The 144,179-nt window shown below is 34.4% G+C and overlaps 1 protein-coding gene and 1 pseudogene across 2 annotated transcripts; both read right to left on the reverse strand.

The window, feature by feature from the left end:
* Nucleotides 1-33,121: 33,121 nt before the first annotated feature.
* On the reverse strand, nt 33,122-87,799 carry LOC149558319 (DEAD-box ATP-dependent RNA helicase 15-like; annotated as a pseudogene).
* Nucleotides 87,800-90,011: 2,212 nt separating this feature from the next.
* Nucleotides 90,012-104,540, reverse strand: LOC149558320 (uncharacterized). Of its 2 annotated transcripts, none has more exons than XM_089832586.1 (2): nt 104,197-104,540; nt 90,012-91,181 (listed from the first exon to the last, which is right to left on the reverse strand). In XM_089832586.1, the coding sequence occupies exons 1-2, from the start codon at nt 104,297-104,299 to the stop codon at nt 90,226-90,228; spliced, it is 1,059 nt and encodes a 352-aa protein (XP_089688712.1). In that variant the 5' UTR covers nt 104,300-104,540; the 3' UTR covers nt 90,012-90,225. The 2 variants fall into 2 exon arrangements, with proteins under 2 accessions (XP_089688712.1, XP_089688711.1); XM_089832585.1 differs by having other exon boundaries at nt 90,012-91,214; nt 104,197-104,539.
* Nucleotides 104,541-144,179: the final 39,639 nt, after the last annotated feature.

The raw sequence follows: 144,179 nt of genomic DNA on the forward strand, positions 1-144,179 counted from the left end.
GGTGTCCAATTTCCTTCATAAGGGACAATTTCTATAGGAGGCTTTGAATGTGCCCAAGAAAATACTCTCAACAATCTTTCCTCATCTTGATATTATTCAAGTTCTAGATTAGGATTTGATTCTACTACTTCATTATCACTCACATCATCAAGATGTGCTCCTCTCCTCTGGACTATCTCTACAAAATCTAATCTAGCTGCAATTTGTCTTAATGTATCCAATATAGCATTATCAGCATTTGCTCTACCACAAATCATCTTTACAAATCAAGTTCCTACAAGATCGTAATGCTCTACAAGTTATAGGTCAAATCCACAGATCTGCAACCCTTAACCAAATTTGAGTTAGGGTTCTACACAATCCAATCTCCACAAGGATGAACCTCAATCTTTGATACCACCTAAAGCAAGGAGGGAAAAAGAACTAGGTCCAATGGTACACCCAACAATTCAAATGACCTTGTAGAGTTAACACAATAGAAGAAAACACAGAAAGAGAACAACACCAGAGAGAGAGAGAGAGAGAGAGAGAGAGAGAGAGAGAGAGAGAGAGAGAGAGAGCGAGAGAGAGAGAGAGAGAGAGAGAGAGAGAGAGAGTAAATCACTTTTATTAATTCATCAAGTAATCAGCATGCATGCCCAATTGTAAGGCCTTCTTGGTTATGATCAAATACAAAATACATTCAAGATCCATGATCCAGCTTCAAATTTGCATTTCTAGACACATGCATCAATCTTTCTCATTCCTCTAAATTTTGCCCCAACTTCTCTACCCAAACAACCTATTATACTTGCCTGAATGGCTTACAAAAGATTCTATAATATTACTTAATAGAAAGGCTAACCTAAAAAAGGTCTATACACATCCTAAGACAACATCATATTATTATATTCATGATCAAAATTAAACACACAAGTCAGCTCCTAGTAAGAATGAAAATACCAAAAACTTGGCTAAAGAAGGAACTAAGTGTCGAAAAATAATAGGCTCACTTGATATATGAAGGAACACTAAGAAAATAATGGATAACTTAGCATACACTATATAGCTTAGCATACTAGAAACTTGGCACATACTAGATAACTTGTTCGATACTATATATTGATATGGGATAACATGCTAACCATAAGGTTAACACAACTTGGGATAAATGCAACTTGGCTAATACTACAAAATTACTGGTACTCAGAAATTTTTGCAACATGACAATGACTACAACTTGGCAACAACTGGCAGAATGAACACAAATGAGAAGGATAACACATCAACCTAAGATTCTCCTACATCAATTTTGTTTATGAATTTAGGGTACTTCAAATTGAGGTAAAGCTTAGATCACTTATACATGATATGTTCCTCCATTAAGGACTTTTTGATGTGGACATGGTTTTGGGAAAGGAAATACTAATAAGGGGTGCATTTATCTAATTTTGTCAAAGCTTCAAGGAAACTTTCAGATTTTCTCTTCTATATTACATTCCACCATGAAAGCTTCAAGGAAACCTTTAGATGTATCATGTCATTCTTTGAGATTTTTTGTGATTGTTTGACTGAAGATAAATCTAAGCTCTCTTAGTTATATTCTCTCATGGGCTCATTGACTCATGCATTGGTAGGTTAGATATCTTCTAGAAAGAAGGAAATGAAACAAAAGTCACATCCTACAAAGTCTCAAATTGATTCTAGCCCTCACCTCTCATTGAGCCTACCTCCTCCTAAGGGGGATAAACCAAAGATAGATAGACCAAAGTGTTCTTATTTTAATAAGCCCAATTATGATGAGTCACACTGCTAAGAGAATAAGTTAGATGGCTATTCCCTACAGGTTTCAAATTTAACAACTCTCCTTCAAAAGAGAAATATTGATATTCCTTCTACTTCTCACAGATCTCCTTATTCATCATCATTTTAGTCTTATAGAAAAACTTGAGAAAGGGTCATGCATTATGTGTAACTACTACTCCATATTCTTCTAGATGGTTACTAGATTCAATTTCATGACACCAAATGGCATCTTCTCGGGTTTTATTTTCTTCTTTTGAGGTTTCTCCTACTCCATGCATTTTGATGGGGAATAACATTGTTTTGAGTGCATGTGGGAAATTTTATATTTCAATTGATGATGGTATATTCATGATGTACTATGTAATCCATCTTTGTCCTCTAACCTTCTATCTAGTTATTAGATTATACACAGTGGGATAGGGAAGACAATTGAGTTTGCACGAGATTCAATACACATCAAAGATAGTGAGACATGAAATATTATTTCCACAAGGATTGTTGATCATTCTTCACACTTTTACCACTCTCATTTTGGCCCACCCTATCCACTATCAAAGACTCACTCTCCTTCATGAGAGGCTACTAAGCTGAAGTCAGGTCACTTGAACTTATGTGTTGTTGTTGAGACTAGTGTTGTAACTTCTACACCTCTACCTCCTATTTAGATTTCATTTGTTGCACAATATTACTCTTCAGCATTTCTTGACATTTTAGCTCCATTCACTGAGCCACCTAGTATAGTTATTGAGGATATATTAGAGAACATTCATTTCCTCTCAAATGATAGGTTCAACACACCTATTGTCCCACCTCCATTGGAGATTTCATTTTAGGATTCTCATGCATTCTCTTTTGAGCATCAGTTAGGACTTCTAGCTTTATCTTATATTCAAGGGTTTCATCTTCCTTGTCCACTACCTTTGTTTCGTCCATATTGGAGCCACATTGGTCTGATCATCGACATGAGACTTCAATCATTTTGGGGATCTATAGATTCTTGAGCCTCTATCATGACTAGTTTCATTATACTTATAGTTTTTGAGAGTCTCTCTTGAGACATATTATATATACATTATTTCTATCTCCTTTGGGAGTAGGGTTTTTTCCCATGTGGTGTTCTCTATTTATCCTCTTTATAGAGATTTGGTTGTTCTCTAGTACCTAATCAGACCTTTTTTGTCAAAACCAATCTCCTTTTTGGGGGTCACTAAGCCATTCAAATATGTGTGTGAGGGAAAGAGAGGAATTTCCAAATATGATTCCAGTTATGATCCAAATTAGATTATTTAGGACCCAAAGGAATAAGGGAGCTAATATGAAATTAGGATTCTAAAAAGGAATAGAATTCAAGGAAATGTACACTCTTTGACCCTTAATAGGATAATGTGAATGTGGAATTGAACTAATTTCTTAAATAATTTAGATCTTGAATTAGGAATGTAGGTTCCAGACCAGTAATCCTTTTCACTTCCAACTTACAACTCAACATAAAAAAAGAAAAGGTTTGGGGTTTGGGGTTTGACTAGGGCTTTCCTTGGTTAAGCCCTAGGTTAAGGAATTAACCATAATTGAGAAATATAAATGCAATGAATGAAAGATAAGATAAATGTAAGGATTCACCTTGTTTGTATGTATGTAAATATAATGTAGATCTTGAATTGGGAATGTAGGGTATCTCCTCTCTTTGTAATGAATCTACCATAATCTCATAATGGTGCCATGGTTATAAAAGTACATCAATGAAGAATATGATGAATGCCTCAATGTATATCTCATCCCTTGATGGCCAAAAATAAGCTATATCTTGAACAAGAAATGCTCACAAAGGATCCTTCAATGCTAGGTAGAAATCTCCTTTCTTCAATGCTTGAAAAACCTGAATACTTGAACTCCTTGAATGCAAAAGACAAAAATATTCACTTGAGAGAAAATGATTGAGTGCATGAGATGCCTAAAAATGTATGATTGTGAGATGAGATGTGAAATTAATCCTCTATGTCTCTTACATGTGAGTTTTTGGGCAGGAAAATAATAGTCTGACTAGATAACAATAAAAAAGTAACTAAACTCACAAGGCCTTTTAGGCTCAAATCTCTAGAGATATCGAGGACTAGATCAACCTAGGTCAACCTATTTCTAGAACTAGGTTGACCTGAGAGGTCTAAGTTGACCTATATTGACCTAGTCTAAAATAGGTTGACTAGGTCCTGGAAGTCAAGTCATAGATGCCACAAAAAGAAGGGGTAGGTGCCAAAAAGATAAGGGTCAAAAGAGGAAGAAGATATGAGAAAAAGGAGACCAAGAAAAAACATATCCATGGCTTATAGATGGAATTATGAAGAGCGAGCTAAAATTTCTTAAAATTCAAGTGTGTCCATTTTAAGATGGTACATGAGGTACATGAACATGTTAAGAAAACCTTGATGAAGGAAAATCTAAAAATTAAAACCAAGGTGGATGAGAAAAAGGACTTACAGTTTGAGATGGAAGATTTAGTGATGATCCATCTCAACAAGGTTATATTAAGGAAAGGAATTGGGAGAGAAATTTGTAGATATGAAGAGTAGGACCACACAAGATTCTAGCCAAGTATAGGCAGAATGCTTATAAAGTGGAATTGTCCACAGAGTTAGTCATTTTAGCACTTTTCAATGTGAAAGACCCAATAAAATACAAAGGATCATAGTTGATAGAGAAATATCAATGTGGAGAGGTATACAAGGACCTCACTTAGGTTTTCATACCACCAAAGTAGTCAAAAGTAGAGAAAGTCTTGGATTCCAAAGTGAAGAAGAAGACTAGACGTGGTGTCTATATGGAGCATCTTGTTAAATGGGAACATATATTTAAGTCAAAGGCCAATTGGATAGCTAATTTTTAATTCAAAATTATTGGCATAAGTAACAATCTCTTGACTTTATATGTGACTTTACCTCTTTTTTGTATGGGATAATGGTGTACGAGCACCTAGGGTTGGGATAATACACTCTAAGTCTTCTAAGTATTTTTGTCTTATAAGTGACTCTAGCCAAGTCACTAGAAAATAAGAGGCTATTTGGAATATTAAAGGTGTATTTAGGGGTTTAAATTTTTAAGTAGTATTTTTGGGCACAAGTTTCCAAGTTTTGACACAAAATTGCTAAAATTGTCAAAAAGTTGCTAAGTTGTACAACATGAGAAAATAGGTCTTAGAACTCAAAATTGATGGGGAAAAGTGGAAAACACACAAGGAAGTGTTAGATGAAATAATTTATCTAAGATACATCAATTGGAGGTCCAAGTCTTTTAAATAATAAAAAATGTGCAAAGGTGCAAAGTTGTCATTGACAACATTGCAAAGTTGTAATGATATCATGACAACATTTTGACAAGAAGTTGCAAATCACCTAGAAGTAGTTATGGATCAGTTAAAATGGTTGTAACTTGATATTTTAGATTATATAAGGTCATCCAAATCCTCATGAAAGCATTGGTTGATTATTTGATTATTTTGAAAAGCAAAATAAGTGAATTCATGTTACATTTTCATATAGTTTTGATTGTAACTCAAGTATTTCATCCTCAATGGATTGAAATTAATATATATTGTGGATAGATAATTAGTTTAATTCATTTATTTTCTATGAGTTCTTAGTTATATTTATTAGATTTAATTTCCATTGGTTTATTAAATATTTCCTCTTGACTAGTTTACGAGTTTGTTTAGAGTGAGAGAAGCAAAATATATCTTCCATAAAATCTCATCATGAGACCATCATGAATTGTTGGGACATGGAAGGGCACTCAATTTATAGTGTACATACCAATTTTGAAGGCCTCAAAATGGAAATTTCTATTTTTTTGCATCTTATCCTAGGTGAGTCAAAAAGCATCTAGCTAGGAGAAAGTAACACAACACTTGAATGAAACATGGGTGGATGAATTAGTAGAAGTGTAGAAGTGGAAGGGTAATGTTGGTTAGGAATGTAAGTCACTATGGAAGAAGAAACCCATGTTGAAGAACTTATCTTAGCCAAGAATAAATTTGGAAAGTTGAAATTGCTTAAACCCTAAGGTTTTAGGGTTATTTTGACATAGCATTATACACACACTTAGGGAACCTAAAACTAGGAAAATCTTGGAGTTATCCCAAAAGGGTATTAGCATCAGGGATTAGTTTCTTGGGTCCTTAAGGAATTTTCCAAGTTATTAGGAAAAACCACATTTGAAGACCTAATTAGGGCTACGAGCCTAATAGTAATTGAAGAGACTGAGTAGAAACAAAGGGTTGAATTAAAAAATTAAGAGTTTATTAGGATTAATGTGACAGAAATAAAAATTACATAAAAATAGAACCAATATGAAAATATAACCATAGGACACAAGAAACTAAGATTTAATGTGGTTCACCCAATCCACGGGCTATGTCTACCAAACAATGATTCTAATATTCTTATTACCCTATTGTTACAACCTAATTACAATTTGCAATCCCTTAAGCTCAATATTGTCACAAGAAGCTACAATCTCACCATACATTATAAAATCCCTAACCCTAAGCCTTTTTATACAAGCTTTTTCCACTTACAAAATTAGGTCTATAATAAGTCATCCAATAGAAAAATAGTAGTCGATGTCTTTTAATATAATAAAATTGGTCAAGGGTTTGGGAGCGGTGCCCTCAAAAAACAATGCATGGGAATTTCCCCTTGACCCCACCTTCTACTATAATAGGGATCGTACCTAGGGTTATACTTTAGGACCCCACAAGGGGCACTACCCCTTGATCTGATCTTGGGGGTGCTTCCCTCAAACCCCTATAGAAATCATCTAGGGGGAAACCACACCAAATAAAGTGCAAAAAAATTAACCTCTAAGTCTTATTAGGCTCCACATCACAACAAAGTCTAGATTGTGGAAAATAAAATGTATTGGAGCCCATCCATCCATGGTAGCATTGGTCATAGTGTTGGAGATTATTTGGATGGTTTTATGTGTATAAAACCAATAAGACTTGTCAACTGTAAACCTAGTAGTGAGATTTGTGAAAGTCATGGGAATAGAGTGAATTCGCCTAAGGTAGAAGGGTTCTAGAGTGAACCATAGAGGTCCTAAAAGTTGGTATTAGGAAAGATATAGATAATATATAAGTGAGAAGCATATAAGTGGCTTTACAAGGAATATCCCCATCAATCCCCTAATCTAAGAAAGGGCTTCAAATTCCTTTAATTTAACAAATGAACTATGAATTAGCCTCAACAAGCCTTTATGATCTTTCATCACTTTATTCACCATATATCATGCCTATTAAAATCAATTTCCCTTTCTAATTTAGAGACTTTTCAAATATGTAATACCTTGGGGTAAAATAACCATGTTCATCTTTGCTTTTGTATAGGATTTCTTTTCAAATATTAAACATAATAGTGCTAATGTAGCATGACAATAATATCAATGTGAAACTATGCTAAATGAGTGTTCAATGTCAATATTTCCACAATTGTCAAAGAAATACCAATATTCTTACAATTTTATGAGCTAATCTAAATTATACTAATCATATCATAATAATTTGAATCTCACTATTATAGAGGAATGGTCACAGTTTTAATACTAACCAGCTAAACCAAAACATTGTACTAGAAAACTAAGCCAAAACCCTAAACTTAAAAGTCAAGAGGAATGTAACCAAGGTATGACAAGATGAGTATACCTTCAATGCAAGCATGCTAAACAAGAGATATACCCAAGTATCATATTTTCTTTTTTTGAAATAAAACAATAATGTAAAAAATAATTATCAAACCATGTTGTTTTTTGACATTGATGTAACACATGTCAAAGGAGTTAATAGTAACCCTATACAATAATGTATACCTTAGAAAGAAATACATGTCATCCACAAGAATGCTTACCTAGAAGGTGTATTCTAGAGTAAAATATATATAAAATAATAATAATATATTTTATTTATGCAATGCACACAAATAATTTAGTGTAGATGAAGTTGTTTAAGAAATTGTCAAAAGTAATTTTTTTAGGAAGATGACTAGGCTATCACTAAGACAAGTGTTATATTATATGTATTAAATTAAAATATAGGCATTAGTTTTTCAATTACATGTTTCCTTGTAGTACATTAGGAGAATTGTAGAGCACAACTCTCTCTTTGAACATAAAGGTATAAGGAAGAATTTTTGGTGGCAAAGAGTTGTCTCTCACCATTGTATAATGCAAATAATTGTGCAAATTGTGATTTAGATATTAATACATATTTTCTAATGAAAAATGAGAAGGGTGAAGTTTTTTGGCATTCACATGTCTCTCTTCTTTGAAAAAAGTATTAAAAACTAGTTTATACGCCTTAAAGAAAAAGCTTAACAGCTTAAGGAGATCAATGGAGGGTCACTTCAGGAAAAAAAAAAAAAGTTTCCAAAATTTGATGGAGTTAACTATGAAAACTAGAAGTAAATGATGAAGACTCATCTTCTATGTATGGGTCTAGGGTATTGGATGATGAAAAAGAATGGAAAGAAGATTATGGAAGAAAGAAAACTTGAGGAATGTACTAAAGTTGAAAGAAATGTGTTCATGTGCAATATGGTTTCCAAAGAAGCATTATTGTCATCTCTTCTAGAAAATCAATATAGTTAGGTAAATTCTTAGAGAGATCTCATGCAATCCAAGAAGCTTTAGAATCTACTTTTGAAGGTGATAATCAGAGTAAAAGTATTAGACTACAAAATTACATATATTTGTTTCAAGATGTTAAATGATGGAAGATGAATTTTTAAGAAGCTATATTGGTAGAATATCATAAATTATTGTAAGAACTAAGTCTTTTAGTGGATCTAAAGATGAAAATGAGATTATATGGAAGATCTTGAAAACTTGGACACCACCATTCAGATAGACAATGCAAATTATTAAGCAAGTGATACCTTGTACTGAGATGTTTACTAGAGAGACTCTACTTGGAAGATTGGAAGTAGCAGAAGTGAGCTTAAATAATTTTGGATATTTTCCTAGAGTGGAGGGCATCCTTCTTTATCAAGAAGTGAAAGCACCAATGGAGACTATGCTAGTAGTAGCAGATCCAAATTTGAGGAAGATAGAATAATTGAAAAAGAAATTTCCCTACTTGTAAGAAGAGAACAAGATGGTAGAGAATTATTAAATGTTGGACTTTTAATGAATTTGGTGATTATGCTTCTAAGTTTCCTAAAAGAAAGGAAAAATATGCAAATAATTTCAAGTCTAGAAAGCCTAGAGATTGTTTGTATGCAAATGAAGATGATGAGTCTGGAGAAAGAGTTCAGAGTGAAAGTGGTGATGAATTGGGATTTGTAGCTATAAAAGAAGAAAATCTTGAAAAAGAAGTCAGAGAAGAGAAAGGCCTATCTTTGCAAGTTGAAAAGAGAAATTATTAGATTATATATAGTGGTTGTTTACATCATATTATTGGAGTGAATAAACATTGAGTAATCATGATGGATGAATTTTTAGAGTTGGTAAGAATACAACTTTTCCTATCAAGGGAATAGGATCTATTTCTCTTGATGGAAAGACTAACAATGATGATGTCAATTTTTTTTTATGGATTAAAGCATAACATATTGAGTTTTGGATAGTTGGTTGATAAAGGTTATCAGTTGTAAGCATTATCAAGGATAGATATGGTAAGTTCATTGTTACTAGTACAAGATCTAGAGGTGGTGTGTTTGAATTGAACCCTATAGAGATGACGTGTTTGGTTGCAAAATTGGATAACATTTGGTTATGACATAGAATATTTTTTCATATAAACTTTGATAATATTGTAAAGGCTAGTATTAATTTTTTTGTTAGAGATATACCTAAAATTATAAAGCCTACTAATGTTGTATGCAAAGAATGTGTTATAGCTAAACAAAAGAAGGTTTCATCTCCTAGCATAGAAAAATTGGATATTGTCATACAGATTTGAGTGGTCCTACCAAAAAAAGAGGTTTCTATGTGAAAAAGGTACTTTATGTGTTTTGTTGATGATTTCACTAGAACGATGTGGGTAGAATTTCTTTTTCTTTTTTAATATTAGGCATTTTGAAAAGTTCAAGTTGTTTCATAATAGAGTTGAGAGTGAATTTGGAGTAAAGATGAAATGTTTGAGATTAGATAGAGATATATAATTTACCTCGAGAGACTTAAACACCTTTTTAAAAGTGAATGGCATCAAGAGGCAACTACCATCACCTAAAACTCCTAATAAAAGTGGGATTGATGAAAGAAGAAATAGGTATATAATAGAAACAACATTAGCCATGATGTTTGAGAATGATGTATCCAAGACATTTTGGAAAGAATCACTCAGTAACCATTAAACACAATGAATAGAGTGTATATTAGAAAAGGTAAAAATAAGACTATATAAATTATGGTTGGCCATGAAGCCTCAGTAAAATATTTTAGAACTTTTGGAAGTAAGTGTTACATAAAGAGAGATGATGATATTGGTAAGTTTGATGCAAGAATCAATGAAGATATGTTCCTTGGTTATTCATTGAAAAGAAAATATTTTAGACATTTTAATCAAATAACTAAGACTATTGTTGAGTGCACAAATGTGAAATTTGATGAAAATTTTGTAGTTAAAGAGAGAATGTTGGATTATAATTATGATGAAGAAGAAGATAATCCTAAACTTGTTATAGGAAATGTTGTATTTTTCTTTGAGACTAACAATAATTTGTAGAATGATGTTCAAATTGTGGAACAGAGTGAAGAACCAAGATCTAAACTTAGAGAAGAAGTAAGAGTTGTAATAGTAACATCTACACCTAATAGGAATTTGAAAAAGAATCATCCTATTGATAAGATTATTGGAGGTAAAAAAAGGAATCATGAAAAGAAACAAAGTACATGAATAATTATGTTTGATTTCTCAATTGTAACCAAAGAGTTTAGATGAGGCATGCAAGGATGATCATTGGATTCAAGAAATGAAGGAAGAACTAGATCATATTATGTATAATGAGGCATGGGAATGGTCATAGACCTAAAGATACTGATTCTATAGGAACTAAATGGGTTTCAGAAATTAGATGAATGAACAAGGTGAGGTTGTAAGAAATAAATATAGATTAGTATGCAAATGACATTTACAACAAGAAGGCATATATTATGAAGAGACATTTTCTCTTGTTACCAAACTTGAATCAGTGTGAATATTCTTGGCTTATGTAGTGAGTAAGGATTTAAAAGTGTATTAGATGGATGTAAAATCTCCATTTTTGAATGGATAACTTAAAGAAGAAGTCTAAATTGAGAATCCTAAAGGATTTCCTTTAACAGAAGAAAAGGACATGGTATCCATATTAAAGAAAGCATTGTCATGGTCTAAAGCAAGCAACTACAACCTAGTATGTAAGATTAGACAAATATTTGGCAAAATTTGGATTTGCTAAAGGTATGGTTGATAGAAATTTATATTTAAAAGAAATTGAGAATGGATTTTCAATTATTGTGATATATGTGGATGACATAATCTTTGGAGGAAATGGTGAAGTGAAAAATTTGCTAATGAAATGAAGAATAAATTTGAGATGAGTATGATTAGTGAGATGAAGTATTTCTTCAATCTAAAAATTGTATCTTGGAAAGTTCTAAACCTATTGGTATGCCCATGATAATTGGTCACAAGTTATCTAGCAATGATCAAACACCAATAGTTGAGAAAAATAAGCACATATCTATGATTGACAGTTTCCAATATCTAACTCACACTAGACCACATATAGCAGATGTAGTTCGTATAGTAGAAAGATTTTAAGAAGATTCTAGAGAAGCACATTATGCAGCAATAAAAAAAATATTTAGATATCTAAAGGGTACACCTAATTTTATATTATGGTATAAAAGATCAAGGGATTTTACTTTGTGTACATATATTGATGTGGATTGGGCAGGCAGTATGGCAGATAGAAAAAACACTAGTGGTGGAGCATTTTTTCTTGGAGAGAGATTTGTTTCTTGGATAAGAAAGAAATAGGATTGTATCTCAAAGAGTATGGTAGAAGCAAAGTATGTAGTAGTAATAAAAAATTACAACCAAATCATGTAGATGAAGTAGACGTTAAGGGACAGTAGGATAGAATTGTCAAAAACTATTATTATACATTATTTTAACACAAGTACAGTAAGTATGTCTAATAATCTTGTGTTGCATTCTAAGACTAATCATATATCTATTTAAGTCTAGTGTTTTGATAGAGAAAGTTATAGAGAAAGAAATCAGATTAGAATATGTAAGCACAAAATAGAAGATTTAAGTTATCTTTATGAACCCTTTACCTAAATATACATTTGAGTATTTGTGAGGTATGCTTGGGGTTATGCCCTTGCCTACTTCTAAGTAGATAATGTAGAAAGTGCATTAGTCCATTTGTATAGAGCACTATTGTTTATTTGAATTGAATTTTGATGTTTCCTATATGGGAGAGTATCTTTGATGAGCAAAGTCATCAAGGACTCTTGTAGTTGGTATTGAATAGCGTATTTGGACACTTGAGTTAGTTGAAGACTTAGAGTAGATGATTGACATAATGAATCCTTTGTTATTGATGTCAATGGGGGAGATATATTAAATAAAGAATATATCCTATGTATGAGGGAGAAGTGTTGTAGATGGAGAATAAATTCTCTAACATAATGGGGAAGAGATTGTAACATAATAGGGGAGAAGTTGGGAACATTTGATTTCCATCTATGTAAGTTGTTCTTGTGAGTTAGAGTGTGAAAAATTGATGTCAATCCTGAGAGTGAGAAAGAGTAGACAAAGTAGTGTTCTAGTGAGTTTAATATTTGGTTGATGAAGAGGATTTGAAAACAAGATAACAGGAGCAGTAGTAATAGACTTTGATTTGGTATTTTTGGAACTTAGATGTTTTTCATCTATGTTTTCATCAATGCCAAAGGGGAGATTGTTAGCATGAATTCTGAGGGTATTCCTTTGGGGAATTATCCTAAGAATTGGAGAGATAGTATAAATGATGTATATGTTGCATTCATGATTGTATTTGTCATTAATGTCAATAGAGCATTGTTTCTATGAAGACTAGTAGATTAGAAGATAGATAACAAGGTTGTATGGATTGTGTATTGATAATTAGGTGAAGTAGCATTGAGGATTTGTTCTATATTATATCTTGATGAAGTGGAAAAGTGTTCATACAGAGAATCAAATACTTGTGGAAGTTATTCATGAATTACATAAGATATTAAGAAGATAAAGTACTTGATAAGTAGTGTCTTATGTTTGGATTGTATCTCTTAATAGGGATAGAATCATGATGAGAGCAGTTAGTTAGTAACAAAAGATAACATGATGATTACATCAGTATGTGCACAAGGTTAGTAGTTGCACATGTGAGAAGTCATGAAGACTATGAACCGACAATGTTGTGTAATTGTAATATCTCAATGAGATCCTATTATAATTAATTGGGAAAGCCTCAAGGTCGAATAAAGGAATTATTTTAAGGACATGGTACAAAGGAAGGTTATGTTCCTTTTTGTGATGTATATGATATATCTATGTAGTGAAAATTATACAAGTGATATGTTGACGTAGGAGCATCCTAGGGTAGTTGGAAATCCTACATGTTGGAGGGATTTTGTCTTTAAGCTATGGAATCTATCATGTCTTAGTGTAGTGTTGGCCAAGGCACTCAGTCATTGAAGGGGGCTCAGTCACTGAAGGGGACTTGGTCACTAAAGGTGCTTGACATATATGATTGCTCAACATATATTTTTTCTTAGCAATTCTTGAGGGAGCTTGATAATACTTGTAGTGGTTTCTAATACTCGCTAGTGTGACTTGCAAAATAGATTTCTCATGGACATTCAAATGAATTGGTTCGTTAATTGCATGAGAATTGGGATCATGACATGGATCAGTCATTGCAGTTTGTGTGAACCTATTTTAGTCTTGGTTAATTGTTCTTGATGTATTTAATAAGTGTTGTAAACCTTTTAGAGCATTTGGTATTTAATATCTATTGGACATTGACTTGTGGCTCAACATGTATTTAATCTAATGCTTTATTTAATTTGTAGCTTAATAGGCTAACTTTTGGCTTAGTTTGGTACAAGTAGGGGGTCTTTTGGATTCTTTAAGCATGTTCATCCAGCTAGGAGAAGGGGATGAAGTAGAGGAGAAAACTTTGATAAGGGCTAGTAGTTGAGGCTTAGGAAACAAGGATATTGCTTGGTGGGCTTGAGCACAAGTTTAGATCTTCCTTGGAGATTTATACCCTAGTGTTGATTTATACTAGCTAGGTTTTGGGTTGGACCTTGAGGGATCTTACAAAACTATTACTTTCTCTCTATTTGGTCATAACTGAGAAGGCCTTACAACTCGACACATTACTTGTATTATAGTTATTTTTATGAATCAAGTATTGTGAATTGGTATCAAATTTTGCAATGTTGTTTTGTTTTCATTGTATGGTTATTTTATCAACACTAGGACATCTCCTTTAGGGATTCTCTTGCCTTGTACTACATTAGATGGTATCAGAGAAAAGGTTTTCCTAAGCGTATAGATAGATCATCAAAGCTGAGGTAGCTTACACTAGGACCTGGGGTGAAGATTATAATATCAAAGGTTAGATCTAGTTGATTTGTTGTGGAGGGTCTGAAAAAATCTTGGAAGATGCCTCCAAGACAATTAGACCATAGGGAGATTGAAGATCTTTGTGACGTTGTGGAAGCAAGGATTGTAGAGAAGATTAAAGAATAATTTAGATCTAAGATGGCACTGATAAAGAGTGATATGATCATTGAGATCATAAGTGTTATATGTGGTGTACCTCACTGAAGATGGTTATGAAGAATTTGTTGAAGACTTTGAGGTTGTTGGATCAAGTGGTAAGGAAAGAACTAATCATGTGGAGAGACCTATGAGAGATAGGGTTGGTCAGTTTGCTAGATCTAGATCTCAGTTAAAGATAAAGTATAAGATTAAGGTTTCTAATTTCTCAATTACTTATGGATCTGGAAGACATGATTGATTGGATCAGGGTATTGGAAGACTACTATGAGTTAGAGGATATTGAAGATCCACTCATAGTGAGGTTGGCATAGACTAAATTGAAAGTACATGTTGCTCTTTATTGGAAATAATTGTAGTGAGATCAAGAAGAAGAAGGTAAATTGAAAATCACTAGATGGATGTTGATTGTGACTAAGTGGAAGGCTAAGTTAATTCCTATTTATTATGAATTTTAATTGTTTAAGATAATGCACAATTTAAAATAGAAAAATATGATTACAAAAGATTATACAAAGGAGTTTTACAAGTTGGAATTTTGGTCTGGGCACAAAGAGTTGTCTAAAGAAAGGGTGGCTAGATATATTAATGGTTTGAGAGTCAATATTCAGGATGAGGTTGGTATGTTGAATATTTCTTTGGAGGAGGATTCTTATTAGTATGCTTTGAGATTAGAAGAGAAGTTGAAGACAAAAAGTCAAGGTAGTTCTTGATGGAAGGAGAATTAGGATTGCTCCACAAAGGCTAAACTAGGTGCAGAAGATGAACCAACACCTATTTATTAGAAGAGAAGGATAGGTAGAGGTAAGTTTAAGGGTATGTGTTTTAGATTTTGTGAATAAGAACATAGAGCTTATGAATGTCCTGAGGCTAGTGATAGAAGAGATGCTATTGTGACTGAGGTTGAAAACCATATTAGTGAACCTAAGCAAGGAGAAAATTTATTGGCTCAACGAGTACTAGTTGATCAGAGGGTAGTAGAATCTTGTCAAAGGAGTAATTTTATCAAGACTCGTAAGTTTGGTCATAAAGTCTACAAAGTGATTGTGGATAGTGGTAGTACTGACAACCTTGTTGCTGAGGAGATGGTTTAGAAACTTAGTTTGAGGAGAATGAGACATCATTGTCCTTATAGGATTGGTTAGTTGCAATATGGACATTCTTTGGAAGTGAGGAAGTAGTGTCTTTTTTATTTCCAAATTGGGTAGTATAAGTGTAATGAACCCAAATTGGGGACCCATTGCTTATTTCCGACTTGATCTCTTATTTGTATCCTTTTTATTATATTTTCTCCAATTTGTATAGATTTCATTCTTTTTTTTCTCCATCTCCCCCTTACCAAGGTTATAAATCCATATATATATTAAATCAAAGGGTCATGTCCTTTCATAATATTAATTAAATAATAATAATGTCAATTATATTTATATTAATAACCTTAATTATATTAATTAATATCACAGGATATGTTATATTAATAATTATGTTATATCAACTATACATATTTTATTATATTAATAATAATACACTTATATTAATTAATAAGGTTAGTTATAGTAATGTCATAAAGAATATTATTTTAATATATCAAGTATATTTATACAATTTTTAATGTAGTATTTTTATATTAAAATATATCTTAATCATAATATTATGATTTATTATATGAGATTATTATTATAATATGATATATGATATTATAATATAGTATTACATAATAAAATATTATTATTTTAATATTATTATTAATATTACTTTATATAGTACTTATTTATTATATGCCAAAGTGGGGACATCACAGTCCTCCCCTCTTGAATTTGCTTGCCCTCAAGAAAAATCTTTCATACACAGGTTTTATCATAGACACGGAACATATTTGCATTCAAAAGATGAGAGATTTATGAAATATACATGAATGAAAACACAAAGCATACACAATGTCGATAGATGAAAACAAGAAATAGACATGATGTAGATAGATGAAGACATGAAGTAAACATGATGCAAACATATCATACATAACCTTGATTAGATCCAAAAAATTAACAATGCGCAATGACTATACTTCTTCATTAGGCTTATGAATCCTGCAACCACAAAATAAGCATCAATACATGCATGTAAATATATATAAACTTCAAAGAAATTTGAATGATAATAAGTTAATCCAAGCCAATTCCATACTAAGCCCAAGAGCAGAACTTTGGGCCCCTTGGCCCTGGTGGTAGGTGTTAGGCATCCACATGAGGTGGTCTACTTAGTGGATTTCTTGTTTGGCTAGAAAGGTTCTTGTGAAAATGAGCCATTACTATCTTTCCCTTAACTAGCAGTACAATAGGGTGTTCTCTCCCGATTGCAAACTCCATAGGAAAGTGGTAGGGTTCCTTTTTCTTATTTACATAATCCTTTGGAAGGAATCTTTCTCTCTCTCCTTATTATGATCATCATAAGATGGTAGATTTACGGTGCAGAGGGCACATGAAACAAGCTCCAAGCGTATTCGACAAGTGCTCAAAATTACTCCGCCTCTCCCCCCACCAACTCCCTACCTTAGGATATCATAATGTGGATGAGAAGATGAGTATTAAATTTAATTTACTCAGTTCATTTGAAAGATTTCTTCTTATAGTACACCAACAACTTTCTCTCTCCTTGTTACGATCATCTTGATGGTAGAATGATGGTGCAAAGGGTGCGTGAAACAAGCTCCAAGCGTATCTAACAAGTGCTCAAAATTACTCCACCTTTCCCCCCACCAACTCCCTATCTAAGATTACGTAATTTTGGACAACAGATAGGCTCTATGTACTATAATTGAAATGTATTCTAATTGCTATGTTTTCCTTAAATCAACATATTTATATTTCATTTCATTTTTCATATATATATTTTCCATTTTCATACATTCTGATTTCATTTCTTTGTAACTAGAATCATTGATAGACTATTCAATATTCTTCATAATCACAAGATGTGTCAATAATAAGGATACTCAATAATTATTTCTTAATAATATATACGAAGAAAATATATAATTTACCTCATTACCTTTAGGTGTTGAAGTGGTGATTTAGGAGTATGAAATAATCTTCCAATGTTGATGTAACATTATAGCATGGAGTGCATTGAAAATTGAAAAATGTTGGACTTTAGGCATATTTCCATCATTATCTTGAATATGCTACTTTCATGTAATTGAAAGTGGGATCCTTCATACCAGTATGGTGTACGGACCAGCTGAGGTGGGAATGACTTATTCTTTTAAAACTTCATTTCATAATTGATTTTCCTCCTTCATTCAATAATTATTGAGAAGTAACCTCTTGTTATCAAGTCACATACTAGTGAGTATGGAGCAGATAATCAATTGCTTATTTGTTCTTTCCAAACATTACCAATTGAATTGGATGTTTGCGGACAAGTTCCAAATCCAATATTTTCCTTATATCATCCCTTATGTATGGATTTCAAGAGGAGTATGTGATATAAATGAAGTGTGATATTCCTTTCATCTCTGCATGGTGTTTAAATGAAAGAGAAAGTGGTTCATAGAGACTTTAAACAACAACACTTGAGATGAAAGTCTGTGTTTCACCTTTGTGTTATAAAAACTCTTGGAATATTTAGGGCATGTTATAGTCATATTAAATCATGGATATGAAAGTTTAACATGTAACATTGTGTAGTAGAATAGTCAAACACTCAATGACATCGGGAATGACATTTGTAGGGTGTCCTTCTAGACATTCATTCATTTGCCCTTTCTTATCATATCCTTTTTATAATATTTCTCCTTTATTTTTCGTTGGGTGCTCTTTTGACTTCTTCTTAGTCACGTAAACTTCTCCACCTGGGATCCTTGGGAAGACAAAGGAGTGGGGTTGCATACAAATCTATCACTGCACCAGTGGCTTGAAAGTTGTCGCTAATTTCACCGATGAAACTAATTTCATAGTTATATTCTCACAAACATGACCACGCCCTAAATAACCAAATCGCACACCCCATTAGGCCATTCTAGAAATAGTTGCAACAAAATCTTCATCGATAGGATTCAAATTATGCAAATTACCCACAATGATGTCTATCTGGCAAAGCACAGCATAAATCAAGGAAATTTACCCAAAGATCAGTCATTGTAGAAACTCTGATGCAGGATTAAGAATATGGTCTGATTATGTTCTTTAATTCTACAGGATGACAATCTGATTCCAATCTGATCATCTTTCTGAAGAACAAAATAAATCTTTTTTATTATTTCCAATTCCCTTGGTTACTGGTTGGCCTTATGTTTGCTGCCAAATTAATTGTCTGAGATTCTAAGTTGTCGACTACACATCTTTTCTTCATGATTTGATAGTACATTTCAAGTATTTAAGATATATGTAATACTGGTTGGATTATTCCCCTTTGTTCCCTCCTTGTCTTTCTGTTCTTAATCATCCAGACTGCAACTCGGTCTTTTTTTATTTTTATTTTTTTGGTATTTTACGTTTCTTCTCTGGATGTTTGATGATGTATGTTTGCAGATCCTATATTATGAGTGTCATCTCTACTAGTTGCAAACTATTACTGTCAACTTCTACTCCTTGCTTGTGTCGTCATTGATTAAATTGTTGAGTGTGTATGGCCATTGACTTCAGCATTCCCAGACTGTATTTGATCCTTATATTCATCCCTGTAATGTTTACCAATTTAATATCTAAAATCTATATGTATCACACTGATATCGTTAAGTTATATTGCTGGGTGATAAATTCTTCAACTTCTTGTTTTCAAATCTTCTCTACATGATGGCAGGATCATGCTCTAATACCATTTGTAATGAACCCAAATTGGGGGTCCATTGCTTATTTCAGACTTGATCTCTTATTTGTATCCTTTTTATTATATTTTCTCTGATTTGTATAGATTTCATTATTATTTTTCTCCATCTATCCAAGGTTATAAATCCATATATATATTAATTGAAAGGGTCATGTCCTTTCGTAATATTAATTAAATAATAATAATGTTAATTATATTTATATTAATTAATATCACATGATATGTTATATTAATAATTATGTTATATCAACTATAAATATTTTATTATATTAATAATAATATACTTATATTAATTAATAAGGTTAGTTATAGTAATGTCATAAAGAATATTATTTTAATATATCAAGTATATTTATACAATTTTTAATATAGTATTTTTATATTAAAATATATCTTAATCATAATATTATGATTTATTATATTAGATTATTATTATTATTATATGATATATGATATTATAATATAGTATTACTTAATAAAATATTATTATTTTAATATTATTATTAATATTACTTTATATATAGTACTTATTTATTATATGCCAAAGTGGGGACATCACAATAAGGATCAAGTGTTGTGTGATATTTTGGACATGATTAGTTGTCACATATTACTTGGTAGACCTTGGTAGTATGGTTGCAGAGTTGTGCATGATTGTGTCAAGAATGTTATTACAATTATGAAAGGTGATAGAAGGCATTCCCTGATTCCTTTGCAGAATGAAGAACTTGGTAGAAGGAACCTGAGAATTGGTGGTTGATTTGAGTTGAAGGATTCTAAAAGGGTTAGAGATTAGTGTGGATAGTAAACCTATGGGACATAGAGGATGGATTTAAAGAAGAAGAATGTGTAAGTTGAGGACTTGAAGGATGTGTATGTGAAGAAATTGTTTGGGATTTATGTGTTGAATCCAAGAAGATGTTCATCTAGATACTGAGAAAATATTTTCTCACCTGGGGTGTCTAACATAGGAACATCCTAGGGTTGTTTCCAATCCTACATATTGGAGGGATTTTGGCTTCAATTTGTGGACTAGGTCAGAAAGGAGTAGTGCTCAGTCATTATCAAGTGTTGTGCTAGTCAAGGTGCAAGATCACTAAAGGGGGTTCAATCCCTAAAGGTGCTTGGAATATACTATTTCTTGGCATATATTGTTACTCAACAACATTTTTGGGATCTCAACAATGCTTATAGTGGTTTTTGATACCTGGTAGTGTGACTTGCAGGATGGAGTTCTCATAGATTTTTTTGAATGATTTGGTGCATTAATTGCATGAGGATTGGGATCATGACATGGATTGATCGTTGGAGTTTTTGTGGACCTATTTTGATCTTGGTTAAATTTTCTCAATGTATTTAAAAACTGTTGTTAGCCTTTTAAGGCATTTGGTATTTAATATCTATTGGAGGTTGACTTGTGGCTCAACATGTATTTAATGTAAGGGTTTATTTAATTTGTAGCTTACTAGGCTAACTTGTGGCTTAGTTGGTATAACTAGGATTTGGGTTGGATCTTGCAAAACTATTACTTTTTGTATTTGGCCATAACCAGGAAGGCCTTACAACCTAACACATTGCATATAATTAGTTATTTTATGAATCAAGTATTATGAATTGGTATCAGATTTTGGATTGTTGTTTTATTTTTTTTGGGTGCTAGGACATATCCTTTGGGATTTTTCTTCATTGTACTACATCATATGTGAAGTTGGTAAATGCATGTAAGCGAACCAAAGGATTATTGGATGTGAGTTGAAGGATCTGGTATTGAGATCTAAAAGAGGATTGGTCTAGTCAAGAGGATACAAGATTTAAAGTTATTCATTTCTATTATTTTGTAAGGAATAATACAAATATCATTTGGATAGTGAGTTCACTGATCTTACCTCTGAAGTTGTTTGGACAATGGGTCCATCTACCTTCTATAACTCCTAACAAGGTTGGCACAACTCCTAATAGGGTTGGGATTTCCTAACAAGGATTCAAAGACTCCTAACAGGGATTGATATGTATTGAATGTTTTACATTGTCTCTTAATAGAGTCTATCATTTTAAATGTAACTTATATATCAATACATCATTTTGTGGGTACCATCGCCATCAAGGCTTTCCATCAGATCAAGGGTTTCCCTAGTTAACATATCTAGTGTTATTGTGTATGTGTATCTTCTTATCATTTATAATTATATTTATCACACGGTTAAGGATCAATAATGTTGTTTAATTTTATAATAGTTGGATAACTGATTCACCTCCTCCATCTCTCATTTATCTTGATGGACTTTATTTTCTGACACAACTTAGGTTGATTGACAACATGTCACAAGGGTCCACATTTGACCCAATAAGAGAGACACATGGTGAGATCTCATAATCCCATATTGGATAATCATTGTGTAACTTTTAGCACATGATAATATGACCCATTGGATCCAATTGAACTTTGATTCCTCATATCACCGAAGGAAAAAGTGATGATGTGAAACCCCCTCTAAAACCTTTTATAATCATTTTTTTATTTAGACACTTGGCATAAATCAACACATAACTATTACATGACCCTTCACTTATAACACCTGACACTAAATACATCAACACCTAGTCAATTTTACTAGCCAATTAGGAAATTTTTGTGTGGTTGCATGGGATGTAGAGTTAGATACAGGGTTGGCCTCACCTACTATCATTTGTTAGCCCTAGACATATAAACACATCACACAGAGGTTCATCATATTGTGTTACTCTTAGACACCTTTGAAGACTATTGTGTAGATCATATCTACCAAGAAGTTAATGGCCAATAGATGAATTAGTGAAGAAATTATATTTAGAGGAAAGGTAACTTGATCCCAAACTCAAATTATTGTGGCCTCTAACAATTGAATGAAGATAGAAAATGTCGATCTAGATCTTAATATAGAATGATGACAATGCAATAGTATGATCATCATTTGACCTAAACTTCTATACTATATGGGCCAAGTGGTTGTCAACAAAGCAAAAATGAAAAGGAAAGAAATAATGTATTAATAATTGACACAATCAAGATGGACACTACATCTCTCAATTCATTAAGACATATTTTGAGGTAATATTTGAGGAGATTTGGGAATTATTGAGACATTTGTGACATGGATATATTGTAGGATTTGATGATGAAAAAATCCACAGATTTTTGTGATGTGGAGCATAATCAAACTCAAACATTTATTCGGTGTGGTTTTCTTCTAGATTATTTCTACAAGGGTTAGCGGGTAGTGCCCTGAATATGGGGGCAAAGGGGAGTACTCCTACAGGGTCCTAGGGTAGTGGTATTGAGCTATAAAGGATTACAGATAGTAATCAGGTTGTAATCACTAAATCATAATAATATTGGACTTTTTGATGTTGGACATAGCCTAGGGATTAGGTGACCCACTTTAAATCTTGGTTTCTTGTGTTCTCTTATGTGTGATCTATTATTTTTTGATATTGGTTATATTTGCATGTAACTATTATTTCTATCTAAGAGGCTAATCCAAACAAGTGGTATCAAAGCCAGGTTGGTCATCATTTTTTTTCTTTAGCAATCCTTCGTAGGAAGGTCTCACAGTCAAGTGGGAGTCTCATGGTTGAGTGGGAGCGATGGTAGATGAGGGTAAGCTAAAGGTGGAGAAGTTTAATGGGTAGAACTTTTAGTTATGGAAGATGTAAATGAAGGACTACATTTATCAGAAGTATTTATGGAAGTCGTTGGAAGGAAAATCCAAGAAACAAGGAACTGTGTCAAATAAGGATTGGGCGATTTTAGACAGAAAGGTACTTGGAAGCATTTGATTATGCTTGGCACCATTAGTGACATTTAACATTACAAAAGTGAAGATGATGGAAGAGTTGATGGAAACTCTAGAAAAATTGTATGAAAAACCCTCCATCTCAAATAAGGTATTTCTCATGAAGTGCTTATTTAATATGAAAATGGAAAAAGGTGGATCTATTGTAGATCATTTAAATGAGTTTAATACTATTACTACTCAGTTATTTCTGTGGGTATTAATTTTGATCAAGAAATTAGGGCTCTCTTGATTTTTTGTTCTTTGCTTGAAAGCTAGAATGACTTGGTAATGGTTGTGAGTAATTATATTTTTGGATCTAATACCTTAAAATTTGATGATATTTTTGGTGTTATTTTGAGGGAGGAAACTTGTTGGAAATCCTTAGGTGGATCTACATCAAGAAGCACTTTGAATACACAAAGCAGAGGAAGAAAAACTAATAGAGGAAATAATTCCAGAAATCATGGGATATCAAGAGGAAAGTTAAAGGAGAAGAGGTCACAATCCAAAGGACCGAGAGATTGTTGGTACTATGGTAAAACAGGACATAAGAAGAAAGTTATTTGGACTCAAAATAACAATGAAGGAGATAAACTAGAAGGGAAGAAGAAGGCAAATGTGGTAAGTAACAAATCTAAAGAGGATGCTTTGCTTCTATCTTTAGAAAGTGTTGATGATTCATGGGTTTTAGATTCTAGTGCTTCATTTCATGCTACAACTCATAGAGGTTATTTTATTGATTATGTCCAAGTGAATGCTTGTTTATTTGGGGGATAATGAACCCTATTAGAATTTTGGAAAAGGAAAAGATAAAATTAAGTTGTAGAATGGGAATCATTGGCTACTACATGAGGTAAGACATGTTCCAAGGATGAGTAGGAATTTAATTTTAGTAGGGAAACTCAGTGATGAGAGTTGTGTAGTTACTTTTAATGATAATAGAAAAACATATGAGATTAGGCACCTTATATCTTTGTATAGGTTATATTGTTCCTTTTACTTAGATTGTTTCAAAGAGAAATGAATGTTCAGGAATAGTTGTTATAGTTGAGCAAGGAGAACAAATAGCTTTTGTAGATTGTGATACAGTATTGTGGCACAATAGACTTGGGCATATGAGTGAGAAATATATGAAAGTAATTCACTCAAAAAAAGTTTTACTAGGTCTAAAATGTGTCAATATGGATTTATGTGAAAGTTATGTGTATTGAAAACAAAAAAGAGTGAGTTTTGAAGACTGGAAAAAAAAAAAAAAAAAGTGAGAAATTAGAGCTTGTGCATACATATGTATGGAGACCAATTAAGGTATCTTCCCATGGTGTCTCTCATTATTATGTTACATTTATTGATGATGCAACTAGAAAAGTATGGGTTTATTTTCTTAGATAGAAATTTGATGTATTTCAAACTTTTAAGAAATGGAAATACTTGGTTGAAAATAAGAATGGAAAGAACTTAAAATGTCTCAAATCTAATAATGGTGGTGATTATTGCAATCATGAATTTGAAGATTATTTCTCTACAAATGGTATTCATAAACAAAAAATTGTTCCAAGGACTCTACAGGAAAATGGAGTGGTTAAATGCATGAACAAGACTATAATGGAGCATGCAAGAAGCATGAGGGAACGTAGGGTTTCCCTTAAACATGTGGGTGGAGGCGATTAATATGGTTGTATATTTGATTAATAAAGGTCCCTTTACTCCATTGGGTTGTGGTATTTTTGAGGAAGCATGGACTAGTAAGAAGGTGAGTTATTCTTTTCTCAAAACCTTCGATTGTGAAGCATTTTCTCATATAGATTTTGAAAATAGAACCAAGTTGGAAGCTAAGTCAAAGAAATATGTATTTGTTGGATATGGCATTAATAAATTTGGTTATAGGCTTTGGGATTTTGAAAATTGTAAGAAGCAAGGATATCATATTCAATGAGTAATTGTTGTACAAAGATCCATTGCAGCAACATGAGAAGAAAGAAGATGATTATGTATTGTTGGATGATACTCCAAAAGTTGATGTTTCAGCAATTCCTCATGATCTACAATAGCAAAAACTACAAACATCAATGAATGTTAGACTATCAATAGGGCCTAGTAGACCTCCAAAAAGATTTTCTCCTTCTTTGTATTCTATTTTATTTACAAATGTTGGTGAACCTTAATGTTATGATGAATTTGTGTAAGTGGATACAAAGATTTGGTGGGAGTCTACAATGAAAGAATAAATGGACTCTTTGTTGAAAAATAAGACATGGGATTTATGCAAGTTTCCTACAGGTAAAAAGGCTTTACAAAATAAATGAGTTTATAGGTTGAAAGAAGAGGATGGAGGTAAGAAAAGATTTAAATCTAGGTTAGTTGTAAAAGGATTTGCATAGAAAAAGGAAAAAAAAATTGATGAGATATTTCCTCCTATTTTTAAAATGACTTCTATTTGCATTATTTTAAGTATTGTGGCTACTGAAGCTATACATTTGGAGTAGCTTGATGTTAAAACATCCTTCCTTTATGGTGATATGGATAAAGAGATCTATATGGAATTTCCACAGGGATTCAAAGACAAAGGTAAGGGGAAAGTAGCATGCAGATTGAAGAAAGGTTTATATGGTTTGAAGCAAGCACCTTGGAAATGGTATCTTAAATTTGACAGCTTTATGCATGAGCATGGATACATTAGGTGTCATTGAGATCATTATGCTTATTTTAAGACGTTGGATGATTATAGCTACATTATTTTATATTTATATGTTGATGATATGCTTGTAGTTGGGTCTAACATGGATCATATTAAGGGGTTGAAATGCCAGTTAGCACATGAATTTACTATGAAGGATTTGGGGGCAAAAAAAATAAATCCTTGGTATGAAGATTCGTAGAGATAGGAAGAACAAAAAATTGACATTATCTCAGGCTAATTATATTGAGAAGGTGTTGCAATGTTTCTCTATGGAGAATGCTAAAGCTATCAGCAAACCTTTACTTGGTCATTTGAAGTTGATAAGGAGATGTGTCCTAAGACATAAGAAGAGGAGGAAAAGATGTCTAAAGTACCCTATACTTCAACTATAGGAAGCTTAATGTATGCTATGGTATGGACTAGGCCAGATATTGCACATGTAGTGGGAGTTGTTGGCAGGTATATGATTCCTCCAAGAACTAAGCATTGGAATGTAGTTAGATGGATTCTTAAATATTTGAGAGGAATATCTAGTAAGTGTTTACTCTTTGGGGGCTCTACTACTACTTTACAAGGATATATTGACTCAAATTTGGTAGGGTATATTGATACCAGGTGGAGTACTATAGTTTATGTACTTACTATTGGTGGGGCAATAGTGAGTTGGGTTTCTCGATTATAGCAAATTAATGCTTTATCAACTACAAAGGCATAGTATGTTGTTGCTACAGATGCAATCGAGGAGATGATATGGCTTCATTTCTTCATGGAATAATTGTGACACCCATAGAGGGATAATTATTTATTCATAGATAGCTAGAGTGTCATTCATCTTGCAAAGAATTTAGATTTGCATTCAAAGACAAAACACATATAGTTGTGATACCATTTCGTTCAGTTAGTTTTGGATGATGGACAATTAAAGTTGGAGAAGATACATAAACATGATAATCCAACAGATATTTTTACAAAGGTAGTGACATGGGAGAAGCTAAACTCCTCTTCAGCTTCAGTTGGTCTTCTAGACTGAATAAACTAAAAGAACAGCAGACAGTAGTAAATTTGAGCTTAATTTTCAACAATTTTTGTGAAAATTTTGACCCAGGTTGGTCAAAATTTTGACCAAGAAATTCATGGTAAATTTTCTCATCAAAATTTTGACCAACCTACAGGTTGGTTAAAATTTTGACCAATACATTTGTCAAAAAAAATTATTTTTTACTAACTCTGATTTGTCATTATTGGTCAAAAATTTTACCAATGTTTGGTCAAATTATTTTTATAATTGCTGGAAATTTTGACCAAATCTTGGTAGAAAACTATCAAGAATTGATCTAAATTTCCACCAACGTTTGGTCAAAAAAAAATTTATATTGTATCAAGCAATTGTTTCTTATCCAAGTCATTTAATTCGCAACCTTTTAAAACTTTGCAAAGATAAAGTTGGAGTAGGAGAATTTTTCTTCTCAAAGTTTATATGCCAAACTTACATGCCTGATCAATTCTATCAAATGACAAAGGTAATTACTCTTTTTATGATCTAATTCTTCTAAAATAATTATGAATTCTACCTATGCATCAAAAATAATATAATATCCAAATGTATTTTAGTCATTTAGACCTATTTCCCAAATTGGTGTCTGAAAGAAAGTTAAACCAGATGTAGCATAGATTTCTAATGAAAACATATTACCGTATAACTCAATATAACCCTAAGTATTATTTCCAAGCCATTGTACTTGTATGGATAAGAATCCTACCACGTCCCATTAACAGAAGTATCATTCATAGGATGTGGCTGAATCAAGTGAAAGCTAGTCTTGATTGACAAGTCAACAAGCAGTTTTAGGTCTAGAAATTCATCTACTCATATGCCATCATTTGTTCTAAGTGCAAAAACTAGAATTGCAACTCCAGTACCATGCCATGGCATTTCCTTCATATTCAATGGTGATAGGAAAAATGATTATAATTTTATATACCAACACATTCTTCAAAATAAGAAAAAAGAACTAGTACTAGTCAAAGGTTATCTAATTGGAAATTCATCCTTTCTAATTACACAATCAGCCTACCAATAAGTATCTACACAAAATGAGAGTCAAAAAAACTCCTTAAAATTCTAGTTTCCTAATGTTGACGCACTGCTAGTCAAGAATGCCTACAGCACTCAAAATTTAGTTTTAAAATACAATCAAATCCATAACTAATAGGCCCCTAAAAATGAATAATTTAACTAGTATGCACATGCTTTAATATTTTAGTGAAATCTAATTAGAACACAATGAAAACCCAACTAGCATAGCATATGCTATATACAACAAAAACATACAATTTTTCTAGTTCCCATTTTTGGACAGCAAAGTATGAAATGGACAAGGACAGAGTCTACACAATCTCAACACAATGTTGTTAGATACAACTAGCACAATAATATAAAATAATAAAAACCTACTAATCTAGGTCTAGAGAAAATATAAACATCAACATTACCCTATGATTTGAAATGTCTCTAGATCTATTTAAATCCAAATTTTAAATGTCACTAAAGTCAAAAGTGTAGACCAACTTTAGGAGCCTAAATGGATATAGAATACAATTAGAGAAAAGACCAGAACCCACACCTATCATCTTTGAAGAAAGATATGAATTTTGTTGGTTGTACCCACCCAACCAACTATATCCATCTAGGTTTCAAAATACATGTTTCGGTTGCTACATTCAACCATCTCAAATTAGAGAGTTTTGTTAATTAGCTGAGAAAATATGAAGATGACCTCTCAAATTAGAGAGTGACTAATAAAATCCTCACATGTTTGTTAAATAAATTTTAAGTAGATATACCCATTATGGAGTTTAAACATTATAATATAATTGTTAGGATTCAACTATGTAGTTTTTGAGACAAACCCATTAGGCCATTATTCACGAATAGTGACTTACTAAAACCCATATCCCATGAGAGGTAATGGAACATTGAGCACTCATTGCATATAGATGATGCTCATAGACATGAACCATTGAGACTTCACCAAAAGTTACCCATCCTAATACTATGCCAGCTCAAGTGTGCTTGACAAAATTAAATTTGAGATTTTGTAATGGATTATCATCACATGTTATCATTCTCAATTCAAATGCAATTCAAGAACCAACTACTTAATCAATTTGCATTTGAAAAATTTAGGAGCAAGGAAACTAAAGGTTTGATAAGTCAAATTTAAAATTTTTTTATTGCACAAGTATGGTCATTTTGCTAAGTGCTAGAAGAAGAAAGCTAATGCTAGTAAGCACTTTCCATTTCTAGCATCAAATTTTCCATTTCTAGCATCTTTAAGGATAAAGAATTTGCAACCAAATACTTTGAAATGTTTTACATTGGGTGAGTGACCATACCATAATTCAAAAGGTGTTGTATTTGTACCTTTCTTGACTTGTACTTGGTTCAATGTATGAACAGCTACACTTACAGCTTCTCTCTAGTATTTTAGAGCAACAATCTTTTGCATCATTAATGTTCCGGCACAGTCAATCATAGATCTATTTCTTCTTTCAGCAATTCCATTTTGTGGGGGAGTTCTAGGAGCTGACATTTGTCTTTTGATTCCTTTATCATTACAAAATATCTCGAATTCATTTGATGTAATTCACCACCTCTATCTGATCTCAGGCATTTCAAGCTCTTTCATATTTCCTTTTCAACTCTAGCCACATACCACTTAAACATTTGAAAAGCATCAAATTTTTGCTTTAAGAACATAACAATCATCATCCTGGAATAGTCATCAACAAACAACATTATGTATTTATCTCCTTTATAGCTTTGTACTTCCACTGGACCACATAAGTCGATATGAACTAACTCAAGTACTTCTTTAGATGTATAGTTTTTTCTTTTGAAGCTTGACTTTGTCATCTTTCCTAGCTGACACTGTTTGGACATGATATTATCAGGCTTCTTCAATTTTGGTAAACCTTTGACTTTCTTCATTTTATTGATATTGACTAGATTTTCAAAGTTGACATGACATAGCCTTCTATGCCATAACCATTCATGATCAAATTTTGCAATAAAATAAGAAACATCATCCATATCAAGGTAAAACAAATTACTTCTTGTTTCATCTCCTTTTCCTATTAGTTTACAATCAGTATCATAGATTTTTGCAGTTTTGTTTCCAAATTCTACTTTGCATCCTATATTGCCTAATTGTGAGACACTCAACAAATTGTAGTTTAATCCTTCAACATAGTATGCATTATCACATGAAATTTTCTCTGTGAGCTTAATGGAACCTTTTCCTTTGATTTAACATAGAGCATCATTACCAAATCTAACACTATTTCCATCATATTGAGTAAAGTTAACAAACTTACTTTTGTCTCCTATCATGTGATGTGAGCATCCACTATCTATGATCCACCTGTCATTCTTGTTCATACATGTTACCAGTGTTGTGGGCTCTTCTTCATCAGATTGATCCTTCATGGCTACATAAATAACTTCATCATCATTATCATCAGAATTTTCTTCAACAATATGACACTTTTTTCCTTTTTCTTTGTAATCTCTCTTGTCATCATCTCTTCTGAATTTTTTTTTGTTGCCTTCCTTGTAATCCTTTTTCTGTGTACACCTGGCAACAATATGACCTACTTCATTGCAATTGAAACAAATGATAGGCATCTTACCTTTGAATTTTCCTTTGCCTTTGTGAAATCTTCTAGCAAGCAATGCTTCCAATTGTTCCACATCTTCCTCATCAGTGCTATTGTCACTGGATACATATTTCATTTTTCTTCCTTTCTTTGATTTCACCTGTTTAGCATCTTTCAGTGATAGCTTAGCCTTAAAAGCAGATTCAACATTCTTAGGTCTGTAGTTGTCAAAGTTAGATAACTCAAATGTAGTGAGTCTACCTGTTATACCTTCAAAACTTAGATTATTTCCTGGTACACATCTTAGTTCTTGTATTGTGGATACTCTAATAGCATAGATAGGGAGCAAGGTTCTTAAGAACTTACTATTAACAGTATCTTCATCCAATTGACCACTCAAGCATCGTATTGCACTTACCACTTCTTTTATTCTTGTGCCATACTGAGCAACATTCTCATTTTCCTCCATTTTCATGTCATCAAACTTTCCTCTGAGACTTTCTCTTTTTGCTCTTTGTACATTCTGATCTCTTCCATAGATGTTTGATAGGGCTTTCCACATTTTGAATGTAGTGTCACATCCTTCGATATCATCAAATTCAGCATAGTTGAGTGCAGAGGCAATCTCCAGCATTGTCTAATTGTGTTCCTGTTTGTTTTTTATATCTTCTACAGTAAGAGTACCTGTTGGATCAACATGTTCAATAATAATTGAATTTTGGGCATAATCTCCTATGGATCCAAGATGTAGTCCATCAAGCTTTTCCATGCAACAAAGTTGTCTTTTTTGAGCTTGGAAACTTCTCTCAGGCATTTTGATCTTTTCTGCTTATAGTCCTTTTAAACTGAATCAGCAGTCTTGCTCTGATACCAATTGTTAGAATTCTTTTAGAATAACTGAGAGAGGGGGGGGGGGGGGGGGGGGGGGGGGGGGGGGGGTGAATCAGTTATCCAAGGTCCAAATGCCTTAATAATACTTTTTCACTACTTTTAACGAATTCATACACTTTTCATCCATCCAAACTTAAATCAACCATATTAGCAAGTTACAATAAATCAACATACAAAGATAAAACATGCAAGATCAACACATGACACAATGATTTACATGAAAACCCAATTTGGGAAAAACCACTAGTAACATGCTACTTGATTTTCACTCTTCTAAAGTGATGCCCTGTTAAAGGCTTACAACACACTATTAAATGTGACCTTGTTAGAGGATTTCACCAAACTGTTAGGAATGGGCCTAGTTAAAGGACTTCTAAACATTCACTTGGAATGTCACCCTGTTAAAGGATTTATCTCATGGCTATTAAACCAACCTAAGTCCATAGAATTTAAACTAACTATTAAAATTTCTAGAGAGTAACAATAATAGCTTTTTGATCTGATACAACTTACAACATATTTTGCAAATTTCAGATCACACTTCAGTTCAATCTTTTGCTTGGCTTCAATCACTTCAGCTCTGACTACTTGTATTTCTCACAAGCTTCGTCTCCTTAAGTCTTCTTAATCATCATACCAATGCATCCATATCTGAGGTCTTCTTATTGAAACATAGTAACTATGCTCTCTTTCCTCCTTAGCATCTCCTTCAACATTTTATGCTTTCATACTTGACCGCCTCTCTCTCCTTCATGAACTTATGACTCTTTAAATAGAAATCTGATTTGCCTTTTCCGCTCGATTCTCCCTCTCCAATTTTAGGGTTTCTAATGGATTAGGTAGGATACAATGTATCTACCCCATATCTTGCTCTTATCTAGAAACTTTGTCTAGGTTCCAATTGTAACCTCAAAAATGTTCTACATGGTGTTCTGTGCCACCAGCTCATCATTCTTATCTTCCATTTAATTCACTAACTTCTAGATAACAACCTTGTCGGCTTGGATCTGGCGAATCTTTGATTTTCAAAATAATGTAGCAACTCGGCATTATTGATTTACTGGTGCTCGGTACCTCTGTGTTACTCGGCACTGTTAGTTTTTTGATGCTCGGCATCTGTTTCTTGGATAGCTTAGCACCTAAATAAAATTGTATCACTCAGCACTTGATATCACTCAGCACTTATCTTTGCTCGGCACTTGATATCACTCGGCACTTGTATTTGCTCGGCACTTGATATCACTCGGCACTTGTAGTTGAACTGACTTGGCTTCAACTAGGAATCTGTTCGGCACCTACTAGCTTTGCTCGGCTCCTTCTCTCTAATGAACTTTAGTTAGGCTTTGCAAATGTCTTAGCTAAAACCTTACATCTTTGATATGTTTCTGTGTGCCCATTCTCTATGTCTTAGAGTATGTCATCAACACACTTATTTCATCAATGGCTTGACTGATCCTTGTACTTCATTACAACATCATAACTTCAACCTTTCTCTTGGTGTTCTAGTTACATCTTATTGATTGCCTCCTTCTTGTCAATCAACTAATTGATAGTATTTGGATCACTAAAGCAATTGTCATTCCTACAAGTAGCAAGTTTGACATCAATGAAAAAACAATGATTGAGAACATTCTTTATCAGTTCCATATGATCATTCCAACAATCTTCCTCATGATCTTTTCAATCATTTCCAACATACCTTTCTTCTAGTGGCATTCCAGAATGAATGAAAATTGATGGAAAGTTGCACTCCACAAGAAGCTTGTTCATCTTTGTTAACACTCTTGAAAAATATCACAACTTGATTGAAGTCTAGTGTATCAAGTAGATCATTCATCTTTTGGTTCTTCTCCAGCTCAATTAGTTTGATGTAGTGCTAGAAAAATCTCAAGACATAAATACCAGACACAAAAAAAGAGAATGGTTTACTATTTTATCGGACATTATTAAACTTAAATAAATTAAATACCTAAACTAAACCATGAAGTGTCAATTTTGCCTCATCGTCAATGTATATCTCCATAGGCTATAAACAAAAACAAATTTGTGTAACATTAGGTGGTGTGATTTCCATCAAGAGCCAATAGTGCAACAACAATCCCCTCATTGATCCAAGAAGCACATGTAGAACAAAAAGTACTGAAAAGGTTCAACTAGCAGCTTTGTGGTCCAATATATCATCCCTAAATTTTGAATTTAATACTTTGCTATATCATTGAACTAATTATTTGTATTATTGTTACAAAACCAATAATAGAGGCCACATGTAACTCATGTCTCCACCATATACAATGAACAAAAGTTGGCTACCATAGAAAATGGAGCTTTGCACTACCTCTAAGGCAACTTCATTCTTGCAAATGCAAAGAAAAGGATTTAGGTAACATGCAATCCCAACTTTGGAAGTACAATAAAGCTATGGCAATCTAGTACTGATGACTGATAATGAGAAAGCAAAGGAAAACAAGGAGTTGGCTAAGAAACACAAAACTTAAAGTAAACATGAATCACCTTTGCAAATGTGTGCTACCAACTTATGGCCAAAACATGAATCACCTTTGCAAGGGTTTAAAAACATCTTAAGATCAATAGTATAGAAATAAGAATAACTAGTATTCCACCTGAATAAAGACAATTTAAACAAACTAACTAGCTTCCCCAATCATTAAAGTAATATATAATGTAGGATTAAACAGGTCAACTTATATATAAGACATTACATCTTGCATGAATCTCTTGCAGACGAGCTGAATATCCTTGTGTAGAGTCGCAAAGAACATCATAACTTGCTTGTCATGAGGGGTCATCTTGAAAATATCCTAGACATCTCTCCACATGTCTATAGAATTAAAAAAATCAAAAACCATACTAAACAAACTATGTAATCAGAATCTATTTAAAAATATATCTACTAAGATACCAAATAATTCCAGCATTCTATCACACTCATCAAGGATAAAATGTCTGACATTTTTTAGAATCAAATCTTTTTCCCTTGTTAGAGAAAGTATCCTTCCAGGAGTACCCACCACTATGTGTGGACACTCATTTTTTAGCAAGCTTTATGGACTTTAATGTTTACCCCTCCATAGAATACAACCACCTTCAAGTCTGTTAAATAAGTGATAAATCCCTCAAATTCATGGCATATCTGCAATGTAAAACAGAACTAGTAAGAAACCATTATTAATAGGGATCCTTATACAAACCTTCAAATGGTATCATGTCCTTATAAAAACCTTCTAACTTTCCAAAAAAATGGGGATCCAATGGATTGTTGGGGGAATGCCATCTAGCAAAAATTGTATTAGAATCCAATGAAACCAAAAGAAACAAGTACATCTCTAACATATAGTAGATCAGGCAACTGTTCCTCTAAACAACAAATACCATCCATTCTTAGAGATTCAATATTAAACTTTTCAATGGTAGAAAGTATACTCTTGGATATATGGGGTGTTCCAGCCTCTAATGGCATGTTGCAAGTATTTTCCCTTGCAATTTCCTCATCTTCAATTTTATGATCTTTGAAATGCAATAATCAATATTGAAGGAAATCAATGAGATGTAGCATTAATGAAGCATAGCAAGCCAAAACTACAAAGGTTACAAAAAACAAATGGTCTTTTCTTTGGGGAAAACCATTTGAATTACAATGCAACTCTTCCATTCTTCTAGCTACACTTTACTTTCTTCAAAGACAAATACTAAGAAAATTAGAGCAAAAATATTCTAAATTAATATTAACAATGAAAGAATAGAAAAATACCTCTTTATCATTTTGGTATTTGGTTATACTCATAGGGTTCTGCAAGCACTAAAAATCATGGAGAACAACATCCATAAGTAATGAATCTAATCTCAAATACCATGCCTTGGTAAATAATTTTAAAAGACACTATAGATTCACCAGTAAACTTACATCCATTATGGTAGGTTGAACTTTTGGATTCTAAAATGCCATGGCAACATCAGGATTTGCCATCATTTTTGAAATCACCTCTTCTAGTGTGAGTCTTATTTTCTTTGTATAGAATAACCACACAAAATTAAAAAATCAAGATATCGAAATCAAGGTTTCCATGCATGATATTTCAGTGACAACAGTATATTGTTGAATCGAATAACATGCAAAAGAGACTATGGAGTGTCTAAGGTAAAAAACACAAAGCTAATAATGATAAAAATATAATTTATGACTGAGCCTTTCAAAGGTTCCCCATAACACAATCATCCTGCTGCTTAAATACAAAGGTTATACTCATGATATTCTAAAAAAAATTCAAATTCTTGATCTCAAATGATGTCTAGGCATTCTTCATATTTCCTCAAAGGTGGGAAACACAGAGTATCAAAAGTTAATATTTTGGACTTCAAAACTGAAAATAATCTCATTTGGAAATATCAAGATCAGACAATAACCAAAAATAATAATAATCATTAGCTTCAAACAAAATGTAGAAACATTAAGAAAAGATAACCCTATTGCTGAAATGTCAACCCACTTGAGGCCAATATGCACAATTAAAGAATGTGATTAATAAAATAATGTATGTGACAAAAAAAAATATTTCTCAATCACATGTTTAGCAATTATAAAGATATTGATGGCAGAATAACACTGAGTGATACATGGAAAGAGGGATAGATATTATTGATGGAGTCTAAACTCTTCAATCACTTTACCTCAAAATTATTGAGTATAACTTTGAGTTCGTAGGAAGCCTTACCAATGATGTAGTGACTAGATACATATCTAAAATAATCATTGGAAGTTCCAAAGTGGTGCACAGGAAAGATACTCCTTACAAAGACCTAAATGTTTCTATGCGATATCCCAACAAGGGTTATATTATTCCTCAAACTTGGCAATTAAAGGCCTGTGGGACCTAAGGTGGGAAGTAGCAAATTGCAAACAGTTTCATGATATCCACAATTGCATATTGGTGAATAATTGGATTCCCTATGCTTATAAGTGTCATTTCTATGGAAGTCAAATTTGACTTGATTGAAGGATCAAAAATATTACCTTTCTTATGTCCAACTAGTGTAGTGATGCAATATTAAACATTTCCAGATTGTAAATTTTAATGGCAAGACATTCATACTGATGTTATGATGGATTGGTAAATAATTCAATATTGATGAGGATTGATTAATATCTTTTGTTGAATATTTTGTATAGCTATATAGTTCAATGTGCACTAGTTAAACATAACAATTTACCTACTTCTTTATATTTATTTTGTATAGCTATACAATTCAATGTGCATTTCAGGGATAGGGGTCAAGTTTTCTATATACTTCTTTATTTTCAACATGAATGCCTAATGAGAAATATCAAAAGCCAAATTATGATTGTCTAGAAAAAATCAATGTGTTTCCAAATAGGTTTAGTAGGAGAGGGGTGTTGGGATGCCCCTTTCTTCTTACTTATTTTCTTTTTGAACAACTAAGAAGGAATCCTGAAGATAGATGTTTGATGTTTTATAGTCCCCATACAAGACACGCAAGCATATTAGTACATTGAGGATAGATAATGGGAGAAACTTCACCTCAATAGTATTCACCAAATTTTCAAATCAACAGGGAATCCATCAACGGTGTGTGACACCATGCACTCCACAATAGAATGGAGTGATCAAACACATAAATAGGAAAATTATTGAAATGGCTAAGTGTATAATGCATATTCAAAATATACCATACTGTTATTGGGCAAAAATTGTACAACCTACTATACACATTCTTAATTGATGTCCTAGTGAGTTTTTCCAAAATACTACTCCTAAAGTGTTTGGATAGGTCTTAAGCCTACCATTGATTATTTTTGTATTTTTGGGTTTGTTTCTTTTACACTAGTTAAACATAACACTAAAGATAAACTAGATGTAAAAAGTTATAATTTCAACTTTTTTGTCTATAGTGAAAAATCAAAAGCATATTGCTTAATTGATGTAACTACTAATAAAAATTTTGTTATTAGGGATGTAATTGTTCATTAAAGAAAAGACATCTTACTTTGTAGATGATGATTCATAAAAGAGTTGGTAAGTACAGAAGATGATTCATCAAGTAGACAACATTTAAATTCTGGTGATGAGAATGATGAGGATAAACCACAACTCCCCTTGGATACAATAAGTTCTTCTCTAAGTCAATCTTTTGACTATCCATGATAAATGCCCTGAACTCGTCTAAAATGGTTTGCTAAAATCATCAAAGATGTGAAAGAAGATGGGAAAAAAATGCTCAAATAAGACAAGTTGTAGAAGGAAATAGCCAAAGTTGTTGAGCATGCAAATTTTTCCTGAATCCTATAATCAAACCAACCCAATTTAAAAAAACCTTTGGATAAACCAAAATGAGAAGCTACTATGAAAGTAGAACTTGATGCCTTGACAGAGAACAACACATGGAAGCTTTGTGAATTACCTCATGCAAAGAAGCCTACTAGTGGCAAATGAGTCCACAGCATGAAATATAAATCAAATAGGCCTATTAACAAGTGTAAAGCTCTCCACTTTTTGTCAAAGGATATGCACAAGAAGGCATAGGCTATGAGGAGACATATGCCTTTGTAGCCAAAATGATACCTTGTTTCATCTCTTCCAACCAAATTTAGGTGGCCTTTGTAATACATGGATGTCAAACTTCCATTCTTAAATAGTAACTTAAATGAAGAGGTCTATATGCTCCCACCATAGTAGTTTCAATAGCAAGGAACGAAAATCTTGTTTGTAGGTTAATAAAGCCCTTGTATGGACTAAAGAAATCTCCTAGAGCTTGGCATATTTAAGATTGGCACTCATTTTAAAAAATTTGGATTTAGCAAAAGTATTTCAAATCCTAATGTCTATGTCCAAGTTTCAAATGAGTGTCATTGTTCTCATTATATATGTGGATGACCTAGTGCAGCCCAACTTCATATGATCTTTTTGTTGGAAATAATCAAGACTAGCTATGTTACTAAGAGGGGAGGGGTGAATCAGTAACATCAAAACTTTTTCATAAATTCAACACATAATAAGATAATCCATTTATCATCAATAGATCTAATCTACTGCATGCAAGATAAATACAATGAACACAATATTTGGTGACCTAGAAACCTTCCAATAAGAAAGTAAAACTAGGGTGGGGATGATACCCACAAAAATGTAGTACTACAGTATAAAGTTGGTTGATTAAGGCTTACATTGATTACCTCTAATGATCTACCCTATTAGGAGCAATTAGGATTGCTAGATCCACCTTGTTTGAGGTTTTACAAACATACAATGAAGTATGCACTTGGTGAAGAGATTTAAACAAAAGACTATTAAGTCTACCCTATTAAAAGGATTTGAATCTGATTCACCTGTTAAGATGAAATAGTAGATCTGAATTAGAACTTTATTGTTGATTTAGATCCTTGAAGTACTAATCACCTCTTTTTGATAGATGTAACTTGATTGCTCCTAATTTGACCTTGATATATACTCTGCTCTGCTTCTGATTCACATCGCATTCTTATGCATCAAAAAAATTACACGTGTTCTTCATCTTTCATCTTACATATATTTGGGTGTAATATAATACATTACATATATATCAACCCAATTCTCATAATTAAAAGGTTGGCCAAAATACAAGTTAACACCAATAAAACTAAGTTGGCCCAAATGTAGAAACATGGGTTCTGAAAGCTAACTTGGTGATTTTCTGATACTCGGCATCCACTACATTACTTGGCATCGTCATGCACTTGGTAGAAGTAGAAGCATGGTCCATACTAATCACTCAATGTAGTTTTAAACTTGGTATACACTGGAGACTCTGTAGATACAGTGTCACTCAGTAGAAACTGAATCATCTCATCACTTGGTTAGCATTAGCTGCATATCACAAGAACTAATGACTCAATGAATACTACAAAGCTTGATAACCACTTATTGTTTGGTCTGAACTAATTTTCTTGGCATGAACTGAACACTGATTGAAGGGCTTGGTAATCATATGCAACTGAATAAGTGTTGTCACTAATAATAAACATGACTTAATGCCAACAATCTCCCCCTATGGCATTAGTGACAAAAACACTTATTACCCAAAACTTATGTATAGTGTCATGTGGATTTGGTTTTTGATTTTTCAAAATTTATCTTTGTAACTCTACTAAATATATATGTATCTCCCTCATACAATGTACATGACATAGCAAGCATAATAACACACTGAGTGTATATACAAATATGTACATATCTCTTTTCTTATATATATATATATATATATATATATATATATATATATATATATATATATATATATACAGTCTCTCACTTTACTTGTCTCTGTATATTTTGCACATAGTCTCTCCCCCTTTTTGACAATAATGCCAAAGATTTATTCTACAGAGACACCAAAATGTGAGAGAAACTCAGAATTGGTATCATACCTGTATATTTTGATACATCATAAAAGAGGCATACCCTAGTATCTTTAGAATGAGGGCTAAGGTCTTGTCCCAATTTTCTTACAAAATTTTGCTAGATTGAAGTGCAATTTGGACTTCCATAGAGAGTTTAATCATATATTCTACAATAGAGAAATTAGTGTCATGGATCAATGTTTTTGAATGAGAAATATGGTTCTACATTGTGTCCATGATGGGAAGGATCATGCTCTAGATGTCTATAAGTGTAGACTAGATCCTTGCTTCCTCTCTTAGTAACTCTGACTGCATATCAGATAGGAATCTGACCTCCATATGGTGTGTAGAGCTTGAACTGGGGTCAAGTTGCAACTTCTATGCACTACTTTTTAGATCCTTATCAATTTTTTTCAAGTTACCCTTAATTTCCTTGGTAAACTTAGTAACATCACATAACTTGGCAAAAAGAGATCTTACATTAGTGTAGGAGCATTCAAGATTTGACAAAATTGAGGAGAGCCCTACCTTATGTATAGCTATTTGCTGAGCAATGTGCTCAAGCACTTTATTGTCAAATTTGTTCTCAGCTTTCTCCATTAGCTTATCCTGGCTTGATGAATCCTTATTAAATTTATTAACTACCTCTTCTAATTGTAATAAAATGTGTTGTGTAGAATCGACATCAACACCTATAGCTTCTATCAAAATGTTCTTGGCATCTTCTATAATTCTGAATTCTCTATCTCAATCCTCTCTAAGCTACTTCCACTTAGGTTTCTACTCAAGAAGCTGACTGGCTAGTCTCGTTTCTTCCACAGTAGCCTTATCAAAATCTAACTTAGGAATTTCAATTTCCTTGTCCAAATCTATGTCTTCCTCAATTACTTTTCCACTAATAAAAAGTTTAAGTTTTGGCTTTGGTTCAACTTTTGATATCAATGCTTCAGATTTAGAAATAGAAACAATGGTGGAAATAGTAGGGCTTGCAAAAACTTGTATAGTGCCTACTAATGAAGTGCTTACTGATGAAGTTCTTACTGATGGAGTGCTTACTGGAGCACTAGAAGAATCCAAAACTAAAAAAATTCCCAAAATTGAAGTACTTACTAGTGGAATATTGATTGAAGTATGCACAATAGAAGAACTTACTAGAATCTATACACCTAAAGTAGACAAAATTGTAGAATCTAGAACTATAGAGCTTGGAACTGCACTAACTACTAATGAATCTAATTCAAGCACTAAAGAAGTTGAGGGTTGCAGCTCGTTAGATGAAGTGATAGACTCTTCTATTAGAGATACCTAGAGCTATGAGGGAGTGAAGAGTGATTGGATAGATGATGCATCTATTGTAGTCACAATCAAGCTTGCTGAAGTTGTCTCCATGCTTGATGATGTAGCAATTTTTACTAGAGAATGAGGAAGGGAAGCTATGACTTTTGCAGCTATCCTGACTAGATCACTTTCCTATTCTTCTTCTTCTTCTTTGACTTCCTCTTCAGCTTCATCATCTTTCTCTTCTTCATCATTCTTCATCAATTCTTGATAACCTTCAACATCTATAGTGACACAAGGAGTATTGTCTTCTTCATTGTCTTCATCCTTGTCACCACCATCATCATCATCATCTTTGATCTCAACTAGATCATCACTAGGCTTCTGCAGGTAATAGATATTTTTCCACATATTTGTAGCATCTCTAACTACACTTTCTATGTCCTTTATCAAAATCAAGCAAGTATGAAACTTGATAGCCATTTTCTCTTCATTTTTCTTCATTGCCTCCTTTACCTCAGCATTGGTAAGATTCAATAGTAATTGTCTCAAAGATTATTCATATATATCCTTTGTTGTTTGCTTGGAAGATTTCCATCTTGGCTTTATCCTTGTTAATAGCTCATTGGAAATTTGAGGTGAAATCTAATCTAGGGAGTATTTCCAGTTACCCATATTTTCGAGTACTAACTCGTCAGTTTGCATCTTCTTAGCATCTATCCTAATTTCAAACTTTGATGCCTTGAAGTTTACAATACTAGAACCTGCTTCCAACTGTTTCATCCTTTTCTGGAGGGTGAGCGGGGGCTTGCTAAACACAATTTTGCTACCTCCTTTCTTATTTGATTTCCTAGTGAATACTATTGTGGAAAGCTTAGGAGGCTTGGTGATAATCAACTTTCCTTTCTTCCTTACAAGCTCTTCCTCCTCAGATTCTTCTTCCTCAAATTCATCTTCGTCTTCACCTTTTCCTTCAATAATCATAAAGGGGTTTCTATAGTTTTCAATTTTGATACCCTCTTCTTACCTCTACCAATTGCCTAGGGAATCTTAATTTGAAGTTTGATCTTGGTTTTGGCTTCATCATATGTTCCAAATATGGGGGCCTTTGGATCTACAAGTTCATTACTTCAATTATCTCCTTTTTCTCAACACTATTGACCTCATAAGGAAGAGGTTTTACCCATACTATTCTAGGCCTTACTACCTAGACGTATACTTGATCACTATCAACCATAAAACATACATCATCCTTATAGTCTTCAACTAATTGCTTGGGTATCTTGAATCTATTATTCATCTTTTCTTTGAAAATTTCAAAATAATTATCCATGATGTTATCAAAATTTTCACCCATTTTTGCTATGAATTCATTTATCTGATACAAAACTGGAGTGTCTTTTATCCATACCATAGATCCTTTCTTTTCCTTGATGTTGCTAGATGCCATGATCACTCAATAAATTGAAAATTCTTTGAAAAACTTTAGTTGCAAATATTGCTCAAGATTTTTGGAATTCTCTTCAAATTGTTCTCTACTCAATTGCTAAATTCAAGGTGAAAATGACTTGCCTTTTGATAGAAATTTCCATTAATGCTCAGTATGAGGAGTGACATAATGACATAGTATTTGACAGACTTTCATCCACTATCTATACAAATTTCTTGGTAGAGACTTGTAACTCGACAACCAAACAAAACTTTGTTGCTCCCAACTTCACTTGGTATAACCTTACTTTACTTGGTAAAATCTTATGCTGAACTATTGTGATCCCTCTATATCTAGAATACTGATTTAGATCTTTTCTTCCTTTCAATTGGAACTGTTTAAGATTTGTCCTTGGAAATACACTTCCAATTCTTCTCTTAAGAACTTAATTAGAAATGATGGAGTCACCCACTTCTTGAGTGACTTCACTACCATGACTTGAACTAGTTTCCTTCGTAGATTTAGGAATCCATTGTTGTCTCATTTTTTTCATGATGTATCTACTTTTTCTTTCTTTTCATCTTCAACTTTACCTATGTTCATGCAATTTTTGGCTATATGACCAAGTTTAGTATGTGTGTAACATCTTATGGTAGCATCCTTCTTTCTCAAGTGATGCCTTGCACAATTTATACCAATGTGTCCATATTCTCCATAGTAGTGACATCTACACCAAGTATTTTAGTCCCAACCAAATATTGCCTTTACAAATTGTTTAGCTGGATTGAATGATTTAGATTTTCACTTAGATGACTTGTGACCTCATTTCTTGCATTTGTGATATTTGCCTTCAAATTTTGGTTTCTCCTTGCATTCATTAGCTTTATGACCATGATGACTGCAATTGTAGCATTTTCCATTGAATTTTTCCTTCCCATTGCCCTAGCATTTTTTTGATGTGTATCTTATCTTGCCGCAGTGATTGCAAGTGGGTTTTTGATTATTTTGAGCACCTTGTTTGGAGGTTTCACCTTCATCTTTGTATCCAAGTCCTGCTTTAAATTTTTTCTTATGAAGATTTTTCTCATTTTGCTGATTCAACTAATTTATGTCTGCTTGGGATTTCATCATTCTCTCATTGAATTATTTTTTAGTGTTTAGATCATTTTTCAATCTTTTATTGATTTGCTTTTCAGATCTCAGCTCATTTCTTGTTCTTTCATTTTTTGCTCTCAGAGTCATGATTTCTTCATTTGCATTAAAGATTTGATTAATAAGGTCTTCATGTTGAAGGGATTGATTTTGATCTTCATTTTTCCTTGCCTCCAAATCTTCTTTTTCCTTATTTCTCTTTTCCAAAATTTCACATAATCTTATTGACTGAATTTCCTGTTCTCTTCTCAATTTTCTTACTTCTTTTTGTAGAGATTCATTCTTTTCTAATAGATCTTTGATTGCATTGTTTGCTTCATCTGAGTTACTTTAAGGGAAAAAGTCTTCAATCTTTTCTTCAATATAATTTTGGTCATTCATCTAATTTGCAAGTTCCTTCCTTCTTTTCAGGGATTGGGAAAGATGCTCTTTTGCTTCCTTAAGTTGAGCTAAGGCTATCTCTAGATCTAGCTTTTCATTCTTAATTGCTTTGTCAAGTCTGAATATCTCCATTTTCTTTGATCTTTGCTCAAGCTATTAGAATTTTTCTTGAGAACCACAAGGCTCTAATACCAATGGTTGGAAATAATCAAGACTAGCTATGTTACTAAGAAGGGAGGGGTGAATCAATAACATCAAAATTTTTGCATAGATACAGCACATAATAACATAATCCATTTATCATCAATAGATCTAATCTATTGCATGCAAGATAAATACAATGAACACAATATTTGGTGACCTAGGAACTTTCCAATAAGAAAGTAAAACTAGGGTGGGGATGATACCCACAAAACTTCAGTACTGTAGTATAAAGTTGGTCAGTTAAGGCTTACATTGATCACTTATGATGATCTACCCTATTAGGAGCAATTAGGACTTCTAGATCTACCTTGTTAGAGGTTTTACAAACATTCAATGAAGTATGCACTCGGTGAAGAGATTTAAACAAAAAACTGTTAAGTCTACCATGTTAAAGGATTTGAATCTAATTCACCTATTAAGATGAAACAGTAGATCTGACTTACAACTTTATTGCTAATTTAGATTCTTGAAGTACTAATCAACTCTTTATGATAGATGTAACTTGACTACTCCTAATTTGACCTTAATATATTATCTACTCTATTACTGATTCACATTTGCATTCTTATGCATCAAAAACATTACATCTGATCTGCATCTTTCATCTTACATATATTTGGGTGTAATACAATACATTACATATAGATCAACCCAATTCTCATAATTACAAGGTCGTCCAAAATACAAGTTAACACCAATAAAACTAAGTTGGCCCAAATGTAGAAACATAGGTTCTGAAAGCTGACTTAGTGACTTTCTGATACTTGACATCCACTGCATTACTTGACATCATCATGTACTTGGTAGAAGTAGAGCCATAGTCCATACTAATCATTCAACATAGTTTCAAACTCAGTATACACTAGAGACTTGATAGATACAGTGTCACTTGGTAGAAACTGAATCATCTCACCACTCAGTTAGCATTAGCTTCATATCACAAGAACTGATGACTCAGTGAATACTGCAAAGCTTGGTAACCACTTACTACTCAGTCTGAACTAATATACTTGGCATGAACTAAAGACTGATCGAAGGGCTCAGTAACCATACAAAACTAAATAATTTTTGTCACTAATAACAAACATGACTTAATGCTAACACTTTTTTGGTATTTGAAATAATAGATCTTGGGCTTCATTATTGTCTAGGTGTATAATTTTGGCAAGGTAGTTATACGATTTTCATTTCTCATGCTAGGTCTACCAAAACACTTATGTAAAAGTTTTCAATGCTTGATTGTAATCCTCTTGCTACACCAATGCAAGTTGAATTGAATTTGCTAGTCCATTAAGAATGCTCTCTGGTTGATAAATTCAGTTAGAAACAATTTGTAGGTAGTTTGATCTAGCCTACTAAAATGAAGAGAGACCTATGTTTTTCAGTTGGCTACTTGTCCTATTTATGTCTAATCCAAAGACAAAACACTAGCTTTTAGAAAAACAATCTTTAAAATTATCAAAGGTAACCCCTACCATCATATATTATATCAACACATAGATGACTCTTTCTTTAAGAGTTGTACAAATGCAGATTGGGCAGGTTCCATTGATGATTGTCAATCGACTACTAGATATATGTTCTCACTTCCTTTTAGAGCTATTTCTTGTTACATAAAATTACAACAAATTGTCAAACTATCATCTGTAGAAGGTAAATATAAAGCAACATGTAGTACAGGTTGTGAATTTGTTTGGTTATATCAAGTTCTCTATGATCTTCATGTAGATAACAATGAGCCTACACTAATTCTTTGTCACAATCAAAGCTTTTTGGTGCAGGAGCATCTAAGGATCCATTGAGACCTCATTGGTACAGTTGTCATGTTTAGTTTTAATAGCTTGTAATAAGATCATTTTGAGAAGTAATAAGACCATTGAAGGTCCAAAGACAATTTGTGAGTATAGAGATTTGGAGACAAATGTTTGAAGGGGTTCTTTGTAAAAGTGGCCTAATTGGGATAGTTATAAAGGTTATAGGGTGTTGGTTTTGGGTGATGGTCTAAAGTACCTCTATTTGAGATTTAGATATCTTTTGTATCTCTAAAATGGGTATCTAAAATTGTAGTTTGATTTCCAAGTGTTTAGGAAGGATTATAAGTAAATTCAAAGTCCTTTATTAGGAGGACTAGTAGGATTAAGGCTTAAATTGAGCAATTTGGTCTTGGGGTTAGAACCCTAGAAATGATGACTGTAGAAATTTGTCATAAGTTGGTTTAAATGTGTTGAGATCTCTAAAAGTGTTGGGAAGGCCATTCAAGTTGGAAGCCCTAAGTGAGGGTATTGGATGAAACCAAGTGAAAGTGGAAGGCCGGTATAGATTGGGAGATCAAAGATTTAATTGCAGAAAGATTGTTTATTGTCAATTGTCAATTGTTCAGGACCAATAACCTATGCATCACTTTCTCAAGATGCTTAAGCATTTACTATATCTTGGCTATACCAAACATATTAGAATTCATTATCATTATAGTTGATAGCTTACATTCAACAATATTGTATGTCTTCAATATGGTCTCATCAAAGAATAAGTTGCTGATGGAATGACAAAGCCGCTCAATCAATTAAAATTTGTCAATTTTAAGGATAACTTTGCAAGTCTTTTAGGTTCTACCATGTTAGGAAGGAAGTGACTAAATATATTTTTGTTTATATTATGAAAGTGTTATCTTTACATTCTCATTAGAAAATTTCTTATGTGTATCTATGATTGTTGTAATTACAAAACCTATTGGGTTGTCATGAAGGGAGGTTGTTGGTATATTTGTTAAATGTTCACATAATCAGTTTTAGGTTTGTTAATATAATGTGAGCTATTACAATTTCTTAGTTGTTCATTTGTGTTCGTTGACTTCTTAACTTTCACTGTAATGCCTAGATTTATTATTTTTGTTGATTTCATGTTTGTATGAAGGGATTTCTTGGCCTAGAAGGACATTTGGCGTAAATTGACTCAATATCAAAAAAATTGAGTTCATATTTTAACTTGACCTTGCATCAACATAATAATGGAAAATGATTTCTAACTTATTTTTAGTTCTATTAGTGCAAATCATACGTATTACTACTATGTAAGTTTATAAACCTTCAAGAATATTTCAAGCCTAATCTCAAAAGAACCTATTGAAGTAAACATAGAGTATAATGTCACATGAGTAGACATGAGAATCATCTTTATGGACTATCACATGTCCCCTCCCCTTGTAGAAGTGGATTTCTACTACCTATTTCAAGGAAAATACAAACTCACAATTCAAATTCAGTTCTAAACCTATTGGTTTATCAGTGCCCTCTATTGGAAATTATTATGCAATATGTTAAGATAACTTTCATTATTCTTTCACCAAGGAAGTGATTCAAATAGATCAGGTATATGACTCAACTCTTACTAGATAGAATACTTGTTTGCATGTCCATTGGATTGCATCTTTAGCCTTTTATTTTTGTTACTCTTCAATAATTGTATGGAATTTTTTATTTTTAAGAACTTGGTCAAACATTAGTGTAGGGTTAGGGTGTATTTTCAATAGAATGGATGTCAGGAAATTTAGATTAATGGGCACTAAATGATAAATTATACACTTGAGTAGAAACATAAGTTACATATTGTAGTTTGCTAAATACATTTTGGTAGAAAAATCTTAGGAATTTGTTCAACCATTTTTAAGATTCAAGGAACATTGGCAAGAGACATGAGGCTATAGAACTTGAAATAATGCCCATTAAAATTAAATGTGCATAACCATTGAGTAATAGTGATAAGTATGCTTCATATTTTAGATGAACTGGTCAAACTTATGTGATTATATGGAACCCTAGAGTGGGTGAGAGAATTAGTGTGATGATTATAACAAGATTTGGGTATTCAAGTTGGTTTATGAAAAGCTATGAAATTTTAACTAGGAACTCAATGTTTCCCCTACTATTTCAATAGTAATATGTAGAGGAAGATGGAGATGAATTATTCAGAGAATATCTTTCATAGCCAACTTCTTGTAAGTATCCCATGACTGAAATAGAGAGGAGACTGATACAATAAAATCCATAAATTAAATTAAAAACTTTGACTAAATCCATGATTCACATTAGACATAGATCTATCTATTTGAAACCCCCACAAAAATTAATAGTAAGAGATGAATTAAAGAAATGATCAAATTAATCTAAATCATTTTTCTTCTAATTGAAGAGACAATGAAAACCTAAAAACATAGGTAAAATGAAAAAAGATTCTCCAATGAATAAAATGATGTTGAACATAGCAGAAGGGATATTGCTCACCCTAAACTATCAGTGTCAATGCCAGAAGAATGAGTTCATAGCTATGGATAATGGAGGTGGTTGGAAGCCATAAAATGTTTTAGAGAAACATTCTTTAGTTTTTATTGCATCATCCAAGATTGATTCCTTCTACCTGAACAAAAAGAAAATGTGTCTTGAAAGTGGATCCTCGTGACATTGAATACCTGCACTCACATATATTCATTCTCAAAGTAGCTTCCAACAAATCATCACTATGCACAATATGTAAGCATGAAATATAAAGAGGTAATAATTTATTTTGATGGCATATCAAATGATTTCTATGCAATTTGCAAGAGAATCTCCATATCTAAAATCTTCTCCATTTTTCCCTGATGCACATCTATAATCTAACTGATCTGCACAAAGCCAAAATGAGAAAAGCCCCAATACACACGCAAATTTTTCATTAGATTATCCTTTGTTTGGAATACCCCAATTAGTTATCCCTAGCTCTATGGTAGCAAATTGAAACCTCTATCCCACTACACTAGCAAGGAAACTGTTAAAATGTGGTGAAGAAATGCATGAAAAAATATATCTATCTTAGGTGCATGAATGAATCCTACCTGCGCTCATACCTCTACTATTACCTACAAATGAATGCATTTTTTTCTTTTTTACTCGTGAATGAAACTTTTTATTTTTTTGCTATAACATTGAGTTGGTCACAATTCAACTAGGGAAAACATAGGTTGGTTTGACCAAATTAGGCATAGAATTTTAATTTTGACCAACATGGGAATGAAAAAAAAAGGGAATTATAGCTTTGGTCAAAAAATTTGGTAGAAAAACAAGTGCAAATGTACTAGTGAGAGTCCAGGGTGGTATAATCTTCCAGTGGGAGCTACAAGTTTAGTAGTACTATGATCAATCTCCAAGTGCAAGGTTATTATTCTGGAGTTTGATCAGTCTCCAAGTGGGATTTTTTTTGATGTGGAGCTTAATCAGACTTACAAGTTTATTCGATGTGATTTCTCTCTAGATAATTTCTATGGGAATTTGGGGGTAACACCCCTAAGATGGGGTCAAGGGGAAGTACCCCTGTGGGGTCCTAGGGTAGTGCCCCAAGTGCACTCCTTGTTGCAGTACAAGGTGGGGTCGAGGGGAAATGCCCCTGTGGGGGTTCTTAGTGGTAGTGCCACCGAAGCCAAAAATGACCTTATATTGTAAAAGGCATCAGCTACTATTTTTTCTATTATTACAGCCCTAATTTTGTAAGTAGCAAAAAGCTTGTATAAAAAGTCTTAGGGTTAGGGACTTTCATAATGTGTGATGCAAAAATTGCTTCTTGCGGTGGTATTGAGTTGTAAAGGATTACAAATTGCAATCAAGTTGTAATCATTGGATCATAATAATATTGGACTTGCTATTGGTGGACATAGCCCAAGGATAGGGTGAACCACATTAAATCTTAGTGTCTTGTGTTCTCTTATGTGTGATCTATTATTTTTTGATATTAGTTATATTTGCATGTAACTATTATTTCTATCTAAGGAGGCTAATCCTAACATAGATCCCTAGATATCCTACATTCAAACAACCTGTTACAAGGAAGTAAGAAAGGTAGAGAGAGAAGTGTTTGTTCAATAAACAAGAAGGTTGTATTTTCTTGTGAAAATAGAATCAATCAATTTACAATCGATCAATCCTTATGAAGGAGATCAAAAACCTAAAATGGAAACCCTAAGAGGTAAATGACATTTAATAATTACTAATTAATTATTAAATGGAATTGCAATGTGCATAAAGTGGAATCTTAAAAAGGGAGTAAAGGTAATTTAATAAATTAAATTAAATTAACCTTTTACTGTAAATCTTAAACTATCAAATCAAAAATTCGTTTGGCATGTCCATCTAACTTCTTCTCGTAGCAACATGAATCATCATGATTAGGCTTATTACAATAAGTTCCCTTTGGTCTTTCTAACTTTGGTTTACCCCCCTTAGGAGGAGGTGGCCCTGATAAACTATGAGGGCTAGAATCAATCTGAGACTCTATAGAATGTGATTTTTGTGTCTTCTCCTTTTTCCTAGAAGACAGCCAAGCTACCAATGCATAAGTATGTGAGCTTGTGAGCTAATCCAACTAAGAGCTTATCTTTCTCTCAAGTCAAATGATCACAAGAAAACCTCAAAGAATGGCATGGTAAATCTATTACCCAAATCATCTTTGGTGGAATAGAAGGGTAGAAGCAAAATTTTGAAAGTCTCCATGAAGCTTAGAAAGAATTAGGTAGATGCACTTAGAGTCAATCTTGGTTTTCCCACAACCATGCAACAAAGACCTTTGTTGTTTGAACTTCATCAAGAAGTCCTCAATGGAAGGAAAATAATTTGGTATAAGAGAGGTAATCTCTACCTCAATCTAAAGTGCCCTGAACTCATTCATTGTACCAAACAAGCCATCAAGCTTGGTCAACATAGTTGGAGGGGCATTCCACCCATTAAGATGAAATCATAGACTTCAGATAACTATAAAGAAATCAACCCCATTTTCTCATCCATTGTGTTCCTCTATTGCATGACCTTAAAAGGCCTCTATAAACATGGGTATACTACATCTAAACAAGACCACAACCCTATTGACCAAAGAAGTCATGTCATCAAGGTCTTCCACATATGATAGTTATGAGGGGTCAAAATTTCTAAACAAGAAGAGGTCTCGGCCATTGTTTGAGAATGTGTTGGATTTTTTTTTTCGAAAAAAATCTAGTTTAGTGATATAAATAATAGAAACAATAATATAAAACACCCCCAACAATACAAAAAATTGAACCCCATCTGGTAGAATTAATATGTAAACAAGAAGACATAAAAAAGGCTTCAATTTGAGAATCGCATGTGCCTTTGAGAAATACTGATGAAAATAAAAGAGAACCTAGATAGGGCTCAAGAAGATCATTATGGAACATTTTTTGGATCAAAAAATGGAGCTATAGCGAGCAAGTTACGGCCCCTAGAAGATAGAAAGAATTATCTAAATTCAAGCGAAAAAATAGGTACCGAACTTGAAAATTTTCCAAAAAAAAAAGCACCATCATCTCTGCCTCTAAATAATATTTTTGGTGCTTCTTTCAGATCAAAATAATACCCTTGTATGCTTAACTTAGAGTGAAAAGATTGCTAAGGCCTTTGTAAAAACCAAAATAATGACAAATCCCTTTAAAATTTTGAAAAAGGGCTAAAGTTAAGCCCTATGACCCTCCATATGACTATGGCTAGGAGATGGAGGTCAAAGGAGCGATGGTGGCTTGCGGATTGTGGTTGTGGGATGGTGATGTAGTAGTAGCTCTGTGGCAGCCAAAGTGGTAAGGTTGTTGCACTTAGAGCTAACACCTAGTGGGGGGCTATGTGGTTAACATGACTATGGCAGTCAAAAAAACCTATTCTTGCAAAAATAAATTGTGATTTTTTGCCTCAGAATGCATGTAGAGGTCGTATAGCATTGTTTTACAAAAAAAAAATTGCCTCCCCAATCAAGATTGTCCAAAACATTACAAAATTTATTTGAAAATGGGGGTTTTGATGCCTTCTTAATCCAACTATGAGGTCTGTTTTGCCTCACATTAATCCAAAAATTAGAGGCTCCCTATTTTAATTAAAAAAATACCTTAAAAAATGCTAGGTATGTTTTTTCAAACCCTTGTTATTCTTTTTTTTCAAACAAGAATAGACAGCAATAGACAAGGCTCTGATGTCATGTAGGATTTGATGATGAACAAATCCACATATCCCTAGACACCCTACATGCAAATAACTTATTACAAGGAAGTAAGAAGGGGGGGGAGGGATCCACATATCCCTGGACACCCTACATGAAAAGGGAAACCCTAAGAGGTAAATAACATTTAATAATTACTAATTAATTATTAAATGGAAATAAGTGAAATATTAAGAAGGCAGTAAAGGTAATTTAATAAATTAAATTAAATTTAACCTTTTCCTTTAACATATATAGCTATAAAACTTTGGCAAGATGAGTCACAATTATCAAGCAATGTAGACAATACACCTGGAGATATGGAGATTGTGGCTTTCTTGGAAGATTATGTGAACATGATGGCCTTCTTAGGATAAATCTAAAATAAGAGGTTGTTATGGATGTTGAATCTATGGAATCATTTTGTCCTACATGCATCCAAGAAGTTCCATGGGAGGAATTGATTTATACCTACTATAGGTATAGGATGAATATTTATATCATAGGGATGTTCTTAGCTTCAACACTCTAAAGGAGTATCCCTAAGGGTCTCACCAAAAAACTATATCAATAGGTCTTCAAATATAAGTATCTTTGTGAGATAGATGCAGTTTTGGACAATGTAGATGGGGAGGGGAATATTCTAGTGGTGACATACTACTATCTTAGACTAGAAAGAGGCTGCCACATAGTAGTTAGGAGATTCTCTCTCATCTTCCTAGTTGAAGTGAAGAAGCTAGAAAATTGGTTGAGAAGATTTAATAGGAACTTAATGTTCCTTTAGATGGTAGACTCCCTCCTTCCAACACACCTAATGGACTAGATACAAGCTTGCCAAGTTTTTGAAGGTATTGGGTCTTTAGATGGTCAAAATTGACCCTAAAGAATCTTTGTTTCCCAAATTTTTGCAACTACTAAGAGGATTTTCTTGTAGAGGACAAAAATGATGTGGAAGTGATTGGTCAAGGTCTAGCTCATCATAGATGCAAAGGTGATTGTGTATTCAAGGCATGCACAACACATGCAATGATGGTAAAAGAATATTTTTCAAAAGGGCTTGTTCCTATCTATTACAATGTTCTATTATCAGGGGCATTTATGGTTTTAAGTTGAAGAGGAGCCATAAGTTATCTTAGCCTTTGGCAGTGTTTATAAGGAATTCCTTCGGTACCTTGTTTTATGTTTTCCCTTTGTATATGCTTCTATGTTACTACATCATAAATAGTTTGTTTGTTGAAAATTTGTATAGGTAGTATAGAAAGTATTATGACTAGCATATGTATAGGCTATTAATTTTGCTTCATGAAGATCCCCTTTTGATCAGTTGAGAAGGTCTTTTATTGGTTTAATACCTATGTGGTTTCTGGTGGCAAAAAAAATTGGTTTTGAATATAGCTTCTCTACTACTAAGGTTGTATTGTTACTTACATGCAAACATATTTACATACTATTTTGGTATTTTAAGTATAATGGGGATTGGCCCTAACCAACTATCAACTTATCAAAAAAAATAAGTAATTAAATCTAAATCCTATGCCATGAGTATTGTGATGTATCTTGTAGCATTAAATTTTAACTTCTATTTCTTTTCTAAGACTTTGTGACAACATATATTGACACCAACTTAAGTCCAAGGAAAAATAGGAGAATCAATTTTAGTTTATGAAAGACCAATTGATTTATATCTAACAATTTTAAAATTTACCTTTAAAATATAACAAGTGTAATCATGCTCCTTTCTTTATTCTTAGTTTATGTTAATTACTGTAAGAAATGTTCTTACTAAGATCACTATTCCTCAATGATTAAGGATTGCTGGAAGATGATAACAAAATGATAATGATCATTGTCTCTTGCAAATTTTAATTGCAACCTTTTTCTTTAATTGCTAAATACTCATAACTGGAATCCCATCTTTTCCTTATATCCATCATTGCCCCTTCTAATAGGACCACATTTTATACTCTACTACTATGTTATAACCATTTTTATTAGGAAATCATCACTATGCATGATTTCTAACATGTTGCAGCGTGATTGTGTTGGTTTGAAGTAGAAAATTTTCTAGCTATGTTAATAGGTTCATTAATTTATTAGTACTATATTTTATTTGATCACATGGTCGGCACATGATAGTTGTTGAAGCTGATAGTTATACATATATATTAAATGATATTCTTGTGTTGAATTTATTACATCATGTCTACTATCTTATTTAGAAAAGGACCCACCCACCCTCAAATTATTGAAAATTCTTTGTCTTTGTTATATATATATATATATATATATATATATATATATATATATATATATATAATCTAATTATTTGAATTTTGTATCAACTTCAACTTGAATCCATATCTATATATACATGTGTGTGTGTGGGTGCGTGTGTGTGTGTGTGTTTATATGTATATGTGTATGTGTTTATATGTATATATATGTATATGTATATATATGTATATGTATATATATATATATATGTATGTGTGTGTGTGTGTGTGTGTGTGTGTGTGTGTGTGTGTGTGTGTGTGTATGTATATATGTATATGTATATGTATGTGTGTGTGTGTGTGTGTGTGTGTGTGTGTGTGTGTGTGTGTGTGTGTGTGTGTGTGTGTGTGTGTGTGTGTGTGTGTGTGTGTGTGTGTGTGTCTCTGTGTGTGTGTGTGTCTGTGTGTGTGTGTGTGTGTGTGTATATGTAATATATGTGTGTCTGTATCATTTAGATTTAAAGGTAGTTTGGATAATGATGGAGCATAGGGGCTTAGGGTTTAAACAGAGCCATGGAGATTATGCACAAGTTTCATTCTAGAGGGTTCTACAACAAGAGAAGAACAAATATTTTTGTAAACATCATGGTCTCTCTTCAAGGTTCATTGGAGAAATCAGTAGCCCCTTGCTGGAAAAATGATGTAGGACCATCTAATGGTGTAAGGGAAATCCTATACCACCCAAAAATATGCTTAGTGTTAGTTTTTTATTAAAGTGTTTTCATTTTTGGATATCCATTTGGGCCAAATAAAGATTCCAACTCTCATAGTTCCACTTTTGGTTTCCTGGGCTAGAGTTTTTGAGCACCTTGGGATACATGCCAATGTAGAAAATAGGTTGTTTTGTAATTGAGATATAATTATAATGAGTTATAGGGTTTAAGTTGGAGGTATGATTATACATGTAATTTAAAGCACTGTAGAAAAAGAATCAGGTCAAAAGTCTTTACAGTTTGAAAGTTATTATAGTTTGAAGTTGCCCAGAGACCTCCTACGAGCACTTCAAAATCATATTTGAGGTAGTGAATGGCCTTTTTATGGGCCCAAAAAATAGGGGATGATAAAATCCTACTAATACATCTATAGATCACTTGGAGATATTTTTGAAAATGTAAACGGTTCGTCAATTAGAATCCCAGATAAAAAGTTATGCCTCCCAAAAGTTGTACTACCATTTTTGGATTCTTCTAATTTTACACCAACTTCTAACATGTTTTCTAGAACCTTCCATTTTGTTGGTGGATGCAAAATGGCATATTTTAGAATGTATTCCTAACCCTAAACCTAATGGGGGTTACTTAAGGATATTTCTAGCAATGTAAGGGCAGCTTTTGGTGAGTTTGGGAGAGGGTACTATGAGGAGGATTTTTCTCTAGAATTAGACCACATTGTAAGCCTATGTGGCATGTCTTTGAGTCTATTTTTATCGTACTAAATGTAATAATATATCACTTTTGATAATAATATTCCCCTTTTCTTATTGTGCTCATTTGGTCTTGGATTTTACCCTCATCAAGTGGTATTAGAGCTAGTTTTCCTGGGTGTGTAGACAGAGCGCCGATTGCAAGGCACTTTGTAGCAGTACTGTGTAGTTGTGGATTTTGATACAAGAAGATTCCTCCATTAAGGGAGCATGGTAGAAGAGCTAGAGTTGTTACTCTTAAGGTTAGAGCCCTCCAGAGACAATTCCAAGCATTGCAAGAGGATATCCACAAAGGGATGAATTTTGTCATAGGTAATGAAACTAAGGAAGAAAATGAAGAAGGAAATATTGGATAGGAAGGGGAAGGAGATGGATAATTCCTAAACTAGGTAGAGGAGAAACCTTTTTAGGGTCCTTTCCAAGCTTGGAAAATACCTAAAATTGATGTTGGCATGTTTTTGAGAAACCTAAACTCAGATGAGTTGATCGACTGGAACAATGAGCTGGAGGAATATTTTGAGTATGAGGATATCAAGGACCCTGACAGGGTCAAGTTTGCAATGGCCATGCCAAAATTTGGTGGCAACAGATTCAATTAGAAAGAAATAGAAGAGGAAAGGAGAAAATTAGAAAATGGCATCCCATGGTGGACAAACTAAAGAAGCAATTCATTCATGTTGATTATGAGCTTGATTTGTTCAAGAAGATGCAAGGGTTAAAGAAAGTAGAAAAATATGTCCAATACTACACAAAGAAATTTTACTGAGTCCTTATTAGGGTGCGGCATGCGGAAGCCAACAAGGAGAAGGTTGTCTATTACCTTAGTGGGTTAAGACCTAGCATTTAGGAGTTAAGTTTGGTTAGAATGATTAGCATTGAAGAGGCATACCAGTTTGCCTTGCGAGTTGAGTAGAAGTTTAAAAAAAATTTGATGGAAGGAAAAGAGGGTGCAATCAAGGAGGAAGGGGCAATGGTAGGTCATTTGGAGGCCAAAATGAGAACTAGAAGAAAAATGAAGATGTGGATACCAGATGAAGCTAGAGGAATGATGGTTTCAACTGCTCCCATGATAAAAACTTTGGAGATCAGAGAGGAAGGGGTAGAGAAATGGACAAGATTTAAGAAGAGGAAGCTTTCATGGTACCTATTTTCATTCCAATGAAGAAGGTCATCATGCCTTCAAATGCCCTCAATGCTAAGGAAGGATAGATAGAAGAGCTAATGGTCAAGAAAGGGTTACTCATTTGGATGATGATGCACAATCATCACATTTAGAGGATGCAAAAAGAGGAGAGGTTCTAGTTAATGAAAGGATCTTATGAGTGGTGATACTAAACCTGGGCAAAGGAGGAGTTTTTTTCATACTAGGTGCAAGTGCAAGGGTAAATGTTGTGATGTGATTATTGATGGTGGAAGTACTAACAACTTGGTGTTGGAGGAAATGGTCTCAAAGCTAAAGCTCAAGAGGGAGAAACACCCCCAACCCTATCGAATTTCTTGGGTGTAGGATTATCATAAGGTACTAGTTAGTGAGCAATGTTTGGTAAATGTCAAGACTAGGAGTTACCATGATGAGGCTCTCTATAACATCATTCCAATGGATGTCTTCCATTTATTGTTGGGAAGGCCATGGCAGTTTGATAGGTATGTTATGCATGATGGTCATGCAAATACATACTCTCTAACAAAGGATGGAGTTTCCCACATATTTAAGCCCTTGAGAAAGGAGGGTGAAAAGGTATGTAGTGGTATTAGGGTATGGCTTTTTGAAGGAAGAAAATTTTTGGATAGCATGAAACATTAGCATGTGTGTTATGCTTTAATTCCTATAAAAGATAAGGAAGGTAGTAGTGAAATTCTAGTTGAAGTTTTAGGTTTATTAAGTGAGTATGGGGATATCATCTCTGATAATGTTCCATAAGGGTTTCCACCAATAAGGAAAATTAGTCATCAAATAGTTTTAGTCCCTGGAGCTAGTTTTTCTAACAAGGATGCTCATAAGATGACTCCTACTGAGACTAAGGAGCTACAGACAAGTTTAGGAGATGTTGAGAAAAGGTTTGATTAAAGAGAGCTCAAGTCCATGTGCAGTACCTATAGTGATGGCATCAAAGAAGATGGAGAGTGGATAATGTGTATAGACTCTTGGGCTATAGATAGAATAACCATCAAGTATTGGTTCCCCTTTCCAAGAATGGATGATCTTATGGATTATTTGAGTGGAGATCAGTAGTTCACAAAGATAGATCTCAAGAGTGGTTATCACCAAATATGGATATGAGAGGGAGATGAGTGGAAGACTACATTCAAGACTAAAAAGGGTCTATATGAGTGGTTAGTCATGCCCTTTGAATTGACCAATGCACCAAGCACCTTCATGTGGCTTGTGAATGAGGTACTAAAGGAACTTTTGGGAAAAAATTTTATTGTCTATCTAGATGATATTTTGATTTTTATTAAGTCTTTAGATGAACATTTATTGCACATTCATAGTGTCCTTGAAAGGTTGAGGGAAGAGAAATTGTTTATTAATTTGAAGAAGTGTATCTTTTTCAAAAGGGAGTTAGTCTATTTAGGGTCTGTTGTATCAGCTAAAGATCTCAAAATGGACCTAGAGAAAGTGAAGATCATTTTTCAATTGTCTAGTCCAAGGTCTACCACTGAGGTGAGGTCATTCCATGGTCTGGCTAGTTTTTACAGGAAGCTCATTAGGAATTTCAATAGCATATGTGTACCCCTAACTGAAATGATGAGGGGGAATAGAAAAGAGTTCAAGTGGACTATAGGAGCTACGAGGATTTTTGAATTACTAAAGAAGAAGGTGATAGAGCAACCTATGTTGGCACTTCTTGATTTCAACAAGGTATTCCATGTGGATTGTGATGCTAGTGGAAGTGCTACTGGGGTTGTATTGAGACAAGAAGGTAAACCTTTTACCTATTTTAGTGAAAAATTGAATGATGCAAAGAAGAAGTATTTTGTTTATGATTAGGAGTTCTATGCAATAGTTCAGGCCTTAAAGAAATGGAGGCATTATTTATTGCCAAAAGAATTTGTCTTGTATACTGATCACCAAGCATTGCAGTACCTAAATAGCCAAGGTAAATTGAATCAGAGACATTTGAAATGGGTAGAGTTTATGAAAAGCTATACATTTTTGTTAAAACATAGAAGCAAAAGGTCTAATAGGGTTGCAGATGCATTAAGTAGGAGACATTTGTTGCTAACAGTAATGTAGGTTGAATTTGTAAGGTTTGATGAAGTTAAGAATATGTACCCTAAGGATCCTAACTTTGCAAAGACATGGAAGGATTTTAAAGAACTTGTTACTCTAGATAGGACCAAGTGGCTAGATTACTTGATTTAGGATGGTATGTTGTTCAAGGGCAATCAATTGTGTATCCCAAGCAGTTTTAGGAGGGAGAACTTGATCAAGGACAAACATAGTGGAGGGATGTTATTACACTTTGGTTGAGATAAGACCATTGCCATTATTAAAGAACATTATTTTTGGCCTCAACTATCACAGGATGTGAAGAATTTTTTACAAAGTTGTCAAGTATGTCAAATAGACAAAGGATTTAGTCACAATACTGGACTCTATTAGCCATTACTTATTCCATAAAAGCCTTGGGAGGACATAAGTATGGATTTTGTTCTTGGATTGCAAAGGACACAAAGGGGTAATGACTCAGTATTTGTGGTGGTTGATAGGTTCTCCAAGATGGCACATTTCATTCCATGCCACAAGACTCATGACAAAATGCATATTGTAGATTTGTTTTTCATAGAGGTGGTGAGGCTACATGGTCTTCCAAAAAGTATTGTTTTTGATAGAGATACTAAATTTGTTGGGTATTTCTAGAGGACTTTGTGGAAGAAGTTGAAGATAGAATTAAAGTTCAGTTCTACACATCATCCACAGATTGATGGACAAATAGAAGTAGTAAATAGTAGTCTGAGAAATTTGCTGAGGTGTTTAGTAGGAGATAACCCTAAGGGATGGGATTTGATTCTACCACAAGAAGAATTTTCTTACAATAATTTTATAGTAGGAGTATTGGTAGATCACCATTCCAAATTATGTATGGGAGTAGTCCAAGAACTGCACTAGAGCTGACGAAGATGGAGCAAGGGGAGAGACAGATGTTGAGGCAGAAGAATTTGTTGAAGATGTCAAGATCCTACATGAGAAGGTACATGCACATATTACCAAGATGAACCAAGAGTATAAGGCTAGGGAAGATCAAAAGAGGAGACATAAGGAGTTCCAAGTTGGGGATTTGGTTATGGTATACTTGAGGAAGGAATGATTTCCAGTGGGTACCTACAACAAGTTCAAGATGAAGAAATTTGGCCCCTGCAAAATTTTGAAGTAACATGACTTGAGAAATGCATATGAGGTGGAGTTTCCAGATGGGATTCACATTTCTCCTATTTTCAATATTGCAAACTTAACAGAATATCATTACAATTGATGTTGGAGCCATGTCCAATTACTACTTCTACAAAGGAAGAGATTGAAGAAATTATGGATAGTTGTGTAGGCCAGAGTACCAGAAATAGGCAGTATGGAGAATACCTGGTGAAGTGGAAAGGATAACCAGTAGAAGATTCAACTTGGATATCCACAATGGAGGTTGCCCATTTGGGTTTTCCTCTACCAGCTATAAAGTGACAGGGTCACTTTTCGATCTAGCTTGGGTGTCTGATGCAAGAGCATCTAGTGGTGTAAGGGTAATCTTGTATCACCCAAAAATATGCTTAGTTTTGGTTTCTATTTGAAGTGTTTTCATTTCTAGATACCTATTTGGGTCAAAAAAAGATTCCAACTCTCATAGTTCCACTATTGGCTTTCTGGTTAGAGTTTTTGAGCACCTTAGGATACGTACTAATGTAGAAAATAGGTTAATTTGTAATTGATCCATAATTATAATGAGTTAAAGGGTGTAATTTGGAGGGATGATTATAATTTTAATTTAAAGCACTCTAGAAAAAGAATCAGGTCAAAAGGCTTTATGGTTTGAAAGTTATTGCAATTTTAAGTTTCCTAGAAACCTCCTAAGAGCACTTCAAAGTTAGATTTGAGGCACTAAATGGCCTCGTATGTGTGTATGAGCAATGTTAGTATGCTAATAGAAACCAAATTTAAATAAAGCTTCTACAAACTAAACAAAATTCATAAACTTCAAGATAGACTAAGATGAGCTCTCAATTGAGAATATGAGCCATTAATGGACTCTCTCAATAAGAAGCTCTCTTGTTGAGTGGCTTTGTCTAAATAGATAGGATGTATGCTCAAGCTTATGCTTCAAAAATGGCTTCAAATGGAGTTGGAATTTGGGTGTGGGTGTATGGTTTTGATGTAAAATGGCTTCTCAAAATGGCATTATGACTTTACTTCATGGATTGTGTTATTTTGCAAAGGGAAAGGATCCAATTTATAGGCAAGAGGCTTGAGGGATTGAGGGCTAAGATGCAAGGATGGGAAAAAGCTTATGGAGGGCTCAGATTGCATGAGAGGAGAGCACATGGATTGTGCTTCCTTACAGCCAATCAAGGAGTGACACATGTCACATGGTGAGAGGATGGAGGAAAGGGGAAGGATCAGTCAACAAAGGAGGCTCAAGGGATAAAATCTTCATAAAGACCCTCATAATGACTTGTAAGAGCAATAAAAGGGCTTGGAAGAGTCATTTATGGCCTAGTGGGCTTCATAAAGTTTTATGGTTGAGATATTTTGAGGGTGATGAGAGCAATTTCGACTTGGACTTGATTAGGAGGGTTTTAAGCTTGCTTAGGCTTGTGCAAATGATTAGAGGATGGATTAGGATGGTTTAGGATTAGCTTAGGGATAGGCAAGTGGATGGCATTTAATGAGGGTGGGTGAAGGAGGAGATATTTGTTAACTTTGGCTTGGGTTAGTAATTCTTAACCCATGTTTAGGGAATGTGACAAGGTTAGGAGGGGATTAGGATTAGGTTTAAAGACATCTTCTAGAAGAGTCTAGACTTTGGATGAGGATAAAGACTTTCTAGAATAGTCTAGAATTTTCTAGGATGAGGATGAAGACTTTCTAGAAGAGTCTAGAACTTCTTAGGATGAGGATAAATTAGATTTTTAGGAAATAAATAAAGTTTTATTTATTTCAAGGGTTTGGGTTGAGGAGATATTTATTAAAACTTTTTTAATAAACATGAGGATTAATATTTAATCTTAATCAAATATTTTGAGTTGGGATTAGGGGTAGGAAATGATGGGATTAGCGTTTAATTAAAATTAAAGAAGGATTAGAAGATTTTGGAAGAGGTTAGTGGCCTTAAGGAAATTTGCCAAGTTTTGGGCAAAAAATAAATTTTTTATTTATTTTGAGTTTTTTGGTCAATTTATTAATTAAATAATTAATAAATAAGGAAATAATGTTTAAATAAGATTTAAACATTTTTGGGAGGGATTTCTTAATTAAATATTTTTAATTAAGATAAAGGGATTTAATGGCATAAAAATAAATTAATTAATTAAATAAATAATTAATTAATAAATGATGATGTCATCAGGACTTTTTCAGAAAATAAAAATACTTTATTTTCTAAAGGATTTTTAAGTGTCTACAGTATGGACCCAAAAAATGTACGACAAGAAAAGCTGGTCTAGAGGGCTATAAAGTGCTTGGAGATCTTTCTAAAAATGTAAATGGTTCATCAATCGGAGTCTCAAATCAAAAGTTATGCCCCTGGAAGTTGGACTACCATTTCTAGATTCTTCTAATTTTACACCAATTTCTGACGTGTTTTCTAGAACCTTATGTTTTTCCGATGGATGCCAAATGGCATATTTTAAAATTTATTCCAAACCCTAAACCTAATGGAGATTACTTAAGGACATTTCTAGAAATGTAAGGGTAGTTTTTGGTGGAGTTTTGGAGAGGGTACTGTGAGGAGGATTTTTCTCCAGAATCAAACCACATTATAAGCACGTAGGACATGTCTTTGAGTCTATTTTTATTGTACTAAATGTAATAGCATATCACTTCTGATAATAATATCCCCCTTTTCCTATTGTATTCATTTGGTCTTGGATTGTGCCCTCATCAAAAAAATAGACAACCTTTTTCCCAATGGAGTTGAAGTAGGGATAGAAGGTAGGTTGTCCAACCTATAGGACAAGGAGGGATCAAAAAGGAGATGAGAAGAATAGGAATTAGTCACAATGTCCCCACCTAATGCAACGATTTACCTCTAGAGGTTTGGGATGAGGAGGGGATTTTAACACAATAGCCCAAAAAAATTTGAGACCTAAGGTGGTGGAGAAACAATAAGCAATTAGTATAGTGGATCAAAATGAGGTGAGTTGCATAGTTGAGAGCATGAAGGTTGAACTACAATCTTGGGAAGAATCTGTAAATTTTCTAAAAAGAAATGTTTTCTTTCTAAAAGTAGGGAGACAATGGTCTGATATTCAAAAATTCAAAGAATGGCATGATAGAAAATGGGGTCAAGTTAAATATTTTAAAACCCTACAAAATAGTTTTTGTATGGTCATGGTGGATAGTGCTCATGATAGAGATTAGATCTTGAATAGTGACCCTTATTCCTTAGATGGAAAAGGTTTTTATATGAAACCTTAGGAGCAAAACTCTAACCCTACAAAAGAAGTTATTTTGTCCTTTCCAATTTGGATAATATTGAGAAACTTCCCTCGAGAATATTGGAATTGGGATTGCTATCAATTGATAGGAAATAAATTGGGGAATTTTGTTAAAGCTATTTAGATGGTAGACAAGGTCACTTTCCAAATGTTTCCTCATCTATGTATAATATGGTATGCATGTTATCCTTTTCTAGAAATGGTGGAGCTACACTCAATTGAAGGGATTTGGAGATAGACCTTATCTATTAGAAGAGGATTTATAGGTGTGTGTAGATTTCTTGAGTGAGGATCATGAATTGAAGGGATGTATTCAAGGGGAAGATGAAGGAGACAAATAAACTTCTTAACAAAGCAATGAGTTTGTTTGAATCTTCCTCTCATCAAAAGAATACTATGTGTCAGGTGAAACTTTCTTAGGTTGCAACATGGAAATGTGAAACAATTTTGAAAGGTCAAGAAAACATTGCAAAGGAAGGTTGGCATGGATACTGGTTTGGTGATGATAGGGAAAGGTTGAAATTTAGTAAGGTTTTCAACCTTAGACGAGAATGAAAAGGTTTTAGTGGATGCAGGGTTTTCTATGAATGGATCACACATTTCTAAGAAGGATGGTATTTTGGAAGGGGTACTTGAAAAGGATAGTTATTCCTTTTCCAAGGAAAATAATGGGATGTTGGAACTGGGCACCCCACAAATGATTCAGGATCTGGAAAAAGCACAAAAAAGGGAGGCTAGGTTAATAGGACGAATGGAGAATATAGATAAAGACTTATGGTTTTTTTCTAAATAATTTGAAGCATAGAATGTGATGCAGGGGATTGATGGGTAGGGAATGGAGGAAGCTCGGGTGAAAGATAATTCATCAGAAAATTGGAGGGTTCTTTCAACTTAGAAGAGGATTCTAGTGAGGAATTTGATGATAGTGACTCTAAGGAGGAAGAGACAAAGATTGAGTGGAGGATTTCTTGGGTCTCTTAGATAATGTTATTTTTAGTGACAAAAGAACACTATCTCAAATAGATGGACATAATCAAAAGATAAAACTGGGGGAGAAATAAAAGAGGGGAAGAAGAACACTTAATTCTTTGATCCAAACTACAAGGAGTGTGAAAGGTAAATGTAAGCTAAAATTTTGAAGAGGAAATGCCTCTTCCTAGAGGAGATGAAGCTCCTATCATGGAATGCCAAGGGTTGCAATGCTCCTAACAAGATTTTCTTGATCAAGAGGGGTCTTGATAAAGTGTGGCCACATGTTGTTCTACTGAAAGAAACAAAGATTAAAGTAGAGTACACGATGGCACGAAGAAACAATTTTTAAGATGAAACTGTGAATGGATAAGGGCTTTGGGAGCTTCAACAGGTTTGGGAGTTTTATAGAAGGTTGAATCTACTTTATTGATAATGATGTAGTAGGCTCATAATTGGACATGGTTAAAAGTAATTTCAAAGCATTTAGGAGTTGATTTTAATGTTACCAATGTCTATGGGCCAACTCAAAAAGGGAGAAAAGGGTGTTATGACACAATTTGACTAGTGTGTTGGAGGGTTTGGCTTAAGGAGATGGTTGTGTTGGGAGGGGATTTTAATGCAATTATTTATCCAATGAAGAAAATAGGAGGTAGAGGTTGGAGATCAAATAGTCAAGGTGATTTTACGAATTTTGTAGTAGGGACTAGTTTATATGAAATTCCTTTCAAGAAAGGGGAGTTTACTTGGACAAACAGAAGATTAAGATTTGTCAACATAGTATAGGTTCTTAATGGTTGGTGGTTGGGAAGTGTAAATTGGATGGTTGGAAGCTAAAATTCTCCATATTCATGGATCTGATCATTTTACAATTGGACTCATACTACATGAGGGCTCAACCCCAAAGAGGTGTCCATTTAAGTTTAAGGAAATGTGGCTTCAAGCTAGTGGTTTTAAGGAATTGGTGGAATGGCAGTGGTTAAATTCCACTTCATTTGAAGGGAATAAAGCCTTTATTTTCTTCAAAAACTATAGTTCCTTAAAGAAAAAATGAAAATATGGAATAGAGAATCCTTTCATAATATTATAAAGAGTCTAAAAAATCTAATGAAACACTTATTGAGCAAGAGATGAGAGAGAAGGATTTTGTGGAAGAAAAAAATAGTAAAGAATATGACGAGGTCATAGAAACAGAAGATATTTTTGGAGACAAAATTTGAAAGAAACTTGGCTAAATGAAGGGGATAGACATATAAAATTCTTACATAACTCTATCAAGATAAGGTGGCCCATAAGAAGATCTTCTCTATTGAGAACATGGAGGGGGATTTTGCTAAAGGATGAGAAGTTGATTAATGTTGAAGCTATATATTTTTTTCAAAAGAAAGGGACAAAAGAATAGGGAGAAGATTTTGATAGTGAGGAAGTGCTCTCATGCATTCAAAAGAATATCTCAAATGAACATAATAAGATGATGTATTTAGAATTTTCTATAGAAGAAGTTCTTAGAGCCTTGAAAGGGTTGGGAAGGGAAAAATCTATGAGTCTGAATGGGTTCCCAATTAGTTTTAAAGATTAGGATATTCTTGCAAAGGATATTTGGGAGTGGTGGAAGAATCGAGAAGGAAAAGGTTTATGTTAAAGGACCTAAACAACACCTTTATAGCTTTAGTGCCCAAGAAAGATGATTTTAAAAATTTTGAATACTTTAGATTGATTTCTCTTGCAATAATATGTATAAGATTATTTCTAAGCTAATTGCTAACAAATTGAAAAAAATTCTTAATGAGGTGATCTTTGTGGAGTAGAGTGGTTTTTCTTGTAGTGCCTATCCCTAGTTTGCATTCTGTTATTATATTTGAACTCTTATAGGCCAATTTTGTGCTTAGTATTAGTAGCATTGTTTTGAGATTATCATATATTGTTTCATATTCAGTTGATTTTATGATGAGATTACTTGGTACTCTATACTTCATGTATGCATGATGATTATTACAGTGTTTTCAATTATTGATGATGATTGTTTAGATGGTTATTATACGTGTTTTCCTATGGATACTTACCTCATACTGCATGTGTATGGTGTGCATGTATGTTTTCTTTATGGATGGCATTTCTGATGTGGTTAAGGAAGGGAGTCATAGTCACCTGCTAGTCGGGATCTACACAATGCACCACTTTCTACCATTGCCTATTTAGTTTAGAATATTATGTTTGTACATGTGTGGATTTTATGCAGATTGCAAGTACTAGGTATTGACTTCTCTGAATTGCCAGGATGAGCGTACCCTATTGCATTATCTCAATGGTAAGAGAGGGAAGATAAATTCTTAAGTCCAAATCCTAAACCTTTAACCCATTTGTACTAGAAAATTAAGACAAGTATTTGAGTTGATTACCTTTTGAATGTGTCAAATGATGTTAATTTGTGATTATAACCCTTTAGTTTGATCTTGTATGTGTTTTTCTATGATGGGTTTTCGTATTTTACTTAGTCTTTGGTAATTTTTCTATTAATTAAGTCAAATTAAATTATTAAATTAATGATTTAATTTAATAAAAATTTATTATGGTATTTTAATATTTAATTATATTTAATTAATTGGAGAATTAATTAGATAAAGAGAGTTAAATTTAAAGATTAAAGTTATAAGTTTAATTTTAGAACGTTATAATATTTATTTAATTTAATAATAATATATTTAGAGTTCATTTTTAAATAAATGCTAAATACTATTATTATTTAAGTTAAGAAATATTTTGTCAATTCAATGTTTCGAAAATAAATTAAGTGAAAAAGATATTAATTTATTAAAAAATTAAGATTGCATAATGTGTGCATGAGATTAAAATTTAATAAATTAATGAAAAAGAGAAGTCAAGTGAAATTAAATAAAGTTATTTTATAATTCATTAAACGTGCATGGAAAAGGTAAAGAAAAGATAATAAAGAGTTAAAGTCTGGTGAGCAAAGAGTTCTCTCGGGTGATCGCACAATTAGTGCCCTGATTTTAGGAGAGAATTCCTTATCACAATTCGAGGGTTCATTTTCGAGGGACCACGAATTTTGGAAGAAGAATTTTGGGAAGAGAGAAGGTTTGAGAGGAGAAATTTCTCTTACAAATCTTTTTGGGCATAGTGATTTAGCATCAAAGTCCAAGTAGATTCTTGTGATTTATTCACACAATTGATTATGCTAGTTCTTTTCCTGTCTTCTTTGTGTCTGTGGATTGATTGTCTATCTTCTACTGTGACGTATCTTTCAATCTTGTGATTTGGAATTTCTAGTATGCATGTTGATTTCATCTATATATGGGAAGATTAAAATATCATTACAATCCTCCTTCCGTAGATTTGAAATTTGGAAATTAATTTGGGAAGGGTTTTGAAAGAAAACAAAATTTTTAATTAGAAATTTGTATGGTTAATCGTATTTTTCCTATCAGACTAAAATTGCAAATGTTGATAAAAAATATATATACATATAAAGATTTACATTGGAGGGGTGATTTGTTATTATTAATAAAATGAAATTGTGTTTTAAAAAAATAATAATAATATAATACATAAATTTTAGAGGGAGTTGGGGCCACCAAATCCCCACCTCCCTTTCCCCTCAAAGCGGCAGCCCTTGTTTATAGGACCTGTCGTGCCAACAAGGGTACTGTCGTGGCAAACCCTACTGTCATGACAGTAGAGCTATTGTGGCAGCGTACCAACCGACGAATCGTAATAAAAGTTGCAGGTGTGGTTAAAAAGGGTTGTTAAATATTTTCTTAATTTTTATTTTATTTTTTTTAAATGTTAATTATTGAATTATTAATAATGTTAATTATTGAATTATTAATAATGTTAATTATTGAATTATTAATAATGTTAATTATTAAATTATTATTTATTAAATAAATAATGTTTAAATTAATATTAATATAGCTAATTTTTTACTAAATGTATTAATAATGTTTTTTAAATATTAATAATTAATAAAGATAGTTATTTTACATATATAATTATTAATTAATTTAATTAAAGTTAATTTGCTTAAGTTTATTTAATAATGAAAGTTATGTAATAAAGATGTAAAATTTATTTAGTTATTATTAATAAATTCAATTTTTTAATAAAATTATAAATTGTTTTATTTAAAAATCAATAAGTATATTTTAGTAATTTAAATAAATAATTACCCTTGGAGTATTTTAGAAAATTGTCTTAAAATCAAATAGGGGTAATTCTATTTTCTATATGAATATTAAAATGGGCTAAATGGTAGGTGTAAATGGTGAATCGTATCTACTTGGAACACAATTTAAAGTGGAAACTGAAACCTTACTTGTAACTCAACCATGTGTTTTCAAAATCAAACCAAATGATGAAACCTACACTTTGTTATCTGTACGTGTTTATGGTTTGGGTTTGGGTTGACTAGAGTGTTGACCATTTTTAGGTCTACTAGAGGCTTGGGAGTTTTGTGATTGTGATATTATGTTGAATTGATCTTTGATCTTTTAAAGCCAACCATGGTAATGTGTTTGGTATGTTCTATGATGAGTTTGAATTTATTGTTTGTTATTGCTTTCCAGTGTTCTTGTGTGAAGCTGAGGTGACTGTTATGACATATTTGACTTACCATTTTGAGTCTTCGATTAGTATTTTTGGGATGCTTTCCAATTGCTTGTAGAGAACTAATGTGTTATTGTGAATTATCTTTTGATGCTTCTCAGTCGCTCGTATAGGACTGCAGTGATATATTATGACTCTTTGATTTATACTTTTATGAGCCTAGGGTAGGTAATCAGTATGTTATGTTGGGAAGTGGCTTGCAATGGGGGTTGAGGCCCAAAGTGGTTGTCAGGGTAACTCATTGTAAGTAGTTTAAAAAGTGATAACATTTTAGGAAATGGGTATAAAATGAATCAATAAGATTTTGGTACCATAGAAAGTCACTAAGGGGCTAGAGGATTAAAAGACTAGCTAGGTAACCTTAGAGTTGAATCATTAGTATGCCTTGTCAGTATGAAAGGATACTAGTGCCGCATAGGGTCACTAGGGGGTGGAGGATTAAAAAACTAGTCAGGTAACCCTAGCATTGATTCATGTGATGACACTTGCCCACTAATAGTATAGATTTCTTATGTGTCTTTGTGTGCCTCTAGGTCTAGATGTCGATCTATTTTGGAAAATTTGAGTTAGATTACTTTTAGGACTTCCTAGACTTAGAGATTACTTTTGATTTTGGTTTGATATCCTGTTTGGGACTTGAGACTATCTCCTCAACGCAGTGGGAGTGGGTCATTTAGGTTCCACACAGTCGGGTGGTAGTACTTTTTACTCTTACCATTGAGATCCATCTATTGATACCGTGCTTTGCATTTCCTTTGATTCTATCTCTATGTATTATGATGGATGGTTGTATCTTTATGATGGATAGTTATGTCTTTATGATGGATGGTTTTATTTATTGTATTGTACTTTGTATCATGGATCTAAGGAGGATGATGTAATTCTATTTTTATAAATGCATATTCTTTTAACCTTTCATACCCTGTGACATGTACAGTGGATGATTGGGCATTTAGAATTTTATTGCCAAGTTGCATTCGAAACAAATGTAAATTATTTAAATGGACTTTGGACTTTTAATTATTCTTTCATGTGGACGTGGTATTTGTTACGCTTAGTATTAATTAAAATTATATGTGACTCAATGTCTTGGGATCCTTAAGGAATGTAATCTGTTATGTTTGCTTATTTTTTATTGTATGTTATTGCTTCCGCTACTTTATGTTTGACGTGTATGTTATTCTTTCTTTCTTTTTTAATGTTTGGCAAACTTAATCAAAAATTTAGGTTAATTCTTTTGGATCCCTTGGTGGGGTGTACATTTCTCGTGGAATATCTATTTATGAAGGTGTGATTATAGCTCATGAAATGATTTATTCAATTAGGTTGAAAATTAGAGAAAATGGTGGTGAAATTAGACATTAAAAGAGTTTATGATGAGGTTGATCGAGAATTTCTAGTAATGGTGCTAGAGAAGTGTGGTTTTGACCTCAGATGGATAAGATGGGTGAAGAGTTGTATCTCTACTCCATGCTTCTCATTTTTGGTAAATGGAAGCCTTCGAGTTTTTTTTTGAGACAAAAAAAGGTATTAGGCAAGGGGAGCCTCTCTCCCCATTCCTTTTTATCAGTTTGGCAGAAGTGTTGGGTAGGTTGATTTGTAAGAGAAGAATGGATGGGATCTAGAAAGGGATGAAGGTTGTTGAAAGGGTGGTTGAAAAGTCTCCCCCCTTCATTTTGTGATGACACATTTAGAACAAGAGAATCTTTGGAAAGGGAGGCTAGGGTGATGAAATAGAATCTTGACTTATATGGAAAAGTGTCGAGGCAAAAGATTAATTGGAATAAATTTGATGTTTTCTTTTTTAATACCTCTTTATGAAAGCAAAGATCAATTTACAATATTTTACATATAATAAATGGTGCTCTTCCAAGAAGATATTTAGGGATCCCTTTTTTTCAAGGAAGAAACCAGAAAAACCTTTGAAAAGGTCTAGTGGAGAAGTGTTTAAAAACTATGGAGGGTTAGAAGGGCTGACAGTTAACTTTTGTAGGTTGTATTTTGATGCTCAAATCTATGGTGTTTGTTCTTCCCATTTTCTCAATGATGTGTCTTAATATCCCAAAGAAAGTGATTAGATTGATGGAAAAAAAATGAGGAATATTTTTTGGCATGGTGTTGGAGATGGTGATAAGCTCCCTTTTCTTAGTTGGGATAAAATTTGTAAACCAAAAAACTATGGGGGTGTACGATTGTGGGATTGGAATTTGAAGAATATAGCTTTAGGGCCTAAGTTAGTTTGGTAGGTTTTTAAGAGTCCAGAGCAGCTATGGGTCAAAATTATAAAATCTAAATATTTGGATTCCAATGAAATGGAATGAATCTTTTCTAAATATTTGGATTCCAATGAAATGGAATGAATCTTACTTTCCACAATCCAATAAATGGTTCCATTATTTGGAACTTTATTGTTTCTTGCATACATGTGATTAATGATCATGTCTCATGGAAGTTTGGGGATGGTAGGAAAGAAAATATTTGGGAGAACTCTTGGAATGGTTATTCTACAATCAATGAGGAATCTCGGGATGAGGACCTCAGAAGATTTCTTTGCGCTAGGTAGGGAGTGAAAGTTAGAGATTATATGATTGGGTTTCAAGGATCCTTGGGAAAGGAATTGAAATGGAAGGATTTGAGAGTGGAAAGGTTATCGGATCAACAACAAGCATCTTTGAGAAGGCTATTTTCAAAAGAGGAATGGCATATCCCCATTTTAAGATATAATTTTAATAATATTAGATAATACAATGTTATAAATAAATAATGATAACTAAAATATAAAACTAGGAAATAATCATTATTTAATCTATATTATTAATGAAATAATATTTAGTATGATATTTTAAATAATTAAAAAATAATAAAAATTCAATGAGTAAATAAAGAAATAAAATTGAATACAAGAGACAATATTGTAGAAAGTATGTTAACTTTCTAAATAGGATTTAATAATAAATAAAATAAACACAAATAAATAAGGAAATAAATAATATAACATAGAATAATATAAATTAACTAAATCTAATTAAAAGTTAATAGATGTTTAGCAAATAGACATGACTCCTTAAAATTAAGATATAAAAGGGAGGAGAGTTTATTTTAGAGAGAGGAAAAAAGAAGAGGAGAGGAGAGGAGTTCAAAAAAGAAAACTGGAAGAGGAAAGTATTATGAAGAAAATAAGGAAGTGAGTTTCTAAAAGGTATCAGTGATATTGAAAGGATGCGAACCTTTGAAAGGATCATAATTATGAATAGTTTTGACTCTTCAAAAATATTTTTATTATAAAGTATTCGGACTTTTCCAAAGGATTTTAGTTATGAAGTTTTGTGACTTTTGGAAAGTTTTATAACTCTAAAGTGTTGTGACTTTTCAAAGGATTTATATTATGAAAGGTTGTGACTCTTGGAAAAGAAGAAATAAAAAAGTATATTTTGTCATTTCCTTATAATTAGAAAAGGAAAAATTTTGGAAAGTAAATATAGAGTTAAGATAATCTAGAAGGAATAATTCACTGAAGGGCCGACTAAGAATAAAGCCACGTGGAGAAAAAAAATGGTAAGAAAGGTATGTTTGTGGATTATTTTTTTTTAATTATATTTATGAATTTATTTATATTAATGAATCATATGTGTGGATAATATTGTGTTAACCTATGGGGTTAGCACCATCGATATTAATGAGACTCGAAGCATGAAGCATGTGAGATATTAAGATCTTCATTTTCTGCCATGGCTAAGAATCAATGTGGACTCAAAACATGGAGCATGTGAGATATTAAGATCTCCATTGTCCTCCTGTGGCCAAGAATCAATGTGCCAAAATATCCTGATGATGTTAACATATGCATATGTGATTAGCCTTGGATAGAGGATGCCTATCCAAGAAGAATCTTGAGGGGTGCGCTCTTGGGAAGATGACGAGCTAGCTATGAGCTAAGAAGCCCAATCTAGAGGCGTCCTTAAGATTGCAGTTAAATTAGAGGGTAGAATAATATAGTTTGTTTGTTATTGTTGTGATTCTAACCATTATTTTGCAAGTACTAATTGTCCCAAACTAACCCTAATAGAGGGGACATTACAAGAAAGTATTTTTAATTGATCTTGGGGACAAAATAAGGTGGTGTGCATCCTCCTCAGGTAACTAATCTATGAAAGTGGGTTATGACTTATTGTTTCAAGGAATGATGGAAACCTTTGGCATCAGAGATTTATGCACTGGAATAAAGATTGTCTTCCAAAGGCAAGAACCTTTGTGTGGCTTGTAGTGAAAGGAGAGATTCTGATAGGGGAAAGAGGGAAAAGGTTGGGTTTTCAAGGACCTATAAATTGTTTGATGTGCAATAGAGATGAAGAGTCAATAGATCATTTGTTAATAAATTGTGAGGTGGCAACTGATTGTTGGAAAAGGGTGCAGGGTAAGCTAGGTTAGCAAGGTTTGTGGATGACAACTTTACATGACTTTTTCTTATCATGGCCATGGATTAAACATGGATTGATGTTGTATATTGTATGGACGGTGTGTCGTTTGATTGTAACTTAAGAAATATGGAAGGAGAGGATCAGGGGCATCTTTCAAGATAAGGTGGAGTTGGGTGAAAGGTTGATGTGGAGGATTGGTCACACTATAGGGGAAGTAATGAGTGGTGCAGCTATTAGAATTGATATGAGGAAAATAGGTTTTTATAAAGAGGGTGGAGTTATTCAAAAACAATGGCCGAGAATTAAAATTAGGACTTCGGGTTATAAGAAACAAGATAAAATGGATGTCATGGCTAGGAGAACAATTAGATGGAGTGCCCTGAACAATGGATGGGTGAAAGAAAATTTTGATAGTGCTACTAAAGGTAATTTGGGTCCATCTAGTGTTGGTTTCATTATGAGAAATTTGGCATGAGAGATAATATCCTTTGCAGGGATGAACTTAGTTGATGGAACAAACAATTGTGTAGAGTTTAGAGCTACTCTACTTGCCATAGAATGTGCAATGAAATTAGGAGTGAGAAAGCTCCACTTAAAGGGGGACTCTCTAATTGTGATTGAGGCAATTAAACTAAAAAAACATCTCAGCATGACATCTTGAGAACTTTATGGTAGCCATTAATAAGGAATTGGAAAGTTTGGAGGATTTTAAAATTAGTCATGTTTATTGAGAAGGCAATGGTAAAGCAGATGTGTTGTCAAAATGGGCGGGTACATTTCAAAGGTGAAGGAGAGATTCATTTTTAATTTTGTACTTGTTGGGATGAAGATGTTCTAAGAGATTTCGTGGTAGATGAAGTTTGAGTGGGCCACTCTTAGTTCAATTATGGGGGGGAAGAAATTAAGTGTATCAATGAAATGAATTTAACTTTTTTCCTCTTTCGATGTAAAAACATTATATTTAAACAAGGGGTTCACTTTTTAATGTCTAATTATAGTAAATGATATTAATGATCATTTAAAGGATAGGTTAGATTTGGGAAAAGGTAAATCCTTTTCAACGACAGTGAAGTGGGAGAAGCTGACATTGACAAGAAGGAATGTCAAAGAGGCTTTAATCGCGATAATTATTTAGTCAAGATTGTTGTGTTTTGGGGATTGAGAAGTGGAAAGGGGATGAGTGGTTTTCGTTTATGTGGTTTTCGAGCTATGGAACCTATGTTCACTTTCAAGACTTGCAGACAGTAAAATGCTCTTATAGGACCATTTACAAAGAAGAGACTTAAGCTACTCTTGCTATGTCCAACTTTGAGAGTTATCAATGTTGTGCAAGGAGTTTTGGGATGAATGTTTCAAGAATCTAAACATCATTGGAAGGTGCAAGATGATGTTGTTGCAATGGTGACGGCTTGGGGGTTGGAGCTGAATGAGGACACACCAATAGTCTAGTGAGTAGTGGAGGCTCTGTTTCCCAAATATCTGATTAAGGGGATTGAGCCAAGAGTGGGCTTTCCCAAGCTATGGCTTTAATTATAGTGAATGCTTTCCAAATGAGGAAGGGAATAGGGTGTGACAGTTTTCCTTCCTATGGTAGCCAAAGTTTTTAAACCAAAAGGCTTATGATGGAAATTGTGGAGGCATCGAGGTAGCTGAAGGAGGAAATTTGGTGCTTTCAAGATGAAAATTACAAGTGTTTGGTGGGGTTTCCAATGGCTCCACCAAGAAGATGACGAAGGTTTGTGGTGTGGGTAACATTTCCTCAAGGTTGAAAGGTAAGCAGTGATGTTGAAGATTTTTTTTTAATGATGAATGTGGCGATGAGTGAAGGATTATGTGTCCTATTTTGGGACCTTTTGGGTGGTTGTAATCTTGCCAAGTGACATGATTTCATGCAATGAAGTTTGATAAGGTATTTTTTTGGATATTACCTAAAGCTACTATATATGAATATAACGACAAATTTATGAATGCAATATAAACTTACCCAATGGAAGACAATGAATTTTTTGCAAGTTTTGAATGACTGATGATGATAATGATGGTTAATGAATGTTCATGCAAAGTTAGTTTCTAGAAACAAGAACGTAACAAAGTTTTGATACAGTTTGTAGCATGTTGATTTATGACAAAGCTTGTTGATAGATCAAAGAATGGTTTGTTGTTGCTTAGGAAGTAGTATTGTAAGTGGCTTTAGGAGTCTAGTTTTTTGAGACCATAGTTATTTTTTTATGTAAATGGTTGTGGGTCTTTTAGTAGATGGACCTTAAGTTGCATGGCCATATACTTCAAAAATTGTGTAATGATGTTTTTACTATTAGTAAAATTATCTAATATTATCGACCAAATGTGTGTGTGTGTGTGTGTGTGTGTGTGTGTGTGTGTGTGTGTGTGTGTGTGTGTGTGTGTGTGTGTGTGTGTGTGTGTGTGTGTGTGTGTGTGTGTGTGTGTGTGTGTGTGTGTGTGTGTGTGTGTGTGTGTGTGTGTGTGTGTGTGTGTATGTGTACATAAATATATATACATACATAAATCAACTTCTATTTATGTATCTTACTTTATAAATTGTATAGATGTTTCTATCCACCATTTAAAAAACAAAAATTAATAGGTATAAATGAAAGAAAGGAAATTATATTAATATTTTTTAATTAAAATACTTTTATTTACTATATTATATGACAAATGATACATTTTTATTTCAATTTTAATATTTATTCAAAACAACTATTATATATGCAAATGAATGTATAAATAGAATGAATAATCTTAGATCAATTAAGAACTATTAAGATTTAATTAAAATTAAGAGTTTTTCAAACGTATATGTCAAAATTTCAAAAGATTTTATGCCTATTAGATACAAGAACTTATCTCTATTTCTTATTTGTAACAATATAATTTAAAAGAAATCAATAAAAATTGAACCTTCTTTTTTAATTTCACAAAACTAATTATTTATATTAAAACTATAGATAATTTTAGTCAAAAGTATCATTCAATAAATAGTTTGAATAAATTATGAGATTATATTATGATAGATATTTGTTTTTTTTAAATAAATCCTATTTTAGATAATGCTATTTTTTTGTGTTATTAATATTTTTGTTGTTATTATTTAATTTTGAGTTAATAAATATTGTCTACTGTTACACTCAAAAAAATACTTTAAAAGAATTAAATTCTTAAAGTTGAACATAGGTCAACATCTATCTTCAAATTTGAGTTTACATTTTCTACATATTTACACAAACTATTTCAATTAAGAGAATCAAAAAAAAAATCCTTAAAGGCATAAAATGCTTAGAGTTGAACATAGGTCAACATCTACGTTCAAACTTGAGTTTGCATTTTCTACATATTTATGCAAACCATTTCAAACAAGAGACATAATGCATCCAAAGTTCCCAAAGTTCCTTTATGTGATCGCCACAAAAAAATAGTATAATCATTAATTGAAAATAATGATTTATAAAATCATGAAAAATAAGAAAAGATGTAAACATTTGAAGTTTCATTTATTAATTTTTAAACTTATAATTTGTTATTGATCCTTTGCAAAAAAATAAAAAGTGAAAATGGCAGTCAAAGTAGACTTAAAAAATGTGAAACATACGAAAAATGTGAATAGAGTGGTTTATTCATTTAACAAGCAACAAGGAAAATACTTCTGGTCTTCCAAGAAACTAGCATATTTGGCAAATAGATCAAACTGTAGCTCTCATTTGTTACGCAAACAACTAGAGCCCCATCCTCTGTCATTTTCACAATACCCTAGCAAGGAAGCGAACAAGTACAAGAGACAATGCATCGACCCTCCATCCCTCAAACTCACACATTCTACAAATTTATGGTATGTAGTAAAGATGACAAGCCCCTTTTCAGCCCTAATTGAGCATAATGAACTGGAGCATCCTAATATACTGTAGGTGAATTATAAACATTAGATCATTAATAAAAAGCTAGGATGTTACCATTCGAGAGATATCAGCAAAATCAACAAAGACGTTAAGGTTTTGGCCAAATGTAAAATACAATGTGAATAATAGAGAAAGAGCTAAATTGGAAACGAATCAAGTCATTTTGCTCCAAGTCTCCCCATCTCATAGAAAACCAAGTAAGCTTCTATCAATTCCTCAAACCATTAACATAGATGATTTCCCCAAATCAATATGCACTTTTTCTCATAAAGGCTTTCGACCTAATATCATCTGCTCCACTTCAAGTTTAGAAAAAAAAATTCTCTTTTTTAACCATACTAAATATGCAGACCAGGATAGATTACCCCTGTACTCTTAGCAGATAGGATTCCTATATTAACCCCATGCGATTTCCCTCAATACCTGTGAAACACATCCCCAAAAGAAGGAGAATTCAAAATTCAAACCACCACATAACCTTCCTAACACATATATCCCCCTCACCGGAGGAATATTATCCCCAAGCTTCCTATACATTCCTTCCTTCAACCCCCCATACCTACTCACCCCAAAATTAAACTTAAAAAAACTAAGGAACAAATTCTGATTATCAGTAATCAGGACAACAAAGATCACTAGCAAGCTTGCTAGAATGTCAATGTTTTTGCATATTGGAATGGGCCAAAACAAGAGACAGTCAATCTCATTAATTGGCTAAAGGAATTTTGTAAAAAATAGGTAATTATATCTCACCATTCTGATAGATTAGCATATATCTATTGCAGTGATGAATATGTTAAAAAAGATTTCCTCTTTGTCTTTGATTGTTATTTCAAAGGTTATGTTGTTATATTCTTTGAATGGACTCTAGATTGTGAGGAAGAACGGTTAAACTTCCCCATACCAACCAGGATTTCCATTCACTCTCTACCTCTGAACTTATGCATGTAGAGATTCTCAGGAAAATAGGTTTTTCAATTGGAAATTTGACAGGAATAGGACGGTTCTTATAAATACTATAATAATATTAAATTATTGATCAACTTTGAAATTAAAAAACCAGAATTCAAATCTATTAATTTAATAACAAACAAATCAATATATAACTTAAAATACTATAGATTTGAAGGTATAATCTCTAAAATAATTAGATTAAATAATGAGAGAAAGGTTACATTTAAAACTTATCAACCAACATCAGATCTTAGAGATACCTTCCCTATGATGAATATAAGAAACAAAAAGGAATATCAAGAGTTCTTAAATTTGAAAGACCTTTTGGAGCCTATTCCAGATACAATAGGAAAAATAGATTCAGAATTGGAGGATGGTGAAATAACAAAAGAAAAACCAACATTTCTAACTTCAACAACAGAGATTAAAAACATTATCACACCAATCTCCAAGAAAGATCAGAAGAAAGAAATAAAGATACTATAAGCTGGAAGGAAAAAAGAAACCCAAAGCAAAGAAAAGGAAAAGTTTCCAATATCATATAATAGTAAAGAAATTACTCATTTGTTAGAAATAAAAGAATGTAAAGGCACTAGTTCACAGATGAAAATTGCTCTTACCGATGAAGATCAAAGTTCACTAGAAGAGAAGAAGAGAAAATATAATATAATCTTCCTAGCATAAGGATGCAGAGTGCAGTCAAAAATGACAGAAGGCTAAACAAGAAACAAAAGAAAGCATAGAAAGAAAAGAAAATAAAAGAACTAAGTCGGAAAGAAAAATTGTCAAAGAAGGAATTCAGGTCTCAAGACAAAAAGTTCTCGGTAAATAACAATAGTACTCTTAAAGAAATAGAAAACAAACTTCTTTTCTTTGATAAATCTCCACAACGAAGAAATGCTAAGTGTATAAAGGAAATAATGGAAACTTCACTGCAAAAGAAAGAAGAGTCTATGAAGGAGACCATAGAATCCAAAAGAGAGGCAATAAATATGTTCACCAAATTTTTAAAAACACCAGCCATAATGCAAGACTCTCCTATTAATAATCTTAGTGAATACAATGCAAGTGAGAAGGATCACAGTAAGATGAAAGGAAATTTAACACAAGATTTTCATGATTTTCTGAATAACGACCCAAAAAAGAATGAAGATTTGGAAATTTTTAATTCAGATGAGGTAGAGAAAGAGAACTTGGAACTATTAACTAATGAATTGATCCAAGTATTTAACTTTGATAGTATCAATAAAAGTAGTGACTTACAAAAAGAGGAATTAATGCAATGAGTTCTAAAGCTAAGCAGAGATTACTATACCTTTGATGATTCAAGAAGATATATGCAAATCATTGAGGAAGAAGATAAGATAAGTAAAGCTCTACAGACAACCGAACCATGAACAGTAATAGGACAAGAAGATGGTATAGATATGGACAAAATATGGAGTATATCAGATTTAGTAGATAATATACAAATAGAAGCTCAAACAATCCTTGCAGAATAGATAATCAAAGAATTATAAAGAAGAAGAAAAAGCTAAGAAAGAAGGAAACAATCCGATAGTGTGATAAATGCATAGGAGAACATAGAGCAATTGGGTATTTTGATGAATCAAGAAAGGATAAATATCCTAAATATGGCAAACTAGAAGCTAAAAGAGGAAGGATGTCTCTTAAGGAACTCAGAGAAGCAGACGGGCAGGCAAAAGAATAGCAAAAGATCAGTCAGTTACTCAAACCAAGGAAGGGTAAGAACCTTCCCAAGGTAGCATGAAGATTACTACCTAGAATGCTAGGGTTTTAAATGCTCCTAGCAAGAAACACTTACTAGAGCAAAATTTAAAACAAATTGAATCTAAAATTATTATATTACAAGAAACAAAACTAAATAAGGAAGAAGGAATTAAGCTAGAAAAGAAATTAGGCAGTTGGAATATTAACCTACAAGAATCTAGAGGAGTTTCAGGGGGATTAGGTATGATTTGGAATCCTAGGAAAGTAACTTTAAATGTATTAAAATCAAATAATTTGTGGATAGGTAGCAAAATTAAAAGCATAAAGACTAACTTACAGTTAATTTTAATAAACATTTATGAAACTACCCATAACATAGATTTAAAAACTTTTATGGGAAGAAATAAGTCTATTTATTAAAAATCATAGCAATGAACACATTCTAATAGGTGGAGATTTTAATACTATCATGAACATAGATGAAAAATTCGGAGGCATCTAGCAAATCTCCCAAGCATCTATGGACTTTTAAAAATGGATAGACCTTAACAACCTATTTGATATTCCTATTAATAATGGTAAGTACACATGGAACAATAGAAGGAAAGATTTTTCATTTATCGTTGACAAACTCCATAGATTCTTTCTCAAAGGAGAACTAAGAGAATTAGCTTTAGATATACAATCTTCAATTCTACCTATAGCAGGATCGAACCACTACCTTGTTAGAATTAAATTTATTGAACCTACAAAACCTTTCAAAAATCCTTTTAAATGTGAAAAAATGTGGTTCTTAGACAAAAATTTAATGGAGCTTATTAAAATACGGTGAACTCAAGGCAATTTTGAAGGTTCCAAAATGTACATATTTTTCTCTAAGATGAAAATGATTAAAGAAAATATACTTAAGTGGAATAAAGAACAATTCAACAATATATTTAAAGAAAAAATAGAAAATGAAGAAAGCTTGAAAAAATTAAACATAGAAGTAATTAAAGAAGGAATGAATAACAAGAAATTTTCTCTGAAAAAAGAACCACTTGCCAAATAGAAAAACATTCTAGCAAAGGAAGAAGTCTTCTAGAGACAAATATCAAGAGAAAAATGGCTAGAAGGAGATCGAAATACAAAAAAAAAAAATCATAACACTTTATATAACAGAGCTAAAAGAAAAATTATAAAAATGAAAGACTCGATATGTACTAGGTCATTTCAATAATTTATTAAATAATTTTGGTAGTTCAAATATGATAGCTAAATCAAAAATGTTAGAAGCTATCCCAAAAGTGGTTACTACAAAATATAATAAAGTATTTTAAAATACACCCATATCTCTAGAAGAAGTCAGATCTGTGATATTCAACATGAACCCAAACAAATCTCTGGGTCCAGACAGATTCTAGGCTTTCTTCAACTAAAAATGTTGAGATATTATCGAAATTGATCTTTGGAAAGCCATTGAAGCATCAAGAATTGGTGGATCATTGCTACCAGAAATCAGTAATACCTTTCTTACCTTGATACCCAAAAAATATGACCCTAAAAATCTAGTCAATTCAAACCTATAGCTCTTTGCAACACCATTTATAAAATCATATCCAAAATTTTAGCTAACTAACTGAAACTGATTCTTCCTAAGCTCATCTCAGAAGACCAAACGGGTTTTGTACCAGGAAGATCAATTCTAGACAAGATTATTATTCAAGAAACCTTACATTTAGCCAATAAGAATAAAATGGCAAGCATGTTCATGAAACTAGATATTCAAAAAGTATATGACATGGTTGATTGGAGGTTTCTATGCAAAACCCTAGAAGCCTTCAGATTCTTGCACCAATGGATTAATCTTATCTATCAATGCATCTCAACAACTAAAATATCAGTTCTTATTAATGGTACTCCCAAAGGCTTCTTTGACACATCAAGAAGTATATGACAAGGAGATCCTCTATCACCTTTCCTATACATTATCATGGCAGAAGCCTTTGGTAGAGTAATAACCAAAGCTCAAAATGAAGGCAGAATCGAAGGAATTACTATAACTGAAAATGTCCCTAATATTACTAGCCAACAATATGCAAATGATACCATTCTACCAGGAGAAAGTACAATAGAAGGGGCCCTAAACCTCAAGTCTATTATTCAACAATACAATGAAGCATTAGAACAAAGAGTGAATACTGAAAAATTAGAATTTTTTCATTAATACCAAACCTAAAATAGAAAAATAGATCTGTAATATTATGGGATATAAAAGAGGCACATTCCTATGTAAATACTTAGGAATAGAGTTAGAAAAAGGTAGTAAAACAAATAAGGGGTGGCATAGCATCCTAGAAAGAATGGATAAAAAGATAGGAGTTTGGAAAGATAAATGGGTCACAAAAGTTGGTAAAGTCACAAAGATCAAAGCAGTCTTATCTGCCCTCCCAACCTATCCTCTTTCTTGCTTACCTCTGACTAAAACTATTAATAAAAAGCTAGAAGAAAAACTCAAAAGTTTCTTATGGAATGACATAGATAGAGAGAAAAAATTGGCACTTATAAAATGGGAAAACATATGTAAACCAAAGGAACTAGGAGGTCTAGGTATCAAAAACTTAAGCTGGCAAATGAAGCCTTAGGGGCCAAACTGACTTGGTGAGTATTCCTAGAAAGAGATTAAAAAATGGTCAAAAAAATTATATAAAAAATACCTAAATGCAATTGATCCTTACTCCTTGTTTAGAATGAGGAACCTACCTAAGGGATCCAAAAGCTGAAATTTTATAGCAAAAGGCAAATCCCTGATTAGTAAATATCTCACTTGGGATATTGGTAATAGTGATGAAGCTCTCTTATGGGAGGACTCCTAGGATGGCCACCCCCTAATAGATAGCTTAGGTATCCTAGTAATCCTTAAAGATCAATTAGTCAAACTTTGGGGGCTTAAGGTGAACAATTATAAAATTAAGAAAGATATTATTGCAGCATAAGTTGGGAATGGAAAACTTTGGATAATATTGACCTAGAACCAACAGTAAAAGAGGTTTATGAAAATATCATTCACAAGAGAAAAATAAAGCAATTAGTGAGAAAAGTCAAACTTATATGGGCAGCATCAAAAGATGGTAGGTATAACGTTAAAAATGGATATAGAATAATCACTCAATCATAAAGGTGGGAAGAAGTTATTCTTCCCCTTAAACTTGTTGGGACTCCTCTTGCCTTCCAAAAGCAAGCTTCTTTCTGTGGACTGTCTCCCAAAAAAGGATTCTAATAGTTGACAGACTCAAAAAGATGGGCACTGAGGGCCCATCAAGATGTGTGTTATGTAAGCATGATAGTGAAGATATTGATCATCTCTTATATAATTTCTCCTATAAAAAATATTCCTGGGAATGGCTCCGACAAATGTTGAGTTGGATCGCTCCTTTGCCAAAATATTTGGATGATCTTCCTAGAGGTTGGCCATTTGATAGTAGTAGGTTGTGTCTATGGTAAACTCTGGAATATATGTCCATCTATCCTTATATGGGAAGTACGGAAAGAAAGAAATAGAAAAATATTTTATGACTAGGACATGTCTGTATTTGAGCTTGCTTACAAAATTGAGGCTTGTATTGTTGAAACCTTAAATTCTCACCTTAGGAAAACCCCAAAAGAAGGAGGATTCTTCTTAGATTGGGATGGTCTAATGAAAAAGAGTTGGAAAAATCTAATTAATCCCCCACTTCTATACAAAAAAAGAATCAAGATGCTAGGGACAAGTGTAGATGGATATCAACCCCCCCCCCCAAGTGGTTGGACAAAATTAAATTTTGATGGAGCTTTGAGAGGCAACCCTAAGATTGCAGGAATAGGATGCATCATTACTAATGATTCTGGCAATTGGATTTCTAAAAAGGCCAAATCTATAGGCTCCACAAACAACCTAGCAGAATTAAAAGCCCTCCAAGAAGGTCTCCAAATTTGCCTAAACCTAAGAATTACAAAACTTATTAATAAAGGAGATTCACATATTGTCCTAAATGCCATTAGAAAAAGGGAGACCCCAAACTAGGTTTTAAATTCTAAATTGGAAGAAGTTCTAAAACTTCTAGACCGCTTCGAAGAAATTCATATTCAACATATTTTTTGAGAAGGTTACAAAATAGTAGGTAAGTTAGAAAATAAGAGAGTTGACGGTGAAAATATATTAATCTATAATAATAAGTAGACTGGTAGACTAGATTGGTCAAGTGGAGTACACTCCTAAGTAGTTTTTCCACCTTTTTTTCCCCTCTTCTCTTTGTCTTAGTAAATATTTTGGTTTATCCCTAGTTATGCCTTACTAAAGCTTGTTTGTATTTAGGTCTTTGCTTCTTGCCCCTTTTTCATTCCCTTTGTCATCTTTCTACCCCTTTGTTTGTTGGCTCGGTCCTTTGTTGTCTCTGTCTCCCTACTTTTTCTCTCTGCAGCCATTTATATAATGGGATTCTCTCCAATCTTTGAGCCGATTTTATAATGTAAGTATTAAGGACATAACGCAAGTACATTAGCTTTTATGATATTGCCTTATTTCTCATCTATGTTTTAAGTTGTTTAGCACTTATATACTTAAATAATTTATTACTGGTGTAGATAATGGATCCTATCATTGGGGATCCTCCTATTCTCGTCTAGACTAATCTCATTTCTGATTGCAACTGCATTTTATGATAAATCTTGATTCACTAGCATAGGTCAAATAAAAAGTATCAGGCTTCATACTGAGTGATATATTGGCATCCCTATAAACATTGAAACAGTTCTATAATTTTTTGTTGCTTATTGGTTAATGAATGCTCTGATAGGAACTCGCTCTAAGAATTGATATCAAATAGGTACTAATTTATAATGATAGAAGTTAATTAGAAATTAATAAGCAAAACATATGAGTCCTGATTATTAATACATCTAATATAATTTGCAGGATACTCCTTAGATGTAAAGTCTAGTATGTTGGTTATCGTGTCCCTTCTAGGATTTAGAGTGAGTTTTATGGTGGCCTGTAAATGGTAGGGATGGAACCCTATTTTAAGACTTTTTGGGTATAAGCTAGTTGTACGGTAGCTATGTAAATATAGATGATATAATTAACATATGGCTCATTTCACAAATATAGTATTAAGGCACATATGGTTAAATCCAAATTGAATAACAATATATGCTAGGTATATGGCCTTTTCCCAACTATCCTAAAGTAATCCTTTTTCATCAACTTGTATGATCATATTTTGAGTTTAGAGCTGTGACTTTCGAGTCATCCTTTCCCCTTCATCTGTCTGGCTTCGTACTTCTTAGTGTAGGTAGAGCAACTGTCAAACTGGTAAATAGTAAGGTGATTGTTTTGTATTTTCCTTGCACTGTCACTTTAATTGTTTAATAGCAATGAGATATGAGCTTTTTATCCTTTTAATCTAATTAACTTTATTACACATAGTAGAGAATTTGCATTTTTATACATCCCAATGGGTAATTAGTGTTCTGTGTAGATTGAGGATCGGAGTTATGGTAATACAATATTTAATGCCCCCTTGTTAATTTTGAGTAATGATTAGGAAACTTACTTATTAATGTTTAGCACACTAACGCTTAATAATGAGTATGGGATTAAAGGATTGTAAGAATCCCACCTACAGTAAAGTTATTAAATTAACTAGGCCTAAATTATAATCATTTACTATAAGGCGTGTTATTAAGAGTTGTATGTATAATGGTCGGTATAAACCCTTCCTTCTTGTCCCTTTCACATGATCCTAATTACTAATCCATTGTTAGAAGTTAGAGGTTTTCTTTGACGCAGATTTTTAGAAGAGTAATTTTCCTTAATTGGGCTTTAAGCACATATGGGTGGAACTTGGCCCTTGCAAGTTCTCAGCAAATCTTTCTCTCTTATAAATAGATTCAACACTTCGTATAATTTGATGGTTTAAGTTTTTATATTACTGGGGAATGCCCCTTTCTAATATGTATATTATAAGACTATGGTCTCGGGCTAGACTTGAGGTTTTATTTCTTCATTCTTTCCTACCAGTGCCCAACAATCTATAATTTCTTATTTCATATAATATAAATACAAGGCTTTAATCGTTTACAAATCACAAAAAAAGTTTCATTTATTATTTGTAGAATAGTAGAGTTACCGGCCTTGAGTCATTAAGATAAAAACCTATTTTAGATTTTTATTTTTTATTTTTTTAGAGTACAAACAAAAAAAAAAAAATTCTAAGTATTTTATTTTTATTTTTTATGTTTTCAAATATAATTTCATTTATATAATTTTGATATGTCTATTAAAAGTTAGCATACAGTGTTTTAAAATATTAAAGACACTCAAATATTTATGGAAAACAATAAATTTATTTTCTAATATTTGTTTGAATGCATATTGAGCACATTTATTGAATGCCATCTTTAGTATAATGAAATGGCATTTAGTCTTAATCAAGATTATTGACTTTACTAGTATTAGGCATGTCTCATCCTTTCCTCATGTGACTTCACTTTTTATATAGGAGGATAACAAAAATTTAAAAAGGTTCTAAATTCTAATAACATTAATTAAATTCACAATCAATGTTATTAGTACAAGTCTTATCCATAATTTTTAGAATTTTACTTTTCAAAATTCAATTTCTTAATTTTTACAGTGTCAATTAAAGTCTTAGATAAATGATCTTTTTCTACTTTAATAAATATGAAAATGTTTCAAACTTTATAACAAATGAAAAAAAAATATTCTAAAATTTGATTGGCCAGAATAATTGCACTTTTAGAACCTAATAATCCAATAGTTTACCTGTGCGCATGGCAGGAACTAATAAGCACATCATCATATAACTCAGACAATTAATTTGCAAAATAAAGTACAAGAAATATATATGCTTCCCATGAGTGATCTACTCTGTTTCGTTGTTTTAGTTATTTTATTTATTGTATATATTATTTCCGGATGATATAAAGGATGCCTATTCCATCACAGAGATTTTCTGAGTTTGATTTGATGGGGTTATGAACTTATATAACCATAAAGATGTTCCACTGCTATGTAAATATTATTTTAAAAAACTATAATACTTGAAATTTTAAAAACGTGACTTCAATGGAACTTCGGCTACAGTGTAGTGTATGGGCTCATTTATATTGACTGCTACCAGCTCAACGCATAGCAGATTCTCGGAGACCTTAACAAGTCGAATGAAAATGTTTTTTTTATGGAGAAACAGCTGACACCAGCAGCAACATGACGTGGGTGATTAGACAGCAAATGAACGAGGAGATCCAAAATGAGATTTGATTTACTGCATCCTTACTGTATGCATCAGACTTTACCAGCACTATGTTCTGTTTTTTCGGCGTAAGATCTGCAGGTTCAAGGGCCTCATTTTTCATGTCTTCTATCCAGTGACCAAGATTAATAAACGTGGTCATACATGATGGAAAGGAATCTATCGAACCAAAACGCTTCTTCTTTGTGCTCAATAAACCGAGCTGTAAAGCTGGTCTTGATGAACAAATACTGCATCTAGCGATTCCTGTACCCATTATAATTTCTTTGAGGAATCCGACTTGGGTTACATTGCCTGTTCTTTGCATAAGGTTGTTTGTCTTAATAGTTTACTGTCTGAAAGATATACACATTTTGATAATCCAGAAATTTAGTGTCATCTGATTTCCACAATCCATTAGCAATATCAGAATTTCCTGGAATTTGATGCGAAAAATTCAGACACAATCAAAGTCCCAAAAAAATTCTAATTATCCAGAAATTTGTTGATATTTTAAAAAAATTATGCCCTCGGCGCTATTGTACTCTTAATGGAATAAGAAGCGACACATGAAATCTCATCAACCGACATTGAATCATTATCGAGAAGAGGAAGAGGTACGGGTCACACAAAGCAAGAGAAGCTTGCCAGGCCAAGAAGAATCGTGACATAAATAACCACCAGAACAAAATGATAAGTCCTTTCTAACAATTCCACTAAAGAACCAATAATTGACAAGATCGTCTATTTGATGAATGGCATCAGACACACTAACATTTCGTACTACGTGTTGGACCCTTGGCAACTTCCTTGCCATGTAAGTGTGCATCTTGTAAGAGATTGTGCACTAAATCTTGGAGCGTTTGTTGCAGCCTTTGCAAAAATTGGGAACCCTTTACAAATCCACATGCCCCACACACAAGGTGAATTACATCTCCCATGTTACACACCCGAGGTCCCTATCATGCAATAATCTTCCCTTTTTCTGAACTCTTGTTCCCATATGTTGGATGATGAAGTGGAATGGGAGGTGGCGGATTAATATCGCCAAGAATCTCCAAAACAAGTCCTCTCTCATTCATTCGTTGCGCTGTCTTCCTCAACACATTCTTGCAGCGGAGAAACCCTATGAATATGGATCCCCACGCCTCATTGCTTGCCGTTGGCTTAACAACGCTAGGGAGGGGTGGCCTTTAAAGCTGTGCACCTACCCATTCAAATTCTCCCCACGCGTTCCCTCTCTGGCCATCGTGACCTTTTGCATGGCCAGCGTGGCTTTTGAAGAGCCCATGAGGTATTTTGAACTACCATCACACCTGAGCCAACGACCTAGCCAAGACAAAACATCACCTCTACCCAACCAAACAGCAGGAAGCCACGTCAGAGCCCAGATAACCCTAGAGTTATTATGGATCGAGGTTGATGACAGAGCGTAAATGCGTTAAAAGCGGTATGTAATCAGTGTGGATCTGCCACCGTCCGCGATACTATTTTCTTACGTTTCAGATTTTTGAATGATACTATTTTCTTACGGTTCAGATTTTTGAATTTTCTGGCAAGGCTTTCTGATTGTATGGCGTAAGACCGGCTGTAGTCTTTCTAGGAGAGAATCCTATCAGCTTAATTATTATAAAAATCAAACCAACCATAAATATACTTTTATTATAAATATATTTTTATTCCATAGAAAGGTCTAAATAGTGGCAGCAGTTTTACTTTTCATAAGTTATCCATGAATTAATTCAAGGAAATGGAGATTATTTACACTTATTTGGTGTTGACAACTGCATTAAGCGTACTTTAGCTATACCAACATTCTTCTGCAGGTAAGATAAACAAAATATAGTAGCTACAACCAAAGATAATTGAATCCACTTGCACCAACAAATAACTTTGTTTCATCATTTACAAACAAGTAAATATTATTTTACATTTCAATTAAAATATTAAGGAAAATGTAGTACAATCTTGCTTATGCCTAATCAGGAAAATGGGTTTTACTGAGCAAAAAGGTATTTTTTCTCTTCCTAAAATCTAAATTTAAGGAAATGCAAATTGCGTAAGTGCAGGCCATCTGTCCAACATGGGACATCAAACATGCCATGGAATTTCAAGACATTTAAGGAGATTTGTACTGATAATATCATCAGAGATGTGTTGGCAGCTCGCAAAGTATACATCCATATAAGAAACTATGCAAGACTAATGGGGGAAGTTGGGGAATAAATATAACAGTAACAGCATGCAAAAGTCGTGAATAGATTCAGCTCCCAAGCATAAGCAAATAAACAATACAAGGCATTAGCTTTCCCATCACCAGGACCAGACTAACTGCACCAACTATTATATTTTGTTAGCCCTTCCAAAGCAAGAGATAATTTAATTCCTTATATAACAAATACATTTTCCAGTTCTATTTGCAGACAACAATCCGAAACAATTAAGCAGTTACAAAAAAACCAACAAAGTAACAAAAAGACCTCAGTAAATAGCCAATGAAAATAAGATATTTTCTTAAAATACATCAGCGTCCATGAGGACTTACAATACATATGGTAAAAATTTCCAAATGGATAATGGGATGCTGAGATGCAAAAGCACATCACAATTTCAAGTTGGATTTACAAATAAAATTTCAATAGCCACTAATTCACTTAAAAATAAATTGGCCATCCATACAAACAAATGCAAGACTTCAAATCACTATAAGAGAAATTCAACATGTCCATTAATTTCCTTGCAAATCAATGGAGCTCTTTTTGCTAATTCTTTACTCTCAGCTATGATATGACTAGTAGAACTGTGCTGTGGAGAAGGCTTATATCGATGGACATTATCTTCCCCATGCTTTTCTAGAGCTTGTCCTGCAGGTATAACATTTTCCAACCAGAACTCTCTGAGTGGTTTGTAAATCAAAGCCCAATAGTTGTGGTCTCTCTGTAATCTAAAAATTGTGCTTGCAGTGGGAGTCCAACAGTATAAATCCACCCAATTTCTATCAAGTATCTCCATTAAACCTTGTACTTGTGGCATGTAGTAGTAGGGTGCTGAACCCCAAGGTAACCCAAGCTCAGGCTTCCCTCTATTGAATGGGCATTTGACCTCTAGGATTCCACCTGAATCCTCAACAGCACCGGGAAGGCATCTTGTAATCAGGCCATCAGGAGATGCCCCCAACCAATGGAGCTCTTCATTGTCCTCATGATATATCTGAAACCCCAATTGCTCCACAACATTCCCTGTAATGTCTTTATACCTGTCTACGGCTGTACCTTCCTTATGAGATCCCCACAACATAGCTTTGTTAGAAACAAAACTATCCTTTCTAAATACTTTTTCCTCCCACAAATCAACTCGTCTGTTACCCCAAAAACCAAGGGCAGTACTAAATACACTAGCAGTCAGCCTATGTCTTCTCAAGGCAAACCATTCTTCAGAACCCTGACTGATATCTGGTGGGCTTGATTCAGAGACATCTGGTCCTGGAAGTGGCGTGGCATGGGAGCAATATCCACGACTTTGATGACGTTCAATCTGGAAACTCTTACAATCATTAAATCCTTTCTTACTGCTTAGCTTCCGAGGAAATGCTGTAAGCCATAAACTTTGCTGTCTATTACCAAACAAATTTGTTGCTCCAGCAGGTTTTTTAGAAATAACTGTAACGTGTAAGATACCATTACAAAAGTTGTCTGCATAAAATCCAACAGAACTATCCATATTAAGAACAACCAATAATCAGAAAAAGAGAAATTATTTAAGGTAAACCTAAACTCAGTAAGAATCTTCCCAGCAGTTTTGAGCAAACTAGATTCTACAATAGGCTTTCTAACAAATCTTGGTCTGGCATATAGGATAGAAACAGTAGCCCCTGCATAGAAAAATATGGGGAAAACCACAATGAGAGTTAGAAACTCTCCAGAAGGTGACATAAGTCAGATTGTGCCATGATGGTAAACTATGGAAAAGCTGGAGGTGTGATATCAAATTCAAATGGTCAAACCATCTATTGGTTTATTAGATGCTTTTGGTTATTGCCTCACACCAAATCTGAGATTCATTGTTATTAAGAAAGATCATAATGTGCCCTAAAGGCCTCAAATTCAGCACGTTTTGTATGAAACCGATTCAAAGATCATCATTAACATTTTCATTGGTAGTAATAGCAATGAACTATATATGATTAGAAAAATTATTAGTTCTGAAGAATAATCCATCTCTTGCTTGTAGATTGAAGCAGGTATCTTATCATCGTGTTTGTCAGACTGCCAATGAAGCGGTCAATTGATTAAATAATCTGATCAGCAGACAAAGTGGTATGGATCTAAAGCTCCAAGACTTCATCAAGATGTGGGCTTTGTCAATCCATATTCACTCTTATGTGGGATATTAAGTGAAACAGTCTGAGAATGATGAAGGGCCAGCCACCCCACCCTTACCAACTCATAACCAAGAATGCAACAATATGGAAACAAAGAGAGATAAAATGCTTCCCAAGCAATTTTATTATACTTGAAAATCCTTACAACATCCACAAGATGATATTTTAGATATGACTTCTTCAAAAAGAAGTTTACAAATTCTTCAACATAAGAGAACTTCCAAATAAGAATTTCCACAAGAAGAGTCTTCACACCAAGAGCTTCACCAAGAAGAACTTCCCAACTAAGAGTCTTCACCTCCAAAGCTTCCACCCAAGAACTTCTACTTGAAGAGCTACACCTTAAGAGCTTTCACACCTTGAAGCTTGACCTTACAAAGCTTGATTAGAAATGCTCATATGCCTTGCTTAAATAGGCACTTAGCACCCAATGCATGATTTATCCACAACCTTCTAGAATTCCTCCTACACAATATCCACAACTTTCTAGGATTCCTCCTACACAATATCCACAACCTTCTAGGATTCCACCTACACAATATCCACAACCTTCTAGAATTCCACCTACACACCTCGATAAATGGAATGACAACTATTTTTATTACACCACCTATGCACCTCGAAAATAGAAATTCCTTTTTTTTCTTTTCTCTTTTTTCCCTTATTTTATTTTTTTTATATTTTTTCCTTCTATTTTCGTCACTCTCTCTCCTCCACAATTTTTTTTAATTTTTTTAATTTTTTTTTAAATTTTCCCTGCAAGATGCTCCTGTATCAGAGGGATTCTATCTCCAATTCCCATATTCCCAGTATATGATCTAATGTGGATTAAGGTAATGACAGTTGGTTATTTCATTCCTATTTCATAAGCCCTATAACCAATACTATTATTTTATATCTCCTAGGCATGTTTTTTATTCCCAAAACAATGGCTATTGGTTTTGTAAAACACTTATGTCATCACAAAATAGGCTGGCTAACATGTGCAAAACTCCCTTACTTGTGATGGGTGGGAATAAAAATCCCATCAATAGTCCTCTCAGTACATATCAATTGTTGGATGCAGTTGTAGGGCACAGTAAGAAAGAGAAGTTTCTAGTTCATCAACATTTATATCACTAGATTTATTTTTGGTCAATGGCTATTGGTTTTGTAAAACAGTCATGTCATCACAAAATACGCTGGCCTAACATGTGCAAAACTGCCTTACTTGTGATGGGTGGGAATAAATATTCCATCAATGGTCCTCTCAGTACAAATCAATTGTTGGATGCAGTTGCAGGGCACAGTAAGAAAGAGAAGTATCTAGTTCACCAACATTTATATCACTTAATTTAGTTTTGGTATTCCTCCATGTTATTTTAAAATATGCACTTCATAATGTTCCTCTGCTAATAGCCCCTCTCATTCTCTTTTTGTGATTGTTGACCCTTCTTGTTGTCCTCCTTACAGGCAGACAAAACTTTTCTGTTAGAGACATCATAAGCCAGAAAATGATAGGGAGACAAACTAAATGGAAAACATTAAACAAATGTCCAGTTAACAGAAACTCCCAAAAATTGAGGCTTTTTACAGATGCTAGTGGATCAATCAGCCTGTTTGGTTGGGAGATAAAGGAAACATAAGGATTTCTCCATTATATAGACCAAATGATTTTTTTATGCTCGGAAGAAATCACTTTGGCACCAAAAACAGTGCTGGAAAATAGTAAGGTTATTATGATGGTTAACAATTTTTTCGAGCTATTACTTATCAAAGTTGTGACACAGTGTCACTGTGAAGTGTGAGGAAATTACCACACTGTCTTACAAAGCTATGTTCTCCAAGAAATTGACCTATTTGGCATGAGAACCTTTAGTCTGTCTGTTGTATAGTTCCAGGACACTGAGTCCTGGCTAGTCCTGTGTCAAGTGATCCTCTAGAAACTTGCTCTGGGTGAGACTCACTAGAAACTGAAGACCTGCTTATTTTGTGCCGGGTCTTGCTGCTTTTTTGCCAAGTCACAAGTTGGGTCAGCCTTGGTGAGTCCATGCCGAGTCTAAATCTTGTTTCTATGTTAGTCTATTGTCCTTGAATAAAAATAATCCAACTCCCTATATAGCATTTATAAATTGATCCAAAAACAGATCTAAAACATTGGACGTATTGAGTTTTTAGCTCAAGGAATGAATGCACACATTTAGTGTGAATGTGTGGAAAGCTTCAAGTGGTTCAACTTAGTCTATTTTGCATTTAATGACTAAAGTTCAACCTTATATTTAGCTAAATAAGTCCAAATAAAGCTTATTTAGGAAGATCAGGTTTTTAGCTAAACTAGCATGCAGATAGGAGAAAGATAGATTGCAACATACCATTGTACAGTAAATTTCTGTGCAGCTTTAACATCGGTTGTGGTGGTCATTGTCTTGTAAGTTTTTTGAAGGGATGAAAGATGTGTGAATTATCTGTGTATGCTTCTACACTTTGAATTTTCAACTGTTGTGTGCTTAGAGCAATGTTAAGAGTGTAATTTTGTTTATCTGGCATTAAGTCATTATTTATCATGATAATCCACTAGCTAAGATATAATAGATTTAATGAATATAATCATTACACAGTAAACTCACAAGAGCTCCAACAGATTTGAAATACTTATATCAGAATTATCCAGCAGAAGTGGCAAAACTTTTGTTTTATAAAAAGGGAGAGCAGAAAAAGAAACAAACCTGCCTTCTGTAAATTACAATGCAATCAGGGTATATGTTCTAACTTCTAACACATCTATGCAATAAATAGCGAGAAAGGTTGGAAAATAAGGTCTTTCATTTATTTAGTTCCTTTTTATGTCTATTTTTTGTTTATTATGTCATGTAGATTGATGAGTTTTGCTGCAAAAATCATGAATCAAATATATTACCTAGTTGTTACAGTCAAGGAAGGAATTGGGAGAGTAGACAACCTCCTCCATGAACTTTGCAGAGGCACTAAGGAGGTAATACCAAAGTCCTGGAGAACAAGAGCTAGGCATCAAGAATGTTGACAAATATTCTATAAAATTCATATAAGCCATTTGGGGATCGATCTCAATGAGAATACTTGTTTTAGATTTTATACTCTTCCTGCCCCTTAGTTACCTTTGCCACTTCAATTGACCAGAATGAAACAATGAAAGTTGGTCAACCAGCTGATGCCACTGAAGCACTTTTTTGAGGACTTTTCATTTCTTGGGCATAAAATAAGACCTATTTTTAACAGGCAGTGATCAAATTCTAAGTTGCATCAGATACAGAAATGAAAATCAGGTACAACAAGCCACCTGGATAAACTGGAAGCCTAAGAAATTTCACAATTGTTTTAAAAAAAGGTATCAGCAATGGATTTGAGATCTGAAGCAAGCAGTAGCATCAATACAAGCGATGGAGTGAGGAAAAATGAAGTATTGACCTTTACTCGAGCTCAATCAATAAGGTTATGTGCCCATACCGAAAGACTTACTAGAACAAAAGTGGAAGTGGTGCATACCATGGCAAAGGAATGTCACTACTCTAACGAACATGCAAGTATTCCAACCAAAAGGCTAGAGCTGAACAAAAGTACTGCAAGACAAGTACTACAAACCATAGTTCAACTTCTCGTTCTCTGCCACTTCTCGATGAGGCCAAAAAAAAATTTCTCGGCAAATATCGAAGAGAAGTCGGCAGCTTCTCAAGAAAATATCGGGAATTAAAAAATTACTTTTATTTAATTAAAAATGCATTTTTTCACAAAATTCAATAAGTAAATGCATGTATTGAGTTAGTAAATGAGTAAACAAACCAAACAAGATGATCTAGATATATATAAATGCAATAAGTAACAAAATCGCATCCTCATGTGGAATGCGGATGTAGTCACAGACTCTAAACTCTGAAACAAGCTAGAAATAGTAAATACCGAATTGTCTTTGTCAAAATATAAGCAAATACAAATGTCAAGTTCAATATGAAACTATTCTGACTCTACATCTTCCTCTTCCCCATCCCAATAGTTCTAGTAAAAACTATGGAAGAGGGAGGGGGTCATTTGCTTGGAAAGAGCTTCAAATCCGGTTCAAATCCGCTCCTAATCCACTGGAAATCACTACAAATCAATGCCAAACACTTGGTGCTGCTCCAAAACCCTTCTCCTCCACCCAAGACACCAAACGCAACAAATGAAAAAATGAAATGTTGTTTTTTTGTAACCGCAAGTTTATACTAGACGCCGCCGGCAAGAAAAGTCCAAGTTATCACCACAAATTGGCAATATATCGCCGACTTCTCGCCAACTTCTCGCAGCGATAAGTTGAAAATCTCGGCACCCTAATCTGGCGATAAAAACTAGAGTTTTCTCGCCGCCTAAAACTTCTCGCAAGAAGTTTACTTATCGGCAATAAAACGGCAATATTTTAATCTATGCTACAAACCACTATACCAATCAAGATGAACTTACTATAGAGAAATAGGGCCAGAATTGTCACCACAACAAGTTGTAGGATAGAGCTAAACCTGCCCATGTACCCTCTAGGGAAGAGAATGAAGATCCAATTGTGAAGCCTCCAATGTGTAGAGACCATGCAATTGATCACATGTTGCTCACAGTCAACATGGCAAACAAATTAGCAGTGTGCACATGTAGATACTTGGAAACACCTAACTAATACAATCATCATGGCAGATCTAGTATAAATACTGCCTACAAACACTTGGAGTAGTCTAGGAAAGCCAACCATCTAGTTTCTAACATTTCAACTAGTGGTTACAAACAAATAAGGAATCAAGGTGCTTCAATTTCTAATTGGCTCAAAATGTACTTGTAGTTATTGGAATTCAAATTGTATGGTTGTCTCATCATATAAGAAAGGATGCAATGCAGTGGCAGGCAAAGGATTAATGGTAGTCAAAGCAAAGCACAATAGGTAAAAGAATTCACTCTCCACTAAGTTGCCAATTCAGGTTCGGGGACAGATTCGGGTTCAAGTTTAGGTTCATCGGTTCGGGCAAAAAAAATATTCCCATTTGGGTTCGTGGGTGGGTTCGTGAATGTGCGCACACACACACATATGTATCTATATATGTATGTATATGTGTGTGTGTGTGTGTCTGTGTGTATGTATGTATAATATACATATATATGTATATGTATATATGTACATATACATTTACATATATATATATATATATATATATATATATACAAAAAATAAGAGAAATGTGTGTAATTGCAAAATTAAGTCATTTGACAGTATGAATATATGTTGCTTGATCATTGATCAATACCAAGTGTCAAAGATAAACATTAAATACTCACTCATTAATCTATCTTCATGATTGTAAAGAAAAGCATACATTGAATTACTAAATTGCAAAATGACATTGCAAAACATAGACTAGTTCATCAAATAATAAAGTTTGAAACATAATGATAAATGACAAGTGTTTAGTAGTTTATTAATGATAATAGTGTCAAATGCCCTTCAAGGGTCAAATGGGTCATCAAAAATTGAGGGGTCAATGGCTTCATCCCCGACTGTAACTATATCTAGATCCTCATCATTAGAACCTAAACCGCTTCCACTAGTCCCAAATACTACTATATCATCCTCCTCTTCCTCAACATGAGAGATTAGATGAGTGAAATGTTTTTATTAGGTTCCTTTTAGGGTTACATAAAATTAAAAAAATTAAAAATTAAACACTTTTTAAAGTTGTTTTATTTCACATTTTGGACCCTACTGTCCTTGGTCCTCCCTGGTTCGTCGTGGGCTCTTCCAGGTTCACCCCAGCATTGACCTAGGGAAACCCCTAGTCTGAAATCCAGACTCGCGCTGACCCAAACCCATAGTGAATCCAACCTCACCTTGACCCAGACCTGCATGAACCCTAAACCGATAACACAGCTCTCCATTGAAATTACAGACAAACACAATTGATTTGAAGAATTGGACAATAAAACAGGATGCAATCTTCATGGATTCATCAAATGTTAACTCTAGAGAAGAATGGCCAAAGAAGTAAGATAGAGGACATGTGAACCCAACTACCAAAGGAACCTTGGAATTGATGAGGTGTTTGGAAGATCAAACAAACTCCCTTTGTGTCCAATTTGACTAGAAAATGGAGGACTACGGAGTATTGGTTAGAATGCAATTTTACTTAAGGTATGCAAAATAATGCAAAGGACCACAAAATATGAAATGACAAGACAAAAATGAAGAAATCACTTGATGTTGAGGAAACCCTAGAAAATTATCCTAAAGAGAAATAATTTGTGCTTGACAAAGTACATGGTTTGCAATTAATAGTTTGCTATCAAATACTAAAAGCTATAAACATTGTTTACTTTAATGCCCCAACAAAGGCACCAAATTCAGCCTATAATTATAAAATTAATGAAGGTATAACTCAGAAATAAAATTTAAAAAATATATGATATGGAGCCTAATAGTTGTGCCAATAAATGTCATAAAGGATGTTACTCACATTCAATATTTCAATGTGATATCTAAGTCAATGCACAATTCGAGAGAACCTCACAAGAAAATAATGAAAAGAGACAAAGTATAATTTAGTGGATCAGAAAGATATGTCATGAAGGGAAATAAGCTGTAGGCTCCACATGACATAAAGAAAGAAAGAAAGAAATACAAATAATCATGTAAAGGGTCTTCCATTGCAAAGGGCAGAAAACAATAAAAAATAGAAAAATAAATAAAGTAATTAACTTGTACACTACCATACAACAAGAAAATAAATATATGTATTCCAATTTCACTGTGCAGCAATCAATTGAGAAGAAAAATAAAGATAGTTAAATATGGTTTCTGACAGTTCATCCATTCATCCATCCAAGGCAATAGATATAAAAATTATATACTTCCTCAAGATCACACTATAGGACCAATTATTCAATTGTACCACCTCTGCAAAAAATTCTTACTAAATGGCCTCTTAGGCAATTCCTCAATTATACAACTAAACAAAATCAAAATTGTTGCATGCTTCCCTCCTACTGCTCTTCCCAGACCACCTACAAACAAATGAAATGTCCCCAATTTTCTAAGGTAGCATTAATTAAGTTGAGTTTTATTAAGTTGTCAAAAATAAATGAAATTTAATTTAATTAAATAATAATAATATATTATTAAAATGTCACCTTATAAATGAAGTTCTCTAAATATAATTATGTCAGTCAAATTGGCCTAATGTTCTAGATGCTTCTTGGAGTCCTTTATAAGAGGGTTGGATAGAGGAAATCAGCATGCTTTTGGATTCAATAAATGTTTGTGAATTTTGGAGACAAAAATCTTCAGGAGTTCGACAGAAGGATTGGACAAAAACCTAGCTCTTCTAGAGAGTGGATTTGCGACAGAGTCTACATTTGTGCAAATTTGTGGAGACTCCTTCAAAGACAAACTTGATATTTGATTCAGGAATAAAAATGGATATGCATCAGGGGAAAATTATCATGGAGACTTAGTTGAGTTAGTGACTATGTGGCAGCTTGACTTTTTGGGCAAATTATATTAATGCAGCACACTTCTAACATTCCATGAAGGTATTAAAGTTAAAAGGTTAAATCTTTATTAATCACAGATACCGATCCCGGCGATGTTTGGAAAGTGATCCCAGCAATGTTTGGAAAGAAATTGTTATTTTATCCACCTGGGATTAACAAAATAGAAATTATGTCTATCATGTATGTTAATTGTCTGAAGTTGAAACTTATTTAATCGGGGTATATAGTTCTTGGTGAAATATTTGTGTGGGGCCAATGTTTCTTAAGTTGGCATTTGAAATTAATTAATTTTTCTACTGCCGTGAGAAGAAAGGGACAGAATGATTATTAAAGTATTTAAATTGGCTGCCTAATGATCAGAGCCAAACTCCATTATCTGCAAGCATATGAACCTCTTCACTGCAGCATCCTCAGACCAGTGGACATGTGACAGTATCCAGAATAAAGCTTGAGGGCATTAAGAATACTGTTCGCATCTGATTCCAGTACAGGAATGAACTTTGATTTGTGTGCAGCTCTGGTGAAGAATCAGAGGTTGTTGAGCAGTGTCATTTGCTGATAAGGATGCAACCCTGCAGAGGATCAAAGAAGATCTGCTGCATTCTGCGTATGAGATAACCAATTGTAACTGCTGAGACTACAAACCTACATATGCATTGCTGTTCTATCTACAAGAAAGATTCAGAGACGGTGCTAGCATTCAATGTGCCATTCTGACAATTGATCTAAGGTCAGAAAGATTGTGATACCTGTGTTATTTATTACATTCTCCAAAATTCTGAAACTGTTGTGATTCTACATTCAGGTTCTATATTAATGAAATATATGCAAATATTGAAAGTTAGACTAAATCGGTTAACTAGTACTACAATTGAATGCATTTGCCTGCGAAATTAAGGAGGGTATCGTAATTTCTGTATTATCCCTATTTGGGGATATTTCAACAAACTTGTGATGGGATTTTCAAATGAGTTAATAGATACTTAGACCACACTGGACAATCTGCAAAGGGTAATTCAATTCATCATTTTATTTCACGCAACCCTTCGAGGCTTCCTCCATTGTCCAGCAAACAATTTTTGCTCATCCCTCCTACCATACTTATTGCAGCCCCTCCAATTTGGTACTTATCTATATTGCACACAGTGTTCACTCCACCATTTTACAGTTTGATCAATCACTTATTATTGTTGTACAGTTAGGTGCCCCCATCATTCTCCTGCCTGTAATGGTAATTGTATGTTCGATAATGAAAACAAAGTTATATTATATAGGCTATTACATTACAATACTTCTGAATGAAACAAACATAAACTGAAGGCTACAATAGAAACTCACTAAATTAGCTAATGATCAGTATTCAATCCTTAACTGTTTATCCTACTAAAACAATAGCTGAATCGTACATTGCAGCTGTCCAGCCTTCTACAAAATGCTCTTCCTCAGTCTTTAAATGTGGCGAAGCTAAGGAATCATTCCAACTCGCTAATGAAGTAGCAGTACAGTAACAAGTCGTTGCTTGTTCCTAAGGCTCTGATCTTAATATGTAGCAAATCCTTAACTTCATGTATCAAGTCCTATATAGTGTGTTTCTTACAATGAAGCTCCTTTGGTCCAACTAAAGTGGGAATTTAGAAGGTCACATATAGGTCTGCTGTAATTTGTAAGGGCAGAGATGATTTCACAATTGCACTTCAAGAACTAGCATAAAACATATGGTACAAATATGGATACCTGATGAAGAGCAGGGGTAGAAATGATGTCGATAGGTCAAACAACGACTTGGTAGAACATTAGAGTCATTTTACAAAGGAATTCATAGATCACCAACATTCCTTGTAGCTCTACAAATGGACGTATTTCTCCGTAACTTCTGAAGCATACCTGATCACCAAAATGGACACATAGTTCAATATAATCTTTTGGCCCTAACAACACATGTTTGAAAATGAGGTAGGGTTACTTTGCAACGAAAGGGTCAAACTTTGACTGTCCCGGTTGAAATTAGGCCTGATTGGCATCTAGGCTTGTAGGCAACTTGGGTTTTGGTTTCGAAATGATTCCAAAACGGTCTTCAAGCTTTGCCTTGGCCTGAGCAGGATTCAAACACAACCTTCAACATCTCACAATGGTCCAATACACTCCTTGGTTGATGCAATGCAAATTGATTCTTCTCATAAATGGTTGTCAGCCTAATACGTGAGGATATTAGACTTAGGGCATCATATTCACATGTGCAAACCTTTTCCCCTGTTCCCACAACTTCGGCATATTGGGGAAAATGTCAAAACAAACCTCTCCACAAAAATTTAGCAATCTTCACCATACCAAATGAGAGATATGAGTTGTTTTGTGTTTTTGGGAACCCTACACATGGTTAGGACTGTTTTCACCAAAATTGCAATATCTCTCTCCAAGCTTAACAAAAATATATGAGACAAAGTGCATAAAAAAGAAGATTCATATATCTTTCATTCCCAATCAGTCTGAGATCAAGATATGGAATATACAATCCATATCACAATCTGCAACAGGACTGTTACAGAAATTTGGAGGTGGCAGTCAATAATTTGATCATAGTTTCGCAAAACTCAAAGTAAACCAAACCAGTTGCAAATGAAAGCTAAGACAATCCTCCATCATTTACAATTGATTAGTGTCATATAAACATGTACAGATCAGTACAAATCAAGATAACAGTCTGCAACATGGTGAATAATTCAGATTTTAATGCACAAAACAAGAATTTATCCTTCTCCATTTCATCTCCAATCACATTCGAGTTTGAGAAACATTTAAATATATATTAAACGTCTTCAACAATCTAACCGGCCTCTAACCATAAACTTAACAATTACATCAATGGTGACAACTTGGACAAAGTTGCTTGACAACATTCATTTTGCAATATGACAAACATTTGACAACTTTTATGACATTTTCTCAAGTTGCACCAAAACATCAAAAATGGTCCTAGATGCCATCTAATGGTCTCAAGTGACCTTACTTAAATCAAATTTACCAAAACAAGACAAAAACTCAAGGTTGACCACATTTGTATGAGGATGATCCTACACTAGTACCCAGCCTCAAGCAAAAACTCAAAAGTGAAGTCAGCTTTGTCCAGGTGGGAAAACATAAAGAATGCACTTCACCATCAATGTTTATTTATGCCGGCCTTCATTGGTTAATGAAATTAATGGTACTTAAAATGCAAGGTAAGACTATGAAAGCAGTTAAGGAACATGATGGAAATTGATGTCTAGCTGTAGGAAAAATAATTAGGAAACCTCAATCATGATAATGCAAGGAAATAATTCTAGCCAAGCCTGCCACAATCCTGCAATATATAAATGATAGGAGATGCAACATGCCAAAACATTCCTTGAAAAAGAAATGTTATTGAAACAAAATTCAAGTGTACATAGCGGGTAAGTGACTTCCAGTTTCCCTTCACCCAATGGCCTCATGATGTCCAAGTGCTGCACTTAAACAAAAGGACCTTTACACCCAACTTAAAAAAAGGAGAGTTGCAGCTCACAGTGGCCCATTGATCAAGCCTTATCAGACAAGGCAACCAACAAATATTTGAGGTTGAAAGATCGTCTCCATTCACTCTTAAGCCTCCTCCTGCTTCTTTGTCACGAGAATAGCATAAATGTCATAAATCCATGCAAGTGTATATATGTCGCTGTAAGTCCTTGGCCTTGCTTTCCTGCATTTGGAGAAAAACGTAAATGCCATCAATTCAGGCCCTCCCCCAACCACTCAAGAGGTTTGATATTGTGACTCCTAAACCTTCTTTGTCTATTGGAAGAGGAGCATTAAAGTCCTTAGAGACTGTTTATTGAACAATGACATTGGCCAGGTATCCAAAGGCCCTCAGTCTATCGCCCAAATGCTCTCCTTAGCCAGTGGTGTTCAAATTGTGCACTCGTCGAATTTTAACTTCATGACTACTTACCATGAAAGTCACCCAATCTACTGCTACCATAACATCGCCACGCTTAGCTTAGCAGCTTTGTTAACTTTGACGATAAAACTTTAGACGTTATATGTAAAAGCTGCAGTTACGGTACGAGGAGATGGTTAGATGGGAAGAGTGTTTTTATGGTACCCTCACTGATTATCGGTTAGGAAAACTTCTGTATAAGCAATCAAACAATGTTTTAGCACTTATTATTATTAAAAAGGGAGCAAACACGTCAAACAGTGAGCATCAATTTAAAATAAACAGGCAAAACTTGATCCTGCCATCGGCATGCATAAGCCGCCAATTACATCCTTCAAATGTTTTCTCAGGCAGTTTGCACCCAATCATTCACATTATCGTAAGCAATCTGTCGTGCAATTTGTGTTCACTCCGGTTTTTGTCAAACCGATTGTCTTAAAACACTCCATTTTTTGCTCGGGCATTTTATCAAACGGTTTGCACTTGAAAATTGCCAGGCATTTGTCAACCGGTCCCGCTCAAAAATTTACGACCACGGTCAGGAATTTTGCCAGACTGCTTGCAAATACTCAAATTCTCAACCAGGCATTTCACCTATCAATTTAACCCAAACATTGACAACATTCTCTTTCACCCATTTTTGACATCGGATTCCGTCCATAAATTCACATTTTAGTTGAGGCATTTTGTCAGAGAGTATGCGCTCAAAACTTCATATTCCAAACTTAATCCAAAAGAAAGAGAGAGAGAGAGAAAGAGAAAGAGGATGAGAGAGAGTCATAGAATAGCAACTGGAGATAAAGAAAGTATAGATTATAATACTCACCGTTTTCAAGTCTAACAGTGGCAGCTCTAGCTCTCAGGGTTCCAGTGAAGTTCATGGCCGTGCTTACCAGAAAAACGCTGAGAGATTTACAGCCCTGCAGCATAAGTAATAGATTTCCCCAACTATTTCCTCATCGAGGGGTTGAAAGTAATCTGACAATTTAAACACAGAGAGGCACTCAGGCAATTCTTGAGTGCCACTCTAACCCCGAGGAACAAATTCTTTCCCTGCTTGCAAATCAGTTTTGCATCGCAGATTTTGGGCATCCAAGCAAGGTTTTTTTTATCTTCAAAAACAAGTTAATTTAATAGGGATGGTGTGTTCTTTAATTTGATTGGGATTGACAAATAGTTTCAATTTGAACAAAAGGTAAGTTATATGTTGGGCATTCAAGTAAGGTATTTTTTCGGAGTATACATAATTTGATGGGATAGAACGTTCATAATATTCCATAAAACAAAACAAAAATTATGTTAGTGGGGTTGAAAAAAATCTTTCAATTGAAATGAAGCAAAAGATATTTACTAATTAAAAATCATTTTTAAAATTTATTTAGTTTAATAAAGATAATAAAGATATTGTGTTCTTGAATTTTATAGGTTTTAATTAAAATGAGATAAAAGGTATTTTGAAGTATAATTTTAAGTTATGTATGATCATAATATTTTTGTGATGTGAATATCAGGATTTAACTGTGTGATTTTGAGTCAAACTCATTGACCCATGTTTCATGAGTATTGATTCAACATGAATCCATCTCTCATGAGAATAAATGGAACACTTAGCACTCATTGGATCTAGGTGATGCTCACAGGGGTGAAGCACCGGGACTTCCCGGGAGGTCACCCATCCCAGTACTACTCCAGCCTGAGCGCGCTTAACTACAGAGTTCCCTCCATAGTTAAACCCAAAGCTTGCAACCGGTTGCAAGCTTTGGGTTTAACTATGGAGGGAACTCTGTAGTTAAGCGCGCTCAGGCTGGAGTAGTACTGGGATGGGTGACCTCCCGGGAAGTCCCGGTGCTTCACCCCTGTGAGCATCACCTAGATCCAATGAGTGCTAAGTGTTCCATTTATTCTCATGAGAGATGGATTCATGTTGAATCACTACTCATGAAACATGGGTCAATGAGTTTGACTCAAAATCACACAGTTAAATCTTGATATTCACATCACAACTTGACTTGCTGTGGAAATTATCTCCTACTTATCATAATATTTTTATAAAAATATATATTTTGACAATAATTATTATTATTGTAAGTAGAAAGACTAAATTATATAAGAAATCTAATAAATTTCATACAAAATAAATGTTTATTTTAAATTTTTTAATCATTTTCTTAGATATAAATAGTGTAAGTTTTAATCTTCATTTTTCTTATTGTTTACTTAATGAATATGGACTCCAAGTAACATTCAAATGAAAAATAGGTTATTTGTTTTCAATTGAAATATTCAACTCTATGAATCACAATGAATAACAAACCCATTCTCCTAACATCGCCAATATATAATTTAACCCTATTGAATGTTAGTCTTAACATTTTTTGTATTATTAGATTCAATGCTATCTTATTTGAATGTGTGTATAATTACCTCTTTAGATTATTTGTATACCATCGTGCACCTACATAATTATCATTCTTGACTATCACACAAAATGCCAAGTCCACAAGATTGAGACCTTCAAAATAGATTACATTCTTTAAAATTCTAATTACCTCGTTAACTAAGTGAACATGTGCTTGTGAGTTGTAATTATCTCTACTTGAGCAATATACAATAGTACCTCATCGTCTAGATGATTGACAACATCCTTATGTGGTTTTATATACCTTATATAGGTAGATACAAGGTAAAAGTACAATCAGTTGTCACTGTTTTATAAAAGAAAAGGTTAACGACATGAAAATTGATAAACTTCAAGGACATAAAATTGATATTATTGTTGGGAATTTGAAGACAATTTGAATTGATAAAATGTGTAAAACTACATGAAATTATGATTATTAAAAAAAATTAAAATTTTGAATAAGAATTGACATGTTTTGTAAATTTTAAAAGTTGATTTATTGATTGTTGAAAATCAGGGATTTTACTTCCTACCAAATAACTATATGTAAAAAATAATTTTTTGATCTGAGTTCAAAATATGTGTTAGATAACATATATAACTAGTGCGAGAAAAATAAAGAACATTTATTATCTACATTCTGTGAGTTAGAGCATTTCAGAGTTTACTTATCCAAAATTGATAATTTTCATCTCTCACCTTTGCTCCCTTATTAGATATATAGAAAACATAAAATAAATTATATATTCTTAAAGATGACTCTTTCCTCTAGTGCAACATATAATTTTTATATTTTTTAGAGATGATTCACTATTTTTCTTTTCTTTTTGAATCTACCTCTGTTGAAAACTTAATATACCTACTTTCATTATTTAATAAATTAAAGATCATTTTTCTAATCCAAATTCTATAAAATATTATATGCTCAAATTCATCATTTTGAGATCTACAAAAATGTATTTTTTTTATTTAAAAAAATTGTCAATTTGTAATAGGAAAATGTGTCCTTAAAGTGAAATTTTATGTAATATTACATATTTTGGTGATGTGGTGGCCATGTGGCATGCCACACTAGAGGGCTCAAACAAATTGGATTTGGTTGGGTCACACTTACCCGAGCCCATGTGTGTATGTCAACCCCCTACAAATGGTCGTGTGGGTGCTAGCACCTCATATATAGGAGGTATCATATTTATTCATTTTACAACCAAATCAATCAATCAAATAATTCACTCGCAGTGCTATTTTACTTTTAATTTAACATTTTGGAATGGAGTAGTGGGTTGAGGAGCATTAAAGAGACTTATTTCAATACTTTGTGGAATGTTAAGTCAAAGAAATAGAAGAAGGAAATATGATTGAAAGAGGGACGACTAAATGAAAGGTCATACAAAATGTAATCAATAATTTGATGATGATGAAGGTGTTGTCTGAAACCAGTACTAAGAAGGGGGTGAATCAGTATGAACTTTCAAGCCGATTAGTTGAGCTCCTAACTAAATAAACTTTAACACCAATAATCTAAGCAATAGTAAAATAATGAAAGAAACATTGTAAAATCATATAATCTCACACACAAATGCATACATAAATAACACATGAATTTTGTACGCGTGCAAACCCTTGTTGTGAGGATAAAAACCATGGTGGGAGTAATATACCCATTAACCACTAAAGATAAAAGGGTCCTTGGTTAAAGGTTTCACTTGTTCCTTTTGAGAACACATTCTGTTAGAAATGTTCATAACCTATGAGGATTATAAAAGTTTGTGAGAGCTAACTAGTGGGAGGATTTACAAACACTCCTTCTAGGAGGTACTTTGTGAGAGGATTTACAAAAGATTAGTAAAGAAGCTTGCCCCATTAAAAGCTTACACATGGATGTAATGGTAAGAAAGAAATCTAAGTGATTGATCTGAGAATGACACTACTTCCCTAGTAGATATCCTTGATAAAACTTTGAAGATTGTTTAATCTTCTTCCTTTACTTGGCTTTCCCTATGAACTGAACTAGTTAACCTCTTCCACATTGTGCTTGAGAGTCAATCTATTGTTCGTCACTCTGATCTAAAACTCTAATCTCTTTTATTCTTCTCCCAATCGCAACATTATCAATAATGATATTGAATTAATCTTCTTCATTTCATTGGCTTTCCTTATGAACTGAACTGGTTTGCCTCTTCCACATTGTGCTTGAGAGTCAATCTCTTGTTCGACTCTTTGGTCTGAAACTTAATCTCTTCTATTCTTCTCCCAATCGCAACATTATCAATTTAACAACATTGAATGGGGTATAAAAAGTCTTTTTACATTTTCCAAATCTTAGGCACCAAATATGACCTCAAAAATTTTGCTCATATTCAAATTTGAATAGTGCATGTGCTTTTCATATAGCACCTATGACTACATATGAGTAGATTATTAGCCTTGTAGACCTATCTATCTCCATATAAGTATACGATATAGCCTCTATCCTTTTTATCTGTGAGACTCGACACTAGAATGCCTTTCACACCATGCTCCTTGTTATACAAAAGTCATGTCACATTAATGGTGACACATCAAGATTGATCATTATCCATGATTGCATCACTTCATTATTTACTATGTCATCAATTCTCGTAGTCACACTCTTCATCTTGACCAATGCAAGGTCCTACTAGTGTTGTTTCTTGTTTGAACCCTTGTGCCTTTTCCTTTACCAGTTGTTAATCAATGGCAATACTTAGAACTTTGTGATGAAAAGTATTAGTCATCACCTTTCTCTTAGTAGTCTGGCCAAGTTAAATAATAAATCCAACAATCTCCCCCCTTTGGCATTGATGGAAAAACATCAAATCCAAAATGAAAAACCTTTGATCATCCTTTTCTTCACAATCTCTTCCCCTTTGTCTGAAATCTTTACCCATTGTGATTTCCTTGCATGTTGATCTTTTTCAAGTGATTTTTCCTTCTTTTTCAACATCTCTCCCATTCACAATATCCCCCCTTTATTATTTGGTTATCTCCCCCTTTTTGCCACTCAATCACAAAGAGTTACTTGAATGGGTTACAACTAATCAAATATATCTTCAAGTAACAACTTTGTGTACTTGCAAGTTATCCTTCCCATGATGCCTTGAGAGTGGTGAGAGAGATTGTCTCACTTTGAATATTCACCATGTGTTCTTCGATGCTATCTAGAGTACTAAATGGTGGCTTGGCTATGAGTATGAATGCATCTTTGGTATACCCATCAATGATACCTATTAGTGGTGATAGAATACTTTACAATTTGAAGATGTGGTGCCTCTCGTGTTTGCAGTATATACCTTGTTTATGTTGATTCAAGAGATACTTGATACTCTTATTGTTATTTGTATTTTGAGATGACTTGAGGGTCAAATGTTATACTTTGATTCAGTACCATAGATGCTTTACTTCTATGATGTTCAATTTATCATATTTGCATGTTGATGCTATTTTGAGATGATAGTAGATCTATGACGATTTCTAGTTATATGGTTTATTGGACATATTTGTTGATTATGTTATGAGTTGAATTTTATGCCATGGTTATTTACTTCATCCTTGTATCTTTACGCTTTCTATGAACGTGAGTGATGTAAATGGATTAAATAGGTATTTTAATACATGTCTCTTTGGCTATGATATTATATGCAATTGCACTTGATCGTGGACCTAGAGTATTCGTTTCGATATCTGCCAGACCTTTATTGCACTTTTATGTTGCATTGGGATGTGTGTTGCATCCGCCCTCTTGATTATATTTTTAGTTGAGTGATTTTCTGATATGTGTTCTCATCTAGTCCTTATGTTATGATCTTCATGATAGTGGTGCGCCACACACAAGTACATGCATGTACAATTGTCAGAGGACCTGCAGGTCTCGACCTTCCATGGTACTTCTAGAAGTTATGATCATTGGGGTTAGGTTGGGAATTTGCATGCCTATGGGCACTTATTGTTGGATGAGCATGGGTAGGGTAGGGTAGCATATGGAGGGGGCTTCTATCTCATAGCTTGGTGTTCACAGCACCAGAGGTTGGAAGAGGGAGCTTTATATAAGTGATAACTAAATAAAAAACTGGGTGGTAATAAAACTTAAGATAATAATATGCATGTGCGAGAGCCTTACCATTGCGGGAGTTGTATCCAGCGTGGAGGAACTTTGTTCTCAGATTTCTTAGCTTTTTTCTTGATTTTTGTGTTTGCATGTTGATTTAAGTTCTCATGTGAGATTGCACTTTCTTGCACGAGGATGCAAGTCTTCGCGTGTGGTGGGTTTCTTTGCGTGGCTGGGTACTTCCTCATGCAAAACCCTATAACAGTTTTGGGGTGTTTGGTTGTTCGACCAAACACTTCCTCACGTGAAAATGCACTTTCTTGTGTGGAAATGCACTTCTTCACGTGGTATGTTGCACTTCTTCGTGTGAAAACTAGCACTTTGTTGGCTTCACATGAAAAATGGGGGCTATTTAGGCTTGTTGGAGAAAAGTTTGAAAGTTGGTTTTGGACACCCTTTTGGGTTTTACACCTTACTTCAAAATAGATTTCCTAAGGGATTTAAAATATATTGTTTAAATATATTCGTTATACTTAAGATATTGTTTAATATATGCAACTAGTCTTTTGAGATAGGTTCTAGACCTCTACGGGCTAAGATAAAGATTCTAGGAAATTGTAGGGCTTCAAAAATTTAGACAACCAAATTTCAGGGCTTTAGGATTTCAGATTTAGCCAATTTTTAGGAGTCAGCTTTTGTCTTTTAGCTTGGTTGATCTCTTATGTTTTCTTTTTTTTTTTGGTCAGTGGTGACACTTGGAGATCTTTAGTGGTTGGTTGTTGGACAGTCTTTCGTTGTGATCTTTATGATCTGTATATGTTGTTGTCATGTGCACTTACACTTGTTTAAAAAATAAAAAATTATCTTGCTTGTATTTCATCCTTGTTTCCAAGGATCTCCAAGGGGGCATTACATCTGGTATCAGAGCCCATGTTGCAACATTGGGATCTCTATGTTATGCTTCCACTATGGTTTTGTTTTCTGTTGTGTATTGTTATTATGGTTGTTATTTTGATATCTTGTCAGTTCATGCTTTCAACTCTTATGCTTGTGATTTGACTTTTCTAACATCACCTTGTTGTTCCCATAGTGATGCCTCCTACATGTAGACTTGGTGGTTGTGGTGGTACCCATAGTGGTAATCGTGGAAATGAACACCATGAAGAGGAATGATAGGATGGAGAGGGAGAACAAGGTAATGCTAATCAGGTTATCATGGGGTCATTGATGCCAATGCTCCAAGAAATCCTTGCCTAGTTGGGCCCTCATATCGAGGAGTGCCAGCACGATCATGATCGAGAAGAGGGATCTCATCATGGAGATTCCCATCATTCAAAGCATAGAGAGGAAGAACGTGAACGTGAGTGTTCCCGTACTCCACCGGGTGGAAGGGGGCAACATCGGGGTGGTAGGGACTACAATAGTGAGGATTCCATTGGGTTGGATATCATGAAGTCCCTTCAGCAATCCAGACCACTAGTGTATGATGGCAAGGGAAGTGGCCTTAAGGTTGAGACTTAGTTGTTGGACATGGAGCACTGCTTCACCATGTATCCATATTCAACCAACATGAGGGCTCATTGTGCAATTATGCAGTTGAGGGACCACATATCCATTTGGTGGAATATTGAGAGTTAGAAGATTCAGGTTAGTGTTGCAGATCTCACTTGGGAGAGATTTGAGAAGAGGTTCTGAGAGAGATTCTTATCTCCTCAGTTCAGAGAGGCTCGTACTGATGAGTTCCATGCAATCCATAAAGGAAACATGATAGTGGATCAGTACAAAATCTGGTTCTTTGAACTTAGGTAGTATTCATGCTATAAAAATGATGATTTACTCCTAGCTTATCATTTCATCTAAGGTATTAAGGATGCCCTCATTAGAGAAATTCATATGCATCATCCTAGGACTCTTGTTCTCACTATAGAGAAGGCACAAATTGCAGAGGAGAATCAGGCTAGAGGTTTCAATAGTAGATTTGGTTCTCAGAACCAAAGTGCAAAGAATTTAGGGTAGGATGCATAGTATTCTCAGACCTCAAGGAAGGGTCAGGCCCAGTCAGAACCCTCTTAGGGTGGTTATCAAGGTAAGAGTAAGAAGAAGTTTTGGCGAAAGGATGGACAGTCTTCTGGTACCTCTAAAAAGAAGGGAGATAACTATAACTGAGGATAGAATTCTCAATAGGATCGACCCCCTCAGAGTGTTTAATAGAATTCTAGTAGGGGTAGTGCACCTTATTCTAGTGCTACCTAGGGTGGTCGTGCAATAGGTCCCAACTTTACAGGAAACTGTTATTCTTGTGGTCAACCTAGCCATAAATCTTTTGAGTGCTCTATCAAACCATCTTCAGGACCTAGTAAGGGCATAGCGAATCTGAGCCTACTATAGGAGATACAAGTAGGAATCACAAAGTCTTTGTGGTAATTGACAATTGTCAAGCTAGGCACCAAGGTATGGTGGTCGAGGCTACAGGTATGTTGCATGTTATTTCTACTTTAGTTTTTTTTGTCTCTGGTGCTTCAAATTCTTTCATATCACCATCTCTTGTTTAGCGACGTGGGCTAGTGGTAATGTGTCAGGTTGATAGGTGGTAGGTTGAGTTAGCCACAGGTTCTAAGGTGGGCGTTGACTCGTTGGTTAGGAGTTCTATTTTGAATTTGGGAATCTTCACCACCACAGTGGATCCACACATTCTACCTCTGGGATTGTATGACATTGTGTTGGGCATGGATTGGTTAGTCGTCCATTAGGTGAATATCAATTGCCATCGTAAGGTGCTACAATGTGTGGATGACACAGGTGGGTAGGTGGAACTTTTGAGAGTTCAGAGACCAGTCTCACTTCGTATGATCTCAGCTAATAAGCTAAAGTAGAGTGTGTGGAAGGGTTGCCCATTGTTTCTTGTGTATGTCAGTGATCTCAAGGAAGTCGAGAACCATACAGTGACACTTGATGATCACCTACTCCTTCGTGAGTATGAAAATGTGTTTTCTGATGAGATTCCAAGTATGCCACCACAGTGTGACATTGATTTTTAGATTGACCTTGTACCAAGAGTAGAGTTGATTTCATGAGCTCCTTACCACATAACTATTTAGGAGTTGAGTGAGCTCAGATTGCAGTTAGAGGAATTGTTGGCCAAGGGCCATATTCATACTAGTGTATCCCTGTGGGGTGTACTAATCATCTTTGTGAAGAAGAAGGATGGTTCATTGCATTTGTGCATTCACTACTGGCAATTGAATAAGGTAATAGTGAAGAATTGTTATCCTTTACTGAGGATAGATGACTTGTTTGATCAGATGAAGGGAACACAAGTGTTCTCAAAGTTTGATCTTAAGTTGGGATACCATCAACTTCATATTTAGGAGGCTAATATTCATTAGATAGCTTTTCGTACATAGTATGGGCATTATGAGTTCACAGTTGTACCCTTTGGGATAACTAATGCGCCATCAATATTTATGAGTTTGATTGAATGGTGTATTTTGCACTCATCTTCATCAGTGTGTCATTGTATTCCTGGATGATATATTGATCTATTCAAAGACTGTGGAGGAGCATAAAGTCTATTTAGGTCAGGTATTACAGTGCTTGAGAGACCATCGGTTGTATTGCAACTTGAGTAATTGTGGGTTCTTCTAGTCAAAGCTGAAGTATTTGGGACACATCATCACTGGTGATGGAATTGCAGTGGATCTAGAGAATATTTGTGCTATCATGGATTGGCTAGTACCCAATAATGTCTCAAAAGTTTGTAGTTTTATGGCATTGGCGGGTTACTACCTTCACTTCGTGAAGGATTTCTCATAAGTAGCTCATCCCATCACTTCTCTTTAGAGGAAAGGGAAGAAGTATGTTTGGTCAGACCAGTGTGAGGCAACATTTAATGCTCCTAAGGAGTGTTTGACTAGTGCACCAATCCTTGCAGTGCCTAATCCTATAGGTAATTTTGTGGTTTGCACACATGCTTCTTTGGAAGGTGTGGGTGCAGTGTTGATGAAAGATGGTTGAGTGATTGCTTATGAGTCCAAGAAACTCAAAGATCATGAGCTGAACTACCCCACTCATGATTTGGAACTTGCCGCTGTAGTGCATGCCCTTGTCCATTGGAGGCATTTTCTTTTGGGACATAGGTTTGAGTTATATAGTGATCATAGGAGCTTGCAATATATCTTTACTTAGCTAAACTTGAATGTATGACAACATCATTGGATGGAGTTCTTATGCGAGTATGAATTTGATGTTGATTACATTAAAGGGAAGGATAATGTCATCATGGATGCCTTGAGTAGGAGGGAACATGAGGTATCAGTGATGTCACTAGGAGTGGATTTGGGAGGTTGTATCTTGGAGGCTTTACCTAGTGACACTTGGTATCAGGAGGTGAGGGCGGAGATTGTGTCTAGACATACCCTTGAGGGGAGATTTTTATGTTATGTTCTTGAGTCTAATGGACTACTTTGACACATGGGGTGTATCTATTTACCTATGTTAGGTGATCTTCATACCTTGGTTTTGTCTAAAGCACATCGTGCACCATATTTCACACATCCTAGAATCAAGAAAATGCATGTTGATCTCAAACAATTGTAATTTTGGCCAGGGATGAGACGTGATGTTGCTGATTTTGTTGCTATGATGTCTTGAGTGCCAGAGATTGAAGAAAAAGCATCAACATCCAATGGGTCTCTTTTAGCTACATACCATTCCAGAGTGGAAGTGGGATACAATATCTATTGATTTTATCATAGGGTTGCCTATGTCATCCGGGAGACATGATTGTGTCATGGTGATAGTGGACAAGTTGTCCAAGGTAGCACACTTTTCACCCGTGAGAGCATCCTACATAGCTTCTTCTATAGTGCATGTTTTCTTGGCAAATATTGTTCATTTGCATGGGATTCCTCATCAGATCATTTCATATAGAGATCCAATGTTTACTTCTCCACTATGGATGTTTCTCGAGTATGCTTTGGGTGCATAGCTCAATTTTAGATCAGCTTATCGCACAGAGATCGATGGTCAGATTGAGAAAGTGAATAAGGTTCTAGAGGATATGCTTCTCATGTATGTTATGGATAGGTAGGAGAAGTGGGAGGACTATTTGTACGTTGTTGAGTTTGCATACAACAACAAGTATTATAATTCTCTTGGCATGTCACATTTTGAAGTCTTGTATGGTAGACCATGTCGTACCCCTTTGAGTTGGGATCACTTAGAGGACCGAGTTCTTTTGGGTCAAGAGATACTTCAAGATATGAAGCAGCAGGTTGTTCACATTAGGGAGCATTTGGTTATTGCTTAGGATAGGCAGAATAAGTATGCAGATGCCCATAGGTTGGATCGTCACATTTTTGTTGGTGATAGGATGTTTTTTAGAGTGTATCCAACAAAGAGCCCCATCCATTATGGGAAAGGCTCTAAGTTGGCGCCACATTTTGTTAGACCTTTTGAGATCCTTGAGAGGATTGGTCCTATTGCTTATCGACTAGCATTGCCACCTAGCCTATCGCGCATCCATGATATTTTTCATGTTTTTGTGTTGAGATAGTATATTTCGAATGTGACCCATGTTCTTGATTGGGATGATATGTAGGTAGTAGATGGGTAGCTTACTTTAGAGCCCATTTGTATCCTATAGCATTGAATCCTGACCTTGTGAGGTTAGGACATAGAGCAAGTAAGGGTCCAATGAGACCTGAGTGATGAGACCTTTGCAACTTAGAAGGATGCTACATGACTGAGGGGATTGTACCCCTATTTTTATGCTAGCTTCCAGGAGTAAGCCTATACTAGTGGGGAAGGATGTAGTGCCTCTCGTGTTTGCAGTCTGAACCTTGTTTATTTTGATTCAAGAGATACTTGATACTCTTATTGTTATTTGTATTTTGAGATGGCCCGAGAGTCAGATGTTATACTTTGATTTAGTACCATAGATGTTTTACTACTATGTTGTTTAGTTTATCATATTTGCATGTTGATGCTATTTTGAGATGATAGTAGATCTATGATGATATCTAGTTATATGGTTTATTGGACATATTTGTTGATTATGTTATGAGATGAATTTTATGCAATGGTTATTTACTTCATTCTTGTATCTTTACACTTTTTTGTGAATGTGAGTGATGTAAATGGATTAAATAGGTATTTTAATACATGTCACTTTGGCTATGATATTATATGCAATTGCACTTGATTGTGTATTTTAGTGTGTAGGAATTATATCCTTGGCAGTGGTACATGGAGTTAGTGATTCAACTATTCATATTTTACCAATGTCATCCTTGTATGGTCGACATATCCTTATTTTAATTATTTTAATTAAAACCTTTCAGTGATTAATAAATCTGAACTCATCTAGATTATGTGATTAGACCACTAAGCATGTCTATGCATTTAGAGGTTCGCATTGTCACGAAAGTTTTAAGTGATTTTCTATGATTTTGGGTTTTTGGGTTTTAAGTTTGTAGTAGCTTTGCCTTAGGTGAATTCTTGTTATGGAGAGTATCCTATTTTTGTTTGGGTCGATTTGGAGTCTAGCTACTCTAGTTGGCTATTTTCCCTAATTGACTATTCACTTGAAAAGTGAATAAGTATTGAAAAAGTGATTTCATTATTTACTTCTCACTTTTTGAAATAGAAAATTTAAGAGCTTTTTGAGAATCCTATTCTGAAGGATTCAAATTATATTCGTTCTGAGAGTTGTGAGCGTGGGTTTTTCATGAGGTCAGTCTCATTGGATCTGGCTCAGGGAGTTTATGCTTTGCCATCACTTTCAAGAGATTTGGTAGGGTATTTATTTTATTGCACGAGTTTTGGTTTCTACCCCTTTTGCTTTTAGGTAGGGCTTTCTCGTTTTATTTTTTAAACTCCATTTCAGCTTTCATTTCTTATAGCAGCATGTTAGGAGGTTGAGAACTAGTGTTCCCCTTCATTTTTGGTTGTTGGTTCTGCCCGGTTGGTTGGGTATGAACATTTTCCCTTTTTTCAGGATGAGGGTTTGGGATTTTGAGCCACTATGCTGGCCATTTTTGCATACGGTGTCTAATTTCGTTTATTTTTGGATTTTCAGTGTTTTTTCACCCAAAGGCCAAATGGGTTTTAATTTTGGAATTTTTCCAAAATTTGGGGTTTTTACCTCATTTTATGTGTCACCCTGAGCCTAGTGTAGGAGATGCAGGTACGAATCATAGAGTCTTTGTGTCGGTTGAGAACTGTTAAGCTAGGCATCAAGGCATGATGGTCAAGGCTATAGGTATGTTGCATGGTATTTCTACTTCAGTTTTATTTGACTCGGGTGCTTCAGATTCTTTCATATCACTATCTCTTGTTCAACAATGTGGGCTAGTGGCAATGCATCAGGTTGATAGGTGGCAGGTCAAGTTAGCCACAAGTTCTAAAATGGTTATTGACTCATTGGTTAGGAGTTGTGTTTTGAATTTGGGAACCTTCACCACCACAATGGATCTATGCATTCTACCTCTAGGATCTATGACATTGTGTTGGGCATGGATTGGTTAGCCACCCATTAGGCAAATATCGATTGCCATTGTAAGGTGGTATAGTGTGTGGATGACACAGGTGGGCAGGTGGAACTTTTGGAAGTTTAGAGACCAGTCTCGCTTCGTATGATCTCAACTAATCAAATGAAGTGGAGTGTGCGGAAGGATTGCTAGTTGTTTCTTGTGTCTATTAGTGATTTGATGGAAGCTGAGAGCCATATGGTGACACTTGATGATCACTCACTCCATGAGTATGCAGATGTGCTTCCTGATGAGATTCTAGGTATGCCACTATAGCATGACAGTTATTTTTAGATTGACCTTGTAGTAGGAGTGAAGCCAATTTTAGGAGCTCCTTACTGCATGACTACTCAGGAGTTGAGTGATCTCAGATTGCAGTTGGAGGAATTTTTGGCCAAGGGCCATATTCGTCCTAGTGTATGCTCGTGGGTGCACTAGTCATCTTCGTAAAGAAGATGGATGGTTCATTGCATTTGTACATTGACTACCAGTAGTTGAATAAGGTAACAGTTAAGAACCATTATCCTTTGCCAAGGATAGATGACCTATTCGATCAGATGAATGGAGTATGAGCATTCTCAAAGATTGATCTTAAGTTGAGATACCATCAGCTTTGTATTTAGGAGGCTGATATTCATCAGACAACTTTTCATACATGGTATGGGCATTATGAGTTCATGATTATACCCTTTGGGTTAACCAATGCACCATCGGTATTTATGAGTTTCATGAATGGTGTATTTTGCACTTATCTTCATCAGTTTGTCATTGTATTCCTGGATGATATATTGATTTATTCAAAGACTATGGAGGAGCATAAAGTACTTTTATGTCAGGTATTATAGTGCTTGAGAGACCATCAGTTGTATGGCAACTTGAGTAAATGTGGGTTCTTCCAGTCAAAGTTGAAGTATTTGGGACACATCATCACTAGTGATGGAATTCCAGTGGATCAAAAAAAGATTCATGCTATCATGGATTGGTTGGTACCCACTAGTGTCTCAAAAGTTTGTAGTTTTATGGGATTGGCAGGTTACTACCACCACTTCATGAAGGATTTCTCATGAGTAGCTCATCCCATCACTTCTCTTTAGAGGAAAGGGAAGAAGCATGTTTAGTCAGACTAGTGTGAGGCAACATTTAATGCTCTTAAGGAGTGTTTGACCAGTGCACTAGTCCTTGCAGTGCCTAATCCTATAGGTGATTTCATGGTTTGCATAGATGCTTCTTTGGAAGGCATGGGTGTGGTGTTGATGCAAGATGGTTGAGTGATTGCTTATGAGTCCAAGAAACTCAAAGACCATGAGCTGAACTACCCCACTCATGATTTGGAACTTGTGGCTGTAGTGCATGCCCTTATCCATTGGAGGCATTTCCTTTTGGGACATAGGTTTGAGTTGCATAGCGATCATAGGAGCTTGTAGTATATATTTACTTAGCCAAACCTGAATGCATGACAATGTCGTTGGATGGAGTTCTTATGCGAGTATAACTTTGATGTTCATTACATTAAAGGGAAGGAGAATTTCATCGTGGATGCCTTTAGCAGGAGGCAACATGAGGTATCAGTAATGTCACTAAGAGTTGATTTACGAGGTTGTATCTTGGAGGCTTTACCTGGTGACACTTGGTATCAGGAGGTGAGGGCGGAGATCAATCTTGTATGTACCCTTGAGGGGAGATTTTTAGGTTATGTTCTTGATTCTAATGGACTACTAGGACACAAGGGCATATCTATGTACCCATGTTGGGTGATCTTTGTACCTTGGTTTTGTCTAAAGTGCATTGTACACCATATTCTGCACATCCCAGAGTTAAGAAGATGCATGTTGATCTCAAACAGTTGTACTTTTGGGTAGGGATGAGACACAAAATGTTGTTGATTTTGTTGATAGATGTCTTGAGTACCAGAGAGTGAAGGTAGAGCATTAGCATTCAAAAGGTCTCTTGCAGCCACATACCATTCCAAAGTTGAAGTGGGATACAATATCTATTGATTTTATCATAGGGTTGCCTATGTCATCACAGAGCCATGATTGTATCATGTTGATAGTGGAAAAGTTGTCAAAGGTAGCATATTTTTCACCCATGAGAGCATCCTACACAACTTCTTCTATAGCACATGTTTTCTTGCTAGATATTGTTCGTTTGCATGGGATTCCTCATTAGATCATTTGGGATAGAGATATAGTGTATACTTCTGCACTATGGATGTCTCTCCAGCATGCTTTGGGTGCACAACTCAATTTTAGTTTAGCTTACCACCCTAAGACTGATGGTTAGACTGAGAGAGTGAATCAAGTTTTAGAGGATATGCTTTGCATGTATGTTATGGATAGGTAGGTGAAGTGGGAGGACTATTTGTACCTTGTTGAGTTTGCATACAACAACGGGTATCATAGTTTTCTTGGCATGTCACCTTTTTAGGCCTTGTATGGTAGACCATGTCGTACCCCTTTGAGTTGGGATCGCTTAGAGGACCGAGTTCTTTTGGGTCCAGAGATGCTCTAGGATATGGAGCAATAGGTTGTTTGCATTAGGGAGCATTTGGTTACTACTCAAGATAGGTAGAAGAAGTATGCAGATGCCCATAGGTTGGATCGTCACTTTCTATTGGTGATACGGTGTTTTGAGAGTGCGTTTGAGAAAGAGCCCCATCCATTATTGGTGTAAGAATTTACCTTAGAGCAAAATTCACCCAAGATCAAGGAGCACAAGCATAAGCACACAGTTGACCAAAGAGTATGATCAATATGATAATGCTTACTATTCAAAAGCATGTACATACACACTAGGAGTGCCTGTATATAAAGGCCTCTCAAGAAGCACCTAGAATATCTCTAGAAATAACTAGGAGATAAGATAAGCATTGACAATTGAGCACAAGCTTTATCCAACATTCTAGATGAGTGGATAAGAATGAGAAGGTTGTAGATACCATGTGCTTAATTAGTGTGCTAACTCCTGTGTTGTAGATAAAATGTGCATAAAAGAGGTGCGGACCCTTGTGTTGTCAACGTGACAAGAGTGCACATACTCCTAGGTGACTAATAAATGAATATTAAAATAATGCATTAACCTAAGTAAACTTAAGTAAGTGTAAATAGTAAATACTTATTTATACCAACACCCCCCCTTAAGTGCAACTTAGGGGAATGCCCTTAAGCTTACATGATCTAGGATGAATGCAAGATGGGTCCCGACTACTAGGCCATGTTAGGTACCCATGTACATAATGAATGCAAATGCAATCTCTCATAAAGTGGGGAAAGAGGGAAAACCTCATGGGAAAAAACCCTCCCCCAAAAAGAGAGATGAAAAGGGGATGCATGGATGGATGGAGTAATCAAGACCCCCACCCCCCCAATTACAACATACATCTAGTATATACATAAGAGAATGATAAGAAAAGGAAGAGAGATAGAATAGGCCCCCCCTCTAAAGAAGAGTGTCAAACAGTGACTACTCCGATGAAGAAGCTAATCCAAGACTACAAAATGGTGTTCCTCCCCTTAGGAAGAAACAAGACCAAAGGTACAAATGATACGCTTCCACTGTGCATGGAAAGAATCTTTGATGTCTCTAAAACTTGCTCAACTAGCTGAAGAACCTATCTCAAAGAAATGTTTGTCTCTACAACTGATGAAAAATTTGTCTACAATTGTTGATCATAAGTATCCACACTCACTTCAACTTGTAACAATCGATCATGTAGAGAATGATCAAGAGGGTGAGATGGGGCCCTCGTAACAAATGAAAAAGGAACTACTATGTCAAGAAGAGGTAGATCATCAATACTGTCCTCCAAATTTGATACTAAAGTTGGACCTAGAAGACTAGAAGTACCTTGTTGTGCTGGATTTGTCACTTGGCAATATAGGCATGTGGAGAATATTGAGGGAGTGACCTCTCGCTGCAACTGTTGACAGAACCCCACATGTTTGAATCTTTTGAGGCACTATCATTAGTGTCACTGTCAATTTCCAAACAATATGATGTGCGAAGAGGATTAGAGGACAAGCTGGGTGAACTTTCCTCAAAGTGCACATCCTTCTCCACAAAAATCTAATGTGTCTCTAGATCTATAAGTCTATATGCCTTTACATTGTCTTCATAACCAATGAAAGTACAAGGCCAAGGGAACTATGCCTTGCATCCTCTAGAAGGTCTGTTTACCCATACAGGACAACTAAAGACTCTAAAGTGTTACACATTTGGCTTCCTGTTGCACCATGCCTCAAAAGGAGTCTTGCCATCTAAGGTGGGATGAGGAGACCTTTTTAGAATGTGAGTGGCACTGGAGATTGCTTTGACTTCTAATGATGGATCTAGAGACTTGGCCTTTATCATGCAACTCACCATGGACTTAAGAGTGTGAATCCTCAAAGCTACAACATCTATCTTATACAGACTAAATGCTGGTGGAGTCTGAATATCAATGTCCTCGAGTCTGTAAAAGTTTGTAAGTTTTCTTCCTTAAGATATCTGGTTCCATTATCCATTTGGAGAACTTTGATGGCTTTTTGGGATTTCTATTCTGCATGAGTCTTGAAGGCTAGAAATTTGTCCAACACTTCATTCTTATGATGAAGAAAATAGACCCAAGTGAACCTTCAAAAGTCATCAATGAAAGTAAGTATATAGCGACCTTGGCTGATTGAAGTCTCTGCAAAAGGTCCTGCTAATACCATGTGAACCATCTATAGAACAACTGGTGCTCTGATACCATGTAAGAATTTGGTATAGCTCTGATACCATGTAAGAATTTTCCTTAGAGAAAAATTCCCCCAAGATCAAGGAGCACAAGCACAAGCACACAGTAAACCAAAGAGTATGATCAATATGATAATGCTTGCTATTCAGAAGCATGCAAAAACATGTACATACACACTAGGAGTGCCTGTATATAAAGTCCTCTCAAGAAGCACCTAGAATATCTCTAGAAACAACCAAGAGATAAGATAAGCATTGACAACTAAGCACAAGCCTTATCTAACATTCTGGATGAGTGGATAAGAATGAGAAGGTTGTAGACACCATGTGCTTAATTAGTGTGCTAACTCCTATGTTGTAGATATCATGTGCATAAAAGAGGTGCAAACCCCTATGTTGTCAACATGATAACTCACAAGAGTGCACATAATCCTAGGTGACTAACAAATAAATATTAAAATAAAGCATTAACCTAAGTAAACTTAAGTAAGTGCAAATAGTAAATACTTATTTACACCAACAATTGGAAAGGCTCTAAGTTGGTGCCACATTTTGTTGGACTTTTTTGGATCCTTAAGAGGATTGGTCATGTTTCTTATCGACTAGTGTTGCCACCTAGCATATCACACATCCATGATGTTTTCATGGTTCTGTGTTGATACAATATATTTTGGATGTGACCCATGTTCTTGATTGAGATGCTTTGTAGGTCGCAGATAGGCAACTTACTTTGGAGCCCATTTGTATCCTACAACACCGGAGGCTGACCTCACAAGGTCAGGACATAGAGTAGGTAGGGGTCCAATGGGATGATGAGACCTCTATCACTTGGGAGGATGCTACATGACTGAGGGGATTATACCCCTATCTTTTTGCCAGCTTCTAGGAGTAAGCCTATACTAGTCAGGAAGGATGTAGTGCCTCTCGTGTTTGCAATCTATACCTTGTTTATTTTGATTCGAGAGATACTGGATACTCTTATTGTTATTTGTATTTTGAGATGACCTGAGGGTCAGATGTTATACTTTGATTTAGTACCATAGATGCTTTATTGTTATGCTGTTCAGTTTATCATATTGGCATGTTAATGCTACTTTGAGATGACAATAGATCTATGATGATATCTGGTTATATGGTTTATTAGACATATTTGTTGATTATGTTATGAGATAAATTTTATGCTATGGTTATTTATTTCATTATTGTATCTTTACGCTTTCTGTGAATGTGAGTGATGTAAATGGATTAAATAGGTATTTTAATACATGTCACTTTGGCTATGATATTATACGCAGTTAGACTTGATCATGTATTTTAGTGTGCAAGAATTATGTCCTTGGTAGTGGCACATGGAGTTAGTGATCCAACTATTCATATTTTACCAATGTTGTCCCTATATGGTCAATGCATCCTTATTTTAATTATTTTAATTAAAACCTTTCGATGATTAGTAAATCCAAACTTATCTGCATTATGTGATTAGACCAGTGAGCATGTTTGTGCATTTAAAGGTTTGCATTATCATGAAAGTGTTAAGTGATTTTCTGTGATTTTGGGTTTTTGGGTTTTAAATCTTTTCGGATTTAGTTTTTGATAGCTTTGGCCTAGGTGAATTCCTATTATAGAGAATAATCTTTTTTTTTTTGGTTCGATTCATAGTCTAGCTACTCTAGTTGGCTATTTTCCCTAATTGACTATTCACTTGAAAAGTAAATAAGTATTGAAAAAGTGATTTCATTATTCACTTCTCACTTTTTGAAATAGAAATTTTGAGAGCTTTTTGAGAATCCTCTTTTGAAGGATTCAAATTCTATTCATTTTAGGAGCTGTGAGCATGGGTTTTTCGCAAGATCAGTCTTGTTGGATCTGACTCGGGGAGTTTATTCTTTGCCATCACTTTCAACAGATTTGGTAAGGTATTTATTTTATTGCGTAGGTTTCAATTTTTGCCCCTTTTGCTGTTAGGTAGGGCCTTCCCATTTTGTTGTTTTTACTCCATTTCAGCTTTTGTTTCTTGTAGTAGTATGTTAGGAGGCTGAGAAATAATGTTCTCCTTTGTTTTTGGTTGTTGGTTCTGCCTAGTTGGTTAGGTATGAAAGTTTTCCCTGTTTTCAAGATGAGGGTTTGGGATTTTGAGCCATTATGTTGGCTATTTTTGCATACGATGTCCAATTTCATTTATTTTTGGATTTTCAAGGTTTTTGCATCTAAAGGCCAATTGGGTTTTAATTTTGAATTTTGTCCAAAATTTGGGGTTTTTACCTTGTTTTGCATGCTGCCCTGTTTTCTCAAATTTTTTTGACATGACTTGGGTCATGGACCTAGAGTATCTATTTGGATGTCGGTCAGATGTTTATTGCACTTTTATGTTGCATTGGGATGCGTATTACATTCATCCTCTCAATTCTATTTTTGATTGAGTGACTTTTTGATTTGTGTTCTCATCCAAGCTTTGTGTTATGATCTGCATGATGTTGGTGTGCCACACACAAGTACATGCACATACAATTATTGGAGGACCTACGGATCTTGAACTTTCGTGGTACTTCCAAAAGTTATGATCATTGGGGTTCGGTTGGGAATTTGCATGCCTATGGGCACTCATCGTTAGATGAGCATGGGTAGGGTAGGGTAGTATATGGCGGGGGCTTCTATCTTGTAGCTTGGTGTTCATGGCACCAGAGGTTGGCAAAGGGATTTTTATATAAGTGATAACTAAATAAAACACTAGGTGGTAATAAAACTTAAGATAATAAAATTCATGTGCTAGAGCCTTACCATCGATGCCAAGCGACTCTCTATGATGTTAGCCCCTACTTAGTAGCCATTTGTGTGTTTGACCAGGACCTGTAGTTATGCATTTTTATGTCTTGGTTTTAGTCATCATGTTGTCTGTGTTTGTGGTTGGATCATTATCTCCATTAGCACGATGGGTGTGGACCTACAATTGCCATGTGGTCAGGAGGCATAGCTACCTTCACCACTACTAGGGACCAGTGTACAAAGACATTCTATCATTCTAGCACAATCGTTGCTAGATGTTTTGACTTGGTACTTTGGTTTCTAGAGTATGTTTTCTTGTGATTTATGCTTTCATTAGAATGCTCGTATATCATCTTTTAGATGGTGTTTTTTAATGATGCATTCTCGTACTATGATGACTAGCATGTGATAGGTGATGTTATCTACTTCGTAGGATTACCTTATGCTTTCCTCTAGCATGTTAGATTTCCTTTCTGCTATGTTGTAGCATATTTGAGTAGTGACATCCCTATTATGATAGCACTATCAATTTTTTTGGTGGATTGGGATGTTATGCGTGAGGGATGGCTAGGGCCCACAATGGTCTTATGATGCCATTGATGGTTGGGAGGAACTACGTACTTAGTTAGTTGTTTTGTTCATTGCGATGTTATTTCTGTTATTGTGATGTTGCTTTCAGTACATTGCGATGTTTCTTTCAATACTTTCCTTCTTACTATTGGTTAGATGGTTAGTTGTTGTTTTTGTCTTTTAGTTATGGTTTGAGTGTTTTTGCCTCGAAATGTGGATTTGGTACTCCCTAGTGTGGAGGAACTTTGTTCTTAGATTTCTTATCTTTTTCCTGATTTTTGTGTTTTCTTGTTGATTTAAGTTCTCACACAAGATTTCATTTTCTTGTGCTAGAATGCAAGTCTTCATATGGTGTTGTGGGTTTCTTCATGTGGCTAGGTACTTCCTCGCACGAAACCCTACACCAATTTTGGGGTGTCTTGGTTATTCGACCAAACACTTCCTCATGTAGAAATGCACTTTCTCATGCGAAAATGTACTTCTTTGTGTGGTATGTTGCACTTCTTTTTGCAAAAATTGGCACTATGTTTGCTTCACATGAAAAACAGGGGCTATTTAGACTTGTCAGAGAAAAATTTGAAAGTTGGTTTTGAACACCCTTTTGGGTTTTATACCTTCCTAGTTCAAAACATATTTCCTAAGGGGTTTAAAATATATTGTTTAAGTATAAGTTGACATCTATTTAAGTCCTTATACTTAAGATATATTTTAATATATGCGACGAGTCTTTTGAGATAGGTTCCAGACATCTATAGGCTAAGATAAAGATTCTAGGAAATTTTAAGGCTTCAAAAATTCAGATTTAGCCAAATTTCAAGGCTTCAGGATTTCAGATTTAGCCAATTTTTAGGAGTCAACATTTTTCTTTTAGCTTGGTTGATCTCTTATGTTTTCTTATTTTTGTTTTGGTCAGTGGTGATGCTTGGAGATATTTAGTGGTTGGTTGTTAGACAGTCTTCCTTTGTGATCTTTATGATCTGTGTATGTTGTTGTCATGTGTACTTACACTTTTTTTAATAAAAACAATTTATCTTGCTTGTATTTCATCCTTGTTTCCAAGGATCTCCAAGCAGGGCATTACAAAAGAGCTTTAGAGTTTTCTTGTCTTGTTTAACCTTTACTTAGTGAATCAGGTGAATGGTTTTTGAAGTCTTAGCTATATAGTTTGTTGTTGAATTTGTCAATGCATTAAATGAACTTTGTGTTTGTTGAGGCTCTTATTGAGCTTTTTGTATTATTTTCTCTAAGTCATGTGTGAATGAACTTGGATTAGACACCTTTTGTAGTACCAGTGTAAATTATGATGGCCATAAGTGCTTCAATTGTCTCATATTTTACCTCTTATGATGTTATGCTTTTGAGCTCTATGACATTTACAAGTTTTTCAATTCTTTTTCCTTCAACTTTATTTTTTTCTACTTTCTCAATATCTTCTAGTTGTTCTATAATTTTATCAACTATGTGATTAAGTTGACTTATTAGATTAGTGTCAAGATCATAGGTGACCTTTGAGGCTAGATCTATAAGTATGCTCGTAGTCTTGACCAGTGTTCTATCCCTTTGTTGTCTCTTGCTAGTTGTCTTAAGCCTCTCAAGCTTCTCAATTAGCCTTGAATATTCCTTAAGTTTTGGAATACTCATTTTTTAAAGTCTCATTTTCATTTGTACAATCACTTCTATTGGTAAACAGATTTCTTCTTTTGATTCCAACTCTTCAATGCCCTAATGCATGAAAAATATCTAATTGCGATAGTTGGAGAGTTGCTTCTAAGAAGACTAACTTTCCTCTGAATTGTTAGGTATTGTAGACACCTAAAAATCCTTTAGAAAATAAAGTATTTTTATTTTCTGAAAAATTCCTGATGACATCATCATTTATTAATTAATTAATTTATTTTTATGCCATTAAATCCCTTTATCTTAATTAAAAATATTTAATTAAGGAATCCCTCCCAAAAATGTTTAAATCTTATTTAAACATTATTTCCTTATTTATTAATTATTTAATTAATAAATTGACCAAAAAACCCAAAATAAATAAAAAAATTATTTTTTGCCCAAAAATTGGCCAATTTTCTTAAGACCACTAACCTCTTCCAAAATCTTCTAATTCTTCTTTAATTTTGATTAAAGGCCAATCCCATCATTTCCTACCCCTAATCCCAACTCAAAATATTTAATTAAGATTAAATATTAATCCTCATGTTTATTAAAAAAGTTTTAATAAATATCTCCTCAACCCAAACCCTTGAAATAAATAAAACTTTATTTATTTCTTAAAAATCTAATTTATCCTCATCCTAAGAAGTTCTAGACTCTTCTAGAAAGTCTTCATCCTCATCCTAGGAAGTTCTAGACTATTCTAGAAAGTCTTTATCCTCATCCAAAGTCTAGACTCTTCTAGAAGATGTCTTTAAACCTAATCCTAATCCCCTCCTAACCTTGTCACATTCCCTAAACATGGGTTATAACTTACTAACCCAAGCCAAAGTTAACAAATATCTCCTCCTTCACCCACCCTCATTAAATGCCATCCACTTGCCTATCCCTAAGCTAATCCTAAACCATCCTAATCCATCCTCTAATCATTTGCACAATCCTAAGCAAGCTTAAAACCTTCCTAATCAAGTCCAAGTCGAAATTGCTCTCATCTCCCTCAAAATATCTCAACCATAAAACTTTATGAAGCCCACTAGGCCATAAATGACTCTTCCAAGCCGTTTTATTGCTCTTACAAGTCATTATGAGGGTCTTTATGAAGATTTTATCCCTTGAGCCTCCTTTGTTGACTCATCCTTCCCCTTTTCTCCATCCTCTCACCATGTGACATGTGTCACTCCTTGATTGGTTGTAAGGAAACACAATCCATGTGCTCCCCTCTCATGCAATCTAAGCCCTCCATGAGCTTTTTTCCATCCTTGCATCTTAGCCCTCAATCCCTCAACCCTCTTGCCTATAAATTGGATCCTTCCCCTTTGCAAAATAACAAAATCCATGAAGTAAAGTCATAATGCCATTTTAAGAAGCCATTTTACATCAAAACCATACACCCACACCCAAATTCCAACTCCATTTGAAGCCCTTTTGAAGCATAAGCTTGAGCATACACCCTATCTATTTAGACAAAGCCACTCAACAAGAGAGCTTCTTATTGAGAGAGCCCATTAATGGCTCATATTCTCAATTGAGAGCTCATCTTAGTCTATCTTGAAGTTTATGAATTTTGTTTAGTTTGTAGAAGCTTTATTTAAATTTGGTTTCTATTAGCATACTAACATTGCTCATATACAGGTATAGCTCCCTATGATGAAATTTGCAATGAATTTTGTTTATTACTAAATCTAAAAAGGGTATGTTCTTAACCAGAGAATAGGAGACAAAAAACTAAGTTAAACCTATATAGAATTTAACTTAGGCAAGAAGTAACATTTTGAGGATTGGTCAAATCTAATGAACTCACACATCTTATGAATGCATATTGAAGCTAATTGATATATCTAAGAACTAATTGCAGAAAAAGGAAGGCTATTGAACGAGAATATCTAAAGAACCTCTTTGAGTTTTAAATGAAAATTCCTATCACATTCAACTTGTTGTATTAAGATAGGGGAAATAAAACTCTGTTTATTCCTTGCTTTAATTCCAGATAAAGAGAAACAACAAACTAAAAACAACTTTTACAAGTGGAATAGAAAATGATTGATACAAAAATACCATTCAATTGACTCTGCAACATCAAGTCTTTCATACCAAAAAAATTTTGGCCTTTCATTAATCTTTCATTAACATACATATAGGATTCTAAGATGACCATTACAAAGGAAGCTTAATCGGTTCATATCCTCAAAATTGACAGATGACAAAGAGCCAATTTGTCTATTACAAAGATTACAAAATAAAAATGGGAAGGGCAGAATATGAATTACTTTTCTTTCTTCCCTTTCTCTACTTTTTCCCTATAGGCTTTAGCAACAACAATGATCAGAATCAACTCTTCATGTTTATCTACATGCACATTTGTGTAGCTCTAGAGCCACTTGGAGTGCTCCTAGGCCAGATCTTTGACAATGCTTAATCAATCTTGTAATTCCTCCATGGCTATGTGCACACATCCACCAAGCTTTTGAAGCTTCGAAACTCTGTCTTGGAAACTAAAATTCATTACTGTCAGCTCATCTATGTAGTTGATAAAGTTTTCTTGCATGATAGTTACCCCAATTATCACTTTCCATTGTCCACTTGACTATGAATTCATATGCAAGCCTCTCATCAATTCATAGTCCCTATCCCACTCCTTCCTTGCTTTGGCTTCAATTTCTTTTAGTCCTTCTTCTACCACCATAATCATTTTGGATTTGAATTGCATATTTTGAAACCACTCAACTATGGGCTCATCTCCCTTAGGAAAAATCTTTGGTTCAATGGCCTCCTTTATTTTCATTTGGATGATCATTTTCAATAGAGACACAAAACGGTCACCCTTAGCTTTCTCTGTGGCTAAGGTGGCCCTATTTGATGTTATATTATCCTTCTCTATTTCCAATCTTAAAATGGCATTACCAATCTATTCTAGAATAGAGATTCCTTCCACCTTGACCTTCTCAATGCACTCTTTGCTGATTTTTCAAAAATGTTTATCTTCTTGAAGCTAGGAGATAAGTGCTTGGACATCTATAGAGAGGAATCATTAGTAATGGACACCCAAGAAATAATTTCCAAGGGGTGGCTAACTGTCTTATGAAACTATTTAATTCTTGAATTTGCTCTTTCATCTAGACGTTTGACAACTTGAGACTTTCCAGTTGTCCTTTGATCACTTCATTAGTAGACTTCCATAAGTCAACTTTAGTTTCATGCCTACCCCCCCCCCCCCCCCCCCAATATCTACTAAATGCATGGTGAAATCATCCATAGTCATATCCTTTATTCTTTCTTCCTTGTTAGGATTGGCTATCTAAATTCTTAAATGCCCTATTTTTGGATCCTACTCAAGTATAGACAAGGTCTTCTACTTCTTCATCTTAGTTAATGTAGATCCAAAACAAACAGCAAGGGATACAGTATTCTTAGTGGGAGCGCCTTTATCTTTCCTCTTTCTCTTTCTCTCTAGAGTTTCCTCCAACTAGGAATTAGTGCCTATCACCTTGGAAGTTGTTCTGATTGAATCTATGCTAAACATCTTCCTCTTGATTAGAGTGATTATAGTTGCGATCGAAGAGAAAGGATTCTTTTGAGCTTGTGAGACAAGCTTAGAGGACTCCTAACCTTTCTTAGTCTCTATAGTTGTCTTAGCTACTTCCTCTAATTTAGTAGATTCACAGTCCACCACCACCCGCACATGAGGACTGCTTGGGAGCAAAAGTATAGGGCTTGTAGAAGGAACTAGGCTACTAGTAGGTGAAGGAATTGGGGTAGCAACACTATATTTCATCTCTTCTCCCTTCTTCTCAGCTTCTAATTGAGTGTCAACCACTGGAGGAGAGCCATTTTGACAAGTCTTGGTCAAAGGAATGTTCTTGTCAAGGGGTTGGTTGCCTCTACTTGCCAGTTGAGATGGTCCTTGAATGATATCTAGTTTTACACCTGGTATACCACTTTGGGAAGAAGAAGGAGTTGTAGTTGTTGGGGAAGCTTGAGTGGATGTGCCTTTGCTTCAACTTCTTTTAGTTATCCATTCGACCCACTTCCTAGTCCTTTTAACAATTCGAGACACCATGATGTCTAGCTCTTCTACAACATCTTCATATGGCTCAGAGTTAATAAGAAGGTCTCTTTACTTCATCAAATATGTATTACTATACATATTTTTGTCTATCATCTTGTATTCCTTCAACATCAATATCAATTTGATACAATTTCACTTGGCCCAATGCGAACCTAGCAAATGCACAGTCTTGACTCTCAAATTCATCTTTGCAATCTACCTAGTAGTCTTCGTGGTGATCTTCTTAATCACACTCCCAATCTGCAACACTTCCCTTGCATACCCATTTGAGTCAAACATAGGCCTTAAGACCTCGTACATTTCTAATTTGTATTTCATCTCGAAGGCCTTCAACATGTTCTTTGCATCAAAATGGGATTCATAGTTGAAAACTCCCACTTTTATAATGAATTAATATCCCTTCTTCTTCAAGCTACCGCTCAACATGTTCACTTGGATCACTTACCTCACTATCTCGATCAACACTATCATGTCACTAGGATACCTTGGCAACTTCAAGGGGAATCCATCAGAGGCTACAAGATGCAAATATGAGAAAGATAAGAACTAGATAAAATAGCTTCTGAGATGACTAATAGCTTCCATTACCTCTGGACTAGATCTCCTCTCTGGGCATCCTTGGAGCTCCCTACAAATTTTCTCATTGTAAATGCATCATTAACTCTTATATATTCTGCATTACTATTTTTTAGTTGCAAACATGGGTAGAACTCATAAGGCTTTACATCATCAGGAAAATTTTCTACTCTCGGGAGACCAAACCATAACTATAGAGAAGCTAACATGTAAATTAGAAAAGAGGACATGTAGAAAGTGTTATAGAATTTTGTGGCACTGAGAGCATTGGATAAGGTCTCACTTACCTCATGAGCCCAATCAATGTATTGTGTATCTGACAAGATAACTTATATGAAACATAAATATTGCTCTATGAAATTTAAAGCTTCTACCTCACCTTTCATCCTGTTCAAGAGAACAAGGATGTATACAATCTTGGGCTTGAGATTAGTGCCAAAAAGAGTCTTAGGGACCTTACTCTTGGAAAATTGTCAAATCTAAAAACTCTTCCTGCTCTGGGATTCTAAGGCAATTTACAATAGTTTTCCTATCAATGGAGATCACAACTGTGTCATCTGGTAATACAATCTATTTAGTGTCCAGGTTATAACAGTTTATACATTTGTATATTAACTCCAAAGCTTGAACCACAACTAGAAAACCCACTACTTTAACTAACCTACACCCTCAAAGCTTTTCAATTATAGGATGAATCAGCTCCAATCTCACTCTCTTCCAAAAATCTTACATATCATAAAAATGGAGAGAAGTGTCCTTGAAATTTTGCAATGTGGACTTGATTCTGTTCAGTTCGTCAAAACTTGTAAATCTAGTTGCCATTTTTTCTGAGAATGAATTGAATTTTGAAATTGAGAAGAAAAAAATAATGAAAGCATAAATGTAGGCTATTTGAAAAAGTTGTGTGAATTAACAGAATAATAGTTCAAGGAAAGCAATAGTTTGTATAACTATTTATGCTTCCATCTATATAGGAGTTTTAATTTACCCATTGGTTTTTAGGATTCGTGCCACACAAATGAATCAAAGGATAAATCTGTTGGCCCAATGGTAACTTTCTATCCTTTTACACTTACTTTACTGTTTCCCATTAAGATTCGAGAAGTTATGAACATAGTACTCTGTAAGAAAATATCTACCAAATAAAATCCCACTTAATAGATCTTTCCAATAATGGTTAGATTGTTTCCATTATCATCTTAAGATATTTTCCATGCAAAATGTGGGTTCTATTTACTTATAAACTTGACTTTATTTTAGATGTGGAAAATTGTCTTGCTGAGGAGAAGGAGATTTTCATTTCTCCACCTAAGCCTTCTTTTAACTTTACCTTCTGACTTATCATTTCCTTTGGGTTTGAAGATGTCCATAAAGGGTGTGAAACTTAGTTAGGGACCCACTTCTCATTTTATTTCCTTTGAAATTGCCTTATGCAAAAAATTGACTTCATGGGTGAAAAACCCATCGAGGAGAAGATAATTGTCATTTCCTGGCCCAAGATGATTTTGAGAGCTGTGATGGATCTTTAATACTTCTTGAGGTAGATAATCATAGAAGAAATAGGAATTCATCATAAAGTACTTTATCATCTTATTTTTTATGGCTCATATGCATCATTTGATGCTCTTTGCAAGAAATTGCCTTCATGGGTTGAAAACCTACCGAGGAGAAGATGATTTCCAAATTTTTGCAAGCTTATTCTTTTCATGGAGAGTATGATGGCTTGCAAGTGGATATAATCCTTGTGAATGATTATTGCATGTTACAAGAATCCCCATCGAGTTAGGTACTAGGCTATCTATAGAAACTCACAACATGAAGGAAGATCACCCGACTATGAAATGTGAAGAAGGGGAAGGTGAAAAATTTGATGAAGAATCCCTTCACCTAAGAGGACTTAGACTTAGACTCGGACACACCTAGGACTTGACTAGGACACAAAAATTTTCCACTTTGTAAAAATTGTTATGGGGTGAAAATTGGGGCAACAATTGGATTTGATTGGGGACTTGGGTAGATTATACCCAAGCGAGGAATCCAAAATCTCTTATTTTGAAAAACTAAAAGGGGGCGCACAACAAAACTTAAAGCAAGGAAAGAAAGTGAAAACAAACAGGAAAACCAAAATAATAGGAACTAAATATAACTAATGTACGACACAAGGGTTGCTTTCAATTTAATATTTGATAAAGCTTCAAATCCTGACCATTGCAGGTCAGAGGTAGCACTTCGCCATCTTGATATGCCAATTTAAACAAATTATTCTCAAATGCCCGATGACTAGTGAATGGGCCTTTCCATAAGGTATTGAATTTCTTGTGCATACCTTTTGGAGCTCTTCACTTATCCCATAGTAACACACTATCAGCTACCATGAATTTCTATGGTCTCACCTTTTTATCAAATAGGTTCTTCATGTGCATTTGGTGTTGTCTTATATGATCTACAATTTCTTCTCTTTCTTCTTCAAGTTTTCTTAAGTAGACAATTCTCTTTTCCAAACCATCCCTATAGATAACATCTTCAATTACTATCCTCAGTCCGTTCATAGCTAGTTCTAGGGGTAATGGAAGATTGGCTTCGGTCCCATAGACCAATGTAAAAGGAGAAATACCAATAGCCCTTTTAGGTGTCACCCTGTCTGCCCACAATGCCTCATGAATTTTCCTGTGCCAAGTCTTTTGATTATCAGATACCAGTTTCTTAACAAGATTCATCAAATTTTTGTTACTGGACTCTGCTTGACCATTTCATTGTGGGAAATAATAAGATGAATGACTAACTGTGATTCCATGCTTGAAGCAAAAATTGGTGATCTCTATTGAAAGAAATATGTTGCATTATCCATTACTAATTCGATGGGGACACCAAATCTAACCAATATGTTTTCTTTAACGAATTCACATACTACTTCAGAAGTAGTCTTGTTGGTTGCCTTTTCTTCCACCCACTTAGTGAAACAATCAATCATAATTATCACATATTGGTGACCAGCACTGGATGTTGGGTTGATGGGTCCAATGAAATCGAGACCCTATTGTTGAAAAGGCCCTTTAATGATGACGGGCTTGAGAGGCAAAGCAACTAACTAGGGACGTCCAATGAACATCTTACATTGCTCACATTTTGGTACCCAGGAATAGGCATCTTTAAACATTATTGGCCAGTAGTAACACTGTCTTAGTATCTTAAAAGTTGTGATCGAGGATTAGAAATGTCCCCCACAGGTTTCATTGTGAAATGTTCTCAATAGTTTTTCTTGTTATTTTTCCATGCACCCGAGAAAAGTACCATCTATAGCCTTTTTAAAAATTTGTTATCCCAAATTACATATTTAGCTATTTTTAGTTTAAGATCTCTTCTTTGTCTTGCTATTAAGCCTTTTGGACTTTCTCTATAGGTCAATAACTAAGCAATATTCTCAAACCAAGAATCTTGCATGCCTACAACTAATACCAATTGCTTTCCTCCCGATTCTTCCACTTCTTCAACAATTCTATTTTTTGCAATTGCTTTGCACAAGGCATTGTCTCTCACTAAGTTAGTAGGCTCAATTTCAATATCATACTCTTGTGTTTTTTCTATCCATGTTCCTCTAGTGTTACACCCTACATCCTGTTGTGTCAACACAAATTTTACTGCTACATCTGGGACATAGACCATAGAGACCAAGTGAAAGATGTAAAATCAAAAAATTTAAGTGCTTTGACTACTGCAAAGCCATGTTTCTCAATTTGTGAGTATTTCAACTCATGATTCTTTAGAGGTATGTTCATGAAAGCTATTGGAGCTTGTATTTGTAGATGCTCAAAAATGGTTCGCATCTATGGTTTCATCACTTATTCATACTAATTCTCCCCATTTTCTCATTCTAATAACTCTAATCTTTTGGCCAACTTGATCATATCTCAACAGTGTCCATCATCATTTGCATCCTCTTTCACATCAATTTCATATCATTTCACATCATTTCATATCAACTCAAAATCATATCAAATCAACTTGAAATCACCCCAAATCAACTCAGAATCACCTGTGATCAGTCCTAATCAACCTAGATGTGTCAAAAATGCCAACTACATCATCATTTGTCCAATCCTAGGCATTTTTGTGGCTTTCATTGTCGAGTCTCTCAGTGTCAGATCATGGCATCATCAAATCATTTTAATAATATTGACTAAATCCTTCGATGTTATTATGATCAACCATATCAATCAATCTCAATCCTGTAGCATTTAAGATATCGGTTAAGTGTTACATGTTTTTAGTTCATGTCATGTGTCCTTGGCATGTTAATCAATCAATTAATTTGACCATGGATTCGGTCTACCTATCATCATCCTAGTGAATCCACATCATCCTCACATTTTCACTAAAGGATACTATCGCACTTATTTAATCAATTTGGCCAATCATTTTACTAATTTTCTCTATAAGATTAAATAGCCCATAATTTAATCCTATTAGTCTTACTAATTATTCTTCCTAATAACATCATCAATTAATTAATTTTATTAATTAATTGATTCATCATTCACAAAAAATGGAAGTTCTTAATTTCCTAAGTCATATTCTCCACCATTAATTCCATTTTCACTAATTTCTATTTTTATGGAATAAAGGATTTTTAATTCAAATATTCTACAAAATATTAACATCATCATGACACATGGGTGTGACACCTCGTGGATTCTCCTTTGACACTTGGATAAGATATGTCATATTCCAATATTCTTATTCTCTTATGCACATCCATATTTAGTCTCCATTGTCATAAGATTCTTGGCTTTAAGCAGGCTTGAGGTGTCATATGACACGTCATAGGTTCTCTTCCACATTTAGCCAAGTTTGACTTCCAAGCATCATAGAATCCTACACTTGGCATCTTGTGTCATATGCATCATGGATTCTCCAAGGAATCTCTTGCCATATTGCATATCCAAGGTGACAATTCCATTGCTCTCATCCTCCAAGTTGATTATAAAATGAGCATTTTTCCTCTCATTTTTGGTCCTAATTCTTGAATTCTTGAGTCCCAAGTTTTCTCATTTTTTCACTCTTGCTCTCACACTAAAATAAAACTTCAAGTATTCTCATAGCACCATCATTATCATAGGCTTTTTCTTCAATATTGTGTGCACTATAGGAAATTTGGAGCTACATCACATGGAGAAGAAATAAGGACATGGGAGCTACAAATGAAAGAGGGAGTTTTAGATTTTCTTTCTTATTTTGATTCATTTGGCTTTCATGGTAAACTAGAGGGCGTTAACATATGTTTATTGGATTTGTGATTTTCTCATAGTATGTTAGACATTAGCCCAATTTTTGGTCCTACATTTGGTGAACCCAATGTGAACATGCTTATCTAACTTGGGTTTTCTTGTTTTGTGCTTGCAAGTGCAAGGAAGGAGCTCACTTGGAAGGGTATAAATACTATCTGCACTTCCATATCACACCTAGATTAATTAGAGGGTCTAGTAACATGCTTGTATGCTCTTGTTTCATGCATTTTGTTAGTTTTTTGTCGTAGGGTGCACTCTACTCTGTTAGGATGCACTTGGGACCCCTAGGCGTAGTTTTAAGAGGCTAGAAGAAACCATAACCCCTATTTGTTATTCCTAACTGATCAACTGCACCTAGAAACTACTGACTACACCCTTTTGAGTCCCAACTACACCATGGGTGCAATCTACACTGTCTAGGCACACTTGGTAGTATAGGTGTTAAAATTTTCAATTTTTAGGTCTTGATTGGTCAACATTTCTACACAACTTGCCACTGACCTCCCAACTGCGCCCAAAAACTACCAACTACACCCTTCTAAGCCCCAAATGCACCATGGATGTAGTTAGCACTGTTTGAGTGCACTTGGGAGAATTCTGAGTCATTCTAGCCTTCTGGGGCACAATCTACTCTGTCAGAGTGCACTTGGTTCATAGAAAGCACCTTTTTCAGTCTAAGTTTGCACCTAAGGTTTCCATTTGCTTCTAGGACCTAGATTAGAGCTTTTTGTGTTACTGATGGTTTTTTTGTAGCATGTGGCAATTTTTGGATGAAGACTAATCATTGAAAACTACTAATGCTTGCTTGTAGGATGTTGTAGAAGACCTTGCGTGTTTGTCAAAACCATGTGTTTGGATTTCTTAGATTAAATAACACTTTGTTTGATGCTTAAAATGAACTTTTCTTTTCTACTTGTCATGTCTATGGTTTTTTAAACCTTAGAGGTTACATGGACATATCCTCTCCCCTCTCCATTTGTGGATCTTGGGTGTAAGAGAAATCTGTGTAACTTCTATAGGAAGCCTGCCTTGGACCTAGATACTTGATATTGGGTATGCTAGGGAATGACTTTAGAGTGGTAACAGGCTAAAGGCCAGGTCAACATTCTAGCCACTATATAAAACTTGATTACAGTGAAAGTCATGTCGATAGTATTGCTGCGTGATAGTTCTCCTCTAGTACCCTTGTGGTGCATCAAACCCCAGTTCTTGGGGCTAGGAGACCTTCTGCAGAAGTTTATCATTCATTTGCTGAATGGAATGCCCTTACTAAAAGCCTTGTTTTAGTGGACAAAATCCTTTCTATCCACTAGCTCAAGGGGTCACCCATGCTTGTGAAGACATCCTACATTCTCATGGTCCTTAGTAGAGACAATAGTCCCTTGGGAAGTCATGCCCCTTGGGATGTGGATCTTGGTAACCCTAAGAAGTGAGTGCACTATAAGGGGGAGCCTGTAGTGCCAAGGTCCTAAGTTTTTTTCTCTGGATAAGCATGGTTGAACTTCAATTCAAGTAGGAATTTAGTGGATACAGTCCTAAAGCATAGGTTGTGGTGTGTTTGTTAAATTTTAACAACTATTCTTGTCTTAATGTGTCTTGTGTGTGTGTAAAACATTAATCAAGATAAAAACCAATTCTCAAATTTACACCTTGAACCTTGTCAAAACATTACAACCTTTGTCAAAACTTTGCAAACTTTGGTCTAATACAACTTGGGAAACATGGAATACTACATCCCTAGAAGTGCTTGGCACACCTTAGGTTTCATATTTGCATAGAACTCACTTACATTCATCCTAGTTTAGGCCTCATATTTGCATCATATAGGCTTCATCTTGCATCTTCTAGTCCTCATTGTGCATCCCTCATCCTTTACATTGCATTCACTAGAGTTTAGTTTGCTACCCTTAATTTTTGCATTTCAACCTCAATATCTAAACTTTACATTGTCCATCTTGCATCTTTGCATATGAAACCCTCATATTGAATACTTTAACCATCATTCTAGGTGTCATAAACATCATTCTGAGCCTCCATTATGGTCTTAACATTGTCTTTTATTATTTACCACACTGTGGCATCAATCTGGAAGTCCTAGCACTCAAAATTGCCTTAGTTTTAGCCCAGCTTCCCTGCTACACTCTAAAACTACCAACTACACTCAAACTAGCTCCAACTACACCATAGGCATAGTTGGTACTATCTGGGCACACTTGGTAGTTTGAGAACCCAGTTTGGGCTTCTAGACAACATTTTGAGGCTTCAACAGTTTCCTTAGGTACCTAGATAGGCCCTCATGTAGTAGCATGCCCTGATTTGCATTCTACACCCCATAACCTTCATTGTCTTCACTTAGGACATCATCCCTTACATTGTAACCTTCATTCTACATCTCCTAACCCATCATAACATCAACCTTAACATCCTAGCTTCTTGGCATAGCAATTTGACAACCACCTTGCTCATAATCAAAAGCTCTTCAACCCAGCCTCCCAACTGCACCCAAACTGGCCCCAACTCCACCATAGGTGCAGTTGGTACCATTGGAGTGCACTTGGTGCTGTCAGAGCACATACATGTATGACCATTTTGGGCCTTGAAACTGCATTTTACGACCCCAAAACTACATTTAGGAGCCTCTATAGGTCCTCATTCTGCATCTCACCCAAAATAATATCTAGCACCCAAAACATCATTTTGCATCTTAGGACATGTCCATATTGCATATCCCATCAGCATAACCAGCATTTTGAGCCCCCTAAATGTCATTTTGAACCCCAAAGCCTTTGAATTTAGTCAAAAATCTGAACTAAGTACGAGTCCTAGAGTATCTCCTAGTGTTGATGGATGGATCTTGACTAGTCTTTTTATCTTATAATTTTCTTTGGTCAAACTCTATCTATATCTTGATGGATTTGACCTTGTCATCTTTATCATTTTGGTCTTTTTGTCTTTTATTACTTTTTGGTCAAGATCCAAAGTCCATTATCACAAGGTTAAACTCCTAGACAAAATACTTTCTCAAGATTTCACCTAAGTTCAAAACTTCACATTTATCCTTATCATTAGCATAATCATAATCCTAGTGTCCTCGAACATCATTTTGACTAACCCTAGTGCTATATCCCCCTCATCTTACATTATTCAAAACCTTAGCATCATTTCCACTATCAAATCCTATCAACTTGTCTATCAACCAAATTGTCCTCTTGATCACTTATCCTCATTTTTCCATATCCCAAATGTCATTATCAACCCTAGACACCGTCTCATGCATATTCCACCTTGCATAAATCGACCTTTAGTGTCATTACCAAGTCCAAGGTCCAACCCTCACTTTCATTTTGCATACCCTAACCTTCATTTTGCATCCCATAACCTTCATTTCAAATACCTTCAAAACGCCACTTTGCATTTGCATTTGCATAGTTTCCCTAGGAAATTTACACCTTTCATATCAAAACCCTACTTCATTTGGCATTTTCCTAGGTTTCATAACATCCCTAAACACTTAAAAATCAAAAAAACACTCATATATTGCATGCCCACATCCTAATTATCAAGTTTTGACCTGTTTTACCAATTGCACCCCTATTTTACCAACTGCACACTTCAGGTGCATAGTTGGTAGTTTCAGAGTGCACTTGGTAATTAGAGGTTTCATTCTAGGTTCTAGAACCCTATTTTTCACTTCCATAGGCTTCATTGCATTCCAAAACCTTGGAACACACTAAAAATCACTCAAAACATTCATTTTCTGTATTTTAGGCACCCTAACACCTCTATTCACCCATTACATACCTCCTACTTACCAATTGCTTACCTTCAGGGCCCCAAGTGTAGCAAGGGTACACTTGGTACTATTTGAGTGTAGTTGGTAGTTTAGGTGCACACTTGGGAGGTAGAAAGTCCATTTAGGTTTTCCTGCACTTCATCTGCATCCTTAGGTATCATGCCAGCACTCACTAGGACACAATTAGCTTAGAGACCCGAGGAACTTTATCAACCCTTGTTTTTTGAGGCATCAACACAATGAAAACCTTTTCCAAGACAAAATAAGAGCAAGAGGACCCAAGAAACATTTGACAAAGACCAAATTGAGGCATCACAACCTTTACTTGCAGACCCCTTAAACATGTATCCACAAGGTCACCATAATCAAGAGATGACACATCAAACCTTAAACAAAAAACCTATCATGAGGTTTTCTTCCAACACTTCCCCTACACATGGGATGGTTTAATGGAGTCCTAACTTTGAACCTATATTTGTACTGATACCACCTGGAGGTGGAAGTGTACCAACCACACCTGAGGATGAACAAACACAATCTATTGAATTCAACAAACCCAACATGAGTACCTTTAACCCTAACACATCACGCATACAACAAGGTACTATACATTTAAGTGATGACTCAGACACTAATTATGGCATCACTGATGAAGAAATGGCTAGGGCATGTCAAGACAAAATTTTTTGCAAGAACTTCAAACTTTTGGCAGCCCAAGAATTTGTCAAATTCAACCCAAATGTGGAGGGACGTAAGTCCAAACATCAAACCAACACAAAAATTGAAAACATACAACCCATGATCAATTTGGATTTAGATAAGGGAAAAAAACCTTTGGAGTTTTTAAATGCAATAATGGCACCTATAAGGTCTCATCAAGAATCAAGCATCGAAATCGTCCAAGGTACATTTATTGGTGTAAATAAGTATTTACTTATTACACTTAAGTTTTACTTAGGTTAATGAATTATTTAATTATTATTTTAGGGAAGACACTAAGGAGTTGGTGCTCTCATTGAGTTACACAACTCTAATTATGCACATGGTGTCTACAACACAGGAGTATGTATCATTCACTAAGTTGTCATATTGACAAAACAATTATCTGCACTCCTCATTTAGCACATGTTGTCTACACCACTGATTTGTGTGCTACACCATTGTAGGCTTATCCTCACATCATCGCACTTAATCCTGTGCTCAATGGAGGATAACCCATATCTGGTGGACATGTGCCTGGTTGTATGATGTATCATGATGTTGACTTCTATGCATTCTAGAAGCTCTCCTGAGGCCTTTATATTCAGGCACTCCTAGTGTACTCTCAACCAAATATTGAATGAATATCATCATTCTGATCATACTCTGTCTATTTTGCTCTATTGTGTACTTGTGTTGAGTTCTTTAGTTCTTGGGTGGATTCTGGCCTAAGTCAAATTCTTACAACATTTGAACACATCAACATTAATCAATTGTTTGATGAACCACCACCAATAAAGGGAAACACAATTCTTCCTAAAATATCCCAAGAGGACATTAAGACTTGATCTTAGCCACATGACAGAACAACAAGGTTCACCACAAGGGAACTTTTCTCAAGGGATGGAAAACATACCTCCTTTGGAGGAAAACCAACAAAGCACACCTTTGCCCCTAACTCTTCCAAATGTTATGACATCAAATGTTATGGAGCCTCTCATGAGCACAACATGTGAAGCATCCACTATCATAGTCCCTATGGATGTCCAAAGGAAAAATCTTATTGGCATTACACCCATTCCCAAAAGGAATACATCTCATTGTCAAGTCAATATGATGTCCCAAGGAGAAACCTCTAACACACAAAGGTGCCAAAGTAATAATACCAACATGGTGATTAATTCTCAAGGACATAATCAACTCCCATGACAACATCAACCTACTCTAGTACAAGGAACTAATGTTTACAATGCTCAACCAAGTATAAATCCAATTAACACACATGTGACATATCAACAACAATATCAACCACAACAATAACCTCAAGTGGTGCAAGCATCCAACATCCCTAACACACAATCCAACATAAACCCACTTGAATTCCATGCAATGTATCAAAAAAAAATCCAACAAAAACAAGCCTAGTTTGCTAAATAACAAGAACAACTCAAATAATAGTTGGAATACCAATGACGCCTTGAGCAACAAATTGCATACCAACATCATTTGTTACAACAACAACCTATGCCACAAAACCCCAAACAGATACCTCTACAACAACAATCAAATGCATGGTCTCGCATGCAACCAACAGAGGTATCCCAACAACAAATACAACAAATGGCACTACAACAACACATGGTACATCAATCACAGTTGATACCGCTGCAACAAGTGGCACATCAAATTTTGCAACAAGTACCCCAACATTTGTCACAACAGGGACCCTTTTGTCTTTGAGGTACTAACATACCTCCACCACCTAGTGACACATCACCAAACTCATCAAATACAGAAATGTCAGAATTGAGTAGACATAACTCCCACCATAGCAAATAGTCACCGCTGCAACAAGTGGCACATCAAATTTTGCAACAAGTACCCCAACATGTGTCACAACAGGGACCCTTTTGTCTTTGAGGTACTAACATACCTCCACCACCTAGTGACACATCACCAAACTCATCAAATACAGAAATGTCAGAATTGAGTAGACATAACTCCCACCATAGCAAATAGTCTACTCATAGGCACAAAAGACTTGAAGGGAAAGTTATCATACAAAACCTTAATGAAGAGCTATTGCAACAATTTAAACAACTTTCCAAACAAGTTGAGGCACTAGGAGTCCCAAAGAGATAGACTCTATATACAGAAAGGGACCTACGTCCTAATCCATTTGACAAAAGTATGTATATGCCTCCATTCCAAAAACACTTTGAGGCTCCAAGGTTTGAAAAATATCAAGGAAAGGACAACCCCATTGATCACATCAAAGAATTTTGTGCCTCGTGTACTAAACTTAGTGATGAGCCCACCTACCTCATGAGATTGTTCCCTCATTCTCTAGGTGGGCCTATACTTGAATGGTATTCCAAACTTCCCGGTACTATCAAATGTTGGTCAGAGCTGGCAGAAAAATTTATCTCCCATTTTTAATTTAACATTACAAATGAGGTGACACTTTTTGACTTGTGCTCAACTAAACAGAAAGTGGCAGAACCATTTATCACATTCTTACTAGGATGGAGAAGCTTAGTCATTCAATGCTCACTAGACATTCTTGAAGAACAACAAGTTAACTTGTGCATTGAAAACTTAGTCCTAAATTTAATGTATGAACTCAAAATCAAAAGTCCAAGCACTATTTCTAAATTGATGAAAAAAGGGGCTAGTATTGAAGATTCTC

Source organism: Cupressus sempervirens, chromosome 5 (assembly GCF_028749045.1).
Source record: "Cupressus sempervirens isolate cs-2001-9-10 chromosome 5, ASM2874904v1, whole genome shotgun sequence".
NCBI classification, from domain to species: domain Eukaryota; kingdom Viridiplantae; phylum Streptophyta; class Pinopsida; order Cupressales; family Cupressaceae; genus Cupressus; species Cupressus sempervirens.

Excerpts from the sequence above, each read along its gene's own strand:
- LOC149558320 (XM_089832585.1), bottom strand. The coding sequence starts at position 104,299 with ATGCTGCAGGGCTGTAAATCTCTCAGCGTTTTTCTGGTAAGCACGGCC. Across the intron at positions 91,215-104,196 it reads CACTGTTAGACTTGAAAACG|ACAACTTTTGTAATGGTATC; the intron begins GTGAGTATTATA and ends GATTTTATGCAG.